At 42.4% G+C, this 121,896-nt stretch overlaps 1 protein-coding gene across 3 annotated transcripts; it reads left to right on the top strand.

Moving 5' to 3' along the window:
• The first annotated feature begins 282 nt into the window (after positions 1–282).
• LOC141069466 (uncharacterized) lies at positions 283–116,948 on the top strand. Of its 3 annotated transcripts, XM_073559026.1 has the most exons (8): positions 283–577; positions 43,224–44,152; positions 84,077–84,131; positions 87,937–88,042; positions 88,821–88,883; positions 108,731–108,873; positions 111,187–111,417; positions 113,592–116,948. In XM_073559026.1, exons 1-8 carry the CDS (start codon positions 500–502, stop codon positions 114,267–114,269), a joined length of 2,283 nt encoding a protein of 760 aa, XP_073415127.1. In that variant the 5' UTR covers positions 283–499; the 3' UTR covers positions 114,270–116,948. The 3 variants fall into 3 exon arrangements, with proteins under 3 accessions (XP_073415127.1, XP_073415130.1, XP_073415129.1); XM_073559029.1 differs by lacking the exon at positions 84,077–84,131 and having other exon boundaries at positions 285–577; positions 43,224–43,766; XM_073559028.1 differs by lacking the exon at positions 88,821–88,883 and having other exon boundaries at positions 285–577.
• The last annotated feature ends 4,948 nt before the right edge of the window (positions 116,949–121,896 follow it).

Here is a 121,896-nt window from a genome sequence, read left to right as displayed (position 1 = left end):
CCTTATATGCCTATATTGACAGAAAAATAGAAAAGTTATGATTGTTGGAAGAAGAGGAGGAAAAACACAAAAGAACAAAAACAGAAACACCCAGGGTCATGAAGGGGTTTTAAGACTTGAAAAATATTGCAAATGACACTATTTTTTCCCTTTTTACTGACTTTTTTCAGGTCCTATTGACAAGCCTATAGAGAATTATGCTGTGCTTTGCTTTTGATTTAATGCATTTAGTGCAGGGATAAGAACCTGGTGAGTTAGGAAAGTTCTCAACACCAATAAGTCCCAAAGGATTAGTAGTTTGTAGTAATTCTGTATGAGGCCAGCAGAGGGCGCAGTAGTTGTTATCCCAATACAGCAGGTAATTGACCCATGTGGGGAGGGAGTGAAAACCAGAAAGGAAGGTTGAGTCAGAGAGAGGGGTCCACTGTGGGGAAGCCAAGATCTAAGAGCCTCACATCAGTTACTGCTGTGCTGTCTTGGATCAGCTGCAGCTCCAGATATGGGGAGCCCTCCTGCAGCATGGATCTTCCTGACAAGCTTATTGCTGAGGACGAGCACAGAGCCAGGGGAATGCAAGGTAAAATTTGATCCTTCACCGCTATAACATTGAGATAGAGTTTGGATGGAATTATTTAAAATCCATTGTTTCTGAAATAAAAAGCTTTGATTTAATTTTCTAATACCCCGTGCAGTAAAACAAAATATAAGTAAATCTATTTATTACATGACGCGTGTGGAGCTGAATGTTATTTCCCAGCTGATGAAATAGTTGCTTAGTTGACAGTTCACACTTCAATGTTAGCAAATGCCTAAATAACTGAGCCTGGAGTGTTAAATTGCCCATACACACTACATGAGGAGCAGATTTGGCCCAGTCTTCCAGATATTAGAAATGGTCCTGTCGGTCAGAAATTTCTGTATGTAACCCTAAGGGTGCAGATGTAGCGACCGTATCGTTGGTACGTGTGTTATATGGAGGCATGTGAGTACAACGCTTCCTTATTATACAAATACTATAGCGTTATATCGTATACAGATCCCACACAACGTCTCCATGTGTTACAGTAAAAGCGCCACGGAAACTTTTCGTAGCGCTCTTGATTTATCTTTTTTAACTATGGAGTGACAGCTGCAGTGCACAACATTGCATACAGCTCGGTATATTCATTTAGACTGCAGTAATGGCTAAGCAGGGATATAAAAAGTGTTGGCGGATGGTGCGACTGCGCAATGCCAAACCACGCCGCATGGCCTTGGCCAATGGCCATTCGGTTGTGTCGGTAAATCCTGTACCCATTCGCCACAAATGGTCATGTCATCTGATCTCTCACCCTTATGTGACAAGAATATTTATTTTTGTATTTTTATAGAGTCAATATATTCCTAACACTTAGGGATTGGAGTATATACGTATAAACAATATCAGATATTGGCAGACCTAGTGAAAATGTTTACAGTAGGACCAAATATCTTCTAGCCTCTGATCTGTAGTAATTTGTTCTTATAATAAAAACAAAAACAAATGGCAAATTGTGTGATCGTAGCCCTATTTTATCAGAATACTATGTTGATCATAGATCAGTGAATTTTTCCCGCATTCAGAGGTAATTGCCGTATTTTGCCCTATTGTTTGTCCATTCCCCTCCCGTGTATTGTGCATCTATAGAGGACTGACCCCTTGGAGCTGAAGCCTATGTTGTATAGATGGAACCTGACACTGTTCTTCCTCCTGCTCGCCTATAACCGCTGCTCTTAATCAATTTCACGCCTACCTTAGCCAGAGAAGTGCACCCCCCCTGTGGAATGCAGTCCAGTTATTTGAGGACACAGGGCTGCATTGATTCTGAGCTCAATCTAATTAAAAGTGCATTGCTTGGTTAGAAGACTGGAAGTGGCAACATTAAATATACACATTTTACTAAGTGAAAATAACCTTTCTGAGTCAGGTTATATTTGAGCCTCTTTTTTGATTGGTACCCATTTTAAGGCTGTATAGATACATTATATTCTCCATCATTCTGGGCTCAGTATTAGATGATGATCACTTTGATCAAAGTTCTCATGTAGTATTGCAAATCCCAGAATCGTTATAGTGACAGTAATAATGTCTGGAAAGCGCTGTGGAATGTGATAACCCTATATAAGTAAGAGCAGCCCATGCTCCTAGAGCTGATCCCGTGTTCAAAGTCTTACACCATGTGCCGACAATTTAATAATAAATTTTATTTTTATAGCGCCGACATATTCCGCAGCACTTTACATTTCAGAGGGGACTTGTACAGACAATAGACATTACAGCATAACAATAATCACATAGATCATAACAGATACCAAGAGGAATGAGGGCCCTGCTCGCAAGGTTACAATCTATGAGGGAATAAGGTAGACACGAAAGGTGGGTGGTAACAGTTGCCCTGATTGTATGGACCAGCCATAATGTTAAGTGTGTAACAGTACAGATGTAGAGGGCTAATGGATGCATAAAGCATGTGGGAACATGATGCAGGGAACCTGGTTATGGTAAAACTTTTGGCTGTGCCACACGGATAGATTAGGTTAATGTGTTGAGGCAATAGGCCAGTCTGAATAAATGCGTTTTCAGGGCACGCTTAAAATTGTGGGGATTGGGGACTAATCGTATTGACCTGGGATGTGCATTCCAAAGAATTGGCGCAGCACGTGTAAAGTCTTGGAGACGGGAGTGGGAGGTTCTGACTATTGAGGATGCTAACCTGAGGTCATCAGCAGAATGGAGGGCGCGGGTAGGGTGGTATACTGAAACAAGGGAGGAGATGTAGGGTGGTGCTGAGCCATGGAGGGCTTTGTGGGTGAGGGTAATAAGTTTATACTGAATTCTGGAGTGGATGGGTAGCCAGTGTAATGACTGGCACGATGTAGAGGCATCGGTGTAACGATTGGTGAGGAATATGATCCTGGCTGCTGCATTCAAGACAGACTGGAGGGGGGAGAGTTTGGTAAGAGGGAGACCGATTAGAAGAGAGTTACAATAGTCGAGACGAGTATGAATAAGAGAAACAGAGTTTTTGCAGAGTCAAAAGTAAGAAAAGGTCAAATTCTAGAAATGTTTTTGAGGTGCAGATGACAAGAGCGAGCCAGTGATCGAATGTGGGTGGCGAAGGAAAGTTCGGAGTCAAGTATGACAATTTATTATTTTTTACTTGTACATATATTTTACCTAGTCTTATAGAGCGTTTTATGGGAAAAATGGCAGCAAAAATGCTGTTCCCAGAGCATAGAGGGTTTTTTTTTTTTTAATCATTTTTAAGATAACAGCACTAACTTAAAAAAATAAATACTACAAAACCACCACTAAACAGATCAACGTGTTAAGCAGTGCTTATTGTATTTCTAAGCTCTTTAATGTAACATCTGAACTCACTGTTTAAAGCTGGAAAAAAAAACACTACAGCCACAAAAAAGTGACATTTTTCTATAAAATGCTGTGTGTAAAACCAGCCTTAAACCAACAATCAAGGCTGATTGAAAGATGGGCCAGAGAGTAAATGTCTGATCTAAGACAAATATAGACAGATATATGGAGTGTTAAAGGGGTATTGCCATCTCCAAGATTCTATCCAAATACGTAGTAGGTGTAGTAATAAAATAATATAATATTAGGAAATACCTCCAATTAGAAATGTAGTATAGTTTTTTCTGATTCACTGTCTCTTTCATCATGTGCAGGCAATGTCGGACTGGGGTGGCAAGGGACAACCAGTAGCATTGACTTTGGGGGTCCATTTTTCACCTGCATACAAATATTACACAACCCTGGTTCACAAATTTACTTCTATCTCTATATAATAATAAATTGGGTAGTTTTCTTAATGAATAATGAGATGCTGCTTTTTTTCTGTACAGAGTGAATCAGGTGAATTATAACAAGTACTACCCATACAGTGGGGTTGGGGGCCCAGATCTCCACAGGGGCCCACCGGGGGAGATTCCCCTTTTACTCTATGGCCCAGTCTGAGCCTGTAGTGCAGGCATTGCAAGAACTTTGGAGTCAATGGGAGTAGAAATGAATGAATATGTTTGGAGCCAATCATCTAAATATAAATTCGGCAATAGGTTACCAATATGGCACGAATATGGCAAATTCAGATTCGGTGACCGATTCTGAACATATTTGTTCAACTCTAGTCGTAACCATTGATAACTAGGGTCCTGCAATGCCTGCACATGATGAGTCATAGTGAATTAGAAAAACTATACTACATTTCTAATTGGACGTTCTTGGTAATATTATTATTACTACATATTCGGATAGGATCTTGGAGATGGGAATACCCCTTTAAGCTTTACTATACTATAATCTTGCGTACAGAATAGTGTATATTCTTCCAACACAAAGGCTATTTGCCATGATCCTACATCAATGGCTAGTATGAATATCTGTACATCGGAGATAGTGGCATAAGGCTGGAGTTACAGCCATTTCTCATTTATAGGGAAACTTATCGTCAGAAAATGCCCTATTGTTTACATCTCCTTTTTTTTTTTTTTTTTTTTTTTAAAATCACAATCTATATTAAGAATAAGGAAAAAAAAATAGAAATCTTTCAGTTTTCAGACTGGCCACTGGGGCATTTATAGACACATTTCCTGTTTCAGGAAACTCATGTGCAAATTGTCTCTTCAGAGAAGAAGAGGACTAGATCACTAGCGCCACCTATTGGAAGTAGCAATCCTAAAAGTCAATATCGACCCTTTAAGGAGCCTTGCCATATGATTTAGGCTATGTGCACACGTAGTTTTAGGTGCTGCGGATTTGGAAAAATCTGCAGGTAAATTCTCAGGTCAAAAGACCTGCGGTTTAGCCCTGCATTTTCACCCCTCTACAATGGAGAAGGTGTGAAACCGCTACGGATTCCGCACAAAGAATTGACATGCTGAGGATTTGAACCCGCAGAAAATCCGCAGCATGTGCACAGCGTTTTTCAGTTTACCATTGAAAACAATGGTGCTGTACAACGCACCTAAATCTGCTGTGGACCCGCAGAGCTTGAAACACTGCGGATCCACAGCAGAATCTGCGACATGTGCACATGGCCTTAGGAAACACATACACAGCAATAATGATGGTGTGATGGGTCATTGTAATGGGAGGGGAGCAGAGTCAGGTGGGACATTGGCTATTCTGAGTGGTGGATCCTGTGTGATCAGCTGTGTGTAGAGGTGTTACCTGTCACAGTAAATCCCCCGTCACATACAGCGATCTCGCTAGCGAGATTGCTGCTGTGTCACAAGTTTTGTGACACAACAGCGATCTCACCAGCGAGATCGCAGTGTGTGACAGCTATCAGCGACCACCCCCCTGACGGTATCGCTGATCGTTGTTGAAACGTCTGGACATTTTTGGGGTCGCTGGTCTCCCGCTGGCCAGCATGCATCGCTGCGTGTGACTGGTGGGAGACAAGCGAGCAGGAGCTGGTAACCAAGGTACACATCGGGTTTCTAAGTGCCACGCACCCCTTAGAAACCCGATGTGTACCTTGGTTACAAGCTCCCTGCATCAGCGCGCTGGTAACTAAGATACACTGCGGTTAACTAAGCGACGTGCGTCGCTTGTTACCCGCAGTGTCGCTGGTGAAGGTGATATGAAATAAAGTATTGTTAAAAAATATTTTTTAAAATGCATGCAGCACTATTCCATCTGGCTGAGAAAGTTGGCTTCTAGTATCGTACAGTTAGGGTATGTGCACACGTTACGGATTGCTGTGCAGGATTTTTCGTGTGGAATCTGCTTTTTTTGGCAGAATACGCAGGTCAAAATCCGCGTTTTTTATGCTGATTTCCTGCAGATTTTGTGTGGATTTGGCATGCGTTTTCACACCTGCGGACTTCTATAATGGAATGGGTGTGAAAACGCTGCGGAATCTGCACAAAGAATTGATGTGCTGCGGAAAATAAACCGCTGCATTTCTGCTCTGATTTTCCACAGCTAGCATTCACTAGCGAATCTGCAGCGGATCCACAGCAAATCCGCAACGTGTACACATACCCTTAAAAAGCCAAACGCCTTTTGTAGGTTGTTTATCTGATGTTTTACTTTTTTTCTTTAATTGTTATAATTATATTAGAATGAAAACTTAAAAGGAATACATATTAAATACTGGATTTAAAACATAGATCATTTTCTGATAAATTTCCTTAAACACACACACACTTAGGGCTCGCTTAAATGAGCATTTAACGTATTTTATCAGATAATACTCTGCCCACGTTACACGTTATACTATAGAGTAGTGCAGATCTTCAAAATTTTTTTTTATTTTTTGGGAAAATACGGTAATCGCGGCATGCTGCAGGTGCATCGGCTCATGTACATCCATACAAGTCTATGGGTGCGTGTGAAAGATCAGACTGCACTCGGATATCATCCGAGTGCAGTCTGACATCCGCGGACTCAGAGACAATGGACAAGATGGAGAAATAATCAGTCTTCTCCACAATTGTGATGCGATTCTCTCGTGTGAGAGAATCACAGTACAGTAAGATGACACTCAGATCAAATGCTGACAGAGTTTGAGTCGAGTGTCATTAGCATAATTGTCCCGGTTTTATCAAATGAGATAATCGACAGCCATGTGACCTGGATTTTAAAGTGAGTCTGTCTTGGTACTAACCAAGTACTGGTTCTCGATGCACCCGTAGTGTGGACAAGCATTTAAATTGCTTTAATTAGACTGCATGAAAATAAGCAAGTTTGCAATTTACTTGCTTTTTTGATCTGCTGTCATTCACAGATTTTATACTTTATAGCAGGTTTGGAGAGTTTCTGCTGCAAAAAAAAATCAATGTCTCTAACTTAGGCCAAGTTCACATGCTCAGTATTTGGTCAGTATTTTCCATCAGTATTTATAAAGCAAAACCAGGAGTGAAACAATCAGAGGAAAAGTATAATAGAAACACGTCACCACTTCTGTATTTATCACCCTCTCCTGGTTTTGATTTACAAATACTGAACGTGTGAACGTGGCCTTACATTGAGTTTTCGGAGCAGAAACTCTCCAAATTCTCATAATCTCAAACTCCAAGTTTTGAAGATATTTGGGTTTTATCATGGCCATGTATCACGTTATCTAACCAGTTATAGATTGCTACATGCGTAGAAGATTAGAAACACCATCAGTATATGAGTGCAGCACCAAAACCACTGTCAGTACATGAATGCAGCACCGCCTTAGCACAGTGATCAACTGCAATGTCAGGTCAGCCACATTTACATTTGTATTACTTGAACCTACAACTCTCAGTATGCCTTTGACTCCCAGTATCTCCTTACATGTGTTAATATTGCAGACCATACAGGAATCACAGAACGGATGGGATTTGGTCAGTATAACAAATATTTACACAAAACTCAAGATAAAAAGCGGACGGCACCGCTGTTACCGTGTATCTTCAAATGATGTGCGGCATGCAGAAGCCCAACAGCTGGGAGTCTCGGGTGCCAGACCTGGAAACAGTCAATCCTGGGAATCCATGCAAAGAGAAAAGGTCGCACTCATCGAGACGAAAGTTTCACTGGTTTATTGACATATCATGAACATGTCAAGTCGGGGGGAGTGACATAAGGAGTGCAAGGAAGGCTGACAACGGCCGTTTCGCGCTGCTCGAGCGCTTCAACAGGACCCGTTGAAGCGTTCGAGCAGCGCGAAACGGCCGTTGTCAGCCTTCCTTGCACTCCTTATGTCACTCCCCCCGACTTGACATGTTCATGATATGTCAATAAACCAGTGAAACTTTCGTCTCGATGAGTGCGACCTTTTCTCTTTGCATGGATAACAAATATTTACATCCAGCTACCTTATAGATGATTGAAGTTGTTCTCATCTTTTTTTTTCTCCGTGTAGTAGAGACACCATAATGAGATTTCACACCCACAGCTCATTTCTGCATCTTCTCTGAGTTATGTAGCATTTCCTGACACAGCACCTTTAAAAAATGTTTATTTATAACCCCCATAAATAAAAAATATTTCCCATATTGTTCCCCTTTAATAACAGTCCACCCATGAACTTTGTGTTGGGCTTAGTTCTACTAATACTACAGTTCTTTTCACCAAAGCTGTCACTCGCAGAGGAGAGTGCGTCGCAAAGTTCCATCATGAGTTTTTCAGCACCGCTAAATAGTGTCTTACAGTTCCAGCAAACCGGAAAGGATTAATAGAAATCTCATGTTTTTGGTAACCTGAGATGAAAACCCCAATTTCTCTTGCGGTTTCCCTGTGATTTATGTTTGGATTTTCCCCCCCGAGAATTGGACTAGATGCAGAAAATCAACAGGTAAAAATCGTACATGCTTTTTTTGTGCATCTCCGCTGTGTAAACCACACATGAGTGTATCGATACATTTTTGTCGATGCCAAATACAAGAAAGCAGAAAAAAACAAATCCGCTTCATATAAACATGACATGCCAAAAAGGGAGCAAAACTTCTGCTTCAAAAACATAACAAAACCGCATGCTGTGCTTTGCAGTGCTTGAGATTATTAGAAACGTGCACACGCTGCGGTTGTGAGAGCTGTATGGCGATTTACGCTTCACGCCGATGTGAATTTAACCCTTCACTGTCTGCAGTTATCAGGAACTAAATTCACACAACTCAACTTTTTTCCATTGTTGTGCTGGATCTGGTTTTCTTCCATTTTTGTCCATGTATCTGTTTTACTATCAGTGGTTTCATTATCTTTTTAAGGATGCAAAAAAACCATGATGGAGGTGTTTCCAGCTTCTCCGAGCAGCAACCAGTTAGTACCAGACAGCACACAGAAACCTTGATAGCATCTGTGTGGTGTCCATGTTGTGTGTTGTTGTTGTTGTTGTTTTCTAACCCCTTAGTGACGGAGCAAAATTTTTGAATTCTGACCAGTGTCAATTTATCTGGTAATAACTCTGGAACGCTTTAACAAATCCCAGTGATTTTGAGATTTTTTTCGTGACACATTATACTCTGATAATGGTAAATTTAGGTTGATATGTTTTGTTTTTATTTATAAAAAATATCAGAAATTTGAGAAAAATGTTAAAAAATTAGCAATTTTCAAACTTTGATTATCCCTTTAATCCAGATAGTCATACCCAGGGCTTTTGTTGTAAAAAAAAATTTGCCGGTACGCATTTCTGATTAATTTAAGAATGAATGCTTTATTATATTAAGGTGTGCGGCAGCACCTTCAGATTTTCCGGTACGCCCTTCAGATGCACCTTCAGATGCACCGGCACAAAAAAAAGCACTGGTCATACCACAGCAAAACATTATTAAATAACATTCCCCACATGTCTGCTTTACATCAGCACCATTTCTAAAATGTTATTTCATTTTATTAGCCTTTTAGGAGGTTTAAAAATGTAGCAGTCATTTTTCATTTTTTCAAGGAAACCTACAAAATATATTTTTGTGACATGTCAGGAATGAAAATGTGTATTTTTACCACCTAAATGGCGCTAACTTCTGAACAGGCTACAACAGCCGTCAGACTCTAAGGCCCCTATTTGGTCATGAATTGCCATGCCAAACATCAGGACCACACAATTATCATCTCAGGGTGCCGATGGGGATGAGGAGGAAGCCCCCACACTCTGTTAACCATTTACATGATGTAGTCCCTATTGACAGCAGCATCTAAGGGGTTAAACAGATTTGGACAGTGCAAACACTGATCGTGGCTGATGCAGAAAGTTGTCAGCTATAGTGTACAGCTGACAGCTGCTGGATTGTCACCTGTATGGGGATGCTATTCTCTTAGATCTCAGGTCAGTTAAAGGGAATCTGTTACCCATATTTAGTGATATCATGTAACATATCACTAAATTGTGCGTCCCATAAGGATTCTAGTAGGGCTTTTGACTCCCCCCGACCCCGCACCTTTGAGGCATAAATACCTTTTTAGCTTGTTGGGGATGCATGCAAATCGGTCTATGCCCCGGAAGTGTGTCCTGCATGTGAAGACTTCCGGGGCATAGACCGAGCTGGAAAATGCTTGCGCAGTAGCGATTTTTATGCTTCGCCCACAGTTGGGCAAAGCATACTGCGCAGGCGCAGGGGGGCCTTTACATTGCGCAAGCGCGGAAACCAACGGCATCTGTGGTATTCACAGATGAAGATTACATGAAGCAAGCCGAGAAGGTGGGGGGGGGGAAGACCACTAAGCCACGCCCATCGGACCGGACCGCGACGATTTGCATGCATCCCCAACAAGCTAAAAAGGTATTTATGCCTCAAAGGTGCGGGGTCGGGGGGGAGTCAAAAGCCTGAATAGAATCCTTATGGGACGCACAATTTAGTGATATCTTTACATGATATCACTAAATATGGGTGACAGATTCCCTTTAAAAGACGTATTGGCGGTCATTAAGGGGTTAATGCAGAGCCATTGTCTTAAATTAGTGAGTTTGCTATGCAAATCAGAGCAAAGAACCATCGGACAGCAAAAAAAAAAAGAAAAAACAGACGTGAATAGTTTTAAATACCATAATGTGTCTGAAACGATGCCTAGGGTGGTAACATGGGCGAGTATCATGAGTCGGACACCACACTTTTTTTTTTTTTTTTTTTTGTGTGTGTATACTGGCAATGTTGCCATTTGTACCTTCACCTTCAGGCCAGTCCCATTCCACGCCTCACCAGGTTAGACGACAAGAGGAGGACATCAAGCACATTCTTAAAAGCAAGGCACTCTTTACTTGGCAACACACTTTTTGCACACAAAGCAGCATACAGAACACGTGACAACTTACAGAGGTAAGTTCTTATCGGTTTCGGGTGACAGCAATTTACATGATGGTAAAACCAGCAAAGCAAATGAGATAAATCTCCATTTTCCTGGTGCAGGGACACCCAGGTCTATATGTTACTCTGAACCCTTCACTGAAACAGCAGTCTGTGATCCTTACAAGGGCCGCTCCTAGAGCCATTTCTTCTGTCCTCAGCTAGGTAACACCCTTCCTTCACAGGGTCCCCCATGTCTGGCCAACACTGGACTCACGAATTCCTTTTAATTCTCCCACTAATGGCTTTCACCCACTTGCCTGCTGAACTGGATCTCAGTCACCTCTAAAGTTCCTTCACGAGTCATGTTGCCTAGTGCCTCTCAGCTCCACACTGGTTCTGCTCTCTCCATACTCAAACTAACTCCAACTAACTGTCTGAAATTCCTACAAAATCTTTAACTACCCAGAGCCCACAATGGGCTGTCCATACACTTACAGTTGACTCTCACATAACTGTCCCTGTTCTCTTGTCGCTGGGCAGGCTTCACCTTTCATCCATTTCTGCACAAAAGCAAAGAAGGAGACCAAAACATCTCGTGGCCGTTGGTTAGTACTGCAAAACACGAGGAAATTACCACTTATTACCACAAGAAAACATATTTCACACAACAATAATCATTAGCATCTTGCCTTGACGTCTTCAGGGGGGAACACGACTCATTATCCACTCTATTACATGTCAGTGTGCTATTAATTGAAAACTGAGGTGTGAATGAGAAATTTTCAGAGAAGCCATATATCCAAAAAGTCCTTTTTGATGTTCTCACATCGGCTGTGTACTGAACCTCGAAGCATGTTGACACTATATAAGTAACAGGAAATAATCTCATACAAAAAAAGCTTTGCATGTGAATGCAGAAAATGGCATGAAGTACTTTACTTTTCATTACATAACAATGAAATCGGAGGATATGTATTTGTTGCTGCTCATGAGTCCCCACTTCTGCTGTAGTCAGCAGAGTTTATATGGGTTGTCCAGATTTTGGACTGCAGACGGCCAAATTGTGACGGTATGCAGTGTGCACACTGTCTCGAGTCCCTGGTATTTCCTCATGTTCACTTCTATTGATAGATGCTGAATGCATTTAGACAACTGATGATTACATGTATGCAGATCGCAAACGTGGTCATGTGACCGCCAACTAGACTGACAATACTGCTAAATACCGTGTGCACTATTTGGCAGTCCCCAGTCACCAAGCGTGATTGTAGACTTAACTCCCAGGCCTGGACAACACCTTTAAATAAAATTGTCTTCATGACTGATATATAATTTTACTCATAACAGCCCTTTTTATAAGGAAATAGTTATCTTATTTCCCAATATAAAGAGCTGTTATGAGTGCCATCTGAACTGCATCCATGTGTTGTCCGATTTTCTGAATGATTTCTTGAAAAATCTTGATCAAACCACATCTTTTTTTTTTTTTCCCTATAGGAAACATATGGTTGGTAAAAACTGTCACTGTATTCAAAAGCAGATGAAAACTGCATTCAGGACACTGATGAAAAGTCATTTTTTTTGTGTGCAATAAAAAAAAAAGTGTGAATGTGGCCATAGTTTTTTCTGCATCTTTGAATAATTGTGAAAACTGCAACATGTCAGCAAACCTTCGGTCTGTTTGACACTTCCAACATTCACAGTTTGAACACTGACCATGATGTTTGGACTGATCGTAGATCGCCTGACTCGAACTCATGGGATTTATGCCTACTCTGATATTCATGGTCACGAGTCAAGACTGCTGTCTCTGGACTGGCCACCAGCCTCATTGCCTTAAGTGAACAGCCTCATATCTATATGTGGGGCTGTTGCATTCGGGTTAGGAGTCCCGCATTGTTGGACATTGTAGTCTGTCAAATTAGCTTGGCTTGGATCACAAATAATATGAAATTTTATTTGACCAGATATTGGACTGAATTTCCAAGCTGACCATCTACCTTTTAATTATTTGCACTGATGCCCTCATAGATCTAAATTGTGACTTCCCTAGTTGCTGGCCATGACTAAATATTTGTTCTCCATTGTGCATAGACATCTAATTGTTAGGCAAATAGCAATTTAGGCATTGATAGAGTGGCAGCACTCCACAAATAAATGAGTACTTCTTTATTCACTCATCATAACAAAAGTAACATAGCAAAACACTGGAAAATGCTGCACCCGCTACACACGGTACAACTCTGTATAAAACAGCCCTGGCACATGCTGCAAACGCATTTTCTCCAGCAGTGCTCCAGGTGTGCTGAATGTCTGTGGAGAAAATCCCATTCATGCATTATAATTTTCTGCTTAAAACATATCTGCCATTTTATTTATTATGCATTACTTAAATAGCTATATCATATTTCACAGCGCTTTACAGACATTATCATGGCTTCATATTATATGGATTAATCTGCAGGTTAATAACGTTCTGAACCTGCCTGGTGCCAGCACTTAAACCCTCACTGCCAGAAGAAAATTAACTTAATTCCTCCTGGTAGCGTTTCAGTCATGGGGGCAGAATATTTCTTTAAGGTTGGGTGAGTGTGGAGACCAATTGTATTCCAAGTTTCAGAAAATTATCCGCCGTCCAAAAATTTGTTTTACACGCATTTTGTGCCCCTTCCTCAAAGAAATAAGAACCAATAACTATGTCTCTACTTGCTATCCATCAAAGTAACCGTTTGATACTCATTCTGATGGAGTATTCTTGGGTTTTTTTTTCTCCCCCAAAATTGCATATTTTGTTTATTAACAAACCCGTTTACATGAAGTTGATATTGTCACCCATAATGAGATTGTAAATAAAATTACAGTGGCTTACAAAAGTATTCACCCCCCCACCCCTTGGCATTTTTCTTAGTTTGCTACCTCACAACCTTGAATTTCACTCTTTTTCTTTTATTTTCTTTTGAGGGTTTGCATCAGTTAATGTAATGAACATGCTTACAAATGTGAACATTTGGTTTTCTTTTTACAGTAAGCAAACAACAAATAGCATAAAATAACTGAAAACTTCAGTGTGCATAACTGTTCACTCGTGTGCACACCACGCGGTGACGTCTGCAGGTGCACCTGATGACGTAATTGGGAGGCGCTGTGACCCGACTCAGAGTCGCTTCATAAGAACAATGGAAGTGCGGGGAGGTGGGCCCCGCTGGGATGGGGGGGTGTATTGGAGAAAAAAATTCGGGTCCTGGAAGCTGCACAGGTCCTGGATGTGATCAGAAGCCAGTATATAGTGGGCTGGCATCACTGCTCAGAGCTTCCCAGCACAACTGTCCCTTGTTAATATACAAGTGCTTCTTACAAAATTAGGATATCATCAAAAAGTTTATTTCAATTCTTCAATACAAAACTGAGATAATGACACTTGGGTTTTCATTGGCTATAAGCCATAATCATCAACATTAACAGTAATAAACACTTGAAATAGATCACTCTGTTGGTAATGACTCTCTGAGTTTCACTTTTTGTATTGAACAACTGAAATTAACTTTTTGATAATATTCTAATTTTGTGATAAGCACCTGTATGTAGTTGGAGCATGAGCAAAAGCCGCAGCAGCTGCATGGGAAGCCCCAGGAGCATCATTGCCTTCGAGTCAGCGGAGGTGGCCCAAACATAGAAATGAGTGGATCTGCAAGCAGGTTCAATCAATGAAGTTTGAGCAAGATGGATGACTCTGCAGCCTTCAGAGATGATCTCCCGGTTGAGAAGGGTCCTTCCTCCAAACCAGTACCATTTGATTGAGTCGACATAGTAAGTGATCTTTGTGAAAGTTCACTTTGTAAAAGGTTGTCCTCTTCTCTCTTATTTATTTTTGATAGGGAAAGAGGTGTGTTACTAAGACCAAGCACAAGGAGTACGCTCTGTGTAGGGCCCTATTAGCAGACTCGTATCAGAAAAGGCTTTGTCAGGCATGCAGACAGTGGCGGAGGAGACCCCTAGCTTTACTACAGTTTGAAAACCATCATTAAAGCAGAAATCGGCAAGGCAAGAGGGAAATGTTTATGGATATCTCCCTGGTGTCAGACTACGAGGATAGCGCTGAGAGTTCCTCATCGTCTGTCTTGACCTCGTATGGTGGCTCAGGGTGCCATTGTTTCCCGCTAAATGAGGTTGATGGACTGATTTAAAGTGGTCCGATCACCCATAAGCATTGTGGATGCTAGGCCTGAAAGGTCAGTGCAGGATTTGATGTTCCATGGCCTCAATCAAAGGAAGAAGTGTTTCCCTTTAAATGAGAAAATTCAGTTGCTGGTCCATAAAAAATGAAATAGGCCTGAAAGAAAGGGTTCCCTTCTCCCTTCGTTCAAAAAGAAATACCCCTTTGAGGAAACCTCTTTGTCCTGTTGGGACAAAGCCCCAAGGCTGGATGGGGCAATTACTAAAGCATCCAGGAGAGCCTCTCTCCCCTTTGACGATATGGGGGCTTTAAAGGCCCCACTGGGCAAAAGCAGACACCTTTTCTCAAAGGCACATGGGAGACATCGGCGGGTGCCTTAAAGCTGGCTGTAGCAGCAACGTGCATGGCCAGATCATTAAGGATCAGGCTGGAGCAGCTAGAATCAATGCCGAAAGATAGGGTGGCAAGAAAAGATATCTTGTCCACCAATTCACTGATGCAAGGAGCAGAAGCCTTTTTGGCAGATGCCTCATAGACTGTGAGATTGGTGGCAAGATCGGCAGCCCTGTCCAATGCTGCCAGTAGCGTGGCTGAAGTGTTGGCCAGGAGATACAGGATAGAACAAGACTATGTTCCATCCCTTGAGGGAGAAGTTCTCTGCAGCCCGGCTCTGGACGAGATCCTTGAAAAAGCCAGAGATGTGAAGAAAGGTTTTTCTAATTTATCAATGCCTACCTAGATTTTTCTGGAGAAAGAGGCTTGTCCGAAGGAAGTCTTCTAAGGATCATGACAAATGGGAAGATCGCAGAGGTAGAGGACTCTTATTCGGATCCTCCTCTCAGGGCCCCAAAAATTGAGTCAGTGACTCCCCAGCCCAGGTAGGGGGGAGGTTTTCCTACTTCTTCCCTGCCTGGGAAAGCATTATAACCAGTCACTGGATCATCAGCCTGATTAGATCAGGTCTGCGGTTACAGTTCCATTTGATTCCTCAAGAAAGGTTTATTCTGACCCCTTCTCCTTCCTCCCTGAGAGAGCAGTCAGCCCTACAAAAAGAAGTCCTGGATTTAGTCTAGAAGGCCGTCCTTGTAGTAGTCCCTGAGCCCAAAAGAAGGAAAGGTTTTTACTCCCCAACTTTTCTGATATCCAAACCAGATGGCTCCTTCAGAACTATTGGTAATTTAAAAGCCCTGAATAAGTTCTTGATAGTACAAACATTTAAAATAGAGCTTATCAAGTCAACAATATATCTACTTTTTTTCTGGTTGTTACATGGCAGTACTGGATTTAGAAGACATGTAGTATCATATGCCCATACATTTAGAACTTCACAAATGCTTTTGGGTGGCAGTGGTCATGGATGGGGTGGTTGGGCACTTCCAATTCAGGTCCCTCCCGTTCGGTTTAGCAGTAGCCTCTAGGGTATTTACAAAGGTAGTGGAAGAAGTCATGGTTCATGTCAGAGAACAAGATATCATAATCATTCCTTATCTGGACGATTTCTTGATGGTAGGAAATTCAGCCCACCAACATAATAAACACCTACAGGTAGAAATGATCACCCTAAGAAGTCTGGGCTGGTTGTTGAATATAGAAAAATCCTGGTTAGTGCCCTTAAAAACGCAGCAGTTTCTTGGGATTGTTAGATGCGGAGATTCAGGATTGTGACCTTCCAGTATCTAAAATAGAGAAAATCCAGTCCTTGGTGGAAAATGCTTTGAGTCCCCTCCATCTCTTGGGGATTCAATTTCCCTGCTGGATACTTTGACATCATGCTTCTCAACAGTTTTATGGGCAAAATTCCATTTCAGGGTGCCGCATTGGTATGTGTTCCATAACAAGGTTTTCCTTTAAAATTACATTGTCTTCTCGATCAGTACAGTCCCTTTGGTGGTTAGATGAATCAAACATGTCCAGGCGGTTCTCTGGGTGGATAATATAACTCAAATAGTAAGCACGGATGCGAGTCCCTGCAGGATGGGGAGCCCATCTGGGTAGGGAGGTGGTCCAGGGAATCTAGACTGAGCAAAGCTTCTCTTCCAATGTTAGTTACTAGCTATAGAACTGGCAGTAAGCAGATTCCTTTTATCCCTGCATTACCAGAGTATCAAGATGATCTTGGACAATTGAGTATCTGTGGCTTATGTAAACCGCCAGTGGGGAATTTTTTAAAAAACATTGAGAGCGACAGATTGTCTTTCAGATAGAGGAGAAGCATCTCCTTTCCATGACAGCCTTCATATGAAAGGAAGGAAAGTACCAAGGTGGAGTTTCTAAGCCACTATCTTCTGAAACAAGAGGATTGGGTGCTGGATCAAATCAAGATGTTTTCACAAATATAGTATGAATGTGGGGCCTCCTGGTGGTAGATCTGTTTGCCACAAAACTAAACAGGAAGGTGTTGGAGTTCTGTTTCCTGAACTCCAGGGAAGATCCCATAGCCATAGAAACTCTCCTGATTCTCTGGAATTTCAGCCTGACATATGCCTTCCCTTCAATTTCACTGATTCCCCTGGTCGCAAGAAAAATAAGGGAAGGCAACGCAAGGATCATCTTGATTGCTCCCTTCTGGCCCAAGAGACCTTGGTTCTCATGCCTGAGAAGGGTGTCACTATCAGATCCATGGGTTTTACTGAAAATCCCGAACCTTCTTGTCCAAGGGTTGATAATCCATCCACAAGTAACTGGCCTCCACTTTACGGCGTGGATCTTGAAAGGACGCTAATAGAAAAGAGGTTTTTCTGCCAATGTCATATCCACCCTATGTCATAGTAGGAAACCAGTCGCGACTCTGAAATATGCTAGAACTTGGAAAAAGTTTTTATCCTTCTCAGGTTCTAGAGTGGAGGAGGGGGCACCAATAGGAAAGATTTTGGAGTTTCTGCAGAGGGACCTTGAATTAGGGTTATCCACCAGCACCCTAAAGGTACAGGTCTCAGCTTTCTGAGCCCTGTATAGTTGTGACTTAGCAGGTAACTGTTTGGTATCAAGATTCATTAAAAGCATCCTTAAAAATCTAGACCCATTTCAAAAGTAAATTTGGTACCATGGGATTTAAATTTGGTCCTGACAGCCTTAACTGATGCACTGTTTGAACCCATAGTCAGCAACCTTCAAGATTCTTTCCTTCAAAACAGCCCTGTTAGTAGCATTAGCTTCAGCCAGGAGAGTTAGTGATATTCAGGCCCTTTCCATAACCCCATACAGTTGTGCTCAAAAGTTTACATACCCCAGCAAAATTTTTGCTTTCTTGTCCTTTTTTCTGAGAATATCAATTATAACACCAAAACTTCTTCTCCACTCTTGGTTAGTTGTTGGGTGAAGCCATTTATTGTCAAACTACTGTGTTTTCTCTTTTTAAATCATAATGACAACCCAAAACATCCAAATGACCTTGATCAAAAGTTTACCATTTTTATTTGCATTTGTATTTTGATCGCAATTTATTCCATTTTTTGTTCGGTGGTATGATAAAAAAGCATCATTTTTGCCATTTTTTACGGTGCTCACGGAAGGAGTTAACTTCTGTGACAGTTTTATTGGGCAGGTCATTCAGTATGCAGCGATACCAGACGTGTAGTTTTGTTTATTTTTAATTTCTTTACGATATATATATAAAATACATTTTGTATATTTGTATAATTTTTTTTTGTCCCACTATGCGACTCACTTTTACAGCTCTGATCGCAGTTATTAAGCATTGCAATGATTTATAAAAATCTAGTGATGAGCGAGTGTTCGGATAAGGTGTTATCCGAGCACATTCGAGTGCTAATAGAGCATCTTCGGCGTATGGTAAATGGTATCGCTTAAAATGTAATCTCATCTTGCAAAAAAAAAAAAAAAAGGTAAGCCACCATACATCTCCAGCAGCAAAACAGCCTTGATCATTCTGCCTCCTAAAAATCGGAGCATAGGAAAATCAGCGCTCCGTCCCTCCCGAGTCTCGCGGTGTGGCTAACTACAGTACAGACACATATGAGGCATTGTCACATTCAGCAGATTGTGGGACAAATTTTATTGTCAGTTTTACCCATTTCCCCTTTGAAAATGCCCGCAGAGGACATAAGCATTTCAAGACTAATGTATAAAACAACAATTTTAGTAGCCATTACCTCCGACAAATGAGCGGGGGAGATGCAGGCGCTGTCAATAAACATTCTGTATCTTCTGTTCCTGGATGATCGAATAATCTTTAGATTCGATCCAGCTTTTTTGCCCAAAGTCATCTCTACCCAGAACATAAATCAGGAAATAGTCTTACCCTCCTTTTGTCAACATTCTAGGAACCAAAAAGAGAAGCTGACGCTCACTCCCCCATCATTCCCTTCTGCCTCTGACGCAGCAAGTGCTTGATTGTCATGTCCGCATTATACTTGATGGGGCGACTGTATTATACTCGATGGGGTGGCTGCATTATACTTTATGTACCATATGGGACCCCCACATTATACTATATGGAGGACTATGGGGAGTGTATTGTATTATTTGTAGGACTGTGTGGCACATTATACTAAATGGAGGACTATGGGGTGTGCATTATACAATATGGAAGACTATGGGGTGTAGTATACTAAACAAGCAAAATGCTGCTGATTCATCAAGTTATTTGGATTGCCGGAACAAAAAAACTGTTACTAGCACATCGCCTGGTGAAAACTGATAATCTGCTACTGTATGCGAACAGATTGAGCTACTAGTGATTGTTCTGTCCCCATCATTGCTCCTCAGACGGTGTAAAGAGGCCTGGGAATAACCATTGAACGACTTCAATATTGTCGGTCACAGTAGCCTTGCAGTGCTGGGGTCAAATCACACCAAGGACAACAACTGTGATAAGTTTGAATGTTGTCCACCTGTTTGTGGGTTTCCTCCCCACCAAAGACCTACTGATGGGGAATTCCTTTGGAGATAGCGATGGTGTCTGTAAAGCGTTATGGAATCCACATTGCTTTAGAAGTATGAATAGTAAACAATTTCCCTATGAATTGTCAAGTCCTGAGGAATATGGTGTTGCTATAGAGATAAAAAAAGTGTTTGGTTTAAAAAAAAAAAAAAAAAATAGTAGTTTTCAATTGCTGCCAGATGATTGGACGGAATGTGTGTTCAAGATCCTTGTAGTGACTATACCGCATCTTGATTTTTTTTCTTACTGCATATTGCTGTTTTTTGGGGGCTAGCTTTAGGCATAATTGTATGAAATGTAATTCTGTGCATGATGTATTAACTTTCATACATATCAATAAAGTGCATTTATGCCACAGATAATGCCGTAAATGAGAAACTGGTCCAGTATACCTGCTAAAATGCACAGCTACTGAAAAACAGTAAGTCCTAATTTACTGTTCCGATTACCTCTGAGGAATTGGGACAGGGAATTCCATAAACCCTTTTTAAAAAAACAAACTATTTTTCGCCTAAAAAATTGCTTACATTTGGTATGCAATTAGTAAAGAATGTTGTCTAATTACTAAACAAATGCAACTTGCAAGTAATTAGTGAAATATGCAATACAGACCGGTTCCAATAAATTGTGCTACTGGGAATCCTACACATTAGGGTTAGCGGGGCACATTCAAGAAAATGCTAGTGGAGAAAGAAAAAGCTTGATGACACTTCCAGAGCTAAGCATAAGAACTATAATAACTATTGCAGAACTTTTCTCTAGAGACAAACGGCGGCTTTTTGACAAAACCCTTCAGAGGAGGCAACATAGAGACATTGTGAAATAAGACCTCTGTAGGAGTAAACCGGGAGACGTGCTCTTGATTTCCCTCTCATTGCACCCTCCCCAAGTTGAATATCTTTTGATGTAATAGAATACAAGAGCGCTCTGGTTTACAAATGGCAGCACAAATTGGCATGCACAGTCCATACTTTGTCCAGACTGGGACATCTGTGTTGAATTTAGGTTATTTCACTATGTAAATATGTTGTGCTGAGATAAACAATATCACCAGTAGTTATATATTTCAGTATATTATATAATGCAGTGCATGAGGTTTGCGCACACGAATTAATGTCTTTGTTATATTGCTGTCATGATTTCCGTGTTGTGTTTTGTACTAAACATCATGAATAAACACATTTCCACATAATAATAATTAGCACTTTATATAATATTGTTTATTATGTAATTTTTATTGATTTTTCATGTGCTTACAAATTATGAAAGGTCTCCACTCCACAGTGACTCTATTGATTTTTTTGGGAGTTGAGTTCCAATGTTGCATCTGTGATTGGACCCTTTTAATTGGGGGGCTACTATCAGTCACTTATTTCTTTTATTATTTTGCTTTGCTTATTTAGCACCATCATATTCTGCAGCACTTTACATACATTATCTTCACTATTCCTACTGGGGCTCACAATCTAAATTCCCTGTTTCTCGATTGTGCGAGGAAACCGGAGAATCCAGAGGAAACCCACGGCCAACATGTGTTGAACATACAAATTCACTTGCAGATATCCTTGGTGGTATATGAACTCAAGACCCAAGCGCTGCAAAAAACATTGCTAACCACTGAGCCAACTTATCAACCTATAATTATATGGTAATATAGAGAGCTATTACAAATGCACCATTTATATAAAACAATAATTTTTGCTATCATGCACAATTAAAGTGTATTAATAAATGGGAGTCTGATCACTTGGGGCCTCCAACAATTGATAGGGGTTATGTCACACTCTAATATACAAGAGATCACTCCTTAATTGCAGTGAAGAAAATATTTATTGATCTGTCAGCACTTCATATTTAGGGGTATCGCACCTTACAAGATGGCCAACAGTTTGGTCCTCCTGGACCTAGTGTGTTGAATGCTCAGTGGAGAGGCTGATGGCATACTAGACCAGTAATGTCTTAAATTCTATTAAGGTGGGATCTCATGAGACATAACCACTTTTAGACTGAAACCATAAGTTCTAATCCCAGCATCTTCCATCTCGCCAGTTGAAGCTGCCACCCACCAGACTGCATGGAAACTATAGTACTATAACATGGCAGCCATTAACATCAATGGTCCTGATGAGGTACGTGGACGGCAGCCCTCCTTGGGATCAGTTTTTCTGTTTAGGTTTCTAAAGTTGGGTCACAAGCATAACTCAAACTCTTTAGATAGATCTGTTGTTTTGTTCTCAGTTCTCTACCTTGTTCTGTTATGTGCTCCTCCGTGTTCCCTGCTGCTGCTCCTCAGGGGTTTTCTTTCTGTAACTAATGAGTAGAGATGCAATATCCAAGCTTTAGGTACTTTACCTTTTAATACACCATTCCCATTTAATGGAAAGAAAATGTGCTGGTGCCTTCCGACAGCAATAACAGATGACTGTGGTAGTGTTCATTAGCTGCACAGAAGAGATCAGGTTGGTAAACCTCATATGAACGTGTGATAGTCCTCTTTGACAATGCCTTTAGATAAAGAGTAAAAATAAATAATTTTTTAGATTACTTTACACTGCAGAAAGGAATGTGCCTCCTTGTTCCTTAAAGGGAACCTGTCATGTAAATAAGAAAAACGCTGTTAGCCAGAAAGCCCCACTGCTGGGAGGAAATTAACTTTACTGCTCCCGGCAGCCTTCAGCTTTCAATTGCCACTTATTCAGGGGTGTATCTACAGAGGTCGCAGGGGTCACAGCTGCGACAGAGACCAGAGAGCTCATGTCCTCTCTCGCTCCAATTCCAAGCGCACTCCCGGCGTTTGAAATCTGTGTGCTGTTTTTTCTGGTATGATGCGCAACCGTGTCATTTCCAGTCCTGTGCATTGTGGGGGAGTATTGGGTGTACTCTCCGGCTTCAGAATGTGAAATGCACATGCTCTGCAGCCGACCAGTACACCTAATACACCCCCACACTGCACAGGACCGGAAATTATGCGCTGCAGCGTCATACCAGGAAGAAACAGCACACAGATTTCAAACACCGGGAGTGCGCTTGGAATTGGAGCCAGGGAGGTCATGAACGCCCAGAGTGTCTGCCCTTCCGAAGACGACATCCTTATTAGCATAGAGACATGTAGGTTTTATAAAATCATTTTTCTACGATTACAAGGCAGTATTAGGTCAGATTATACAACATTGCAACAAAGCTATAGTGTGTGACATGAATAGGGAAAATGTGAATTTGGGTGGGAAATATTTTGACATAGGGGGGCCGGGCCCCATTTGAAAGTTTGCACCGGGGCCCATAACTTTGTAGTTATGCCACTGCATTCAGTGCATAGTGAGCGGCATCTGCAACCGCGCATCTGGCATTGTCTTGACAGCTGGCTCAGCATTAGAGCAGTCAGTCCGGTTATTGCCGGCTCTCACTATGCACTGAGCTGCGAGTGAAACTGCATCAGCTGACCAATATGATTGAAAGTCTGAGGCTGTCAGAAGGAATAAAGGTAATTTCTTTTCGGCAGCAGGGCTCTCCGTTTTGGTGCCAGGAAGCATCAGAACGCTATTAACCTACAGATTGACCCCATACCTGCATGTTAATAGCGGTTTTTTTTTTTTTTTTTACATAACTGGTTTCCTTTAATAATCTATTCTAAAGAGCACCATTCAAGATGACCCTATTTATTTACAGTGACATGTAAAAGTTTGGACACCGCTGGTCAAAATTAGTGTTATTCTGACTAGTTAAGCAAGTTGAAAACGAAGTGATCTCTAAAAAGCCTGAAGTTGGCACATTTCCTTTGTATTTTAGTTAAACAAACATATATATTTTCATCTTTTACCTTTTAAAAACCACAAAAAAGAAAATGGGGCCCATGCAAAAGTTTGGGCACCCTGCATGGATAGTACCTAGTTGCACCCTCTTTTAAAAGTATCACCTCTTGTAAACTTTTTGTAGTCAGCCAAGAGCCTTTCAATTCTTTGTGGGATTTTCATCAATTCTTCCTTGGGAAATTCTTCCAGCTCTGTGAAATTCTTGGTCGTCTTGCATGCACTACTATTTTGAGGTCTAGCCACAGATTTTCATTTTCAGATGTTCAAATCAGGGCACTGTGAGGGTCATTGTCATGCCTGTATGTCTAATATCTGATGCTTTGTTGTTGAGAAATCAGCTTTTATCACTTTATATAAATTACCTCTTCCAGGCTCTGGGGAAGGACGCTGCCTGGAAGATAACTCTGCCTCCAGCGATTATTTTACATGATGGGTAATTGCCAGTGTGATGTATAATGGCCACTCTCTGCTCTTTTGATCTCGCTGCAGAGCTGTGTGTGATTATACCTGACACATCTGCAGGTTCCTCCCAGCTTCAACTTCCAGCTCACAGGTAGACAGGGCTGTAATATTGTTGCAATACAGCAGAGCTAAGAGAGAAGCAAAAAATGTTTGCAAGAAGACAAAGTTAAGTTATCCTGTTCTGTGTTGGTTACTTGTCTCATACTTGTAACTTCTCCTTCATGTAAAATAAGCTGTGGAGACAGAGTTAACTCCAGGCAACTTCCTCCTCAGAGCCTGGAAGAGGTCATTTATATAAAGTGATAAAAGATGATTTCTCAACAATAAGGCATCTGATATGAGGCATACAGGTATCGCTCTCCTCAGCAGTCTATAACCTGTATGCCATATTAATAGTTTAGTTAGGACATATGAATGACACATTCCCTTTAAGGTCTGAAACCTTGGTTAAAGTTATCTGAGAACCCAAACTTTTGCATTGTCCCATTTTCCTTTTTTGTAACCTTTTAAAATGAAAAAAAACAGTGTCCTCTTTAACTTAATTAATAACTAGCTGAAGAGCCCGGTGCTGCCCGGGCATAGTGACTAACTACGGTTAGTTATAATAAATTATAATGAGGGAGAGTGATGGAGTGCTACGCCAGATGACCTGGCCTCCAGTCACCAGACCTGAACCCAATCGAGATGGTTTGGGGTGAGCTGGACCGCAGAGTGAAGGCAAAAGGGCCAACAAGTGCTAAGCATCTCTGGGAACTCCTTCAAGACTGTTGGAAGACCATATCCGGTGACTACCTCTTGAAGCTCATCAAGACAATGTCAAGAGTGTGCAAAGCAGTAATCAAAGCAAAAGGTGGCTACTTTGAAGAACCTAGAATATAAGACATATTTTCAGTTGTTTCACACTTTTTTGTTAATTATATAATTCCACATGTGTTAATTCATAGTTTTGATGCCTTCAGAGTGAATCTACAATTTTCATAGTCCATGAAAATTAAGAAAACTCTTTGAATGAGGTGTGTCCAAACTTTTGGTCTGTACTGTGTGCGCATGCGTGTGTGTATGTATGTATGTGTGTATATATAGCTGAGTGTATAGCCCTGCCCACTTCGCATAGCCACATTCACTATAATATCCCACATCGTCCCATCAGCCAGAACCACCAAACTACTAATATCCCACATCATCACGTTAAAGCCACTGGACAACTACCCATAATATTTCACATCATCCTGTCAGCCAGAGCCACGGGACTACTACCCCTAATATCCCACATCATCCCGTCAGCCAGAGCCACCGGACTACTTCCACTAATATCCCACATCATCCCGTCACAGCCGCCGGACTACTACCCCTAATATCCCACATCATACCGTCAGAGCGACCGGCCTACTGCCCCTAATATCGCACATCATCCCATCAGCCAGAGCCACCAGACTACAACCCCTAATATCGCACATCAGCCAGAGCCACCGGACTACTACCCCTAATATCCCGCATCATCCTGTCAGCCAGAGCCACCGGACTACTACTCCTAATATCCCGCATCATCCCTTCAGCCTGGAGTCAGAACCAGAGCGCTGAGTGGAACGGTCCTAACTTCCACATCGGGGATCCCTTTAAGAGAGGTCTGGTGTCAGAACCAGAGTGCTGAGTGGATTTGCCCTGACTTCCATACCAATGATCCCTTTAATAGAACCCTGGGGTGAGAATCAGAGCGCTGAGGGATTTACTCTAACTTCCATACCAGAGATCCCTTTAAGAAAGCCTGGGATCAGAACCAGAGCGCTGAGGGATTTGCCCTAACTTCTGTACAGGAGATCCCTTTAAGAGAGTCTGGGGTCAGTACCAAAGTGCAGACTGGATTTGCCCTCACTTCCATACCGGGGATCCCTTTAAGAGGGGCCTTGGGTCAGAACCAGAGCGCTGAGTGGATCTGCCCTGACTTGCATACCGATGATCCCTTTAAAAGAACCCTGGGGTCAGAATCAGAGCGCTGAGGGATTTGACGTAACTTCCATACAGGAGATCCCTTTAAGAGATCCTGGGGTCAGTACCAGAGCATTTGAAGGCAATTGCCCTGACTTCCATACCGAGGATCCCTTTTAAGAGAGGCATGGGGTCAGAACCAAAGCACTGGATGGATTTCCCCTGCCTTCCATACCGGAGATCCCTTTAAGAAAGGCCTGGGGTCAGTACCAAAATGCTGAGTGTATTTGCCCTGACTTGCATACCATTGATCCACGGGAGGGGGGATTTCTTTATGTCAAGTGCTCTGTGCTCCTTTCTGGGGGGCAGACAATGGCTGGGAGCTTATGTTCCTGGGGATGTTAGATTTCTCCCACCATGTCAGTGTCTGCTGAGGTGTTGTCAAGTGGGAAAACTTGCTCCTAGCAACCATCACAGCTCAGCTACTTTTAACCAGCTCTGGTGAAATGAGATGCTTAGTGATTGGTTGCAAGGAAAACTGTTGATCATAGCAACCAATCACAGCTGAGCTTCTTTTGAACGGCTCTGGTGAAATGAAAGATGCTTCGTGATTGGCTGGTGATACACACATACATTCATTCATTCATTCATTCATTTTTATATATAGAGACAATAATAATTTCTATAGCGCCGACATATTCCACAGCACTTTACATTTTAGAGAGAACTTGTACAGACAATAGACATTACAGCAAAACAATAGACACACAGATCAAAACAGATACCAAGAGAAATGAGGGCCCTGTTCACAAGGTTACAATCTGAGGAAAAAGGGGAGACACGAAAGGTAGATGGTAGCAATTGCTTTAATTGTTTGGACCAGCCAAAGTGTAAGAATTGGGTGTTAATGGAATGCTGCATGAACCGGCTATCAGCCTAAGTATGTAACAGCACAGACGGCTATTAAATGCATAAAGCATGTGAGAACATGATACGAGGAGCCAGGTTATGGTAAAAATTTTGAATGGGCAACACAGGGATAGTTAGGTTAATGCGTTTAGGCGGTAGGCCGGTCTGAACAAATGCATTTTTAAGGAACTCTTAAAACTGTGGGGATTAATCGTAATAACCTGGATAATGCATTCCAAAGAATTGGCGCAGCACGTGAAAAGTCTTTCTAGACGGGAGTGGGAGTTTCTGATTATTGAGGATACTAACCTCAGGTCATCAGCAGAACAGAGGGCACGGGTAGGATGGTAGACTGAGACGAGGAAGGAGATGTAGAGTGATGCTGAGCCATGGAGTACTCTGTGGGTGAGGGTAACAAGTTTGTACTGGATTCTGGAGTGGATGGATAACCAGTGTAATGACTGGCACAAGGTAGAGGTATCGGTGTAATGATCAGAGGTATATCTAGGCTTTCTGGCACCCGAGGCGAGTATTCGGTTCTGCACCCCCCCGAGCACACATGCGATTTGCACCCTTAGTCATGTACCGACGGTCTGCTCTTCCTAATGCTCTCAATGTTCAGTGAAAAACTGAAAGAAGCCGGATAAGAACCTCGTTGTCACAGGATCATAAGTATGAAAATCGCATATGAGTGAAGTCTCCATGTGATGACTGCTGGAACCTGCAGAGCTGAATCCTGACATTGCAGGCTTCTGAATTCTCACAACGAATGCACTGCACACATTTAGGATTCTCCCGTACCTGTGGCAAGAGTGGATGGTCATGTCAGCACAAGCATGTGATTTATATACTTCTGGCCACATTCTGACTAGAAGTGCACTGCCTCGCTCTATTCTTTTTCATTGAGTGAGGCCACACATGTCTAGTCAGCGTGTGACTGCATGTATTTAACTTAACGGCACAAGAGAATCCTAACAGCGTTCAGTGAGCACTGAGAGATTTCAGAAGTCTGCAGTCACATAGAATGACTGCAGACTCGGCACAAACCTGGAAAAGCCCCTTACTGCTCCTAACATAAATAAAAACATGAGAATTAGTATCACAAATAACATTTACATCCAGGTACCTTATAGATGTCGTCGTCTCTGGAGTCGTTCTCCTTTTCTTCATCTTGTCCAGACCCCATGATGATTTTTCTCCTCCACAGCCGTCTCTGCAGACTTCCATCTAATCCACTCTTCTGCAGCAAATCTCCACACGATGCCCTTAAAGATAGAAGTGTCATTATAATGCTCCTGAATAAAAATTTCTGGAGTATGCTGAGCCCCTGAATAAATAATTGCCCCTCACTATATTGTCTGCACAAAATATTACCTCACACTGTCCCTCTTTTGGTACATGCTCTTCACACTGAACTCTCCTTTCCAGACTGGGACCCCTCTTCATATTGTCCTCTCACACTATGTCCTCCCTATAGGGCCCAGTCTCTATACTGTACCTTTTCATCACACTCCCCCCTCCTTGGTATACTTTCTCCTCCTGGCTGTACCCTTTCACTGTCTCCCTATGCTACGCCCCCACAACGCAGTCTCAATTCTGTGCCCATTCACTTTTCTCCCCCTATACTGTCACCTCACAATATTCCCCTCCCTCCTCATACTGTCTCTTCTCACATCCACCCTGTTTATCATATTGTCTCCTCCTATATTTACCCCCTCATTTTCTATACTGTCTGCTCACACATACCCCTGACTCCCCATACTGTGTCCACATACATTTTCCCATCACTACTCATACTGTGTCCACATACATTCACTCGTTTGCTCCCCATACTGTCTTCACCCATCCCCCCACTCACCATAGTGTCTGACCTCATCCCCCATACTGTTTCCTCATACATGCAGTCATACATACATGCTCCTCATTTTGTGTCCTCAAATCTCTCCACACATCTTAAATCCCCCCCATCCCCAATACAAATCTCCCCACACACACATTAAATCTCCTCACACATTAAGTACCCCTCATCCCCACTCCAGATCTCCTTATCCCTACTCCAAATCCACCACACACATTAAATAACCGCCCATTTCCCACTCCAAATCTCCCCACACATTAAATAACCCCTCCCCCCATCGCTGCTGGCGTCGCTCTGACCCGGCGGTCAGAACTTCGATTGTACAATTGATTCCTGGGAGCTGGCGCACGGCAGCTTCTCTGCCCCGGCTGTCAGCTTGACAGCCGACACAGAGAACAGCCAACTCCCAGTCCAGGGGGCGGCAGAATGTAGTCGCCGGGGGAGACACTGCAGAACACCGCATTAGGCAACTTGACTGCACTACCCCTGCCAGCAGGGAACATGCACCGGCTGCCCCACCTAGATACGCCTCTGGTAATGATTGGTGAGGAATATAATTCTGGCTACAGCATTCAAGACTAGAGTTGAGCGAAACGGGTAGGTCAAATTAAAAAAACGCCGACTTTAGCTAGTCGGGATTCGCCGATCGAAACCCGACCATAGCGTGAAGTCGGCCATGAGGTCGCCGATCAGAGCGCCAAAGTCGCGTTTCAAATAATGCTTCCAGCGCCTTTTCTCAGCCAATGAAGGTGGATGCACACTCTGGGCAACGCGATGACATGGGCAGCGGCCACCACCATCTTAGAGAAGGGCATTGAAGTGATTGGCTGGTTTTGTGTGGCGTCACAGTGGGTATAAAAGGCTGTGACCGCCAACCGCCATCTTACTTCTGCCGATCTTAGAATAGGGAGAGGTGCTGCTGATGCTGATTCTGAATAGGGAGAGCGTTAGGCAGGGAAGAAGAAAAAAAAATTGCTTCTGCTGATAGCGCAGTTAGTGTGCAGTGAAAGGGGAGGATTTTTGCTTTTGTGCCGCAGCGCTGGTGGTGATTAGGCTGCCTTTTAAGGCTACCTGATAGCTGCATTGCTGTGTGCACACTGCTGTTCAAACTACTTTTTTCAAAGCACTCCAACTTTTATTATTTTGTTCTGGTGAGTTACCGAGCGTTCATTTTTTCACACATCGTATAGCGGTGTACGCTCCTCACACACTACTCTGTACCGTCTGGTAGCACGGCCAAATAGAAGCTATCTGGGTGTGACTCTGGAAAAACAAGCCGAGGAGATTATGCATTTTTCCAGACCTACACCTTAGAGAGCTGTCCGCTTTTCAAACAGTTTAGTATATCTGCTGTTTGATGACGGTCAAAACTAGACAGAGACAGCGTGTGTCAGTCCGTATAAAAATAGACGGAGATTGACAATTCTCCATACAGACACCGTATAGAGCTGTCCGATTCTCAAACAGTATTGTATATCTGCCGTTCGCATTGTAGTCATATCTATACAGAGTCAGCGTGTGTGTCACACTCCGTAAATACATATACGGAGATTGTTAGTTACACAAAAAACGCATACAGCTGTACACTTCTGATACAGTTCCGTATATCTGCTTGTTGGATTACGGTCAAATACATACTGTGAGAGCGTCTGTGGCTAACAAAATATATACGTAGCTTTAATTTTTTTTAATACACCTTACACAGCTGGACGCTCCTCATACAGTACCATCTCTCTGCTGGTATTTTTGGTACATTTTCCCAAACGTGAGGAAGTATGGTGGAAGAGTCCGCGGACGTGGGCAGGGGGCCGCAGCTGGTACTGATGGTGGTGGTGCATCGGCTGGTTCTGGCAAAAGCACAATAGCATCTAAAGCAGGAGGTGATGAGCCTGCGTCATCGTCTGGCCCAAGAAGGCCTGTAAGGTTCCCTTTTCTTGGAGTAGGAAAACCGCTTTTAAAGCCGGAGCATCAGGAACAGGTTTTGGCGTACATTGCCGAAACAGCCACCAGCTCTATTGCCTCCTCTTCTGAACGTTCGAAACCTGCAAGCATGGAGTCGTCAGTGCAGGGTTCTGGTCAGGAAAAACGCCTTTCCTTTTGTCCTTCACCCCCACCAAAAGTTAAGGATGCTTTTCACATACCATGCCTGGGTTATCCAGTCAAATCCTGAATTCCCCAGTCCAAGATGAATCTGACATGGAGTGCACTGATGCACAGCCACTGCTAGATGATTCTACTGCTCCATTGACCCAGAGCACTACATTGCCCTGGCGGTCTATTGAGCCAGAATCTGACTCTGATGAAATTCAGGTGCCCCTTCCCGTATACTATACCACCTTACACGGTGACACAGAGGAAGGTAAAGAGGAAGGTGCAGATGACTTTGAAGAGGAGGTGATGGATGACCCAGTTCTTGACCCAGATTGGCATCCATTGGGGGAGGAGGGTGGCGCTGACAATATTTCAGATGAGAAGGATCCTCAACAGCCAGTGACATCGCAGCAGCGGTTATCTGGCGGAGGCCCGTAGCTGCCCAAAAATGAGGACCATAAACTAAGAGTTGCAGGACAGCTTGGCCAGACGGTCAACTTAGCACAGCGTGCAAGGCCAGAAAATGTATACCATAGTAGGAAGAGTGCAGTGTGGCACTTCTTTGTCCAAAATCCTACTGATGAGGCAAAGGTTACCTGTAAGAAGTGCGGAAGGACCTTTAGCCGAGGTAAACCACTCAGAAATTTGAATACCAGTTGCATGCTTAGATATTTAATCAACCTGCACTTGCAAGCGTGGACGGACTACAAAACCTCAGGTACCACATGTGCACCTGCTCCGACTGAAGGTAGCCAGCAACGCTCCATCGCTTCCCCTACTGTAAGACCACCGCCACCGTTAAGCACACCACCAGCACTAAATGTGGAGGTGTCGTTGCAAGGCCAAAGCACTCAGGGAATCAATGGTTTTGCAACACAACACTGAATCTAGGCCATCACCACCAATACCATCACCAACCCCCTCTCTGTACGGTCCACCGCTACTTCCCCCATATGCAGCTCTCCAGTCCAGCTCACCCTACCAGACACTCTGAGTAGGACAAAGCACTCATCCGTGTACACTGTGTTTGAATGCCTACATTGCCAAACTAATCTCATTAGAGATGATGCCCTACCGAGCTGTACCACGCTATGACCTACCCAGTTGGCACTTCTTTTCTCGAAAAGCCATCCCTGCCCTCCACCGGCATGTGAAAGACCGCATTGTCCATGCTCTAAAACAGTCAGTAAGTGGAAAGGTGCATCTCACAACAGATGCAAGGCCAGGGCCATTACGTGTCCATCACTGCGCACTGGGTTAATGTGGTGGATGCAGGCTCCACAGGGGACAGCGGCGGTGGATCAGTGCTGCCTAGCCCACGGTATAGGAAACAGTTGGCTGTAGGCTTTCGACCCTCCTCCTCCATAAACGAAAGCTCGTCCACAGAGCGCAGTTGCACGAGCACTCCATCCACAGCTGGCAGTGTTGCACACGAGGTGTCCCACTATCGAAGAGCTTGTGGTAAGCGTCAGCAGGCTGTGTTAAAGATGATGTCTTTGGGTGACAACAGACACCGCGGAGGTACTGGCCGACTACTTGCAGCGACAAACTGAGTCATGGCTGTGCACTCTACATCTTGAGCCAAGCAAGGTAGTCAGTGATAACGGCCGTAATTTTGTGGCAGCCATAGCCCATGCAAAACTCACACACACAAATTTCCTGGCTCACACTTTGAACCTGGTGGTGCAGTGCTTCCTTAATAATTATCCGGAGTTAACATCACTGCTCCATAAGGTGCAAAGACTGCTCGCACATCCGTCGCTCAGCCGTACACTCCAGTCGTATGCAGAAGCTGCAGCGATTGCTCCACCTCCCCAAGCACCGCCTAATCACAGACGTTGCAACAAGGTGGAACTCCACCCTGCACTTGGTTGAGAGGCTGTTCGAAAAGAGGCAGGCTGTAATGCATTTGTGGGAGGATACACGGGCAGGCAGTTTGAGGGAAGACATGGAATTGTCGGGTGTGCAGTGGTCAAAGCTGAAAGACCTCTGTAAAGTCCTTCAGTATTTTGAGGAATGCACACGTCTGGTAAGCGCAGACGACGCCATCATAAACATGAGCATCCCACTTATGCATCTGCTCATGCAAAGTTTGACGCACATTAAGGATCTGGCGTCTTCAGCAGAGGAGGAATAACAGGAGGAGGGAAGCTGTTATGAATGAGTCACCGGAGGAGGAAAAAAAAAATGCAAGCTAAGTCCAGAAAACCGGAGAGGTTGGTAGCTAGCGGATTGCAGACCCCTGATCCTATTCACAACTAACAGTAGCCGTGGAGCGTTCCTACGGTGGTCCTAGATGCCTCTTCACAGCCGGAGAACTAAATAAGCCTAAAGAAAGAAAGGGGAAATCTGAACTGCCCCAGAGCAGACCCCAAAGCAATAGACAGCCCCCAACATGTATTGTCGGTGAAAACAGATGAAAACACAAACACAGACAGAAAGACAGGCAGAGCAAACGATGGGGCCCAACTAACTAAATAGGAAAGGACAGAAAAGATGCTGGCTGCAATCCGCAAAAACCCTACCAAAAATGTCCCAACACGTCTGATAGGAAAAACGGCCCTGAAGTCACTAGACTTCAAAATCCCTATATCAGCACTCTAGGGAGATTCTGGATGTCCAATCGCAATCCACCTGTTAAAGTGACAGGTTTCTCCCATCCAAATCAGTTTCACCACCTCCTTTCACCAGCAGAGGGAGTTCATCGGACATCAAAGGTGAACGAGAAAATGAGCTCACAACAGGAAGCCTTGCTGACAGTCAGCCATTGTCTAGTCAGGGAACTGTCCTGGAGGAGGAGGATGAGGGGGATGATTATTTTGGGCAGGAGGATGCTTCTCAGGGGGCAAGAGAAAATGTTGGCGTTCGAAGGTCAGGTACAGTGTTTGTGCGTGACTGTAGGGATGTGGATTTGCCAGAAAGTGCTCCTCCATCCAGCAGTGGCAGTGCATTATTGACACCTGGAACTTTGGCCCACATGTGCGATTATGCCTTGCAGATCCTACAAAGGGACCCCCGCATTGCCAAAATGATGAGGGATGACGACTACTGGCTGGCCAGCATCCTCGATCCACGCTACAAAGGCAAATTACACAACATCATGCCACAGGAGAACCTAGAGATAATATTGGCTAACAAACAAGCAACTCTGGTAAACCGTGTGTTTGAGGCTTTCTCAGCACACAGCAGCAGTGCTGGTTCTCCCACGAGCCATAGTGGGCACAATGGAAGAGGTGTTCGTGGTGCACACAGCCGAAGTGGCGTTGGAGACAGGGGTTTAATGACCATGTTGTGGAATGACTTCTCAAGTACCACTCGCACGACTGCTAATACTGCATTGATTAAAAGTCACAGGAGACAGCAGTTGTCAACTATGGTTACAAACTACTTCTCCCATATCGATGTTCTCCCTCACAGGTCATTCCCCTTTGACTATTGGGCCTCTAAACTGGACACCTGGCCTGAATTGGCACACTATGCCTTACAGGAGCTCGCTTGCCCTGCTGTTAGTGTGTTATCTGAAAGAGTCTTCAGTGCTGCTGGATCAATCCTGACAGAAAAAAGGACCCGTCTGTCAACCCAAAATGTTGATGATCTAACCTTCATTAAAGTGAACCATGCATGGGTTTCAAAGGATTTTGTCCCACCTTCCCCTGATGACACATAGGTTGCCAGAAAACTGCCTCGCTTTTGTCCTCCTCTTCCTCGGACTTGCCCAATTCCGCCATTTGCAGCAGCTGAATGTCCAGCCTACACATCAACATATGCCATTTGGGCTGCACCCGGGCAAGTGCCGTTGCTCCGAACAGGTGGATGGGCCCGCTGATGGCCGACGGCACTGGCACAGGGCCCCTCATAGTACAATACAGTGTCTGACGGTGGGGGGCCCACTCACCGTCACACACCAGCGTACTATGAGGGGCCCTGTGCCAGTACCTTCGACCACGAGTGTGCCCCCCGTTTGGTCCTGGCCACAGTACTTGCAAGTTGCAATACTTACCTCTCCCTGCTCCACCGCTGTGTAGTCTGGGCAGTTAAATCCTTCACAGGGACGGCTATTAGAAATTTAGTGCATTGATCGATGATGGTTAAGATGTAGCTATGGCCTGCCCTGCTGGCCTCTACCATCAGATCAATGGCTACCATTTGTAATGGACGTCAACTTACAAGCGGATGCAGTGGTGTTTTATGATCACGTTTCACAGTTGTGATAGTCACAGACGTGTGACATTCCTGCCAGCATTTTTCAATGTCTCCTCTCATGCCAATCCAATAGAATCGCCTACGGCCTGTGGCTTCTGTCTTTTGCACTTCAAAATGACCAGACACATCATGATAGGCAGTGAGGACCATGTCTACATCTCTCCCTGTGATCACAATTTGATGGAGATGAGTAACGGTGATGTGATCCACGCTACTGCGATAAAGCAATCCTTTCTTCACAAAGAACCGTTTTCGCTGTCTCCACAGACACAGTAATTGAGGGTCTGCATCGCCTCTGCAATATCTACCGGGAGGTTTTCCCACGATGAGTAATTCCCAAATTTCTGCAAACACTCAACTTTCCGTCTGTACTTGTATCCATGTAGTTTCCAGTAGTGGAAAGTCTGGACTGGCTTACTGAGATTGAAATATAAACAAAGATTTAAAAGTACCACAACACTGTATACTGTTCTACGCTTCAAATTCCTTTCCCTTTTTCTACTTATTAAATTCTGGTGTAGTACATAGTGAGCCTGTGAGTGTCTGTGTCTGACTCTGGAAGTATAGACAGAAATTTACAATTACAACTAGACTGGATACACCTGGAATGTGCTGATACAGTACCTTTGTTAAAAAATTTTTATTATGGTGTCATCCATTGGGAGTGAGCGTGTGTGGTTTACGCCTTCTATATATACAGTGAATCGGAGATACCAATTTTTACCCTATACTCGATACAGCTTGTATCTTGCTATACAGTACCTTTTGTTCGACATTTAGTATTACGGTCAAATCCATACTGTGTAAGCGTCTGAGAGTGACTACGGGACTATGTATACAGAGATTTCAATTGTACCCTATAATATATACTTTCTATCTTGTTATACAGTACCTTTTTACAGCATTTTTTATGGTCAAACCCAGACTGATTGAGCGTCTGAGGGTGACTCCGGAAATATATACCGAGATTTCAGATTTGTCCAACACTGTATACAGCTGTACGCTTCTTATACAGTAACCTTTTATGCTTTTTAGATTCTGGTGTAATCCATAATGAGCCTGTGAACGTCTGTCTGTTACTCCGTAAATATATTTGGAGATTTAAGATTACCCCAACACTGTATACAGCTGTACACTTGTGTTACATTACCCATTTACAGCTTTTCATATTCTTGTGTAATCTATACTGGGCCTGAGAGCGTGTGTGTCTGCCTCCTGAAATATACAGTGGGGAAAAAAAGTATTTAGTCAGTCAGCAATAGTGCAAGTTCCACCACTTAAAAAGATGAGAGGCGTCTGTAATTAACATCATAGGTAGACCTCAACTATGGGAGACAAACTGAGAAAAGAAAATCCAGAAAATCACATTGTCTGTTTTTTTTCATTTTATTTGCATATTATGGTGGAAAATAAGTATTTGGTCAGAAACAAAATTTCATCTCAATACTTTGTGATATATCCTTTGTTGGCAATGACAGAGGTCAAACGTTTTCTGTAACTCTTCACAAGGTTGCCACACACTGTTGTTGGTATGTTGGCCCATTCCTCCATGCAGATCTCCTCTAGAGTAGTGATGTTTTTGGCTTTTCGCTTGGCAACACGGACTTTCAACTCCCTCCAAAGGTTTTCTATAGGGTTGAGATCTGGAGACTGGCTAGGCCACTCCAGGACCTTGAAATGCTTCTTACGAAGCCACTCCTTCGTTGCCCTGGCGGTGTGCTTTGGATCATTGTCATGTTGAAAGACCCAGCTACGTTTCATCTTCAATGCCCTTGCTGATGGAAGGAGGTTTGCACTCAAAATCTCACGATACATGGCCCCATTCATTCTTTCATGTACCCGGATCAGTCGTCCTGGCCCCTTTGCAGAGAAACAGCCCCAAAGCATGATGTTTCCACCACCATGCTTTACAGTAGGTGTGGTGTTTGATGGATGCAACTCAGTATTCTTTTTCCTCCAAACACGACAAGTTGTGTTTCTACCAAACAGTTCCAGTTTGGTTTCATCAGACCATAGGACATTCTCCCAAAACTCCTCTGGATCATCCAAATGCTCTCTAGCAAACTTCAGACGGGCCCGGACATGTACAGGCTTAAGCAGTGGGACACGTCTGGCACTGCAGGATCTGAGTCCATGGTGGCGTAGTGTGTTACTTATGGTAGGCCTTGTTACATTGGTCCCAGCTCTCTGCAGTTCATTCACTAGGTCCCCCCGCGTGGTTCTGGGATTTTTGCTCACCGTTCTTGTGATCATTCTGACCCCACGGGGTGGGATTTCGCGTGGAGCACCAGATCGAGGGAGATTATCAGTGGTCTTGTATGTCTTCCATTTTTCTAATTATTGCTCCCACAGTTGATTTCTTCACTCCAAGCTGGTTGGCTATTGCAGATTCAGTCTTCCCAGCCTGGTGCAGGGCTACAATTTTGTTTCTGGTGTCCTTTGACAGCTCTTTGGTCTTCACCATAGTGGAGTTTGGAGTCAGACTGTTTGAGGGTGTGCACAGGTGTCTTTTTATACTGATAACAAGTTTAAACAGGTGCCATTACTACAGGTAATGAGTGGAGGAAAGAGGAGACTCTTAAAGAAGAAGTTACAGGTCTGTGAGAGCCAGAAATCTTGATTGCTTGTTTCTGACCAAATACTTATTTTCCACCATAATATGCAAATAAAATGAAAAAAAAAAACAGACAATGTGATTTTCTGGATTTTTTTTTCTCAGTTTGTCTCCCATAGTTGAGGTCTACCTATGATGTAAATTACAGACGCCTCTCATCTTTTTAAGTGGTGGAACTTGCACTATTGCTGACTGACTAAATACTTTTTTTCCCCACTGTATACAGAGATTCATAATGTTTACACTATACTATATATACCTTGTATCTGGTGATACTGTACCCTTTTTCAACTTTTTATTTTATTGGGTAATCCATACTGAGCCTGTGAGCATCTGTGTATGACTCATGAAATATATACAGAGATTTACTATTATCCCTAGACTGTATAGAGCTGTACACTTCTGATACAGTACCATATATCTGCTGGTATTTTGGGTCCATTTTCCAAAACATGAAGTATGGTGGAAGAGGACGTGGGCGTGGGGGGCCACCTGGTACTGATGATGGTGGTGCATCTTCTGGTAGTGCCAAAAAAACACAATAGCTGCTAAGGCAGGAGGTCTTGAGCCTGCATCATGGTGTAGCTCTGGAAGGCCTGTAAGGCTCCCTTTTCTGGGAGTAGGTAGACTGCTTTTAAAGCCAGAGCATCAGGAACTGTTTTTGGCTTACATTGCTGAAACAGCCTCCAGCTCTATCGCCTCCTCTTCTGAAGTTTAAAAAAATGCAAGCACTGAGTCGTCAGTGCAGGCTTCTGGTCAGGAGCAACCCCTTTCCTTGTGTCCTTCACCCACACCAAAAGTGAAGAATGCAGCAGCACACACTTCAGATTACTCCATGGAGCTATTTTCACATACCATGCCTGGGTTAATTAAAAATGGGGCCCATCATATACTGGAGCATTCCAGATGGGGGACTTCCGACACTGGAGCAGCATTTACAGGGCTCATTATACACTGGAGCATTAGAAATGGAGCCCATTATATATGGAGCATTATTTGGGCCCATAAGACAATGGAGCATCATCCATGGGGACCATCATATACTGTAGCATTATGTGAAGCTCATCATATACTGTATGGAACATTATATGTGACCAATTATTCTGTATGGAGAAATATATGGGGCTCATTTTTCTGTATGGCACACAATGTGGTGGCCATTATACTGTTTGGAGTAATATACTGTCCTTTTTTTGAGCTATTGTACAATTTAAAATAGATCAGTCATGTCATGTAAGCAGTGAAGTATTTGTCATTGTACTATACCTATATTTCTGTGCCGTATCGGAGCATCATGAGTTGTGGTATGTGTTAAAGGGGCGCACTGACACTCTTTGGCCCATGGCACACGAAAACCTGGAGCCAGCCCTACCCCCCCCCACAACTTTAGCCAAATAACCACCAGTTTTCAATGCGTAACTATTATTATGAAGTAAATAAAGGTTGACAAGCTTCAGTAGTAAGAATTGATGTTTTTGGCATTGAAATGGGCACTGTAGGTGTGTTTACTGTCCTCCACTCCCTGCCGACTTTGCTTCCCCATTGACTTGCATTGGGTTTCGTGTTTCAGTCGGCCTCCGACTTTTCCCTATAGTTGGCCGATTTCGTTCGACCGGACTTTTGCAAAAGTCGGGTTTCATGAAACCCGACTCGACCCTAAAAAAGGCAAAGTCGCTCATCTCTATTCAAGACAGATTGAAGAGGGGAGAGTTTGGTAAGATGGAGGCCAATTAGTAGAGAGTTACAATAGTACAACTTTAGTCCTTTTAGAGATCATTTCATCTTCAACTTGCTTAGCTGTTCACAATAATAGTAATTTTGACCAGGAATGCCCAAACTTTTACATGCCATGGTAGTAGGTAGATGCTCACATTGGCTTGTGTTTTGCACATTGCATGCTTAGGTACGTTACAACTCAGTAGGAACAGAATTCTCTGGTAACTTGTTGGTATCTTTCAGAATTTCTTTGTACTAGAGCCAATTTTTCACTTGCAGTTACTAGTATATCTTTTTAAAGACATTCTTCATATTGTACATATTAACCAGATGCCTTTTTCTACGTTTTTGCCAACTAAAGTTTTATTATTACATAAAAGAAGAATGTTCTTAAAATAAATGGCCACAACTTCACCTCAACATGAATGCTCTGATGTTGATGATTGTTCATATACGGCATGTGCAAGAAAACTTTTTTTTTTCATTGTATTAGACGATCGCATGTTTTCAGAACCTTTGTCAGGCCTGTGCTTGACTATTCTGATATGTATGAAGACAAGTAGCACAATGTGCAGTGTATTAATGGCTGTGGGGTTCGTAAGGTGAACATCATCAAATCTGAATAAAACGGCAAGGGGTCATGGGATTTTAACTCTGCTACTCTCCTTTGATCGGATCTCTTACCTAATAGTGTTTGTGTCCAGAACACAAGACCTCCATGTGCCTAGAAAGTTATGGCTACTGCTGCCTCCTGTGACGTTTAACTATGAAATATAAAATATAAAGTCGGAAAAATACAGAAATACACATGCCTAAAAAACACGGGCATAGTCAGCAATGCAATATCAGAGCCAAACAGTAATTTAAATATTCGAATGCAGAAATGTTTTCTACAATAGAAATATATTGTCTAATATGATGCAAACAATTATATATAAAAAGTAGTTCTCTCTCTGTTCATACTGCTACCTTAGATAGACATTGCTGTGAATCTACAGGAGAAGCTCCTACTTGATAAGACCCTGCAGAAGGAGTGGGACATTTGCACACCTATGCAATGTTTCGGGAGTGAACTTCTGTTTTAAGAAAGGGGAGTTTACCTCCGAAACGTTGCATAGCTGTGCAGGTGTCTTGTTCCTCCTTGCAGTGTCTCAGCAAGTAAACTCCTGTGGATTCACAACAATGTCTATCTTATGTAGCAGTAGGTGCCAAAAGTGAACTACTTTTTGTGTGTATTTTTGCTAGATGCAAATTATATTTTTTAAATCCACATAATATGGGAAATATCTGGACAAAAATTTAAAATTAACCTATAGCCCCTAATAAAGCGCGATACAATAGTGAAGTAATTCCACGTCAAGTTAAATCCATGAATTTCCCTCCTTCCAATCAACTTGTTCAATAGAATGTAATACATCCTTAGTCTCCTTCTATATGATCGGGCCTGGGGGGTGTCAAGGGCCCGGCAGGTCAGACCATGATATCTCCCCACCGTCCCGATTCTCGCGGGACAGTCCCGTTTTTGGACCCCCCCCCCACGTCCCATCCAGGAGTCTATTCTTCTCGCACTGCACTGAGCATCCTTGCCCTCCCAGATAGACCCCCGCAGCCTGCAATGACATCCTAAGCTGTTCTGTGGCTGTGTGCACAGGACCTGTGATGATGTCACAGGAGCGGAGGAGTCAGGGGTCACATGATCAGGGGCCTCCATGTCTGCACTCTGCAGGACTCTGCTGTGCTGGTTGTCATGGTGCTGGATGAGGTAAAGTTTGTGTGGGGTCAGGAGGGGTTTACAGTGCGGAGTCGAGCCGTGTGCGCGCGCGCGAGGTGTGCGGAGCGGAGTCGAGCCGTGTGCGCGCGCGCGGTGTGCGGAGCGGAGTCGAGCCGTGTGCGCGCGCGCGGTGTGCGGAGCGGAGTCGAGCCGTGTGCGCGCGCGCGGTGTGCGGAGCGGAGTCGAGCCGTGTGCGCGCGCGCGGTGTGCGGAGCGGAGTCGAGCCGTGTGCGCGCGCGCGGTGTGCGGAGCGGAGTCGAGCCGTGTGCGCGCGCGCGGTGTGCGGAGCGGAGTCGAGCCGTGTGCGCGCGCGCGGTGTGCGGAGCGGAGTCGAGCCGTGTGCGCGCGCGCGGTGTGCGGAGCGGAGTCGAGCCGTGTGCGCGCGGTGTGCGGAGCGGAGTCGAGCCGTGTGCGCGCGCGCGGTGTGCGGAGCGGAGTCGAGCCGTGTGCGCGCGCGCGGTGTGCGGAGCGGAGTCGAGCCGTGTGCGCGCGCGCGGTGTGCGGAGCGGAGTCGAGCCGTGTGCGCGCGCGCGGTGTGCGGAGCGGAGTCGAGCCGTGTGCGCGCGCGCGGTGTGCGGAGCGGAGTCGAGCCGTGTGCGTGCGCGCGCGCCGTGTGCGGAGCGGAGTCGAGCCGTGTGCGTGCGCGCGCGCCGTGTGCGGAGCGGAGTCGAGCCGTGTGCGCGCGCGCCGTGTGCGGAGCGGAGTCGAGCCGTGTGCGCGCGCGGTGTGCGCAGCGGAGTCGAGCCGTGTGCGCGCGGAGCGGAGTCGAGCCGTGTGCGCGCGGAGCGGAGTCGAGCCGTGTGCGCGCGGAGCGGAGTCGAGCCGTGTGCGCGCGGAGCGGAGTCGAGCCGTGTGCGCGCGGAGCGGAGTCGAGCCGTGTGCGCGCGAGGTGAGCGGAGCCGAGCCGTGTGCGCGCGAGGTGAGCGGAGCCGTGTAAAAAGAAATCTAACTATTCACACAGATTCTCATTTAAAGAACCAAATCCCATCACGATTAGGTGGTGGGAATAGTTTTTTATGAAGTTAGGAAGGAAATGAAAAATGGGCATTGTAAGATGCTCAATGTATAAATAATAATCCTTTTGATAACGACGGGCCATCATTCAGCAATTTTTTTACAGTAGGTCACATTGAAAAGATTTTGTAAGATCATTCATTCATCTTGTCAGTGTTACATTAAATTGATGCAGCTTATAATAAAACATAAGGAAGCAATGCTGTCAGAAATCAAAATAGACCTAAATACCCCCCCCTCAGGATCCTTTACAAGGTTCATGTCTGTAAGGCTACGTACACACGTGCGGACTTTACGCGGATTTTCCCAGGCAATTCTGTAACTTCCTGGTGCGGGAAATCCGCATGCGTAGTTCCCATGAAAAACTAGCGTTTTACAAGCGTAATTAGCTTGCAGAATACTAGCGTTTTACAAGCGATCTGTAGCATCGCTGGGAAAACTGATTGACAGGTTGGTCACACTCGTCAAATATAGTGATTGACAAGTGTGACCAACTTTTTACTATTGTGGCTGCCTATGCAGCATCAGTAGTAAAAAAGATATCATGTTTAAAAATAAAAAAAAATAATAAAAAATCATGATATTCTCACCTTCCGGCGTCGCACGCAGCGTCCACAAGCCTCAGCGATGCTCCCGGCAAGTCCCATTCCCATTGATGCCTTGCGAGACCGCTACGTCATCACAGGTCATTGTCGCAAGGCATCACTGGAAATGGGACTTGTCGGGAGCATCGCTGAGGCCTGGGAAGGCTGCGGGGGCTGCCGAAAGGTGAGAATAACACGATTTTTTATTTTAATTCTTTTTTTAAAAGAGATATGGTACCCAGGGCCTGGAGAACACTCTCTTCCAGACCTAATGCGAGTTGGGAATGAGCCTTCCTAGAAACGTGACAAGGTGAAATAGGGCTTGTGTACTTCACAGTCCATCTTTGATTATTTGACTGGTTTAAAGACTCTGTCTATTGTATAAAGCATATTATGTGACTTCTCAAGATTTTTTACTTGTGGTTTTTAGATTATTATTTTTCTTATAGGTGTATTTTGATTGTGGAGCTGTACTAAACCCAGAAGACAGAGATCTTATTTTATCGCCAGGATTTCCCAACAACTACCTCCCTAGCTCTCACTGTCTGTGGCAGATCTTTGTTCCTGCAGGTTCTGCTGTTGGGCTGGAAATTTTGGATTTTGATGTATTTGATAGCTCTGTGAATGAGGAATCTGCAGCTAGCTATTCCATTCCTGAATTTCCCAAATTCATCTCTAGCGCTGAGTACGAGAGAGAGCGAAAAAACCCTTCTACAGAAAATGATTTATCAAATGACTTGGAAATAGGGCTAACTGAAGAAAAGGTTGTTTCTAAAAGTCAGTCCAGCAACCAGGTGTCCACAGAAACCTGGTCCAAAAGTGATGGAGGCTATAAACCGTTGACAGACTTACAAAATCCAAACCTTTTCAGTAAAATGTCGAGCACAGTTTCTGCAGACACGACAAATGAAAGCCGGACTGAAGAAATCAACAAATCTATGCATCTTCTAGAAGCAGTCACTAATGGAATGGAAACAGTTCCCTTTGAACAGGTGAGTGAAGGTGCACCATCATTAAGAATTGGAACGGACCCCTTCACTACACCACCTCCAGTACCGGAAATGTGTCCTCTTGATGTCCTCTATATCACTGACCTGGTCACTTACTCTTCTCGGTTTTGTGGATCCATTTCTCCCATAAATAAAAGTCTTGCCTTTGGGTCTCCTGATGAAATGATCGAGGTGATTTTGGAGCTTATTACAACCACTAACCGTGGCCGTGGCTTTGCAATCCTCTTATCTTACCATAACCAGTCTTTGATGACCACTATGGGTGCTCAGGAAAGACGGGGCAGGGAAGGTGTAGTGCTGTTTGCTGTGATTGCTGTTTCCATCACATTTGCTTTGAGCCTTCTGCTGGTACTTTGCTTGACATATAGGTAAGAGTCTTTCTATACTGTTTTTACAACTTAAAATTGTTTATACCGTATATATTTTTGATATGAAATCCCATGAGTAGATATTAATACTAGTAAGTCATGTATTGCCTTGGCACTAACGAATTCACTGACTACCATGTAACAACTAATATTTATGATTTAACAATGTACAAAAGCATAAATGTTAGTCTGTTTTAATGAAGGATTCATTCTTTTAGGATTTGTCTCTTGATAAGCGCTTAATAATGGGCCCCAAAGATCTGCATAAAGTAATAAAATCTATACTCTGTTCCCAGACTGGGTCCCTTCCAGTCTATGGACATAAACAATATCACATGACTGCTGCAGCCAATCAGCAGCTGCCTTCACATGTTTCAGGGGACGAACAGTGTTTTTTTTCTGCTCAGACACTGGGCTGAAAGTGGTGGAGCTGCTCTATTCAGGAATTAAGGATGCTTTTTTTTTTTAAATATACCAACTCTTGTGACAGACATCTGACTGGGATGATTTAGCGAATCCTGCTTTGAGCAGGGGGTTGGACCAGATGGCCCAGGAGGTCCCTTCCAACTCTACGATTCTATGATTCTAAGAGTTTGTCCAGTAGTGGAAACCCCCTTTAATTATATTACAGCCCTCTACAAGTTTAATTTGCGCAGAACCATAACGTCACTCATACACGTGTAGGGGTCTTTACTGTACACCTCAGACTTAACATTATTTGTTTTACTCCGATACTGTGCAAAAAAAAAAAATGGTGCTCCAATAGATGCCACATGTACACAGGTAATCTCCCCTCAAGACGCAGATGATGTACATGCAGCACTCGAAAAAGTATTGTACGCTGGCACAAGGCGCTCAAGTTGGCACATTGATGCTCTGTTTTTTTAGATTGGCCCACGCAACAGTGTCCGTTTACAAATTGGCCATTCGTGTAATTGGGTAATTGAAGGAATTGAGCAGCTGCCTGTCTGTTAAATCAGAAAGCTGGATGAAATTATACCCTTTTGTGTGTCAATAGTCAGTCCTATTATCATGCCCCCGTTTATTCCAAATACGTGACCCAATCACTGGACAATGAACCTTGTCCAAGTTGGCTACACGTTATAGGCCAAGAGTAAGCACTCCATGACGGTGGAAAATGATGAGATTTAATGTCATACTCCAGAACATTTGTAGAATAGATGATGAGCTCACTAAAATGCATTTTAAAAATCTAGACATTTGTTACCAATAATAGACTATTTTGTTAAGTGTGTTAGGCCTCTTCACACGTCCGTATAAAACATGTACCAGTGTCATCCGTCATCGGTGTGTCTTTTTTTTTTTTTGTGTCATCAGTGTTTTATTCTGTATGTACAATGGATTCGGAAAGTATTCAGAACATTAAGTTTTTCACTCTGTTTCATTGCAGCCATTTGGTAAATGCAAAAAAGTTCATTTTTTTTTCTCATTAATGTACACTCCACACCCCATCTTAAGTGAAAAAAAAAACCTCAGAAATGTAGAAATTTTTGCAAATTTATTAAAAAAGAACTGAAATATCCCATGGTCATAAGTATTCAGACCCTTTGCTCAGTATTGAGTAGAAGCTCCCTTTTTGAGCTAGTACAGCCATGAGTCGTCTTGGGAATGATGCAACAAGTTTTTCACACCTGGATTTGGGGATCCTCTGCCATTCTTCCTTGCAGATCCTCTCCAGTTCCGTCAAGTTGGATGGTGAATGTTGGTGAACAGCCATTTTCAGGTCTCTCCAGAGATGTTCACTTGGGTTTAGGCCAGGGCTTTTGCTGAGCCAGTTTAGAATGGTCAGAGTTGTTCTGAAGCCACTCCTTTGTTATTTCAGCTGTGTGCTTAAGGTCATTGTCTTGTTGGAAGGTGAACCATTGGCCAAGTCTGAGGTCCAGAGCACTCTGGAAGAGGTTTTCATCCAAGATATCTCTGTACTTGGCCACATTCGTGTTCAATTGCAACCAGTCCTCCTGTCCCTGCAGCTGAAAAACACCCCCATAGCATGATGCTGCCACCACCATGTTACACTGTTAGGAATGTATTGGGCAGGTGATGAGCAATGCCTGGTTTTCTCCACACATACCGCTTAAAATTATCACCAAAAATGTTCTATCTTTGTCTCATCAAACCAAAGAATCTTATTTCTCATAGTCTGGGAGTCCTTCATGTGTTTATTTTTTAGCAAACTCTATGCGGGCTTTCATATTTCTGGCACTGAGGAGAGGCTTCCGTTGGGCCATTCTGCCATAAAGGCCCGACTGGTGGAGGGCTGCAATGATGGTTGACTTTGTGGAACTTTCTCCCATCTCCCTACTGCATATGTGGAGCTCAGTCACAGTGATCTTGGGGTTCTTCTTTACCTCTCTCACCAAGGCTCTGCTCCCTAGATTGCTCAGTTTGGCTGGACGGCCAGGTCTAGGAAGACTTCTGGGGGTCCCAAACTTCATCCATTTAAAGATTATGGAGGCCACTGTGCTCTTAAGAACCTTGAGTACTGCAGAAATTTTTTTGCAACCTTGGCCAGATGTGTGCCTTGCCACAATTCTGTCTGAGTTCCTTGGCCAGTTCCTTTTGACCTCATTATTCTCATTTGGTCTGACATGCACTGTGAGCTGTGAGGTCTTATATAAACAGGATTTGATTTGTAAAGGCACACACCTATCAGTTTAATTAAATACAGCTGGACTCCAATGAAGGAGTAGAACCATCTCAAGGAGGATCACAAGGAAATGGACAGCATGTGACTTAAATATAAATGTCTGAGCAAAGGGTCTGAATACTTATGACCATGTGATATTTCAGTTTTTCTTTTTTAATAATTTTTCAAAAAATTTTATATTTCTTGTTTTTATCAGTCAAGATGGGGTGCTGTTGTGAGTTCATTTTCCCCTTCACCGTCGATGTCTGATGAACTCCCTCTTCTGATGAAGGAAGGTAGTGAGGCTGATTACCAAACACCTGATCTGGTAGATGATGACTGGGTAACAGGAAATTCTGACTGGATATAAGGCAGCCGGCGCCCTTCTGAGTCGCTGGTGATTTCTCTGCTGGATTCTTGGAGACCAGTCTGATTCCTGCTTCCCAAAGATAAGTTTTTGCTCTGCTATTGAACTTATTAGTTTTGCTTTGTTTACCTTGTTTTCTGGAGTTCAGCCATCCCCGGTCGGGGGTGTGCTGAGTTCCATTTTTGTCTCTGATCAGTTTGTATTTTTGCTCTGTCTTCAGAATTTACCTGAGTGCTGATATAGTGTTTTTGAAGTCCTAGTGACTTCAGGGCCTGTTTTTCCTATCAGACGGTTGGGACATTTTTTGGTAGGGTTTTTTACGGATTTCAGACAGCAGCTTTTCTATCCTGTCCTTTTTAGTTAGCTTGGGCCCCATCGTTTGCTCAACCTATCTTTCTATCTGTGTTAGTGTTTTCATCTTGCTTCACCGTCATTATATGTTGGGGGCTGCCTATTGCTTTGGGGTCTGCTCTGGGGCAGTTTAGATTTCCCCTTTCTTTCTTTAGGCCTATTTAGTTCTCCGGCTGTGTTTGAGGGGTCTAGGGCATCGTAGGAACCCCCCACGGCTACTGTTAGTTGTTGTGGATAGGATCAGGGGTCTGCAATCCGATAGCTACCAACCGCTCCGGTTTTCTGGACTTAGCTTGTATTTTTGTTTTTTCCTCCTTCGGTGACTCATTCATAACAGAATCACCAGCCATACCGCAGAACCTAGGGTACTCAATAGCAGGAAAGAATTGTAAAAAAAAAAAAAGTTTGTCAGAATTTTTTTTTTTTTGTGTATATTTTTTCCTCTGTCTCAGGCCGTAGGGGGAATTTTTTTTTTCTTTCTCAATGGAGATGAAGCAATTGTCTGATCGTGTGGAGCAGCTCACTGCTGAAGTGTGGGGAATTTGCGCCTATCTTGCTCATTCACATGTTGCTGAACCAAAGATCCCTACTCCTAATGTGTTTTTTGGGGATCGGTCTAAATTTTTGAATTTTAAGAATAATTGTAAATTATTTTTTGCCTTGAAGCCTAACTCGTCGGGGAGCTCCGCACAGCAGGTTAAAATTGTCATCTCTTTGCTGCGCGGCGATCCCCAGGATTGGGCGTTTTCTTTGAAACCTGATGATCCTATTCTTACTAATGTGAATGCATTTTTTAAAGCCTTGGGGGTGTTGTATGATGAACCTAATGCTATTGATCAGGCTGAAAAGGCCCTGTTGGCATTGAGTCAGGGTCGGGATTCTGCAGAGTTGTACTGTCAAAAATTCCAAAAGTGGGCGGTCCTTACTTCCTGGAATGATGGTTCCTTGGCAGCTCTCTTTCGGAAGGGTTTGTCAGAAACCGTAAAAGATACTATGGTGAGATTTCCTGTTCCCTCTGGTCTTGACAATTCTATGTCATTAGCCATTCAGGTTGATCGGCGTTTGCGTGAACCAAAACCACACGAGAGGAATTGCCACCTGTTGAACAAATGTCTGAACCTATGCAATGTGATAGAGTTTTGTCTGGGGCGCAACGTCAGGAGTTCAGAAGGCGTAATAAGCTGTGTTTCTTCTGTGGTGATGCCTCGCATATTATTTCTGTCTGCCCTAAACAAGAGAAACGTTTTGCACACACATTTGCTGTGGGTGGTGATCAACCTAAGTTTCTTCTGGCAATTACTCTGATCTGCTCCCTGTCCACATTTTCCGCTAAGGCTTTTGTGGATTCGGGAGCAGCTCTGAACCTGATGGACTTGAATTTTGCTAAACGTTGTGGATTTCCTATGACACCTCTGCGGACGCCTATCCCTTTGAGGGGTATTGATGCTACTCCTTTGGCGAAGAATAAACCTCAGTTTTGGACCCAGGTGGTAATGCGGGTCGCCCCAGACCATCAAGAGAATTGCATATTTTTGGTGTTGCATGATACCATTGTTCTGGGGTTTCCCTGGTTGCAAATCCATAATCCAGTTTTGGATTGGAAATCTGTGTCTGTGGTGAGTTGGGGTTGTCGTTGTGCCCTTAGTGATGTTCCTGTTTTCTCCACCTCTCCCCAGTCGCATGATGTTCCTGACTATTTGCCTGATTATTATGATGTATTTAGTGAGAATGAGTCTGCGTCTTTGCCTCCTCATAGGAGTTATGACTGTGCAATTGAGCTGAGCCCTGGGTGTAAATTTCCCAAGGGTCGACTTTTCAATTTATCTGTACCCGAGCACGAGGCTATGCGATCCTATATTAAGGAGTCGTTGGAGAAGGGTCATATTAGACCATCCTCTTCACCCTTAGGTGCTGGGTTTTTTTTCGTGGCTAAGAAAGATGGGTCATTAAGGCCTTGTATTGACTATCGTTCCCTCAACAAAATTACTGTTAAATATCAGTATCCGTTACCCCTGATTTTCCCTTCACCCATGACAGCAACACATGAGAGAGGGATCCGCCCCGCCAGGACAGGAACCTACTGAAATATAAGGGGCGGCACCTCTCCCCCGCTTCAGTTGGGTTCCTGTCCTGGAGCGGGATCCCAGGCTGACAGCGGCGGTGCCTGCCATGGATGAAGACATGGACCCAGGGCCGTCCCGGCGCGGGAAGAGCAGGTCAGCTTACCTGCAGCGCTGGCCGTCGGCGCCTGGAAGCGCAGTCCCCGGGGTTCCTCCAGCAGGCCCCGGGTTCGTGCGGGTGCGGTAAGGCGGCCTCCATTCGGGGCGCTCCTCCGTGCCTCCCTCCCCCTGCGCGCGCGCCCGCTCGCTCCTTCTCCCTGGGACAGGGGAAGCTGGGCGCGACTTCCGGCGCCTGATGTCAGCGGCGCGGTGCAGCTTGGGTATGCGCCGGCTGACGTCACGGACGCGACGGACATGGCGCCTAGTGCGGCGCCGGCCACAAAAGAAGGAAAAAAATGAGAAGAATGGCCGGCGGTCGCAGGGGGGAGGGTCAAAAGGATCGCTCACCGGGGCCTATTTAATGGAGGCAAGGAGCAGAACGGCCGGGCTGTTACAATGTGGTCACAGCAGGAACGCTCACCGTCCCCACTGTCTCTACCCCCGTCGCAGACCTCGGCACGGAAGCACGGTAGCCGTTCGAGCGGTAAGAGCAGCAGCCGTCCGAGCCACAGATCAAATGATTCCTCGAGATCGAGAGAACACAGACCACATGCTCCAGCGCAGCCTTCCAGCCCGGTACCCGATTTTGTGGGTGGTGAGTGGATCTTCGTGAATGTTAGACCATTATTAATAGGGTCCTTTTTGTGGGTTATTTGCTTCCTTAGGTGAAAGGCAAAAAAGCAGGGAGCAAAAGAAATAATAGGGAGTGTGCGATATGCCAGAACCCCCTAGCGAAAGATTGGCAAAAAAACCTTTGCGCTAGCTGTATACAGCAAACAGTGGCGGAGGAAGTGCCGAGCCTAGCAACTCACCTCAGATCTGTCATAAAATCAGAGGTGGAAGGTTCACTTAAATTATTATTAAAGAAAAAGAAAAAAGTAGAAGAATCTCCCCAAGTTCTTCATCAGACTCCTCTTCGTCCGAATATCAGGCTGAGCGCATGTCCTCTTCCTCCTCGGATAGTGACACAGGGGGTAGACCGTGTTTTCCGGTTGAGGATACTGATAGTCTCCTTAAAGCCATTAGGTCAACTATGGGCCTTCAGGAGGAAAAAGCGACCAAATCCCTAGAAGAGGTAATGTTTGGTGGGTTACAGGAAAGGAAGAAACGCACCTTTCCAGTTAATGAAAAAGTCCAGGCGCTCATCGAAAGGGAGTGGAAGAAGCCTGAAAAATCAGGTAGCCTTCCTTCCTCCTCAAAAAGGAGATATCCCTTTGACCCTAAGGATACGGAAATATGGGACAAGGTCCCAAAAATCGATGCGGCGGTATCCAGGTCATCCAAAAGGTCGGCCCTGCCCCTAGAAGACTCAGGAGTACTAAGAGATCCACTAGATAAGAAAGCAGACTCCTACCTAAGGCATGCTTGGGAAGCAACAGCGGGGGGACTAAAACCTGCGATAGCTGGTACCTGTACAGCCCGGTCTTTAATGATCTGGCTACAGCAGCTAGAAGAAAAAATTGCTTCCAAGATGTCTAGGGAGAAAATTTTAGGAGACATGTATCTGCTACACAGAGCAGCCGCCTTTTTAGCCGACACCTCGGCCGATTCCATGAGGTTGACGGCGAGAGCAGCGGGACTATCAAATGCTGCAAGGCGTGCATTATGGCTTAAAGGGTGTCCGGGAGATCTACAATCAAAAGCCAAATTATGCTCCCTTCCATGTGATGGACAATTTCTCTTTGGAAAAAATCTGGACGAAATCCTAGAAAAAGCGGGTGATAAGAAGAAGGGCTTCCCCAGGTTTCAGGGAGATCAAAGAAGACCGCCCTTTTGGAGGGGGAAATTCAATAGAGGCCGGCCTCCGGGAGATCGGAAAAGACGGGAAGACAAGAGGAAGAAAGAGTCTGGATTCATGTTCGGGGAAGCCGCTTCATCCGCAAAAAAGTCCCCTCAATGACGCCGGCATCCCCGTAGGGGGGAGACTGATGCTGTTTGGTCAGGCCTGGGAAAATATATCTTCCAATACTTGGATTTTAAACATCATAAAGGAAGGTTTAAAATTCCCCTTTTTTCAACAGCCAAGAGCATCGTTTGTGGTGACCCCCGTCAGGAAAGGGGTAGAAGAACAGTTGGCCTTAGAGGCAGAGATCCTAAGCCTGCTGGACAAACATGTCCTGATCGAGGTCCCAAGAGGACAGGAAAGAAGGGGTTTCTACTCGCTCCTCTTTCTAATAAAAAAACCGGATCATTCGTTCAGGACGATTATAAACCTGAGAGGCCTCAACCGTTGGATACAGAACCAAACCTTCAAAATGGAGTCAGTGACTTCAGCTATGAGGCTGTTACACCACAACAGTTTCATGGCGGTAGTCGATCTAAAGGATGCTTACTACCACATCCCGATCCATTCAGAATACCAAAAATACTTAAGGGTAGCGCTCTACATTCGGGGCAACCTCAAACATTTTCAGTTCAGAGCCCTTCCATTCGGCATATCCATAGCACCGAGGGTGTTTACAAAAGTAGTTGCAGAGATGACAGCATTCCTCCGCATCCACAACACAATTATAATACCCTACCTAGACGATTTTCTAATTGTGGGCAACTCAGAACGTCACTGCACAGAGCAAGTAGAAAGGGTGATAGAAACCCTACGGAATCTCGGCTGGATGGTGAATGTCAAGAAGTCAAGGCTACAACCCTTACAAAGGCAAATGTTCTTAGGTTTCATCTTGGACTCAAATCAACAAATTTGTCTCTTACCAGATGCCAAGGTGGAAAAGGTAAGGGATATGATCTTGGCAACAATAGATCAACCTCACACGACCCTGAGAGGGGCAATGTCCTTGTTAGGCACTCTGACAGCCTGTATCCCAGCGGTCAGATGGGCACAATTTCATACCCGTCAACTACAAGCAGAGGTCCTATCAGCACAGAAGTCGCTAAAAGGCTGTTTAGAAGGAAGGCTGGAACTTTCCGTAAAAACCAAAGGCTCTCTCAGATGGTGGCTAGACAGAGCAAACCTACTAACAGGGACATCGTGGCAGAAGCCAGTGTCCGACGTGATAATGACAGACGCAAGCTCCTCGGGGTGGGGAGCGCACCTAAGGGGACAGGTAGCCCAGGGACCCTGGGGACACCTAGAGCAAAACGCATCCTCCAACCTAAGAGAGCTACGGGCAGTAAACAGAGCCCTAAGGATATTCATGCCCACTCTAGAAGGCCGCAATGTCCGGATTATGTCGGACAACAGCACAACAGTAGCCTACATCAACCACCAGGGAGGGACAAGGTCACGCTCCCTAATGCTCGAAACCAACGAGATCTTTCACAGGGCAGAGAGACACCTACACTCCCTATCAGCCCTACACATCAGAGGGGTAGAAAACACACAAGCCGATTTCCTAAGCCGCAACAAACTAAAACAGGGGGAATGGACCCTGAATCGGGTAGTGTTCCAAAAGATAGTACATCTTTGGGGAGAGCCAATAATAGACCTCTTTGCTAACAGAAGCAACAGGCAGGTAAAAAGATTCTGTTCACTGAACCCAAAGGAAGAGCCATGGGCAGTGGACGCTTTGCAAATTCCGTGGGATTTCAAGCTAAGTTATGCCTTTCCTCCAGTAGCTCTAATCCCAGTAGTAGTGAAAAAGATAAGGGAAGATCAGGCCAGAGTGATCTTAATAGCCCCGTTCTGGCCAAAAAGGCCATGGTTCTCACTACTACAGATAATGTCCCTCTCAGATCCGTGGGTACTGCCAGAGATTCCAGACCTGCTAGCTCAGGGTCCGGTATTCCACACGCAAGTCAAGGGGTTCCATCTGACGGCGTGGAATTTGAAAGGTCACTTTTAAGTAATAGAGGATTCTCCCCTGGGTTGGTGGCTACACTGATGAAAAGTAGGAAGCCAGTAACAACTAATATATACGGTAGAATATGGAATAAGTTTCTGCAGTTTCTGGGGAAACCATTAGACCAAGAACCCCCGATCAAGACTATCTTAGAGTTCTTACAGGCAGGTCTACAGCTAGGCCTAGCGGTAAATACACTCAAAGTACAAGTTTCAGCGCTAGGCGCTCTATATAATTGTAACATAGTGGCAAACAGATGGATAGCTAGGTTTATTAAATCCTGCCACAGGTCTAGACCAGTCCCATCGCAAAAAATGGCTCCCTGGGATTTAAACCTTGTGTTAGAAGCTCTCACAAAGGAACCATTTGAACCAGTACAACAACTATCAGTGAAATATCTTACCCTAAAAAACATTATTCTAGTGGCCCTTACATCGGCACGTAGGGTAAGTGACCTGCAGGCCCTATCAGTTAGTCCACCGTATACCCAGGTATACCAGGACAGAATTGTCCTAAAAACAGACCCTGCTTATTTACTGAAAGTGGTGTCGGATTTTCACCGTAGCCAGGAAATCGTCCTCCCCTCCTTCTGTGAAAATCCGAAAAACCCAGGAGAGGAGAAATTCCATAATCTAGATGTGAAAAGAGCCCTCTTAGAGTATATATCAGTAACCAGCCAGTGGAGGAGGTCCCAGTCCCTATTTGTAGCCTTCCAGGGTGCCAGGAAGGGTTATGGAGTATCGAAAGGGACTATTGCCAGATGGATTAGGGAGGCCATTAGTGTAGCCTACTCAGCTAGTGGTGTTCCGATTCCTGATGGCATCAAGGCTCATTCCACCAGAGCCGTGGCGACCTCCTGGGCTGAAAAGGCAGAGGTATCAATTGAGCAAATTTGTAAGGCCGCTACCTGGGCCTCACCCTCAACCTTTTTTAAGCACTATAGATTAAATCTATCCTCCTCGGCTGACTTGACCTTTGGTAGAAGGGTGCTGCAAGCGGTGGTCCCTCCCTAAGGTGTTTCGAAGTCTCCAAAAATCTCTCATGTGGTGCTGTCATGGGTGAAGGGAAAACCACCATGGTTACTTACCGGTAGCCGGTTTTTCCGGAACCCATGACAGCACCCGTATATTCCCCCCCCCTTTTTTCACCGTATGGGTGTGCACAATAGTCGGGTGTATTTGTGTGATGTGGTGTTGGATAAACATGTAACTAACCGGGAAGTCCTCTCAATGCTCTGTAATCCAACTGAAGCGGGGGAGAGGTGCCGCCCCTTATATTTCAGTAGGTTCCTGTCCTGGCGGGGCGGATCCCTCTCTCATGTGGTGCTGTCATGGGTTCTGGAAAAACCGGCTACCGGTAAGTAACCATGGTGGTTTCTGATCTATTCTCCAGAGTTAAAGGTGCTTGCTGGTTTACAAAGCTTGACCTCAGGAGGGGCGTATAATCTTATTTGCATTAAGCATGGGGATGAATGGAAGACGGCATTTAATACTCTGGAGGGACATTTTGAGTACCTGCTGATGCCTTTTGGGCTCACTAATGCCCCTTTTGTCTTCCAGTGCTTCATGAATGATATTTTCCGAGACTTGGTGGATACATTTTTGATCATCTATCTAGATGATATTTTGATCTTTTTCAAGGATTGGGACTCTCATGTGCAACATGTTCGGACTGTGTTCCGGATTTTGAGGGAGAATTCCCTGTATGTCAAGGGATCGAAATGCCTTTTTGGTGTACAGAGTATTTCATTTTTGGGATTTATTTTGTCTCCAACTATTGAAATGGACCCGGCCAAGGTACAGGCCATTTATGATTGAGTTCAGCCCACTTCTTTGAAGGCCCTCCAGAAGTTTTTGGGTTTTGCTAATTTTTATCGTAACTTTATAGCTAATTTTTCTGGTATTGCCAAACCATTGACTGATTTGACTAAGAAGGGTGCTGATGTGCTGAATTGGTCTCCGGAGGCTGTTTCTTCCTTTCAGGAGCTGAAGCGAAGGTTCACTTATGCTCCGGATTTGCGGCAACCTGATGTCTCACTCCCGTTTCAGGTAGGGGTGGACGGTTCTGAGATTGGTGCAGGAGCTGTTTTGTCCCAAAAAGATCCTGTAACATCTAAAATGAATCCCTGTGCTTTCTTTTCCTGAAAGTTCTCCCCATCCGAACGTAACTATGATGTGAGGAATCGGGAACTGTTAGCCATGAAATCGGCATTTGAGGAGTGGAGACATTGGTTGGAGGGAGCTAAACATCAAATCGTGGTCCTTACTGACCACAAGAATTTGATTTACCTGGAGTCGGCCAAACGCTTGAATCCTAGACAGGCTAGGTGGGCCTTGTTTTTCACACGTTTTGATTTTGTGGTCTCTTTTCTAACGGGCACTAAGAATGTCAAGGCAGACGCCCTCTCTAGGAGTTTCTTTGCTGATTCTCCTGTTGTGACCAAGCCTGCTACCATCTTAGGTGAGGGGGTAGTTCTTTCTGCCATCTCGCCCGATTTGAGACTTGCTCTGGAAGAGTTTCAGGTGGACAAACCTGAGCGTTGTCCCAGTGGAAAGTTGTATGTTCCTGACCAGTGGAGGAAGAGAGTGATGTCTGAAGTTCATTGCTCTGCATTGGCTGGTCATCCAGGTATTTTTGGTACTAGAGAGCTGGTGAGTCGGTCTTTTTGGTGGCCCGCCTTGTCTCGTGATGTCAGGAATTTTGTGCAGTCCTGTGGGACTTGCTCTCCGTCTAAACCTTGTTCTCGCTCTAGTGGGTTGTTGATGCCGGTGCCCAGGAGGCCATGGACCCATATTTCAATGGATTTTATCTCTGATATGCCTGTCTCTCAGAGAGTGACTGTTATTTGGGTGATTTGTGATAGATTCTCTAAGATGGTCCATCTTGTACCACTCCCTAAGTTGCCATCTTCCTCAGAGTTGGTGCCCTTGTTTTTGCAACAGGTGGTTTGCTTGCACGGGATTCCTGAGAACATTGTATCTGACAGAGGAGTTCAGTTTGTCTAGATATTGGAGGACTTTCTGTTCCAAGCTGGGAATTCAGTTGTCCTTCTCCTCTGCGTTTCACCCTCAGACCAATGGACAGATGGAGAGAACAAACCAGACTTTGGAGTCGTATTTGAGATGTTTTATTTCTGCTGATCAGGATGATTGGGTTTCATTTTTGCCCTTGGTCGAATTTGCTTTAAATAATAGAGCTAATTCTGCCACTTTGATGTCACCTTTTTTTGTAACTTTGGGTTTCATCCTCGATTCTCTTCAGGGCAGGTGGAGCCTTCTGCCTGCCCAGGTGTTGACACTGTGGTGGAGAGAATGCACCAGATCTGGGACCAAGTGGTGGATAAGTTGTCTCTCTCCCATGAAAAGGCCCAGCAGTTTTCCAACCGGCATAGGACCATTGGTCCCCAGTTTAAGGTGGGTGATATGGTTTGGTTGTCATCAAAGAATATCGCTATGAAGGTGGCTTCTCCAAAGTTTAAACCTAGATTTATTGGACCTTACAAGGTTTTGGAGATTCTTAATCCAGTCTCTTTTCGATTGGCTCTTCCTGTTACATTTAAGATCCATAACGTGTTTCATAAGTCTCTGTTAAAGAGGTTTCTTGAGCCAGTAGTTCCTGTGGTGGCACCTCCTGAAGGTAATGTGGAATATGAGGTTGAGAAGATACTGGATTCTCGCCTGGCTAGACGGAGACTCCAGTATTTGGTTAAATGGAAGGGTTATGGCCAGGAGGATAATTTTTGGGTCCCTGCATCCGATATTCATGCCGAAAGATTGGTTCGTGCCTTTCATCGGGCCCATCCTGATCGCCCTGGTGGCGTGGATGAGGATTCGGTGACCCCTCCTCGAGGGGGAGGTACTGTTGTGAGTTCATTTTCCCCTTCACCGTTGATGTCTGATGAACTCCCTCTACTGGTGAAGGAAGGTAGTGAGGCTGATTACCAAACACCTGATCTGGTAGATGATGACTGTGTAACAGGAAATTCTGACTGGATATAAGGCAGCCAACGCCCTTCTGAGTCGCTGGTGATTTCTCTGCTGGATTCTTGGAGACCAGTCTGATTCCTGCTTCCCAAAGATAAGTTTTTGCTCTGCTATTGAACTTATTAGTTTTGCTTTGTTTACCTTGTTTTTTGGAGTTCAGCCATCCCCAGTCGGGGGTGTGCTGAGTTCTATTTTTGTCTCTGATCAGTTTGTCTCTTTGCTCTGTCTTCAGAATTTACCTGAGTGCTGATATAGTCTTTTTGAAGTCCTAGCGACTTCAGGGCCTGTTTTTCCTATCAGACGGTTGGGACATTTTTTGATAGGGTTTTTTACGGATTGCAGACAGCAGCTTTTCTATCCTGTCCTTTTTAGTTAGCTTGGGCCCCATCGTTTGCTCAACCTATCTTTCTATTTGTGTTAGTGTTTTCATCTTGCTTCACCGCCATTATATGTTGGGGGCTGCCTATTGCTTTGGGGTCTCCTCTGGGGCAGTTTAGATTTCCCCTTTCTTTCTTTAGGCCTATTTAGTTCTCCGGCTGTGTTTGAGGGGTCTAGGGCATCGTAGGAACCCCCCACGGCTACTGTTAGTTGTTGTGGATAGGATCAGGGGTCTGCAATCCGATAGCTACCAACCTCTCCGGTTTTCTGGACTTAGCTTGTATTTTTGTTTTTTCCTCCTTCGGTGACTCCTTCATAACAGGGTGCAGAGTGTAAATTGAGAAAAAAATGAACTTTTTTGCATTTACCAAATGGCTGCAATGAAACAAGGAGTGAAAAAATTAGAGGTCTGAATACTTTCCGAACCCAATGTATAAAGAAAGAAATTTCAAAGTTTCTCCTATATGTTGCAATGTTAAATACAGACCACACACGGACAGCACGCTGATTACATCCTTGTGTTCTACTTGTTTTTCATAGACCCATAGTCTTGTATTGGCCCTTCTCATCCATGCTGTTGGTAAAAAAAAAAAAAAAAAAAGGACATGTGAGCAGCCCCATAGGTTATAATGTGTACTTGTGGGATCCTTTTTGGGGAAAAAAAAACAACAAACGGATGACCCATCTACTGGACATATAGACGTGTGAAGGAGGCCTTATAGTACTCCTGAACTAGATGGTGTGTATCTATGACCCTTTTCACTCATGTATTTTTTTTCTTATTTGTAAGGTTTGCCTTATTGCAATTTTAATAATTAGCCAAATTAAAAGACCAAGATTGTGTAGCACCTAATGGTTTTATACATTGATAAAAGAATTTCCATTAGTCTATCCCTTTAATCTAGAGTGTGTGTTGCACTTGGCAGTCGTCTTTTCATCACAGACCACATGGTGTATGTGGGCCATGAAATGGCCACAGGGAGGGCACAGAGCATGTTGCTTGCTCATCTGCCACTAGAATGTCCTGGAATGTATGTTTATCGTGTGCTAGGTTTGAAAGGGTCATTTGTTTGTTAGCAAGGAATTCTCTCCCTATTTGGTCAGTGTGAAATAATGCCGCCTTTATTCTTTCCAGGCAGTAGCCTGCCAGTAGCAAGCGGGACCAACACTATTCCACACATGAATTTCTATTCTTACATAATAGAATGTGTTTTATCCATTAGTTTGTATTGCTTCTTGTATCAAAATGACCATTCGGAAAATCACTTGGTTAAAGCTATGTGAAGTGAAATATACAGCACAAAGTCTAAACCTGCTAGAAACTTATTAATTGAAGGAATGTATGAGCTCAGACTTTGCTGACCCCCGGTCCCAGCCCATAATGTGAACATCTTCATATGTCGCTCTATGTGCAACGTCATTGTTCTCCGCAGCACATGCCCTGTTTACACAGGACGAGATGCCGCCGAGAGCAATGCCTTTTAATTAAGTGTTTTGATCATTCATCAGTTGATCAGCAGCCTGTTAACAGTGGACGATTATCAGAAAACTTGTGTGATTTTTGATTTCAACAAGTGGTTAATAAAGGAAGAACTTGAAATATTGAATAGTTTGTTTTTAATTCACCTCATTTTAAGGAATGGGGAATATGGTTAGTCTCGTTAAACAGATGTGCAGCAGCTTGCCTTTTGAAGCTTGTTTCAAGGAAACATTAGTGTAAAAGATAACTCGCTCCTCTCTTAAAAGAGATAAATTCCCAAATACCCAGCTACTCTGGGGCCACTTACACTTGGCTCAACCTGTAGTAAAGGTTCTTAGTAATTTCAAAGAGTTATAACAAATCATGTATGTATCATGTGCCCACAGTATGCGCTTCATGTGATGCTTTGTACTGATGTTTTATGTAATATCCAGACACCCATGTCCAGGGCTATATTTAGTGTTCATGCTGCCCTAGTTGCTTTCAGTTTTCACATCCACTACTGAGAAGTCATACAAAGGGTATATGAACACAACATGTTTTTCAAGCGGATCCATTACCCACTTGAAAAAGCACTAAATAAACTTTAAAAGACTGAATTTATGTCATGCAATGTAAAAATTACTCGATTATATGTTCAGTCTTTTGAGCTTCTTTTAAACACTTCAGGTTTCCAAAGATGTGAAGTGGTTAACCCCTTAAGCAACAAGGGTGGTTTGCACGTTAATGACCAGGCCAATTTTTACAATTCTGACCACTGTCCCTTTATGAGGTAATAACTCTGAAACGCTTCCATGGATCCCGGTGATTCTGACACTGTTTTCTCGTGACATATTGTACTTCATGTTGGTGGCAAAATTTCATTCAAATAACTTGCGTTTATTTGTGAAAAAAACGGAAATTTGGCGAAAATTTTGAAAATTTCGCAATTTTCCAACTTTGAATTTTTATGCCCTTAAATCACAGAGATATAGCACACAAAAAACTGAAGTAACATTTCCCACATGTTTACTTTACATCAGCACAATTTTGAAACCAAAATTTTTTTTTGTTAGGAAGTTATAAGGGTTAAAAGTTGACCAGCGATTTCTCATTTTTGCAACACCATTTTATTTTTACGGACCACATCACATTTGAAGCCACTTTGAGGGGTCTATATGATAGAAAATACCCAAAAGTTACACCATTCTAAAAACTGCACCCCTTAAGGTGCTCAAAACCACGTTCAAGAAGTTTATTAACCCTTTAGGTGCGTCACAGGAATTTTTTTAATATTTAAAAAAAAAAAAATGAACATTTAACTTTTTTTCACTAAAAAAATACTTCAGGTTCAATTTTTTTTTAATTTACCAAGGGTAACAGGAGAAATTAGACTGCAAAAATTATTGTGCAATTTGTCCTGAGTACGCCGATACCTGATATGTGGGGGAACCACTGTTTCGGCGCATGGCAGACCTCAGCAGGGAAAGAGCGCCATTTGACTTTTTCAATGCAAAATTGGCTGGAATTCAGATCGGACGCCATGTCGTGTTTGGAGAGCCCCTGATGTACCTAAACAGTGGAAACCCCCCCCCAAGTGACCCCATTTTGGAAACTAGACCCCCACAAGGAACTTATCTAGATATGTGGTGAGAACTTTGAACCCACAAGGGCTTCACAGAAGTTTATAACATACAGCCATACAATTAAAAAATCATATTTTTTCCACAAAAATGATCTTTTCACCCTCAATTCTTATTTTTCCAAGGGTAACAGGACCCTAAAAGATATTGTGCAATTTGTCCTGAGTGCGCTGATACCCCACATGTGGGGGTAAATCACTATTTGGGCGCATGGCAGAGCTCGGAAGGGAAGCAGCGCCATTTGACGTTCTTGGCTGGAATTGAGATCGGACACCATGTCGCGTTTGGAAAGCCCCTGATGTAGCAAAACAGTAGAAACCCCCCATAAATGACACCATTTTGGAAACTAGACCCCCCAAAGAACTTATCTAGATGTGTGGTGAGCACTTTGAACCCCCCATTGCTTCACAGAAGTTTATAACGCCCGTGCGTGAATATACAAAAATCGTATTTTTTCCACAAACTTGATCTTTTAGTCACCAATTTTTTTCATTTTCCCAAGGGTACAAGGAGAAATTGGACCCCAAAAAGTTGTTGTCCAATTTGTCCTGAGTACGCTGATACCTCATATGTGGGAGAAAACTACTGTATGGACACACGTCGGGGCTCGGAAGGGAAGTAGTGACGTTTTGGAATGCAGACTTTGATGGAATGGTCTGCGGGTGTCATGTTGCTTTTGGAGAGCCCCTGATGTACCTAAACAGTGGAAATCCCCCACAAGTGACCCCATTTTGGAAACTAGACCCCCTAAGGAACTTATCTAGATGTGTGGTGAGCACTTTGAATCCCCCAGTGCTTCACAGAAGTTTATAACGACCGGGCGTGAAAATAAAAATATCGTATTTTTTCAACAAACATCATCTTTTAGTACCCATTTTTTTTATTTTCCCAAGGGTAACAGGATAAATTGGACCCCAAAAGTTGTTGTCCAATTTGTCCTGAGTACGCTGATACCTCATATGTGGGAGAAAACTACTGTATGGGCACACGTCGGGGCTCGGAAGGGAAGTAGTGACGTTTTGGAATGCAGACTTTGATGGATTGGTCTGCGGGTGTCATGTGCGTTTGGAGAACCCCTGATGTACCTAAACTATTGAAACTCCACACAAGTGACCCCATTTTGGAAACTAGACCCCCCACGGAACTTATCTAGATGTGTGGTGAGCACTTTGAACCCCCAAGTGCTTCACAGAAGTTTATAACGCCTGGGCGTGAAAATAAAAAAATCATTTTTTTCCACAAAAATGATATTTTTGCCCCCAATTTTTTATTTTCCTAAGGGTAACAGGAGAAATTGGACCCCAAAAGTTGTTTTGCAATTTGTCCTGAGTGTGCTGATACCCTATATGTGGGGGTAAAACACTGTTTGGGCGCATGGCAGAGCTTGGAAGGGAAGGAGCACCATTTGACTTTTTCAACGCAGAATTGTCTGGAATTGAGATCAGACACCATGTTGCATTTGGAGAGCACCTGATGTGCCCAAACAGTGGAAACCCCCCAATTATAACTCCAACCCTAACCCCAACACACCCCTAACCCTAGCCCTAATGGGAAAATGGAAATAAATACTTTTTTTAATTTTATTATTTTTCCCTAACTAAGGGGGTGATAACAGGGGGGTTTGATTTACTATTTATGGCGGTTTTTATGGTTGGCGGCTGTCGCACGCTAAAAGACGCTTTTTATTGTAAAAATAGTTTTTGCATCACCACATATTGAGAGCTATAATTTTTCCGTATTTTGACCCACCGAGTCATGTGAGGTCTTATTCTTTGCGGGACGAGTTGACGTTTTTATCGGTACCATTTTTGGGCACGTGACATTTTTTGATCGCTTTTTATTCCGATTTTTGGGACGCAGAATGAACAAAAACCAGCGTTTCATGACTTTCTTTTGGGGGGGTGCGTTTACACCGTTGCGCGTGCGGTAAAATTGATAAAGCGCTTTTATTCTTTGCGTTGGTACGGTTACAGCGATACCTCATTTAGTTCTTTTTTTATGTTTTGTCGTTTTTTTGCAATGAAAACAATTTTATATAAAAAATTATTTTTGCATCGCTTTATTCTGCGAGCTATAACTTTTTTATTTTTTTGCGGATGATTCTGTATGGTGGCTCGTTTTTTGCGGGACAAGATGACGTTTTCAGCGGTACCATGGATATTTATATGCGTCTTTTTGATCGCGCTTTATTGCACTTTTTGTTCGGTGGTATGATAATAAATCATTATTTTTTGCTTCGTTTTTTATTTTTATTTTTAAGGGGTTCGCTAAAGGGGTTAACTAATGGGACAGTTTTATAGGGCGGGTCGCTACGGACGCGGCGATACCAAATATGTGTACTTTTTTTGTTTTTTTTTTTATTTTCAAAAAATGAATTTATTGGGGAATATTTTTTTTTTTTTTTTAACTAATTTATTTAGCGATTTTTTTAAAAAAATTATTTTTACACTTTTTTTTATTTTTTATTTTTTTTTATCTACTTTATTACATAATCCCAGGTGGGACATCACTGTCCTGTGACAGATCGCTGATCTGTCACATCACAGATCACTGTGACAGATCAGCAATCTGTCACAGGCAGTTCTGCAGACTTCCTCATGCCTGCGCTTTGCAGGCAGTGAGGAAGTCAGCTCCCTACAGGCCCCCGAAGGCCCCCGTCGCCATCTTGGATCCGGGGGCCTGTAGGGAAAGAGCCCCCCGCAGCAGCGCTGCACATTGCGCTGCCGTGGGGGGCTCAGGGAAGCACGGAGGGAGCCCCCTCCCTGCCGAAGCTTCCCTTTAACTCCCGGTACACCGCGATCGTGTTTGATCGCGGTGTACAAGGGGTTAACGTGTCGGGGGCGGTCCGTGACCGCCCCTGACACATTGTGCCGGGTGTCAGCTGTGATAATCAGCTGACACCCGGCCGCGATCAGCGGCGCTCACCACGTGGGCGCCGCTGATCGCATTAGACATACTATCCCGTCCTTGGGAATTAAGTCCCAGGGCACATGGACGGGATAGTACGTCTAATGGCAGAAAGGGGTTAAACAAAGTGACCCAACTATTCCTCAGGCGGCTTAGACTTGGAAACTGCTCAATAGTTTGTTTAATACAATTAAATTAAATAACGGTCCACAAAAGATGTCAGAAAAGATGACTGAAAAGAAGCAAAAAAAAAAAGGCAGCTTAAAATGGAAACCTCGGAGTAAGTGCTCAGCATAGAGCGCAGGATAAATGTGAGCCTAGCCTTACGGCGATCTTTGGTTTTATTTATTTTATGACAATTGACAAAGGCTCTGGATGAGCTGAAACCTTTTGCTGTGATGTGGAATAAAGCAAATTAAATCAACACATGTGAGTGCCGGGATTTCCTCTTTTCTTGGATGAATCATTCCCTCCACGTGCACCACGATATCGACTGGAGTGTCGACTATATTTTTCCGTATCATAATATTTATTTTATGTGACTTTAGTCTTCGCATTGGTGTGATTAAGGCGATACCAGATGTATATAGGGGTGAGCTGGGCAGGTTTGGACTGACTGTTGGCGTGTCCCCTGATGTCCCTGTCTTGTTGCACCCATGCCCTCCCCCCCAGCAGTGCTGGGAGCACCCTTTATGGAAATTTGTACATTTAACTCTGCTAAGCTGTGACTGTTCAGTCTTTATAGCTACAAGCTGAGTGTAATCATGGCCACTGCACTCTGTAAACCTACTCTTATGATTTCAAGGGACGATTTATTATTCTGGAATCATCCTCAATTTCTCATGGACTCCCCTTCTTGGAGCATGATTGCTAATTCAACAATTGAGTACATAAAATCCATTACTTCTGTGAAACCTGTGGAGGTGTACTGCAAGAGAGGCAGGAGAGGAGGCGTCCTGGCACGCCTTCGGAGGAGAGGGTTCAGAACAGCTCTTCCTTCACTCCACTTGGCTAATGTCCGTTCCTTATCTAACAAAATGGATGATCTGAGCTTACTTTGTAACATGAGATCTGATATGGCCAATTCAGCTGCTCTTTGTTTTACTGAGACCTGGTTGAATGAGACCATCCCTGATTGCAGTCTGGATCTACCTGGTTTTGTTATCTACAGAGCTGACCGTGATTGTGTAGCTTCAGGTAAACAAAGGGGGGAGGGGTATGTCTCTACATCAACACTAGTTGGTGCTGTGATGTTAACATACTGGGAAAAGGTTGCTCTCAAGATCTAGAGTACCTTGCACTCAATTGTAGACCATTTTACTCTCCAAGAGAGTTTTCATCTATGGTTCTGGTTGCAGTATATATTCCCCCTCAAGCATCTGTTAAAGCTGCTATTGGTGAATTAGCTTGCAAAATATCAGAATGGGAGAAAGGATCTCCAGAAGCATTTGTGATCGTAATGGGGGACTTTAACAAAGGAAAACTCAACCTGGATCTCCCCAAATTTACTCAACATATAAACTGCTTCACGAGAGAGAACAATACGCTTGATCACTGCTATACAGTCATAAAAGGGGCCTACAGGGCAGTGAGGAGATGCAGCAGTTGGCTTTTCAGATCATTGTCTAATTCATTTAATTCCAGCCTACAGGCAAAGGTTGAAAACATCCAAACCTACAGTTTATACAAAGAAGACATGGTCTGAGGAGGCAAAATTGCAACTACAAGCATGCTTTGAATGCACGGACTGGGAGGTATTCCAGGAAACATGCTCGGGTCTGGATGAATGGGTTGATGCAGTGTCCTCATATATCCGTTTTTGTGAAGACACGTTTATTCCATCCAAATCTGTCCACTTTCGGGGAAACAACAAGCCGTGGTTTACAAATAAAGTCAGGTTGATCCGTAAGAGAAAAGAGGAGGCTTATAAAGCAGGCGATATTACTGAATTCAAGAAACTTAGGAACTCGCTATCTAAAGAGACCAAGTTAGCCAAACACTAGTATGCAAAGATTCTGGAGGAAAGGTTCTCATCAAAAGATACTAGATCTGCATGGAGAGGATTAAGAGAGGTCACCTTTTATAAAAGCCACCCCACTATAATGAACCCCAGCAGAAGTCTGGCAGCAGAGTTAAATGAATTCTACTGCAGATTTGAGGCAAGCTCTACACACAGTGGCTATTCATCTCTAAGCTCCTCAGTCTGTTCATATAAAGATCATTCATTGTGCAACACACAAGTAGTGATCTCCGAGGCAGAGGTGATACGCATCCTGAAGGGACTTAAGGTCAAAAAGGCACCTGGCCCTGATGGTGTATCTCCAATGTGTCTGAAAGTATGTGCTACCCAGCTTGCCCCTATACTGACAAATATATACAATGTGTCACTGAAAGAGTGCGTTGTACCTCAGTGTTGGAAAAGTTCCACAATTATCCCTGTCCCCAAGAAAGTGGGATCCTCTGAGTTGAACGACTATAGACCAGTAGCACTCACATCTGTAGCTATGAAAGTCTTCGAAAGAATTATGATGTCCCACCTGATAAAATTCACGCAGAAGCTATGGGACCCGCTTCAGTTTGCCTATAAGGAGAATTGTTCGGCAAACGACACTGTCAATCTGGCACTGAAGTACATTTTGGATCATACAGATGAACTGCACTCATATGTCGTGATTCTTTTCATGGACTTTAGCTCAGCGTTCAATACCATTGATCCGAATTTACTTCATAAGAAAATGGTAGCTCTTGGAGTCCCTCTCAACTTATGCTTGTGGATTTATAACTTCCTGACAGCCAGGATACAGAGTGTAAAAGTTGGACCATTCACTTCGGACACCTTGGTCAAAAACATCGGGGCACCTCAGGGGTGTGTTTTGTCCCCGTTACTGTTTTCTCTTTATACGAATGATTGCATCTCTTCAGCAGACTCAGTAAAAATCTTGAAATTTGCCGATGATATGACACTGATTGGTCTCATCGGGGGAAATGCTGAAGACTTGTATCGGAGTGAGGTGAAAAGAATATGTGACTGGTGTAAAGCCAATAATCTTGTACTCAACACTAAAAAAACTGCTGAGATGGTTGTGGATTTTAGGAAAGATCAACATGAGATACTTCCAATCTACATCCATGACGAAGTGGTTCTTAGGGTCACAGAGACCAAATTCCTTGGTGTTATCATCTCTCATGATCTTAAATGGGGGAAAAATGTGGATGCTGTTATAAGAAAAGCACAACAGAGGATGTTCTTCCTGCATCAGCTGATAAGATATGGTTTGTCTAAGAATCTGCTGATCTTATTCTTTAATGCTGTCATCAGATCTGTGATTTGTTCCTCTCTGATAGTCTGGTATGGGGGAGCCACTGCGCATGACAAACTCCGCTTACAAAGGACTTTCAGAATGGCAGAGAGAATTATAGGTTCCCCCCTGCCTAAAATCCAGGATCTTTATGATAAGAGTATTCGATCCCACGCATTGAAAATTTCATCCGATCCCTCTCACCCGGGACACTCCTCATTCCAACTACTCCCTTCAGGACGTCGCTTCAGAGTCCCCAAATGCAGCACCAACTGCCATATGAACAGCTTCTATCCACTCTCTGTTTAACAATTAAATCGTCATGTGTAGACTATATACTGTATCTGTCTTGTTAGATGTTACTTGTTGTATCTGTTATATATTATGTTGCCTCTTTGCCACAAAGAATTCCTTGTATATATGTAATATGTACTTGGCGATAATAAATTTGATTTTGATTGATATATATATATTTTTAATGTTTGGCTACTGTCACGTAGTAAAAAAAAAGTTTCTAGAAAAAAATATATAAAGTGCTCTCAGTGAGAGAAACAAAATGGGAATCTTGTGGGTATGATACCTTTTAATGGCTAACAAATAATAGTAAATGATGTTACAAAGCAAGCTTTCGGGACTGCTTGCGTCCCTTCATCAGGCTGATATAACAAAATATTTGAAGAAACCTTATTTATATACAGAATTCAAAAACATTTTTGGGCCTAGATAAGTGGCTCTTCTAACATAATTACCATCAAAAAAGGATTAAGGAAGCATGTAGCCATAAAATACTACCATTTTTGTTAAAGTCGATACAAAAGACACAAAAACACAGACAAATGTGAGATAAAAGGAGATGAGTATCCAATAAAACACCACAAAGTCCATATGCACTATGAAGGTAATATACTCAATGTTAACACCATGCACATCATCTTTAAGGCATTATAATCAAGATGAAATACAGCCAAGTCATGCACATTATCTGTAAGGCATTATAATCAAGATGAAGTACAGCTAAATCACCTATAAGGCATTATAATCAAGATGGAATACAGCTGGATCACACCGGATCACACCGGTATACTGCCCATATAGTATATTATAGAGTACTCCCACCACATAAGTGGGTGGGCAGGGCTAACATAATTCACACAGAAACCCAAGCAATGATGAGATACTGCTGATTACTGCCATATATTAATACTTAAGTGGTAGTATATCCTCGAGAAAGTCTAGTATCCGGCAATAAAGCAGGACATGTCCCTATATAGTACTACGGCAGCTCCATAGTGGGGCAGAAATTGCTCATATAACAAATTGACAAGTAGCAACTAAGTACAGAATTGGTTATACTGTGGGGAAAAAAATAGCTGTATGCATATGTCATACTGGGATATGCACGGTATACTGCATGCTAGCATAAGAGTTGACAGTCCAAAAAGGGTTAAATGCAGATAGAGCATACGACCTGTGGGTATTGAAGTCCCCGACGCGCGTTTCGCGTAAGCTTTGTCCAAGGGGGTAAGTGTTTTTGTGTGTCTTATTTATATACAGTTTAAAGCACATGCTGGTGTGATACATGGACATTTCAATAAACAAATACTTAGCTTGAAGAGAGAATCCTTAATTAGGTAAGTGTTATGAATGGGTAACTGAGGAGGGAAAAAAAGACAACAAGCTAAGTCTCAGAAAACCAGAGAAGTTGGTAACATTGCAGATCCCTGATCTTAACCGCACAACTAGCAGCAGTTGTGGAGCGTTCCTACGATGGTCCTAGATGCCTCGTCACAACCGGAGAGCTACATAAGCCTAAAGCAGGAAAAGAGGAAAACTAACTGCCCCAGAGCAGACCCCAAAGGAAAGACAGCCCCCCACATGTATTGACGGTGAAACAAGATGAAAATACAAACAAAAGCAGGAAAATAGGCTGAGCAAACGATGGGGCCCAGCTAACTAACAAGGACAGGAAAGGAAAGACACTGTCTGCAATCTGCCAAAAAAAACCTACAAAAATATTGTCCAACACTTGTGATAGCAAAATTAACCCTGAAGTCACTAGACTTCAAAACCTATATCAGCACTCTGAAATATTCTGAGACAGAGCAAAAAGAGGCCAATCTAATAAGGGACAAAAAGCAGATTGGCAAATACTGATAAATAGGAGTGAAAATTCAGCATAGCCCCAGCAGGGGCAGGCTGATTACAAGAAACTGAATTGACCAACAAGCGTAAGTGTGAAAATAAGCAAAAAACAAACGTAACATGAGAAGACTGGAAGAGAGCTCAAGTCCAGGACCTGAGAAGCAGACTGAATCACCAGCACTAGGATAGGGCATCGGCTGTCTTATATCCAGTCTGATACTTCAGAGATCCAATCGTTATCTTCCTCATCAGGTGGCAGATCACTACCACTTAAACCAACCTCACTACCTCCTGTCACCACCAGAGGGAGAACGGAAGGGGAACTCTCAACTGGTGGAGCAGAAAATGAGTTCATAAGAGGTAAGATTATATCAGTGGTGTGAAAGTTCTGTGAGATCGAAGGGCTGTTTGGAGGAAATAGTTCAGATATGGTAATGGGCCATAAAACCATAAATAAAAGGACTCAATTTGTCAGAAGGTTTTATGGCCCATTACCATATCTGAGCTATTTCCTCCAAACAGCCCTTTGATCTCGCAGAACTTTCACACCACTGATGTAATCTTACCTAATTATGGATTCCCTCTTCAAGCTCAGTATTTGTTTATTGAAATGTCCATGTATCACACCAGCATGTGCTTTAAACTGTATATAAATAAGGTTTCTTCAAATGTTTTGTTATATAAGCCAGATGAAGGGATGTAAGCAGTCCCTATAGCTTGCTTTGTAACATCATTTACTATTATTTGTTAGCCATTAAAAGGTATCATACCCACAAGATTCCTATTTTGTTTCTCACTGAGAGCACGTTATATATTTTTTCTACTGGCTAACACGGTACCATACCTTTTTTCGTTTTTATAAAAAAAAATAAAGGTGTTTTCCTCCTCGTATTTTGAGAGCTATAATTTTTCCATATTTCTGCACACAGTCATGTGAGGGCTTGTTTCTTTTATGGGAGGAGTTGGTCTGTATTGGTACCATTTTTGGGCACATAGCATTTTTTATCACTTTCCATTCTGTTATTTAGGAGGCAGATTGAACAAAAACCAACAATTCGGGGCGTGGCCTGAGCTCTGCTGGTGTAGGATGCAGGGGCTCTGAGCTCCCACTCTGGTACCTCTTTGAAGCGACCTACAAAGCACACAAGAGGCTCTTTTATCAAGAATTTTACCTGGCTTTATTCCCTAATCTGGACTGAACATTCTGACACCTGGATGGTTGAACTGGGATAAAGACATCAGAAGTTACAGCCTCTCAGAAGCTGAAGCTGTGAGGTTAAAGGCGGAAGGATACACTGCCACACAGCTTCTCAAAAGAACCCGCCTCAGCCCTAATCCACTGGCTCACTCTGAAAGGTATTTCAATAGAGACTCTCGGGGTGGAATAACTCATAAGGGGCATATTACTACAACAACCTGTATCAGCCCAAGAAACCTATGCAAGGCTAAGAAATTTAGATTGGTGTACAGCAAAGACACAGCAGCATAGCAGAGCCGAACCTGTAAGGCCAGATACTGTAGGCCTATTAACACTACTGTTAAGCAGCAGACTGTACCTCTGTATGCACCTGAATTCTGCATGGTGGTAGGATATATAGATGATAGTCTTTAACCAGATATAAATGCCCTTTGCCAATTAAATTCCCACTCCGCACAAGAGACCAATACAAATCAGCATACTAAAACAGAAGAGCACCTGTATTATCTGTGTTTGAGTTTCTATATTTTCTTGCTGAACGCTGTGTTAGAAACCTAAAGAGACACGCATAGCATAAGGTTATCCACCTCCATCACTGCACCCAATGTGTCTGCAGAGGGGCACAGATCATCTAAATAAACTTTTGCTGCGATTTGCATAAATATGTAAACACAGAAGACATACTCATAACGTCTAGTGTGTGCGCAACACCTCATATTGCACTCCAAGGATAACATTAAACCTATTGGTACTTATGACTAATTTTCTCAGCAAATTTATTGTCCAAAGCCAATCTGAAAAGCTTCACCTGCAGTTAATGGTTGTACACCAAGAGGTGGAAAAATCCAATTGTGAGAGAGACAAAAGACAATATTTGAGCCACATCTTGCCTGCCTACATAAACCTCTTCTGCCAAATACCCACAATAATAGGACACCACAGGCATCTGGAAACAAGGAGAAACTGCCGGATATATATACCAAAACCATTTTCTCCCACCTACAGTTTCTTATAAAAACAGAGGTTTTGCATCCTCTTTTTCTCTTATCTTACAACAAACAATTCCAGACTAAATACCTACCCATATGCATGACCTGAACATCCATAAACCTTTGCTCCCGGTGTTGTGATATTAAACCAGCCCACAAAATGGGAAAAACTACCAAAATTCAACCTGATGAGTTGAACAAAACTCAAAAAACTCCCAAAACGAAACCAAAAACTAAAAAAGCCCCTCCGCAGAATCTTCTCAGGATTGCAGACCCCTCTGCTCTACGCACAAACTGAAGTTTGATACAGCCTTACCTAGCCAATGGTCAGATAGTGAAGAAGACACTGACTTAATACAAAACGACCTAGATATAAAAGATTACATCAAGGCTCTACCCACAACTGAATGTATAAAAAACTTATTCAAAGACTTCACGCAAACAAATAAAGAAGAGATCGCCGATATTAGAAATGTCAAAACTGACCACGACGGAGCGCAGAAACTGGAGACCAACACTGAACAGATCGTGGCACATGCCAAAAAAGTCACAGAAATTTTGGTAGAAAATCCAAAAACAAATGTTCCTGCAGAGAACACATATAGACGACCTAGAAAATAGATTGCAACGGAACAACTTAAGAATTAGAGGCCTGCCAGAATCTATTCCAGATGAAGACATCTTCAATACTCTGTCTGTAATATTCAACAAAATCATTGACAAAGATAGCAACAATGATCTTGGTATAGAAAGAGCTCATAGGGTCTACAGACCAAAGCCAGTAGGTCCAGAAAGGCCAAGAGATATTCTGTGTTGTTTTCAAAGCCTCAAAATAAAGGCTGAAATTTATCAAAAAGCGAGAGACAAGTAAAAAATTGAATTCGACGAAAAATGAGATTCAAATATTCCAAGATCTTACAAAACTGACTCTGGATTTAAGAAGACAACTTCAACAGTTATCACGAGCGATAAGAAGCAAAAGCATTGTCTACAGATGGCTCTTTCCATTCGGCCTGGCAAAACCCTTAAACAATAAGACTTTGATAGTCAGAACCCCTGATGATCTGCCGTTCGTACTCAAGAAGCTGGATCTCAGAGACCTCCACATTCCAGATTGGACAACAGCGGAAGAATTCCTTAATCTGCCACCTCTCCCAAACCTGGAAAAATGGTCCACAGTAACCCCTTCTAAGCCGAAAAAGAAAAGACTAAACGGAAATCCTAAAGAAACACCCAACAGAGATGGGAGAGAGGAAGATGAAATGGGCTGACGTGTCGAATCCATACGGACACATTGACTTATACAATAGTTAGAGACCCCTACTGGGGATTTGACTTTGGTCTTCTTTCTCCTCGCTCCTTAGTTCAAATGTTATATAGTATGTTTTAAAAATGTTTCTTTGGTTAGTTCTCCTTCCTTAGAATACCTGAGTAGTCGTGCCTCTCCTCTTCTCTTGCTTCCTCCTCTTCTTCCGATGGGGTGGGGAGTAGAGGGATAGTGGGGTATATCGTTAGCTATCTATATTATAATACTTTCACAGGTATATTTTAGTTCATGTTTCTAGACTTCAAGAGATCATATTACATCTATGATTATACCCGCTTAAATAAGACTCTTCGGGAGTCTACTGTCCTCAACTACAAATGGTCACTCATACCCTTATTTCAATCTAAGCTACATAATTTCCTAGGTCCATGCCCCCACGGGTGTAGGTACTAATTCTTTGCAATCATACCTGGCTGAGTTAGCAATTGCTATCCATACCTTAGCCAGTTGCAAAAATTCTTTTAGTTACAATTTTTTGATCCATGAGCTGGTTGCTCAGGATCTGTAACAAACCCCCATTGTTTGTTTTTTCCCTACATAATCCCACCCTACTCTCAAGTCCTGCTAAAAAATGTAAACCACATTACATAGTGCCTTTCTTAAAATTTAAATGACCAATTTAAATTTTGCTACTTTTAACGTAAAGGGAATCAACATCCCACAAAAAAGGTCGCAAATTCTAAACTACCTGGGGAAAAATAAAATAGATATTGCATTTCTCCAAGAAACACTCTTTAAGCATACATATACACCTGTCACCAAGAATAAAACTTTCACCAGACGGTTTAACGCCAACTCTCAGATAAAAACAATAAAGGTGTATCCATAATTATAAACAAGAGAGTCCCCTTTGTACTTCAAACCGCCATATATGATACAGAGGGGAGATATATATTTTTAAAGTGTATGATTTATAATGAAACATTTTCTTTAGTCAACATATATGCTCCCAACAGCAACCACCGCCCCTTCTTCAAGAAGATATTCGACACTAGATAACGTCGTTGAAGGACAAATAATATTAGGAGGCGACTTCAATGTGCCGTTACATCCCCCTTTAGACACCTCAGATAATCACTCCACAGTCCCAATTAAAACAATTAAATACATCAAACAATCATTGTCATCCAGGCTACTGATAGATGCATGGAGAACCATACATCCTTCCACCAGATATTATTCCTTTTTCTCCCCAGTTGATACAAAATATTCAAGAATTGACTACTTATTCCTCCCTCACCACCTGTTAAATACCATCAGCAAAACTTCCTAGGACATAATCCTCTTTTCTGACCACGCCCCTCTATTCCTTGAAACAAGTATTGAACCACGTAAAAAAGGACCCCTAAATTGGAAACTTAACAATAACCTAATTAAGAACAGCATCTCGCATGAATATATAGCCACAGGCATTAAAAACTTCTTCACGGAAAATTGCCCACACGACAAGTGTAATTCAAATATCTGGGAGGCTCACAAGGCAGTAATTAGGGGACTCCTTATTGAATTAGGCTCCAGATCAAAGAAAAAGAAAAGGAGATACTTCTAAAACTATCCCAAATAAAAAAAAAAAAACTAGAAGAAACACACAAATTAACACAGCTATCTTCGTTAGAGAAAGATCTCTACAACCTAAGAATTGAACTAAAAGCCCTGATTAAACCAGAAATATGAGAAATTTCTCACAGATTCTCATTTCAGAAACTATTTATCAGCAAATAAATGTGGTAAAAACCCTAGCAAATTCTATTAAAAAGCAAATTAATTCTACACACATACTTAAAATTAAAAACAAGAAAGATTAGATGCTTTATAAAACGGAAGATATTGGTAAAACTTTTTCGGACTTTTATTCAAACCTATATAATTTGAACACTAAACATATATCCTCCGAAGATAAGACCACCAAAATCCAGACCTATTTAAAAGACTTAGCCCTTCCCCAAGTTATAGAACCCCAAATCCATTTCCTAAACAGCCCCATAACTAAGGAGGAAGTAGAGGAGGCGGTGCCCTGGGGGGAAAAGCCCAGGCCCGGACGGTTTTTCAATCGAATATTATAAAGGTTTTGAAACTGATCTAATCAATTATCTGATAGATTATTTTAACCAAATTAACAAACTTAACAAGTTCAAGAAAGAATCCCTACAAGCCCATGTTGGCCTCATACCAAAAGAAGGGAAAGACCCCACTTCATGCAACAGTTACAGACCTATATCCCTTATAAATAACGATTTAAAACTATGCGCAAAAATATTAGCCTATCAGATGCAAAAAATACTCCCAGAACTGATAAACCCGGAACAAGTTGGTTTTATCAAAGGAAGAGAAGCCAAAGATAACGTTATGAGAGCAATTAATGTGATCCATTTCGCAAAACAAAACAATATCCAAATGTCGATACTCTCCGCAGATGCGGAGAAAGCATTCAACCACGTTGATTGGCATTTTGTGGCACACACACTTATAAAATTTGGCTTCCCACCATGCTTTATAGATAAAGTTTTATCCTTATACACAGCTCCCTCAGCAAAAATTAAAATAAACAATACGTTATCCACTAGCTTTGATATAAAAACCGGCACAAGACAAGGTTGCCCCCTATCGCCCCTTCTGTTCATCCTTTCAATTGAGACATTTCTACAAAACAATTAGACAGTCTCCTTTGATTACAGGATTGAAAATCGGCCCAATGGAACATAAGTGTGCAGCCTATGCAGACGATATACTTTTCTTTTTGGTAAATCCAAATAATTCCATTCAAACTCTGCTCACAGAGCTGCAACACTTTAACTCCATTTCTAACTTTAAAATAAATTTCTCTAAATCGAATCTGTTACATATCTCTGTCACCTGAAAACAGGAAGATACTCTCAACACTTTCCCCATTTAAAGATTGCTCATTCATCACCTATTTGGGAGCTAAAATCAGCAATTCGTCCTCTCACCTTTACGATCTAAACTTCAAACCACTACTACAAACAGTCAAAACCTCAATCTCCCGCTGGAAAGACATTTCGGTCTCATGGTTTGGTAGTCAACTTAATAAAAATGATTATTCTTCCTAAAATTCTATACCTTCTTGAAACACTGCCGATAGACATCCCCCAACAATTTTTCCAAAAACTAAAACATCTGATCTCAAAATTTATCAGGGCAGACAAAAGTCATAGTCAGCCATCAAATGCTAATAAAACCTAGAAACCGAGGGGGGTTGGGATAACCCGATTTTGAAAATACAGATTAGCGAGTCATATAGCCAGAGTAATTGACTTACGCTCTCCCTCTTCCACAAAACTTTGGGCTCTACTGGAATTAAATAACCTTAATGGAGGTTTCTCACACTATTTATGGCCTACCTCATTTAATAGATTAAAATATAACAATCAAAAACCCTTATAGCAACATAACCCTCAGATTATGGCACAAAGCCAATAAAAACAAAAATTTTATTCCAAACATATGCCAAATCACGCCTATTTTGCATCTGATCCCCAACAGATACAGGACTCTTAAAAAAAAAAAAAAAAAAAAAAAAAAATTCTTGTCCTTAATCTCCCACATAGACATGCCAATAGATTCCTTTGTCCATAAGAACAAGTGTAAAGGTACTGTCACACTTAGCGATGTACCAGCGATCGAGACCAGCGATATGATGCGGTCAGGATCGCTGGTACATCGCTAAGTGGTCGCTAGTGAGCTGCCACACAGGCAGATCTCACTAGCAACATCGCTGGGGATGGGGGTCGTTACTTACCTGTCACACCAGGCGATCCTGCGTCCTCCCGCCCGGCTCCACGCGTCGCTCGTCGTCACAGCAGGAAGCGCCGCAGGAAGCTGATGACGAGAAACAGTCCTGGACGTTCTCGCGCAATCAGCAATAAGCAGCGGGGGAGCGAGTTGTAGGTAAGTATCACACACAGCGATATCGCTATAACGTCACAAGTTATAGCGATATTGCTAGCGATATCTCTTAGTTTGACATGCCCTTAAGAACAAAGGAAAAAAATTGCTCTCTTACGAAAAACCTGCATTTGAACGACGTTGAAATAGAGTTACTGCAAGAGGTAATCAACGTTAATCTCCCTAATATCTCTGCTCCACAACCAATCCTGCCATTCCTTAAACTGTTTATAAACACAAAAGGTAACAGGAAAATAATAGCTACAATCAATAGAAGTTTAGCCAAAACAGATGATATTCCAGATTTTATTAAACGATGGGAATTAGAGCTAAAAAAAAATTCCACAGAGGAAATACTCACAAAATTTAAAATTACTCATTGGCTAGCTTCTTCCTTGAAATTTCAAGAACTCAATTATAAAATTATCTCAAGATGGTATAGAACTCCGGATATACTAAGTAAAATGAACAGCTCTATCTCTCCTCTATGCTGGAGATGCAACGGAGAAAGAGGTACCCCAACATACATTTGGCTAGAGTGCTCAAAATCAAACAATTTTGGGTAAATATTAAAGCATTTATTAAAAGGGTCCTTAATGTAGACATACCAATAACACCTGTCTTTATTCTTCTCAACTTGGACCCCTCCAATATATTGCTAAGCAGGAAATCACTAATTCCTCACTTGATCAATGCCGCTAAAATAACTATTGCACGACAGTGGAAAGAAGTTGAAACCCCTTCATGTAAAGAATGGTTAAAAGAAGCGAATCAAATGGGCATATATGAAAAACTTAGACTATCTAATTAACCCCTTCATGACCAAGCCTATTTTGACCTTAATGACCAGGCCATTTTTTGCAATTCTGACCAGTGTCCCTTTATGAGGTAATAACTCTGGAACGCTTCAACGGATCCTAGCGATTCTGACATATTGGGCTTCATGTTAGTGGTAAATTTAGGTTGATAATTTTTGCGTTTATTTGTCAAAAAATCAGAAATTTGGAGAAAATTTAGAAAATTTTGCAATTTTCAAATTTTGAATTTTTATTCTGTTAAACCAGAGAGTTATGTGACACAAAATAGTTACTAAATAACATTTCCCACATGTCTACTTTACATCAGCACAATTTTGGAAACAAAATATTTTTTGTTAGGAAGTTATAAGGGTTAAAAGTTGACCAGCGATTTCTCATTTTTACAATAAAATTTACAAAACCATTTTTTTAGGGACCACCTCACATTTGAAGTCACTTTGAGGGGTCTATATGGCAGAAAATACCCAAAAGTTACACCATTCTAAAAACTGCACCCCTCAAGCTACTCAAAACTACATTCAAGAAGATTATTAACCCTTCAGGTGTTTCACAGGAACTAAAGCAATGTGGAAAGAAAAAATGGACATTTTAATTTTTCGAACAAAAATTTTCTTTTAGCATCAATTTTTTCATTTTCACATGGGAAACAGGATAAAATGGATCCTAAAATTTGTTGGGAAATTTCTCCTGAGTACAACGATACCTCATATGTGGTCATAAACCACTGTTTGGGCGCACGGCACGGCTCAGAAGGGAAGGAGCGCCATTTGACTTTTTGAATGGAAAATATGCTGGAATATTTAGCGCTTGCCATGTCGCGTTTGGAGAGCCCCTGTGTGCATAAACATTGGAGCTCCTCCACAAGTGACCCCATTTTGGAAACTAGACCCCCCAAGGAACTTATCTAGATGCATAGTGATCACTTTGAACCCCCAGGTACTTCACAAATTGATCTGTAAAAAATAAAAAATACTTTTTTTTCACAAAAATTTTCTTTTAGCCTCAGTTTTTTTCATTTTCACATGGGCAACAGGATAAAATCGATCCTAAAATTTGTTGAGCAATTTCTCCTGAGTGCACAGATACCTCATATGTGGTCATAAACCACTGTTTGGGTGCACGGAGGGCCCGGAAGGCAAGGAGCACCATTTGACTTTTTGAATGGAAAATTAGCTCCAATCGTTATCGGACACCATGTCGCATTTGGAGAGCCCCTGTGCACCTAAACATTGGAGCTCCCCCACAAGTGACCCCATTTTGGAAACTAGACCCCCTAAGGAACTTATCTAGATGTGTAGGGAGCACTTTGAACCCCCAAGTGCTTCACAAAGGTTTATAACACAGAGCAGTGAAAATAAAAAATAATTTTTTTTTCCTCAAAAATGATTTTTAGCACACTATTTTTAATTTTCACAAGGCTAACAGGAGAAATTGGATGACAAATCTTGTTGTCCAGTTTGTCCTGAGTACGCTGGTACCACATATGTGGGGGGAACCACTGTTTGGGCACACGGCAGGGCTCAGAAGGGAAGGAGCGCCATTTGACTTTTTGAAATGCAAATTACTTCCAATCGTTAGCGGACACCATGTCGTGTTTGGAGAGCCCCTGTGTGCCTAAACATTGGAGCTCCCCACAAATGACCCCATTTTGGAAACTAGACCCCCTAAGGAACTTATCTAGATGTGTGGTGAGCACCTTGAACCCTCAAGTGCTTCACAAAAGTTTATGACGCAGAGCCGTGAAAATAAAAATAAATTTTTTCCCTCAAAAAATTATTTTTTAGTGCGCAATTTTTTATTTTCACAAGGGTACCAGGATAAATTAGACCCCAAAATTTGTTGTCCAGTTTGTCCTGAGTACGCTGGCACCCCACATGTGGGTGGGGACCACTGTTTGGGTACACGTCGGGGCTCGGAAGGGAAGTAGTGACATTATGAAATGCTGACTTTGATGGAATGGTCTGCGGGCATCATGTTACATTTGCAGAACCCCTGATGTACCTAAGCTGTGGAACCCCCCCCACAAGTGACCCCATTTTGGAAACTAGACCCCCGAAGGAACTTATCTAGATGTGTGGTGAGCACCTTGAACTCCCAAGTGCTTCACAGAAGTTTATAACGCAGAGACGTGAAAATAAAAAATATTTTTTTTTCCTCAAAAAAAATGATTTTTAGCCAGCAAATTTTTTTTTCACAAGGGTAGCAGGATAAATTGGACCCCAAAAGTTGTTGTACAGTTTGTCCTGAGTACGCTGATACCCCATATATGGGGGGGAACTATTGATTGGGCACACGTAAGTGCTCGGAATGGAAGTAGTGGCGTTTTGAAATGCAGACTTTGATGGAATGGTCTGCGGTCGTCATTACGTTTGCAGAGCCCCTGATGTGCCTAAACAGTAGAAACCCCCCACAAGTGACCCCATTTTGGAAACTAGACCTCCCAAGTAACTTATCTAGATGCCTGGTGAGCACTTTGGACCCCCAAGTGCTTCACAGAAGTTTATAACGCAGAGACGTGAAAATAAAAAAAAAAATTTTTCCACAAAAATATTTTTTTAGCCCCCAATTTTTTATTTTCCCAAGGGTACCAGGAGAAATTAGACCCCCAAAGTAGTTGTGCAATTTTTCCTGAGTACGCTGATACCCCATATGTTGGAGTAAACCACTGTTTGGGCACACGTCTGGGCTTGGAAGGGAGGAAGCACCGTTTAACTTTATGAACGCAAAATTGGCTGGAATCAATGGTTGCACCATGTCGCGTTTGGAGACCCCCTGATGTGCCTAAACAGTGGAAACCCCTCAATTCTAACTCCAGCCCTAACCCCAACACATCCCTAACCCTAATTCCAACCCTAACCATAACCCTAACCCCAACGTACCCCTAACCCTAATCCCAACCCTAACCATAACCCTAACCACAAGCCTAACCCTAATTCCAACCCTAACCCTCTTTCCAACCCTAACCCTAACCCTCTTTCCAACCCTAACCCTAACCCTCTTTCCAACCCTAACCCTAACACTCTTTTCAACCCTAACCCAAACCCTCTTTTCAACCCAAACCCTCTTTTCAACCCTAACCCTCTTTTCAACCCTAACCCTCTTTTCAACCCTAACCCTAACCCTCTTTCCAACCCTAACCCTCTTTTCAACCCTAACCCTCTTTTCAACCCTAACCCTAACTCTCTTTTCAACCCTAACCCTAATGGAAAAATAAAAATATTTTCTTTATTTTATTAGTTCTGCCTACCTATGGGGGTGATAATCAGGGGGTTTATTTACTTTTTCTTTCATTTTGATCACTGTGAGAGTGATCAAAATGAAAGAATGGAATCTGCAGCCGGCAGATTCGGGCGGGCGCACTGCATTTTCCAAGATGGCGGCGCCCATCATCCGGACCTGAGGGACACCGGGAGGGACGGGGGGACTCAGGAGGTACCGGGGGGGTGAGGGGGCAGATCGCCGCTGTCATTCAGATGCGGGGGGGCGATCGCCGGTGGGGGGGTGGAATCGGTGTCTCTAGCCATGTCCGGTGCTACAGCAGCGTCGGACATGGCTGGATTGTAATATTTCATCAATTTTCATTGATGAAATATTACTATCGCTCTGATTGGCTGTTTCACTTTTAACAGCCAATCAGAGCGATCGTAGCCACGTGGGGGCAAAGCCACGCCCCCTGTGGTGAATTACAAAGCCCCCTGTATCTGCAGGTCGGGTGACCTTTCAGTGACCTAGGTCACCCGACCCGCAGGGGGGCTTTAAAGTCATGACGCCACATAGGCGTCACTGGTCAGATTTGAACCAGGTTTCATGACGCCTATGTGGCGTCATTGGTCGTGAAGGGGTTAAAAAAACTCAAAAATTATTGACTCCTGGACTCGGTAGCTAATTACTTCAGAAAAGACACCAGAAGAAAATTCATAACCCTTTACAATCCTATTATTTCCTCATGTCTATACCTTCACTGGAAAGACTGCACTCTCAAACCTCTTATTCAGCATTATCATTTTAAGCAGGACACTCTGAAACCCTTAACCCCACCTTCCAACTTTTCCCCAAGTGTCAACTTCCACCCCCCTACCTCTATACTCTTAGTTAGTGAACTTTGTTTTCTGAATACATTTGGCCATGCAAATAGTACCTTGTTCTACATGACATGGAAAAGATGCTATGTATTCTTTCTGTTATCTTTTTTGCAGTTTGTTAAAAATTTCTTAAATAAAGAATTTAATAAAAAAAATAAAAATATATCATTCACTTTGTGGTAAAATTTATAAGGCAGCTTTATTCTTCTGGTCAGTATGATTACATCGATACCACATTTATATAATTTGTTTTATGTTTTTGTCGCTTCTACACAATAAAAACCATTTAATAGAAAAAATATTGTTTTTGCATTGCTATATTCTGAGAGCTACATTTGTACACGCAAGGGAGAGATCTGTCAATCTCATGCAATTACTCTGGGAATAGCCAGCCACGGGTTGAGCCTGGCCATTTTAATCTCCCGCTATGCATATTTAAAGAGTAATATCAATGGCGTAGCCATGCTGTGATTCATGCGGTCTGTGATTTGCCTGACATGTTCCCTTTAAGTATTTACTGAAACAAATAGGTTAAGGATAATGATTGGTTTTCTTTTAAAGGAAAGTGTCAGATGCCCAAGCCACGTGTATACTGAGAGACACATCAGTCTAGCTGAGCTAGTTGAGAGAATCTGGGAGGGACCTGACAATTGTGACTATTCCCCACCCCCTGTGAGGCACCTGCCTCCATCACTAGTCCTGCACTCCCTGTGACTATCCCTCTTCATCATCTCATTCTTTGCTACTCACTTAAAGTATGTTGTATCTGAACTGCCACACTGTGTGAAGCATACATATTTATAGTAATCAAGCCTATCACTAATTCATGATGCCTGGGATTCGGCAGCATTAATCGCGTGACATGTTCAGTTGCAGGATAGGATTGGTCCTGTTATGCTGTTGTGCGGAGTTAGAACCATAGTCACTGAAAATAATTAGGCAGGTTTATGTTTGTTGCCTTAGCAACTTTAATTGAAGAGCTTTTATTTTTAGTTTAAAAAATGCTCTGGTTGGTTGGTACTATTTCTGCACCAGCATAGAAGAGGGTTCTTCACGGTAAGAGCAGTGAGGCTCTGGAATTCTCTTCCTGAGGAAGTGGTGATGGCCAACTCACTGAATGAATTTAAGAAAGGAATCGGTGCTTTTCTTGTGAGTAACAGTATAGAAGGTTACGAATAACATAATATTATAGGTAGATGGTTGACCCAGCTTAGGGGAAGGAATTTTTTTGCCTATGGAGAAAATTGGCTTCTAATCTGTGGGGTTTTTGCCTTCCCCAGGATCAACAATGCAGAACAGCTGCACTAAAAATAGGCTGAACTAGATGGACATAAGGTCTTCCTTCAGCCTTCAAAACTATGTTACTATGTTTGGGCAACAAAGACAACTTTTCTTTTAAACACTTTTGATAAAAAAAAGACCCAATATACAGCAATGAGGTCTACAAATTACTAACAAATACTGAAAAAAAAAAATCCCAGTTTGCCTGTGTCTGTTAAGAAACTGAAGCTTTAAAGAGGTTGCATGTTCCAAGTCAATGATCCAAAAAAGTATTCTAAAACGCAGCTTAATTATGGCAAGCCACAAATGAGGAGCATCAGAGGGACAGAGCTAACGCCAACAAGGGATAAGTTGTTTCAAAGTATTATTTGCCTACATCCATTCAATAGTGGAAAATCCTTTAAATAGGTTGCCTCAAGTTTGGAAGTAATAGTAATCACTATCAATGGGAATAGCTTCCAGATTGCTGAAGGTCCGACCACTGGGCCCACCACCCATACTGAGAACTAAAGATCCGAGTGTGAATGGAATGGAGATCGATCATGCACACATCTGTTCGTTCTTAATGAGATTGCCAGAGAGAGCGGAGCGTCGCACTGGTCTGGTATAACATAAAAATGAATTGGAGCAGCAGTGTTCATGATTGACCACCATCCCATTTACATGAGGCTCTTTAGAACCCCGATTTTCAGGATCGGTGGGGGTCCTAGTGGCTGGACCCCTACAATCGTTAAGTTAGTCCCTATCCAAGGGGATAGGTGACAAGTTCCAAACTTTAGATTACTCCTTTAAGGACTGACCTACAAGATAACTAAACTTTCGTTTGTGCCAAATCATTTTTTTAATTAATCATGGAAAAAAAAAAGCTATACAGTAATAATGCACTGAAACTTGCAGAAATGTCATTTCACTTTACCCTCTGAGGTTGTATTAAATTATGTTTATTTTTATTTCTTAAAAAAAATCTTCTTGGACAAGGGGTGTCCAAATTTTTCTATACATTATGCTATAGAATTTTCAACTGTCAATTTAACAGATACCTATTTTGCATAGTGGAAAAAAATTAGATTAAAGTAATAAAATAAACTCTTTACATATGACAAACTAATTTCACTTATTATATGTTGGGCCATTCAGGCAGAAGATATGTCACAAAAGAGAGCAAAGTGACAACCAGATAACCACACATGTGGTAAGTATGATCTTGAAACATGCATGTATTCCGATATTCCAGTATATTTACAGATGAAGAATTAGTGTTAAGGCCCAGTCACACACAGCGATCTCGCCAGCGAGATCGCTGTGTGTGACGGGGATCAGCGACCGGCCCCCCCTGCCGGGTATCGCTGATCGTGCTTGATCGGCCTGGGCCATTTTTCGATCGCTGGACTCCCGCTGGCCATCATGCATCGCTGTGTGTGGCAGTGAGAGATCAGCGACGCTGGACGCTGGTTTCTAATGTAAACCCGCTGTTTACCTTGGAAACTGGTGTACATGCTGGTTTCCAAGGTAAACATCGGGTATCCAGGAGTCGCGCGGCTCTTAGATACCTGATGTTTACATTAGAAACCAACTTGCTCGCTGGTCCTGGTCGCTGGAGGGGCTGTCTATGTGACAGCTCACCTACGATCAGCCTAACGATGTCCCAGCGATCCCATCATGTCGGATCATTGGTGGGATCGCTGGGACATTATGTGTAACGGGGCCTTTACTTCATATATCTTAAAATGAATCTGTCAGTAGATCAACCCTCCTAAGTGGTCATGAGAAGCTGAATAAACTTACGGTATACCTTAATATCTGCGATCAGATGTCTAATTCCACAGAAATCCACATTTTTCTTATATGGAAGTGAGCTATGAGTCTAGACCTTCCTGACAATCTGCCTCCAGTGCAGGGCTTTCGTCATTCTCCCCTGCTCATGCGGTGATCAGCGCTAGCAGGGGAAAATGTTCAGCTTTGTATTCAACTGATAAGTGAGAGCAAGCGGCGGCTGATGAGAGTTCATCAGCTGCTGTGTAATAAATAAATTATTGTAAATTGTATTTTTGATAATCAGCCAGGCAAAACTGACAGCTGTGGGCTGCAACCCTCAGCTGTCAGCTTTAGCAACATTAGTTATCAAGAATAGAGGGGTCACCATGCTGTATTTTTTAATTATTTAGATAAATAACTTAAAAATCAAAAAAACGGCATAGGTTCCCCCCATTTTTGACAACCAGCCAAGCTAAAGCAGACAGCTGGGTGAGATGGTATTCTCAGGCTGGTAAGGGGCCATTGATATTGCCCCCCAGCCTTAAAAATAGCAGCCTGCAGCTCCCCAGAAAAGGCACATTTATGAGAGATGCCAATTCTCGTGTTTTGTCCTGCTCTTCTCACATTCTCAGTGGTGTTGGCAAATGGGGTTCATATCTGGGGGATTGATGTCACCTTTATATTGTGACATCAAGCCCATGGCTTAGTAATAGAGAGGCGTCTATAAGACACTTCTCCATTACTAAGGCTAGGGTCACATTAGCATTTGGGTCCGCAGCGTATCATCTGCATCCGCAAACGCATGAAAAACGTATGTTTACACAGCGTTTTTAAGCGCATCATCTTGCGCATGACAGAAAAAACGCTGTGTGCATGCGTTTTTGCATGCGTTTGCGTTTATGCGCATGCATTTGATATGACATCAGACTAAAATGGGCGTGTCTCATGGGATTTCTAGATGTATTTTGCATAACACATGCGTATCGAACGCATGCGTACACATGCGTTCCCATAGACAGTAATGCTTTTTTGACGCACTCATGCCTGCACATATTTGACGGATTTTGGCGCCTCCTAAAATGCAACATGTTGCGTTTGCCGGACACCGCCGCAGACTGAGAAACGACGCATGCATCCGCATCTGCAAGCGAATGCATGCAAACCTGCGTACACCATGTTAAATATATGTACACAAGATGCATGCGGATCTATGCAGAACAAATGCTGTGCGCACAGACGCAAATGTAAAACCAGCCTTATTCTATAGTTGTATTGTAAATAAACACCCAGCAAATATAAAGTCCTTTTATTATCCTTTTTGTTTAAAAATAACAAACAGTTATACTCTCCTAACGCCCATTCCATTAAAGCCCTCGTCTCCTGTAATAAAACAAAAAAAAATTAAAAGCAACCATATCCCTCACCACTCCATTGTTCTGTCCCACGCCATAATCCATGTTCGGGGATAAATCTAATTCAACCTGGACGTTGCCATGATGAGACCATCCAGGCTCAGAACCACTGATGTATGAGCAGCTGCGAGTGCAGCATCTGTGAGCAGCAGTGTTTTTTTTTTGTTTCAAATAAAGTATTTTATTCTGAATGTGTCTATATTTACAATACAACTATAGGATTAGTAATGGATAGGTGTCTTATAGACGCCTCTCCATTACTAAGCCGTGGCTTGCTGTCACCAGACAATACAAAGGTGACATTAGCCCCACAGATTTGAACCCCACAGGTTTGAACCCCACTTGCCAACACCACACTGCAAGTGGGAAGAGCAGGGCAAAGCACCAGAATTGGTGCACCTAATAGAAGTGCTATTTTTAGATGGCTGCGGGCTGCTATTTTTAGGCTGGGGGGCCAATATCAATGGCCCATTACCAGCCTGAGAATACCAGACTCCAGTTGTTTGCTTTAGCTTGGCAGGTTGTCAAAAATGGGGAGGACCCCACGCCTTTTTTATATTATTTAAATTTTAAAAAATGCGGTGTGGGATCACCTGTATTCTTGATAACCATCCTTGCAGACTGCAGCAGTCAGTTTTGCCTGGTACAGGGGAACCCCATGTAATTTATTTATTTACGATTATTTATAGCGCAGGCGGTCGCTGATGAATACTCTCATTAGCAGCCACCTGCTCTCTCTATTATCAACTGAATACAATTCTCATCATTGTCTACCATGCAGCAAGAGCACGGGAGAATGATGAGCGACGTCTTCAGCACCCAGCGCCAGGAAAGAGCGCAAACATTATCGCTGATTCCCAGGTGCCGATACATGTCACAATGATGACACACGGATATCATCCGTGTGCCATCAGTGTGCATGTGTGCAGGACATTTTGGTGCTGTTAAAAAAACGAACATGTCAGTGTGTTTTGCCCATGGACACGCGGTCTGTGGAAACGCACTGACATGTGCACAGACACCCATTCACTCGAATGGATCTACATGTGTAAATGTCTCCAGTACGTGTGAAAACTGTCACCACACATACTGGACACACTGACATGTGAAAGAGCCCTTACTGTGTTTGTTATAATTAGGCACAGCAGAAGAGCTGCCAGCACTAACCGAGGACAAGTGTTGTCGCAAATGTTTGTGTTGAGACAAAGTTCACTTCTGTTATGCTGTTAACTTTGCTGTATTGTATTAGTTCTGATCTCTCTGCATAGATGTGTGTGATTATGAGAGCAAAGTGTCAGTCGTTACATGTCTCACACTGGTAACCCCCCCTTTTATTTAAAACAATTTCTGGAGGCAGATTCTCATGCATATCAGTGTCCAGCCCTTAGTCTTGAACAGCTCATTTACAAAGGCTTTTTCTGGAATAAGACATCAGATTGAAGGTATTATTATGTAGACTGCTTTGGAGGGATGATTATACTGGCAGATTCCCTTTAAAGTATTTGTGATTATAAATGTAGGATATTTCACCATATGTAATTACACCATGCTGTATATATGCTACATAGAACATGTCAATAGTATTACGTTTGCTGCTAAGAGAATCTTGCATAGCCTGGTTACGTAGCTGTGAAAATATCAAGATATATAATTATGAAACTTCATTGTCCACATACCATATTTTGTCACTTTGGGCCCCTGAGGACCGATGGTGACTGTCGCCTCTTTAGACTTTACAATAACAGTATCTATACTACTTAAAATTCGTTTGTACCTTCATGTTGCTCAAACTCTGCTGCCGTACCTACTGTGATATTCTGCTTTAATCAGAATGGAATACAGAATACAGCCCTGGAAGTCAATGAGCTTCAGTTGGTGGTATCAGATGAAGATTTACCAACCAGGGAGTTGGAAAATGGCAGTCAGATTGATAAAGGTAAGAGATTATCTTATTTAGGAAGAGAAAAAAAATCTCTTCCACTACTAGGACAACCCCTTCTCATTCCCTACTCTTGGTCCAGATTAAAATAAAAATAATCTATACTCCCCTCCCGGTCCCGGGGCTCTTGTGCGTTTGTATGATGCGTGACCCCGGCACCCAGTCAGCGCTGGCGTTGCTGTCTCTGCTTTTGGACAAATTGAACATGAAGAAGAAGTCAGGGCTGCAGGTGATCTGACTTCATCGTGGTCAATTCATCTGAACGCGGGGACAGTGACTGCAGCGCTGATTGGCACCACGTGTCATACAGCTGCAGGAGATCCCCGGGCCTGCGAGTGACAACACCGCAGGAACGGCACCAGCACAGGACACGACTGTGAGTTGTTTTTTTAATCGGAGCCACGCGTGGGAAATGTGACGGGGTTGCCCTAGTAGTGGACGCCCCTTTAAATGTTAGATTATATATTTTGTATGTGAACATTTCTATGCACTTAGTATTCAGTGTTTATATGAAAAATCAAATAATGCTATATATTCTAAAGCCATCATGCATTGCCAAAATAATTCCCCCTTACAACATTCAAATAATACTGTCATATAGTTACCACACAATACTGTCATTGAATTCCAAATACAGTTATTTAGTGTCCAAATAATATTGCCATATAATCTGCAGACGATACGCTCAAATGGTACACACACAATATTGCCAATAACTAAAATTGTAATGTCTTGGATGATAATGAGGTTAATTGAAATTGCCCTGTTTTTTTAGGGCAGCCAAGGGGTCACTTCCTACACTCTGAGGATGTCCTGCTGCTTCAGGAATCTGATCCAGGTCAAATTGTCTCAGGCTGATTACATTCAGCTTCCTTTTCCTGCACTGATCACAGAAATAGTAGAGATGAGTACAGTTTAAAGGAGACTGGAGATTGTCGGCTTTAATTTAGCTGTCAGAGTTCTCTCTTTAGTTGGGATACATCATTAATTTGCTTTACAAATGTTTTTTTTTTTTTTTTTTTGCTTCAGTGTCATGTTGCTTCTGATACAGGAAAGATATACCGTATATCTAAGCCAGTAGATAGAAAAATATTTAGAATTGGGTCTTCAGTGGTTGATACCTTTTTAATGGCTAACTGAAAAGATGGTGGTAAACTGCAAGCTTTCGAGACTACTCAGGTCTCTTCATCAGGCTAGACTAATACAACATCTGAAGAATCACAAATTTGATATTTGCTCTTCAGACCTTCTGGGGGCATCACACAACACAGAACCAGACCCCAGTCAGAGGACAATAAAACATTCACACTCCTTATCTATGAACTGTTCCAATATTTATGTTTCTCCCTCTCCCATAATCATAATTCTGCTTCACGTCACTTGTCTCATCTATTGCATTTTTTCTGTGCTGTATTGTGCATAAATGTGACTCTTCAGATTTTGTATTAGTCAATGCCTGTTGAAGAGACCTGAGTAGTCTCGAAAGCTTGCAATGTGTTACCATCTTTTCAGTTAGCCATTAAAAGGTATCAACCACTGAGGACTCTCAATTCTAAATATGTTGATTCTGGGCAGTGGTGTAACTTGAAACTCAAGGGTCCCAAAGCAAAATCTCCATCTGGGCCACCCATTATTGCAGGCCTTTAGTAGCAATAGTCTTCATATGGGGCAAAGGTACCTTCTAGGCCCCGTCACACTAAGCGATCGCACCAGCGATCACGACAATGACACGACCTGGCAGAGATCATTTGTAACATCGCTACATGGTTGCTAGTTAGCTGTCAAACAGGCAGATCTCTTAAACGACACAGCAGCGATCTGTATAACGACATCGGCGGTCGTTGGGACGTGTCACACAGCATGTATTGTAAAAGACCGAGACCTCGATATGTGTGATTGAGTGTTACCTTTTCCACGCCCCTCTGCACAGATTGGTGGTCACTGGTAAGCTCTCGCTTTGTGATTGGGCGACCGCGTCATGAAAGATGACGTATTAGTGCTCCCTTCCATTGTCCTCGAGGATCATACGATATTACAACAGCGTACCATATTGCGTCCTGCGAGCCACAGCGAGCCTTCTGCTTTCCTGCTCCTGCGATCCAGTCTCAGCCGCTATTGCGTTTGCCTTGGATTTATTCCTTCAGGATTTTTAAACTCTGTCTTGTAAGGTAGGCACTTTTTTTTTTTTTTTTGATGTTTGTGGCATTGAACTTTTTAGAGCTTATTTTTCAACATTTAGATATGTTTTTATATACAGCAGCCATTTTACTTTTCCAGCCTCGCCCGCCGCCATCACATGCTCTGTATTTCATTTCCATTTATCGGACAGTTTTCATTTATATGTAATTTTAGCTATGTTGTACAATTATTTTATGTTTTCCATAGGCATTGTATGCTTTTCTAAGGTCATGTTTAGCCATTTCATTTTTCCAGCCACGCCCACCCCTGCCATTACTGTATGGTCCATTTTTATTTTATGCTACCACAAACGGAGTGCCGCTTTGGCATGAGTAGCCATTTTATTGTTTCAACCGCGCCCACCACCGCCATTTTGGGATCATAGCGGCGTTAAGATTTGTAGGTCATCAATGTGTTGTATGTTATCGTAGTTCGATTACACATTTTTGTAATGCTGTTAAATTGCCACGTTTGTTTTTTTCAATCTTCCTGATGCGCCCACCCCCGCCATTACTCTTCTCCATTGAGGTTATGCTAAAACAACAAGCTATTGTAGTGGCCGCTTTGGGATGGGCAGCCATTTTTTTTTCCTGCCACGCCCACCACCGCCATTTTATGATCCTAGCTGTGTTAACATTTGTAGGCCATCTATGTATTTTATTTAATCGTATATTACAATAAAACAAATGTGACATGTATTGGGCCGTTCTCACTGATTCCTTTTTTTTAATTTTTTTCAGATGGCCGATAAGCAAGATTTTATGCGTAACTTCATTGAGATGTACCGCTCGATGCCTTGCTTGTGGAAAATAAAGTCGGCGGATTACAGCAACAGGATGAAAAAGGAGGCGTACCAAAAACTGGTTGAGCTTTCAAAAAAACATCCCAATGAGGCAGTGGATGAGGCAGTGGTCAAAAAAAGGATTCAGGGCCTCCGCACTGTATACAGGAAAGAACTGAATAAAGTGGAGAATTCAAGCAAGTCAGGAGCCGGGTCTGAAGACGTATATGTCCCCAAATTGTGGTACTTTGATCTTCTTGCTTTCACAAGGGACCAAGAAGTACCAAGAAAAATGGCTTCTATGTTGGCACCAGACCCTGTGATCCAGCAGGACTCCCCTGTCGGAGATGTAAGTACCTTGTTTTCTTCTAATAAACATTGCAATGTACCTGCCCTAGTGGATTAGAACATTTAAATAAAAAAGGATTAATCTACCACATAGCAAAACTTATCCCTTCATGTACTGCTAAGTAACCAACTTTACCGTTTTAGGACTATCCATTTCACATACCATGGAAGGACAGTTAATAACCATTGATACTAGTCCCGTCCTCACATTATTTTGCAGTTAACATGAACGCTTGTGACTGATGATCGTGATATTCTATGCAAACTTTAGCTGTATTTGGGTGTTATAATTTGATGATAAATTTCTTTTGTTTTGTGATGTAACATGCATTTTCTGTTCACGCAGGACACAGAAGAAGCTGTCTTCCCCACCACCGTCAATCACGCCTGAAGAAGACAGCATGTCAATGGTACAAGAGGAGGAAACTGTAGAGCCACCATCCTCATCTGTGCCGAGGCGACTTACATTTTCTGGTAGAAAAAGGAAGGCCCCACCTCGACTACTCCAGAATTTTTACAACTTGCCACAAAAGTCCCAACGACACCACAGAACCAACCACAGATTACCGGATTTGCTTACTATGCGAATGAAAAGCTACCAACATTAGATCCGATACAGCGTGTTCATGCTGAAAGGGTAATGCTAGAGGTGTTGAGTCAAGCGGCAACAGGAAAACTTACTGACACGTCTGGTGTCATGGACAGACGTCATAATCCGCAGTACTCTTGGCCGCACAATCCAGAGCCTCTTGAAACAACTATGAGGAGGGGGATAGACCCTCAGCATAACCCAAGCCATGTTCCACCACCCTTTTTTTATACACCGCCAAGGCAACGTGGTAATGACAACGAAACATATTACCAACAGTTGTAGTAGGGGGAATATTTTGTAAAGTTTTCTGTTGTGTATATATTTTGTAAATTGTTTTTGTTATTTTAATAAAAATGTGCTTTATCTACTTAATAGTGGTCTGCTTTTCTTGTGTTTGTTATTTCAACAATATTTTTTACAAATATAAAAATGTGATATTTATCTTTCATCTACTTTTATCTACTCAGCACACAAGGGGTTATGGGTAGGGTTAAGGGATGGTCATGGCAGCCATGTTGGCAGTACAGCAGTTCAAGATGTCAAGATATAATGGGAGTCATGGGAGTACTAGCAATCATGGGAGTACCAGCAGTGGTAAAAAAAAAATTTAAAAAATGGACATCATTTCTTTTATAGGTCGCGGTCACACTAGCGCTAAAATCTGAAAGACGACTGTAAAACGCCAATGCAAGTTTGTGTACGCTAATAAAACATTACACACGCACCCGGACGTGTGCCCAACTAACCCATCATTTTGAAATAATGCGACACAGCTGCGTATATAAACTTAAAATATATTTTTTTTATATAAATATATATATTTTTTTTTTGTAAACATTTTTCACATTTTTTTAACCCCTTCACCCCCAAGGGTGGTTTGCACGTTCATGACCGGGCCAATTTTTACAATTCTGACCACTGTACCTTTATGAGGTCATAACTCTGGAACGCTTCCATGGATCCCGGTGATTCTGACATTGTTTTCTCGTGACATATTGTACTTCATGTTAGTGGTAAAATTTCATTCAAAAATTTCATTCAAATAACTTGCGTTTATTTGTGAGAAAAACGGAAATTTGGCAGTTTTCCAACTTTGAATTTTTATGTCCTTAAATCACAGAGATACAGCACACAAACTTGATAACTAACATTTCCCACATGTTTACTTTATATCAGCACAATTTTGGAACCAAAATTTTTTTTTGTTAGGAAGTTATAAGGGTTAAAAGTTGACCAGCGATTTCTCATTTTTACAACACCATTTTATTTTTAGGACCACATCACATTTGAGGTCACTTTGAGGGGTCTATATGATAGAAAATACCCAAAAGTGACACCATTCTAAAAACTGCACCCCTTAAGGTGCTCAAAACCACATTCAAGAAGTTTATTAACCCTTTAGGTGCGTCACAGGAATTTTTTTTAATATTTAAAAAAAAATGAACATCTAACTTTTTTTCACAAAAAAAATACTTCAGGTTCAATTTTTTTTATTTTACCAAGGGTAACAGGAGAAATTGGACTGCAAAAGTTATTGTGCAATTTGTCCTGAGTACGCTGATACCTGATATGTGGGGGGGAACGACTGTTTCGGCGCATGGCAGAGCTCAGAATGGAAGGAGCGCCGTTTGACTTTTTCAATGCAAAATTGGCTGGAACTCAGATCGGACGCCAAGTCACGTTTGGAGAGTCCCTGATGTACCTAAACAGTGGAAACCCCCTACAAGTGACCCCATTTTGGAAACTAGACCCCCCCCAAGGAACTTATCTAGATATGTGGTGAGAACTTTGAACCCACAAGGGCTTTACAGAAGTTTATAACGTACAGCCGTACAATTAAAAAATCATATTTTTTTCCACAAAAATGATCTTTTCACCCTCAATTCTTATATTTCCAAGGGTAACAGGACCCTAAAAGTTATTGTGCAATTTGTCCTGAGTACGCTGATACCCCACATGTGGGGGTAAACCACTATTTGGGCGCATGGCAGAGCTCGGAAGGGAAGCAGCGACATTTGACGTTTTTGGCTGGAATTGAGATCGGACACCATGTCGCGATTGGAAAACCCCTGATGTACCTAAACAGTGGAAACCCCCCACAAATGACACCATTTTGTAAACTAGACCTCCCCAAGGAACTTATCTAGATGTGTGGTGAGCACTTTGAACCCCCCAGTGCTTCACAGAAGTTTATAACGCCCGGGCATGAAAATAAAAAATTCGTATTTTTTCCACAAACATGATCTTTTAGTCACCATTTTTTTTTCATTTTCGCAAGGGTAACAGGAGAAATTGGACCCCAAAAGTTGTTGTCCAATTTGTCATGAGTACACTGACACCCCATATGTGGGAGAAAACTACTGTATGGACACACGTCAGGGCTCGGAAGGGAAGTAGTGACGTTTTGGAATGCAGACTTTGATGGAATGGTCTGCGGGTGTCATGTTGCCTTTGGAGAGCCCCTAATGTACCTAAACAGTGGAAACCCCCACAAATGACCCCATTTTGGAAACGAGACCCCTAAGGAACTTATCTAGATGTGTGGTGAGCACTTTGAACCCCCAAGGGCTTCACAGAAGTTTATAATGCCCGGGCATGAAAATAAAAAAATCGTATTTTTTCCACAAACATGATCAATTAGTCCCCAATTTTTTTATTTTCCCAAGGGTATCAGGAGAAAATGGACCCCAAAAGTTGTTGTCCAATTTGTCATGAGTACGCTGACACCCCATATGTGGGAGAAAACTACTGTATGGACACACGTTGGGGCTTGGAAGGGAAGCAGTGACATTTTGGAATGCAGACTTTGATGGAATGGTCTGCCGGTGTCATGTGCGTTTGGAGAGCCCCTGATGTACCTAAACTATTGAAACTCCCCACAAGTGACCCCGTTTTTGACACTAGGCCCCCCACGGAACGCTCAGGAGTGAAAATAAAAAAATCATTTTTTTCCACAAAAATATTTTTGCCCCCAATTTTTTATTTTCCTAAGGGTAACAGGAGAAATTGAACCCCAAAAATTGCTTTGCAATTTGACCTGAGTAGGCTGATACCCTACATGTGGGGGTAAAACACTGTTTGGGCGCATGGCAGAGCTAGGAATGGAAGGAGCACCATTTGACTTTTTCAACTCAGAATTGGCTGGAATTGAGATCAGACTCCATGTTGCATTTGGAGAGCCCCTGATGTGCCCAAACAGTGGAAACCCCCAATTCTAACTCCAACCCGAACCCCAACACACCCCTAACCCTAACCCTAGCCCTAACCCTAGCCCTAACCCTAATGGAAAAATGGAAATAAATACTTTTTTTTATCTTATTAGTTTTCCTATCACTAAGGGGGTGATAACGGGGGGTTTGATTTACTATTTATGGCGGCTTTTATGTTTGGCGGCTGTCACACGCTAAAAGACGCTTTTTATTGTAAAAATAGTTTTTGCATCACCACATATTGAGAGCTCTAATTTTTCCGTATTTTGACCCACCGAGTCATGTGAGGTCTTATTTTTTGCGGGACGAGTTGACGCTTTTATTGGTACCATTTTCGGGCACATGACATTTTTTGATCACTTTTTATTCCGATTTTTGGGACGCAGAATGAACAAAAACCAGCGTTTCATGAATTTCTTTTGGGGGGGTGCGTTTACACCGTTCCGCGTGCGATCAAATTGATAAAGCGGTTTTATTCTTCGGGTCAGTACGGTTACAGCGATACCTCATTTAGGTCGTTTTTTTATGTTTTGGCGCTTTTATGCAATGAAAACTATTTTATATAAAAAATAATTATTTTTGCATCGCTTTATTCTGCGAGCTATAACTTTTTTATTTTTTTGGGGATGATGCTGTGTGGCAGCTTGTTTTTTGCGGGACAAGATGATGTTTTCAGCGGTACCATGGATATTTCTATGCGTCTTTTTGATCGCGCGTTATTACACTTTTTGTTTGGCGGTATGATAATAAATCATTATTTTTTGCTTCGTTTTTTAATTTTATTTTTTAAGGAGTTCGCTAAAGGGGTTAACTAATGGGACAGTTTTATAGGGCAGGTCGTTACGGACGCGGCAATACCTAATATGTTTACTTTTATTGTTTTTGTTTTTTTTTATTTCTTAAAAATGGATTTATTTGGGGGAATTTTTTTTTTTTTTTTTTCTAATTTATTTGGCGATTTTTTTTTTTTTAAATTTATTTTAACACTTTTTTTTATTTTTTTTACTTTATTAAATAGTCCCAGGTGGGACATCACTGTCCTGTGACAGATCGCTGATCTGTCACATCACAGATCACTGTGACAGATCAGCAATCTGTCACAGGCACTGCAGAAGGCTTCCTCATGCCTGCACTTTGCAGGCACTGAGGAAGCCAGCTTCCTGCAGGCCCCCGTTGCCATCTTGGATTCGGGGGCCTGCAGGAAAGGAGCCCCTGGCAGCAGCGCTGCACATTGCGCTGCCGTGGGGGGCTCAGGGAAGCACGGAGGGAGCCCCCTCCCTGCTGATGCTTCCCTATAACCCCCGGTACACTGCGATCATGTTTGATCACGGTGTGCAAGGGGATAACGTGTCGGGGGCGGTCCCTGACCGCCCCTGACACATTGTGCCGGGTGTCAGCTGTGATAATCAGCTGACACCCGGCCGCGATCAGCGGCGCTCAACACGTGGGCGCCGCTGATCGCGGTAGACGTACTATCCCGTCCATGGGCATAGGGGCCCGGGTCCCATGGACGGGATAGTACGTCTCATGTCAGGAAGGGGTTAACCTAAATAAAAGATGACTGTCAACAGAAGAAAAAAAACTAATTGGGACTGCCACCCTGTTGTAGGCCCGCCAAGAACCTCTCCAGCATCACTCCGTGCACATCCATTGCCGCTGAGATGTCAGCAGGGCCTGTGCAGTGGGGATTTCTGTTGAAATGGTAAAAGTAAACCAGTCAGTTATTTAGAAACTACAAAATAAAGGTACATGGTTGTTGTTTTAATACTTACGGTATTGTGGCGGCTCAGTTCCCTCTGGAGAGGGGCTAATAGCCCACCCGGATCCAGTGGCATCCCCGGCTAGGGGACAAAAAAGAAAATATTACACGTCAGCCCTCCATCCTTTCCAAACCCAAAGGTTCCAGTCCCCCTTTTTTCATCTTATAATACGTGCTTTAAATACCGGATGGAGAGCCTGCACCCATATTACGGAGTGATGCAGGTGAGAATATCGCCTGTGGGGGTGGGCTGGCAGCAGGCGAAGAAGTTGCTGGTGGAGGCGAGTAGTTAAATCCTCACCAGTATTCTAATACCACATAACTCGGCTACTATTATACAATCCTAACGAGTATACTTGCTCTTCCCAATTAATAATTTTATGGGGTACTCTTTTGCAGGTGTGCTTTTAACGACTGGAATATTTTATTTTTTCTTTATTTTTCTTTTACTACTTGCCTAACATTTAAATTTAAATTTTAGTTTAAATGTAAAAAAGGTTTTTAGTAATTAATTAAAAACTTTTTAAAACTCATTAGGAGTGCATGTTTTTTACAACCAAAAAAAACAAAAAAAAAGGCCTTGACACTTTATTAAAGTTTCACTTTCGGTATAATACATTAAAATGCCCCAGCATTTTTATGTTTTATACCAATGCTGAAAACAAATGCCATCATGCTGCGTGTTTACATGCTCACACTGTTCAAAGGCACAACATGCTCCGTCTGTTATGGTGCGGTAAAGTACATGTCCATAGACATCATACAATACAAAACAAAAAAAAACATCGTCAGATCCGGTCAAAAGCACTCACCCTGTCCTGTTTGGTTTTCTGTGCGGATGCTGGCGATGCGGTGACTCGAGCGGTATCGCAGATCGGCCAGCTTTTTGTGGATCTGCGTGGTGGTCCGCTCGATGCCAAAGTTCCGTATTAGGCCTCTCCTGATTTTTTTTTTTTTTTTTAATACCCGCTTCCCGTGGAGCATGGGACGGGTGTGTCTTGTGCACTCGTAGTCCTGTGCATCTAATTGCTGTACTAAGAATCGCACCTCTGGCTCCCCCTATGGTACTGAATGCCTGGACGCCATCTTTGTCACTCATGTCTCCTCCAGGCTGCATTAATGCCGCCCACCTGAGCGTCATGACGTCACGGCGCACGTGCTACTTTGGGAACGCTGATGCGTAATATTTATACCGCGGCTTCTATGGGAACGCAACAGAGTTTGCTAATATGTCTAGGCATTACAAGTTTTCTATTGCTTCAGATTCTGTCTGCAAATTTGTTTATATACTCTGTCCATCATACGTATTAATCCTCTCTCCCAATCACACCAATCATTATCACTCTCCCCATTACTCCCCTCTCCCCATCACACCCATCATTGGCCTTCTCCCCATTATTACCCTCTCCCCATCACACCCATCATTGGCCTTCTCCCCATTGCTCCCCTCTCCCCATCACACCCATCATTTTGCCTTCTCCCCATTACTCCCCTATCCCCATCACACCCATCATTTTGCCTTCTCCCCATTACTGCCCTCTCCCCATCACACCCATCATTAGCCTTCTCCCCATTACTCTCCTTCCCATTACTCTCCTTCCCCATCACACCCATCATTTTGCCTTCTCCCCATTACTCCCCTCTACCCATCACACCCATCATTAGCCCTCTCCCCATTACTTCTCCTTCCCCCCATCACTCCCTTATTGTCCTTCTCCCTTATTGCACATATTAGTGAAATAACAAGAAAGCATTTGTAAATTTAAAATATTTTTATTAGCAGAAAGTATAATAAATAAACAAAAAAAAAAAAAAAGTTTAAATGCCGACTATATCTGATGTTGCCAAGTCACTGCACCAGGCCCGTTAAAGTATTGGCAGTACTTTTCTCGGCAGACCTTCGCATAGTCTTTGCTCCTGCCTTGATTGACTGGTTGAAGTCCTGCAATAGCGGGATCATTTTCATGTCCTCCTTCGAGCACCACGTCACCATTGCTGTCCGAGTCCACAAAGCCAGGGGGGACAGTAAGCTACAGCATCGCGCTGCTGAAGAAAATTGTGAAGCACGCAACACCACAGAGTCTATAGATTCCAGCTTCATGTTGATTGGTGTGTGGAAAACCCTGACGCGGTTAGCCATGATGCCGAAGGCATTCTCAACAACACGTCGTGCTCTTGACAGTCTGTAATTAAAAATGCGCCTTTCCTCTGTCAAAATTTTTTGTGGGTACAGTTTCAAAAGATTCGTATGAAGGGGGAAGGCTTCATCGCCCACAAAAACAAAGTTAAGGTTGGCAGTTGTGTCCATGTTGGTTGGCAAGTGCAGTTCACAGTTATTCAAGCGTTCCCCAAAAATAGTGTGCTCCAAAACGCCTCCGTCCGAAACCCTTCCGTTCATGCCAACATCGACGTTTATAAACTCATAATTGGCATTAACAAGGGCCATGAGGATCACGCTGAAGTAGCCCTTGTAGTTATAGTAATAGAATCCGCTGTTAGGTGGTTGCGTGATCCGCACATTGTTTGCCATCCAAAGCCCCACCACAGTTTGGGAACTGCCAAATACGTTGCCATTCCGCCTCCGATTTTGGAAAAGGCATGTAGACTGCGGACAATGGCGTTGCATGTCTGTGGAATTAATACGCTGAGGAGTGATTGAGAAACAGCAGCAGAAAATTGCAAGTCTTGCATTGAATGTCCGGTTGCCAGGAATCGCAGCGTGACTGCCAAACGTTCGTCTGCCGAAACCGCTGCACGCATCTTTGTATCCTGCCGCTCAATGAGTGGCCTCACACATTCCAGTAACAACTTGAATGATTCCTCCGATATCCGTAGATAATTACGGAAATCCTGAGGACTCTTCTCCTGCAATTCTCTCACTAGATGCATGTGGGTGAATTTGGACCTCTGCTCCAGCCATTCTCTGGTCCACATGCGACGCTTTCGTTTGGAATGCCTCTCTTCCATCCGTGCCTCTTCTTGTCGATCTCCCTCCATCAGTAATGCAGCTGCCACAACCACACGCTCCGCGGTGTTCATGTTCATTATGTGCAACCTGGCCGGTAAAGAAGAGAGAAGTTAATAAATAAAGTTAATAAAAAAAAGTTAAAGAAATTATTATAAGAGTACTTGTTTTTTGTTAACATTGAAATAACAGCGAGCTTACAAAAGGTAACGCAGCAAAGAGCCTAAAATGGAGGGGTTGGGCGCGGCTGTCAAAAGATTGCTGGGTAATCCGATGTTAATGGAGGATCAAATATAACAAATAGATTACCTCTAAACGTCAACACAACAAAGATCTAAAAATTGCAGGGGTGGGCGTGGCAAAAAAAAAAAATTCTTGGCAACATGCCTGTGTATATATATTGAAGGCAAGCAGCCAAAAAAAAAAAAGTGTTAAGATACAGAAAAAAAATAATAAAAATTAGGTCATAACAAAACATCACAAACAATATGTAATTGCAAGGGAAATCCAAAAATCCAACAGGCTTAAATTCCAAGAAGCAAAGTAGCAACTCTGACAGGATCGCAGAAAACCCACACAAGATATAGTATACTCGTACAATGCACAAAGGACTAGCACTAGAACATTGCAGTAATCCACAAAGCGCTCAGGAACAATGGATGGGAGCGCAGTTTTACGTTTTCTTTTATGCTGAGGTGTTGTAGAGGCCACCAATCGGAGTTGAGGGGCGTTACAAAAGAAAACCTAGTCCCGCCTGCGCCGCTGAGATATGAGTCGCCAACGAGGTCGCTCGTCGTTCATGAAGGGTGTCAAACTCAGCGATTCAGGCTCACCAGCGGGACGCCAACGATCAAAAAACAGCCAAGGACGTTCAAGCACGATCAGCGATGTCGCAGCGGGGGCCACATCGCCGCTACATGTCACACACAGCGACAACGCTGACGATGTCGCTGTTGCGTCATCAAATCGGTGTCGCTTAAGCGAGATCGCTAGCGATCTCGCTTAGTGTGACAGGAACATTAGGCAGCAGGGCCTGGGTGCGATTGCAACCCCTGCACCTATGAGGCCGGGGTCACACTAACCGACGCAAAATACGGTCCGTAGTTTACAGGGGTAATACGGATGAATGACCCCTAAATAGTGATCCGTATGTCATCCGTAAGCAAGGTGTGGTCGCGTATTTTGCGCATGTAAGCATCCGTATGTAATCCGTATGCTGATATTTTCTCGCTGGCTTGCAAAATGGACATATAATGGAGCCCAATGACAGGTTTTATAGCACAAACGAAAGAATAGATATAGACACATAGAATACATATATATATATATATATATACACACATATATACATGTCATTGAGACACACACATATATATTTATATTTCACAGAGTTCTTCATAGCAGAATAGCCGCTAATTCAATTGCCGGCTTTTGTCAAATCATTCCCCAACCAGACATGAAGTGACACATGGTTTACATACAGTAAACCATTTCATTTCATGTTGTTTTTTTTTTTTGTATGTCTTTCATTAGTAATTAGATGAGGGTTGATGTGTAAAATTTGGGAGGTGTAGGTGTTAATTGACGGTGTTAATTCGTTGTTAAAAATGTGTGGGCTCCCGCGGTAATTTGTCAATGCGGGAGCCCACACACTTTTTTACAACGAATTAACCCCTTAAATTAAAACCTACACTTCCCTAATTTTAAACCTCAACCCTCATCTAATTACTAATGAAAGACATACAAAAACAACATGAAATGGTTTACTGTATGTAAACCATGTGTCATTTCATGTCGGGTTGGGGAATGATTTGACAAAATATAAATATATATGTGTCTCAATGACACATATATATGTGTGTGTGTGTGTGTGTGTATATATATATATATATATATATATATATATATATATTATGTATTCTATGTGTCTATCTATTCTTTCATTTGTGTTATAAAACCTGTCAGTGTGATTTTACTGTATCGCGCACTGAATTGCCGGCTTTTCTAAAGGACACCGGGTGCGTATTTCTCGCAAGTCACACATCTGGTCCATGTGTAATGCGTATTTTTAGCGCACCCATAGACTTGCATTGGCGTACTACGGGCGTAGTACGCTGACAATCGCGGCATGCGATTGGCACGGACCGTAGAATACAGACGAGAAATATACGGCTGATGGGAGCTGCCCCATAGAGAATCATTTGTCCGTGTGTAATGCGTGTTTTAACGCCTCTCACTCATCCGTATTCCTCTCTATTGTGACCCCGGCCTTATAGTTACCCCCCTCCTGCTCCTGGAGGTTATTTCTATGGAGACCCCATCTGACAAACAGTAAAATTAGTTCACAACTCTGTCAGCTTAAATTCTAACATACCAAAAAAATTTTTTGCAACTACATTGTTTGACTAATCTTGGATTATAAGTATGTATTACAGTCCAGAAAACATTTCAGAATTCTGCTGGTTGATTTTGGAACCTTTCAACTCCTAGATGATAGACCTCTCTGTTTTGCTTAAAGCTCTCATAATACCTGTATTTTAACAATTTTCTTGCATCAGATTAGTGTCTAGATACATTACATATTTCAGAAAACCTGAGCAAGGAAATCTTAGATGTGCAGAATTGTGAATAAAGTTAAAATTAGAATGGAGAATGAATTGTATTTTAGAATCGGTAATAAGGTAAGAAAAAATAGTACTTGCAAAGTTACTCAACTTTTTAGAACAGTAGATTATAACTATATTCATTTGGTGAAATGATGCAAAGGCATAATTAAGGCCTGATTCATCAAAGCTTTTACACCCTTATTTTGGTGAAAACACTGAAAAGTCGCTAAATTTTGGCACAACTTGAGACCGCTCTAAAATTGTGCAATTTTTTTGCATTTTTTGCCCAACTCTAAGGGTATGTGCACACTTTGCGAATTTGGCAGCGGATTTTTTCACACGGATTTTGCTGAATCCGCAGGTAACATTACCTGCGATTTACCTGCAGATTTCCTTCCGATTTTCTGCAGACTTTGTGCGGATTTCGCCTGCGTTTTTACACCTGCGGATTCCTATAATGGAAGAGGTGTAAAAACGCTGCGGATTCTGCACAAAGAATTGACATGCTGCGGAAATGAACCGGAGCAAATCTGCGTGGAATTTTCTGCCGCATGTGCACAGCGGATTTAGTTTTCCATAGGTTTACATGGTACTGTACACCGCATGGAAACCTGCTGCTGATCTGCAGGGCCAAATCCGCAACGTGTGCACATAGCCTAACAAAGTGAGCGGAATGGGAGCTCCGCAACTGCCACTCATCAAATTTATGATTGGAATGAGGATTGTGGTGAGGCACACGCAGAAGTGAACACCATTCTTCCGACACTCCTGATTCATTAAAAGGTGTAATGATTATTTTTATAGCGCCGACATATTCCACAGCACTTTACATTTTAGAGGGAATTCTACAGACAATAAAAGACATTATAGAATAGCAATAATCACAAAGCAACAGATACCAGAGGAATGAGGGTCCTGCACACAAGTTTACAATCTGAGATGTGCACCTCTTCATGAATCAGGAGTGTCTGACTCCAGAACGCCCCTTCATCAAGACTGGCCTGAACAACACTGATTTTTTATGTATTAGGCCCTTGGCGCATAAGATGGCCTACTTTTTTTTTTTTTTTTTCCTATATTAGACTTCTAATAACAAGAAACCATACTAGCATCTAAAACAAAATGTGTAAAATTCAATAACTGTGACATTTCTGTAGTTCTGCCTATACAGAAGTTCAACTAGTGCCAATAACGGATAGTTGTGGGTATAACCGTGATCACAATTTTTAACAGGTTCCTGGGTTGACAACCATCCATAAATTCCTGGATAGTCTTTAACAATAAGGTACTTTTTTCTCTGGCCATAAAAAGTATTTTGGGGGTCCATGATTATTTTGGAAGCTGAAGAAACTTGAATACAGATTATTTTGAATGTAATTATCATTATTTTACAGTTTACAGTGAATGCAGCTGATGTCTTCGTGTCAGATTTGTGGGCTGTAGCCATGGGTCATTTATAATCATTCATAATGATTTATTATGGTTTTACAATGTGTCCATAAAAAATATTGTCTGTCCATAATTTTTTTTATAACCTGTCCAGAAAAAAAATCAAGTTTGCAAACTTGACAGGCTCCCAGTTTGTGAAGGAAACCATTCCCATTTTTACATACCATTTTTTTCCAGATCTATTTCTGCAGCCCTAGTTCAGGTTAGGTAGATCCAGCAATGTGGTGCAGGCGGCCACAACTGTTTCTTTAGACATCACCCATTTACATCCCCCTTCCTCACTCTTTAAAATAAAATTAAAGGCACAATACCATGTCATGTGCAATTCTATGTAAAACTACAGATACAGTAAGTAATACCCCTTTGAGTAAAGATGAATGTACTATGTATTATTTATGGTGTTACATGGGATTGCAAGTAACAGCTACTACATTTTTTTGTATTCAATAGAATTATCACTGTTACCTGCACTCCTATGTAACATTACTGATAGCCTAGCAGATGTCACCTGCATTCCTGTTATCTGTACTAAAAGAATTACCACTGTTATCTGTACTGTTTCTTAGGACTGCAGGTAGCACAGTAATAACTTTCTTGAATACAGAAGATGTTGTGGATGTTACCTGCAGTCCTATGTAACACTAATATGACCACCATACAGTGACCATATAGATGTAGATAGCGGTTATACATAGGCGTTCTATAGACCTTATATGTATCAAACAACGAAAGAAACCGAAGATATGTCCAATAATTAAAGTTTATTAAATTAATATCAAATATAATATAAAGAATGAGGGGAGGCCAATGCCATGGATAAGGCACAAACGGGGACAGGAATAAGCACTTATGCTATATATTAAAATAATATCGCACAATACAAGGTAAAACACAATAAATAAGGTGCTAGTGCCAGTATAACATTAATGTGCAAACAGCAAGATAAAAATAATTCATGATGTTATATAAAGTGCAGACATATATAAATCAGTACAGCAAAAAAATAAACATATGACTATAAATAAAGTGCAGTGCTATAAAATAGTGAAGTGAATCTAATCCAACAAGGTAAATGTACAAAAAGAACTCAAGAGGCAAAACAAGTGTTTAAATGTGCAGGCACCTCTTATGCTGCTGTAGTCCCCGGGATGTGCCAGCCCCGACGCACATTTCGGCGCACCTTCGTCAGTACATATAAGGTCAGTGAGAAACTGGGTCTGAGCAGAAAAAGTAAATTAATGTGCATACAAAATGTAATTGCATATGAACACATGACCTTTACACAGAGAAAACCAAAAACAAAACAAATATCCTGAAATAAAAAAGTAAAAAAAAAAAAATGTTACCAAAATACCCTTATTACTATTATTACTACCTTCATGCAATTTTTGCTATATATATATAATATTTATTTATTTATTTTTTACTTTTTTATTCCAGGATATTTGTTTTGTGTTTTGTTTTTTTGTTTTCTACATATAAGGTCAGTGACTCACTGATGATGTCCTCTGATTGTTGTCATTGACTTTCCCTTTTTTTTTATTCCTCCGACACAGATAACTATGATCTCATATTTCATTCACGACTGTTCTCTGCAAAATGTGATCTTTGGCTCACTGCTTTTCGAGGCGCTCTTCTTACTTTCCCCACCTCTGCACAAAAATGATAGTGCTATGCTATACCCATCCACAGTGCCCCAGACAGTAATAATGGCTCAGTTCCTGGTAAGGGCCCCAGGAAGTGATTATGCTGCAGGGTCGGGAGCCAAGTGGCGCTCTACTACACATGGTAGCTTTGGGAATATGTTCCATATTTGTGTCTCAAACATATAAATTTAACTGAATCCAGCAAAGAAACCGCTAAGAACCAGCCTAATCCCATCCCTGCCCTCCAAACTTTCTCCTATCCTCACTTTTTCCGGAGTCTATGAATGAATGGCACACTTAACCTGCTCATCACACTGTAGCCCACCCTTCCCACATATGCAATAAAAATTAAATTTTAATCTTCACTTCCAATAAGAAGCGCTCACTTTCCTTGCCGTCTTCGCCACAGGAACAGGCGGAATTCCATTCCTAGCTGTGGGCGTAGATAAATTATAGGATACGTTCACATTTTGTTTGTTGACATAGGTTTTAAAGTGGATCTGCTTCAGAATAAATGCCAAAGTATTTCTTTAATTTGGATTTTGATATTGCTCCACTTCAAAATCCACATAAAAACCATCATGTGAATATACCCCAGTGTAAAGCTGTTCAAGAACTGGTGTACAGCCAAGAAATCCTGCTCATGACAAGGACACAGTATGAGCATCACTTCCCCAGATAGCCTATTCTTTTCCATATTCCTATATACAGCTTCTATCTGTATATGGCCCAAAGTGTGCAAACGAATAAATGTGTGATTTGATAATCCTGTTCCCAAACCATGTGGTTGTTGATATGAAGTTCTGCACCATTATGTGGCTGTAACTGCCTCCATTATTTGAAGGTTTTCCTTCAAGAATGTCTTTTGGAATTTGTGACCTTTTCAGCCAAAAGATCATTTCTGAGGTCAGGCACTGACGTTAGATGAGAAGGTCTGGCTCACATTCTTCATTTGGGGTTTAGGTTAGGGCTTTTTTTTTTTAGGACACGACACCAAACGCATTTCCTCCACTATGTGGAGAAGTAGAAAAAATGTTAATCGGCTCACCTTCCAGCGAGGACAATTTAGTGTGAAAATAATCAGAATTCACATAGGAACGCTGGTAGACCTTGTTTGGTCAGGATGTGGTGGAGAGAGTGTAGAAATGGGAGAGAAGGTCCATGAGTACTGGGCTTCAGCACCAATGGAAAAAAATGTTAAAACATAAGTTTGAATAAGAGTTGCTAACACGAAACACATAAGCTTATGGTCCTTAACCAGCATCTTTTTTTTTTTTTCCTGAAGTCTCTACTCTAGCGCCTTTTCAACATTTTTGTTCGCTGCCGGTTTGAGCTTTTTCCGGTGGGGTTTTTTTTTTTTTTTTAATGCTCTAGATAGATGACAGCAAAGCATTTTCTGGATGCTTTTCGAGCTTTCCCTTTGCGTTCCTTTATAAAAAGTATAGAGTGTCTTCTAAGCAGAAAATGTCCAGAGAATGGTCTGCTTGCTTATTTTAACCTCTTGGTGTCTTAGAAATCTGAAGAGATTAATGGACGCTAGTGAACATATGAATAGCAAGTTGATTTTAGTTGTTTTTACATTAGAAATGCAGATGTTAATTCTTCTGAATGTTTTTGAGAACCTTTTCTGGCGTTTCTTGGAGTGGAATCCAGCTAAAAAAGATGTCGTATGCACATACCCATGGATCTGATTAATCAAAATGTTTGTCAGAAAATTGGCATAAAACTTTGAAATGTCACAAAATTATTGTGCAGCAATTTTGTGACTTTTGGCGCTTTCATGTCAGTTTTGGACAGCTCTGGTGATGGTGTGAGTGCAAGGTGTGGCTATACGTGCTCATCAAATTCATCAATTTTCTACACCAGAAATGTTATTCCAGTCAATGACTGGTGTAACACTTATGACAAAGCCGTAAGTATATGCACCTCAATTAATTTAGCTGCACGCCCCTCATTAAATTTGGCACCTTAATGGATTGGAGCCTTAAGGGACATTTACACTGCAAGCCAGTTGTGCTGTGTAAATAGGCTGCGAATGACCAGATGAAAGAGCAAATCGTTTCATTGGCTGAGTTCTTTTGTGCAGTTTAAATGATCATCGTTCTTGGCAGTGCATCGTTGTGTGTAAATAAGACTTGTGCTGCCGAGAACTATGGCAGCCTATGTGCGCTGAGCGGTCTAGTATAGCATTGTTTACTTTCGTCTGTCTGTGTAAACTGGCAAACAACCGTTGATGGGTAAAAGTTTACCAATCTGCTGTCGTATCATACTGTAGGTAGGTCTGTGTAAATGGACCCTAAGGGTCCCATTACACATAGCGACGGTCCAGCAATCCCGACAAGGATACGACCTGGTAAGGATCACTGGTACGTCGCTAGCAAGCTGTCAAACAGGCGGATCTACTCAGCAACGCAGCAACGATATGGCGATCTATATAACGACCTCGGCGGCCGTTGGTACCTTGTCATACAGCAGCTATTCTGACGACTCAGACCTCGATAGGCGTGCTTCAACGAGGTCGCTCGTCGTTGCTATGGCGTCAGACACAGCGATGCATGCTGGCTAGCGGGACACCAACGATCAAAAAATGGCCCAGGACATTCGAGCACGATCAGCGATATCGCAGCGGGGGGCCGGTCGCCGCTATGTGTCACATGTAGCGAGATCGCTGGCGAGGTCACTGTCGCGTCACACAACCTGTGACGTTTCAGCGAACTCGCTAACGATCTTCTCGCTATGTGTGAAGTACCCCTTAGTATTAAACAATCAAGGCTTTACAATGTTTTTAGCTGGGAGACGACTGCATGAGCAACTTTTGCTAAATGCTCAGACAAGGTATGATCACATTTCCTCTTTAATGGCAGTACAAAATAGAGGACATTAAAAAGAATAGCCCACTGTTTTCTTTGACTTGATTCTGCAAGTTCCTAATTCAGAGCAACACCAGAAAGTGTTTCTCTTGCTCATCTGTTGTATTTCTATAGTATGGTTGCCCAAGCAAATCAGAATTCAAGAATGACCTTTTTGTGGAGTGTGTTGGTTATTTATTTGCTTGTATCATTTAATGTCCCATGTGCAGGACCCTAAGACTCCTGAGGTATATGATCCTCCTGTTTTTTTTTTGTTTTTTTTTGTCCTGTTCTCTGATACAGTTGCAGATGTTTCTCAGCAGTCACAACAGGATGATCCTTCCTTATGTACGATCACAGCGACCGACACAAACAGTGATGAGGTTTTCATTATCTCACCAGGAAATCACACAAACGGTCTTGCCTTAACCTCTTCACATTTACAGGTCAGTATATACTTTTCTAGATAGATGATATAGAAATAAAGTCTCCATAAAGCTTGGAAAATGAGAGAAAGCACGTTAAAGTATATCTTATGTTTTGAATGGGTTCACTGAATTATCTCCTGGTATGTGGCCACAACCCTAATTACAAAAAAAAAAACAAAAAAAAAAACACTGCTATATTTAAACTGATAAGATGCTTTCACTGAAATCCAGGAAAAGCACAATTGCTCCCACGCTACTTAGCAGTATTCAGAATAAGCTGCTTGTGAGTAGGTCCCATGTACCATTCTTCTTGTAGAAGTTCATACTTTTTGCACTCTTCTGAATGGACAGTCCTTCAGTTTTTTGCTCTGAATACCTTTACTGTCTGTGAATGTTTCCACAATTAGGGTACCGTTACACTTAGCGATGCACCAGCGATCCCGACAACGATATGGATTGCTGGTGCATCGCTAAGTGGTCGCTAGTGAGCTGCCACACAGGCAGATCTCACCAGCGACATCGCAGGGGTCAGGGGTCGCTACTTACCTGTCAGACGCGGCGATCCTGACGTCCTCCCGCCCGCGTCCACGCGTCGCTCGTCGGCGCCACAGGAAACCCAGCAGGAAGCAGATGACGAGAAATGGCCCAGGACGTTCTCGCGCGACCAGCGATGAGCAGCGGGGGAGCCGGTCGGAGGTAAGTATCAGGCATAGCGATATCGCTAGCAATATCGCTGTTACGTCACAAAATCGGTGACTTTACAGAAATATTGCTAGCGATATCGCTATGTGTAACGGGGGCTTTATCCAGACTTTAAAGAAAACCTGCCATGGCACTAAATGCTATTCACCTGCTGATACAGATTAATAGCTGTCTGACTGATAACACAGCTACTAGGAGAAAATAAACCTTGTTCCTCCTGGGAGCCACCAGCTTTCAGTCATGAAGGCAAGTACGGAGTGACTGCAATCACTGCTAAGTACAGTCCTGCTCATCGTTCTTGCCACCCATGAAGTTTAATTACATAATGTGGAATTTCCCCTGAAAAAAATTAATCAAGTGTAACAGTTTTTTTGTATATAGCAAACAGATTAAATACATAAGAACAAATGATAAAGAATAATTTAAAAAAACAATGGGAGGGAAATATAGAAAAACCTAAAGCTTGCTGTGACTCTGGTATTGGCACCCTTTACATTAAATTAGTATGGAAAGACATTTTGACTCGCCTGTGGTAAATCACAAATGGGAATCACCTGTGATTTTCGGTGCCCATGTGACATGAATTAGCCAATGAATTATATCAGTGTTTTAAAAAGCCACATGGTAGGCCCTGTTCCTTTGTCACCACCTTGCTATCCCAGTTTCAACAGTGCGCAATGTTAAGACATTTGCCAAGCATGGAACCATCAAGAATCTCCCTGGACATGGGGGAAAGAAGAAAATTGACAAGACGCCTTTGAAAGTTTTTGGCCTGCCCTTAACTTAAAGAGGACTTGTCATCAGGTCAAAAGTGGCAAAGTTTTGCTCTTATTTTACTTCCACAGCCCCCTAGGTATTCTGTTTTTTTTTTTTTTTTTCTTTTAAATTTGACATGCAGTTTAAGATATGGGCCTTTTCATTTAATACTAATTTTTATAGTCTTTACTAAGGGGGCATTGCCTACAGGGTAACTATGCAGAGCAGCCTAAACATACACCCCAAAGAATCCTTTGAGCCAGGCCCTTTAGACCATTAAATATTTGCACTAAAGAAAAAGGCAAGGCCCATATGGAACTGTATGGTGGAATTTACAAAAAAAAGATTAATGTAATAGTCTGAGCATCGAGAAGAACATAATAATGAAGCTGGCCACTTTTGACCTGATAAGTCCTCTAAGGAAGCATTAACTGACCTGAAAAATTGAATGAGATTTCAGATTCACTGCTGGTTCTCTGTAGCTAACAGTAGATTGCCAATTAATGTTTATGGAAGCCTGTAATTAGTCAGTGGCTAATGGAAATGGTCTCAATAATATCTATTAAAAATGTTATTTATGCAGTGTATTAGGGAATTGCCATTTTATGCAGAAATATACCTTCTAGAAGGTTCACAAATGTGCTTTCTGTCTTTCAAGCAGAATTACTGTAGGCGTAATCAAGCCATGTTTCATGTGCGCTGCTTGTTGCTTTTTTTTTTTTTTTCTTTTCTTCCAAAGTGCAAAGAGCTGCTGTACTTTTCCTGCAGCCTATGACGAGCAGCGACAGCACATGGTGGTTTTGGCTGAGCAGGGAACCACATCACTGGTACATTAATGTTTTGATTTTTTTTTATTATGGCATCTCATTCTAGGTAGGAAACCTAAAGAGAAGTGTAACCAGCCCTGCCTCCGTATCCGACTGGCTCACATCGGATTACACAAATGTGGATCTAACTGTCGAGGACAAAGGAAATGAAGGTGAAGAAGTAGCAGCCAGGCAAAGAGCATGGAGTGTTCGCACTTTTAACAGTCTACTGCCTCAACTACAGATGAAATGGCGCAGTCGTACCTCTAGTGGTTCCTTTACAAAATTGCTAGACCGCGTGAGTAATTTTTTTTCTCTTACAGGAGTTGTGAAATCTAGAAAATCTTTTGCTATATAGTTGATTTTTACATAAATGAGGGGTTATGACTTCATTAGATGCAGGTGGAAAAAATCCATAGAGAGCCTTTTTTTGCTTTGAAAAACATCTCCTGTCCATTTCTACAGCTTGCCAAAGACTTGAGTCTAATAATTTTCAGATCATTTACAGATGCTACTGAAATCAGCTGTAATCTTATGTATGACCTCCACAGACATCAGATAATTTAACTCGACCTGCAAATGGTTTGCAGATATCTCATGTCTATAGCATACTTTACTTTTAATTGGTACCTTGTAATGCTTCCTTCTTTTCTCCAGTGGGGGTAATGCAGTGGAATTGAACACTTGCTTCCAGGTTTTACTGTGATTTGGTTCATCAATGAAGGCCAGGGTCAAAACCAGTAGGACTGAACCAGAATCAAAATTGGTAAACAGGAGTAGGATTAAATGAGGTAATGTTCAGGTTCAACGAACAGTCTGAGGGTCAGACAAGAGAGTAGTAATTAACAATCCATGCCTAAACCGGAAAAATCCTCATATATAAAACTGTTGAGTTTGGGTGAGGAGACCTGTTGCTGTTCATCCTCAAGCTGGTTTCACACATCAATGTTTCCCAGTCCAAGTCAGAATATTGCAACAGAAGTTGGCCACATAAAACTGCGCAGTTATTGGTCTCCTGGCTGGTCAGCAAGACCTTATTTTTACAGATCTTTAAACTTACAACTGAAAGGTGGACAGAGTCATCAAAGGACCCAAAGAGGTTAATGAGTTGAGCAGTGAGCAGGTCAATGGGGTTGACTGACAGCAGAGGTAGGCAGCACAGGAATGGGGTTGGGGGAGTATGTTTTCATCTATTTTATTGTGTCAGTCCACTTATTGTGTAGCTATAAAAAGCTCTTTCAATAATAGAAACTCTTCAAGCAGAATAATTATGTAACCAGTTTAGAACTGACAGTGTTACTAGTAGTTAATTATGGCACTATGTTATAATGAAAAGTGTGTGTGGCCTTATATTACCTAGTTAAGGGGTATTCTCAAGTTTGAATGTTATCCCTTAAGGGCCCGTTACACATAGCGATATCGCTAGCAATATCGCTATAACGTCACTGGTTTTGTGAGGCAGCAGCGATATTGTTAGTGATATCGCCACATGTGATACTTACCTCCGACCGGCTCCCCCGCTGGTTATCGCTGATCGCGCGAGAACGTCATAGGCCGTTTCTCGTCGTCAGCATCCTGCTGTGGCGACGAGCGACGCGTGTGGGAGGACGTCAGGATCGCCTCGTCTGACAGGTAAGTAGCGACCACCGACCCCTGCGATGTCGCCGGTGAGATCTGCCTGTTTGGCAGCTCACTAGCAACCACTTAGCAACGCACCAGCGATCCTGACCGCGTCATATCGCTGGTCGGGATCGCTGGTGCATCGCTAAGTGTAACGGTACCCTAATTCATAGGATAAGGGATAACTTCTCAATCATGGGGGATTTAACTGCTGTGGCTCTATTAATCCCAAGTACCGGGGCTCTGAAGAGCCCATGTAAATGGAGCAAAAGTCGAGCATGTGCACTGCTGCTCCATTCACTCCTGTAGTAGTGCTGAAGACCAGCTGAGCGCAGTGCACTTATTGGAAACCAGAAGAGCGGCAATGCGCATAATCGACCACTATTCCATTCATACAGAGCGCTTCAGTTCTGTGGGTATCAGGATAGCTGGAAGCCTCAGCTCTCGGAATTTCAAGCGGACCCCGTGGTCAGACTCCCAGTGATCAGGAAGTTATTCTGTACCGCATCGATGGGTAATAACTTTCAAACTTGAAAATACCCCATTAAATATAAAGAATAAAAACTTGACATCTTTCAAGCTCCACAAAATATGTACCTGGAATGTAATTGCCCCCTGCACACCATGTTCTGAAGATTACTGTGAAATGTGCTGCACGCTTGGTCTGCCTGGCAGAAGTACATTTGTAGCTTTCCTCTTTGGCATGCCACCTGTATCTAGCATAACTGAGCTACGATGTAAAGCAGCTTTGAAACTGTAGTGAAGATGATGGGGATTATGTATGTGTATTGGTTACCATTTTTAATTTTCCCATATATAATGCTAATAACAGACACCGTTTTGCCTTTCTAGGGTTGCCCTGCACCTGTGAAGACACTATGCCCCAAGATTCCCAGGAGAGTGGGGTCTGCAGCACAGATTGGGGAAAATTGTATTCGCTTGTATTCAGAATCCTCAGACAGCAATGCATCTTATCCCCTTACACACTCTGCACACCTCCACAGGCACCTCCCATCAGGAAACCTCAAGAGGGCACGTCCGTGTTTTGGATTGCTAAATGATTCCTCTGACTCTGTCTGTTCTGACCAAACATCTACTTTTGCAAAAGAGAACCACAATCTGTGCCAAAAGCCTGGCACAGAGTATCCAAACTCACTCAAAATACCATCAACCAATGGAGTGCGAGCCAAAGAGCTCTCAATGGACTTTGAAAAGCCAAATGCTGTTTTTGTGATCTGTGAAGAAGCGGATGATCAACAGCCCTTGGTATTTGATGACCAGCTGAGCTCGCCCACAGAGTGCGAATTACACAGTTCTTATATAAGTTGTAAAGCCAATAACTGCTCCCTTTCATCCAAAAGGTCTTGCAATCATTTAAGTCCTTGGATGAAGTCTTCAGATGTTTCCATTTATCAATGCATACAAAAGAACGCAAGTATCAAGCCTCACTGTACTACCACTGTGGGTAGGCCTGATTATGCAGGAAGCACAGATTTCCAGTCCCCACCAATAGCATTGGTCACAGAATGACTGCACTTGGTGACATTATACTTGTAATAGACTGGTGGCCTTTATACATTTCCATCTGATACGGTATCATGGTGATCCGGCTACCAATTGTTTTTTTGTAAACTGGCCAAGAAAGTTGTCACCTGTTTTAATGCAAGACTATTGAAATCATCATTACTGCAGTTACCATTTTCTGTAATGACTGCCACACATCATTCGTATAGTAATTCCGGTGTGTATGTCACAATCTTAGGATCCTGGTATTACTTTACACAATTTTGTATTCTTTAAGTGTGACACAGATCAGTCACTGGACAGAAACAAATCCGCAAGAATTAGAGATTGTACCTGGTTCTCTCCTCCCTAAGGCCGCTTTCACACCTTGTGGACTGACTGCAGAGTCTTCTGACTTGACCTAGCTGCCTCATAGGCGTATCTAGGGCAATGAATTCAGGTGACAAGTCGCAGGGGTCAAGTTGAGCCTCTTCTGATCCAAGCACGGTCCTTAAACATTACCACAAACACGAAGAGTGTGAAACTGGCCGAATCTTTGCATAAGGTCAGACTTTGGGATCTACTTTAATGGCTTTACGTTTATTTGTTCCAGGGGATGTGAGTGACCAACTTGTACCCATCTAAGCATAGGGTGGACACTACGCACAATTTTATATGGTTTTCTTTCCGCACGAGTCGTAACGCACAAAGAAACGATTTTTTACATACTACAGAGGCCATAAGACCTTCATTTTTCAATACACATTCCCTAGAGGACTAGTCACTTCCTTTCCCCAGTTCACTTGCATATTATCATCTTTAATGTATAATCACAATCTTAGGGGCAGGCTCTGGAGGCTCTGAAATATTTACATGTCCAGGCCTAACTTTTACGCATTTAATCACATTCATTTGCTGTAATGATGTACACATGAGGACTTTCAGGAGAAAAGTAATGGGACCATTCATTTGTCTAAGTTCACCCCCTTCAAATGATAAAGAAACAGTTATTGAGGTATAAAATAACCTATTCACTGGCATTCTCTGATAAATTATGACAGTTGGTTAAGAGACAGACACAGCATCCACACAGATCTCTACACAGGCTGAATGTGTGAACATGGCCTTACTGGCAGATGCATTGACTGGTGACCTTCGTAGAATATTTGCTTTGTTTTGTAATCTTGCAGTACAGCTACATTGGATTATATGTAAACACACAGGATATTGTTGGTGTAAGAAATTGTTGCAGTTTTACGGAAATTGGCAACCATGTGTTCTTTAAGATAGCATCACTGTTTCAAAGGAATCTCGCATTGCAGTACCTCTGCTGCGGTAGCTATACCTATATAGTTAAACAATTATATTCCATTTACTAGTTTGCCATCTGCTTTCAGACACGCAACTAGGATAATTTTAACCTAGTTGAACAGGTCCACTGTTTGGGTACTTATCTGTCAGGTGCAGTGCAGAGTTGCCAGGAAAGGTTTATGGACAAACCAGCAAATCTATTTATTATATGGACAACCCTCTGATTGAAATGAAAACTGTGTAATTCATCAATTTTCACTGTGGTGGCACTGCAGGGAAATTTAATGATTGCCGTTAGGCTCCGACAAGGATTACATTATGGTGGTCCTCACAATGAAACACATGATAGTCTACTAACCCTGAAAGGACCCTTGAAACAAAAGGGAATCTGTCACCTATGTTTTCGTATATAAGATGCAGCCACCGCCATCAGGGGATTATCTACAGCATTCTGTAATGTAATGATGGCGGTGGCCACATCTTATATATGAAAAAATAGGTGACAGATTCCCTTTAACTTTCTGACCACTTAACAGTGAATTATTGATTTATCGAGTTTCAATTTCTTTAAATGTCCATAGATTATAGAAGTACATATTAAGATGATTGAAAATTTGTTTTAAGGGGTTATCATAAAATTTTAAAATTGATGTTCTCTCCTCCGGATAGGCGATCAGTATTAAAACCATATGCAGGTAATGCTGAAAGGCCCCTCCACATCCCTCAATCAGCTGTTTTAATAGGGGCTGCCAAAAACCCTTCCATACTTAGTAGTGGTATGCTTGATATTACACTTCACTCTTCTTGACTTGAAGAAGTTGAATCTGTAGTGAATTGTAATACCAGGAATATTTGCAACGAAGAGTCCCGAGCTGTATCTGGTGAACAATTAAGAGCGCTGATTGACTGTGAGTCGTACACCAATCAATGTAATAAGAATAGTCGATCAATGTTAAAGTCTCAGATTACTTATTTACACTCATTCAATCACATCAGATATTTTATTTATGGTGAAAAAAAACACAACTAATCTACGGTAATGAGTTCTGATTAGAAATAAACTAAAAAGGATTAAAGAAATCAATCCTTGTTCTGTCTGCAACTCCCTAACTAGGTTTTCAGAGGAGAAATGTTACTCCAGAAGATAGTATTGTGAGGTATGTTAGGGGGGCAATCATAGTTTGTGCACGAATGATCATCTCTTCAGGATTGTGAACAGCTCTTGACCAGATGGTAGTAGCCATGTTATGTAAATCTATTTACTATGTTGATTTTCCAAGCTATTGGTATGTGTAGATATTTTGTATGTTATGATTTTAATTTCAATGTAGCCAGAGAATGATTTGCAATATAAGCAAACACATTTAATGAATAAAGGAATTGTATGGTTACGTACCCATGAAGCTTTAAGCAAATATTATTTTACTATTCAGCTTTTAAAACAATAGTAAAAAAAAAAAAGAAAAGCAAACGCTGCAACCTAGATAAACTTTTATTCTAGATTATTTTTATATATATATATATATATATAATTTATATATATATTTATATTTGGTTCAAGGGTCCAAGACAGGGTCGGCAGCACCACCACTATATGGGGCCCATAATACTGTATGGAGCACTATGTGGTGGCCATTATACTGTATGGAGCACTATGTGGTGGCCATTATACTGTATGGAGCACTATGTGGTGGCCATTATACTGTATGGAGCACTATGTGGTGGCCATAATACTGCATGGAGCACTATATGGTGCCCATCTAAAATGAAGTCTGCAGTCACTCTATGTATGTAATGTAAGTGAAATCTTTGGCACTGTACTATACCTATATTTCTCTGCCATATCTGTGTAAAAATTAATCGTGGTATGTGTTAAAGTGGCCCACTGAGACTCTTTTGCCCAGGGCCCACAAGATCCCGCAGCCGGCCTTGGTCCAAGGTGACTGACTACCTGAGATTATCATACTAATTTGATAGTGTTAGATCATAACATGTTACCACAAATAGTCATGTAAAAATGAAGTGTTCTTGTGTTTAGTACCACAAAAATAGTAACGTACTAATACTAAATGGTTTCCAAATTGTACTTCAAGAATCACATTTTATGAGGCTGCAGTCCTATGTAGCAGATGTATTGAAGAAAAGAAAAATTATTGCAGTAAATTCACACAAAACCACTGTCTAGCCTGGCCTCCAGCAATGATGTCACATTGAAATTGCCAAGGAAACCAACAAAATGCTAGAAGAAGTGAGAATGGTGTTTTCCTTGTGAATTTACAGGACTTGGTGCTGGTCTATAGATTAAGCCACAATAATTGTTGTTGTTCATGATTCGTGCATTGAACGAAGTGGAGAAAATCCTGTGCTTTGTCAACATCAGAAATTGACATACGGATTTAACAATCTGAATAGCAGGCCAATTTGCTGTGGTACTATCAGCATGTGGATGTGGTTTGTTCAAATCTTATCCATTTTGCTGTTTCTTTATTTCTACCCAAAAATCCAGATGGAAAATTTTCAGCTAATTGTGGAGTGGTTTACACTGCAAGAATTGTCTAAAAAAATTTTTAGTGCAGTGTTTCTGTAAGTTAGGTATTTGTGGAATAGCAAGGATTAGCCACAGTAGCGTCCCTGTGGTCTGATATTTTTACTAAAAGTCTCGTACACATTGATGGGGTGTATTATGGTTCTGTACAACCCACAGGTGTTGTAGTTCAGTTCTCTACAACTCAAGATTCCCTTTTATAGAATTTGATGGGGAAGTATTTTACATATCTATGAAATCAGAGGCATTTTAAAGTGAGCAGACTTTTTTCTGTTTCATTGCTAGGAGTGATTAGATAATATATTATGTAATGTAAATATATATATATATAAAAAAATTCAGTAGCAGACATGGACAGAGACAGTCCAATATTCCAGCTGCTTTGGAGGATAAAATGGGCCCCTTCACCTCTGGGGTCTGTGTGCACAGGTTACACCATAGTATGTCTGCCCCTGGATAAATTACAGTAGATCAGAGCTGTGGACTCAACCTCCCTAGTACAGGGACCCTGAGTGCAGGAGGACAAATGGGGAGGGAATGGTCTACAGTTTGTGTAATGACGCCGCCCACTCACTGTTCTGCATGCCTGGCTGCATATACTGTATGTCTATAGCTACAGGGCTCAGTATTCCATTTTCAATCTAATAAGCTTTCCCAAGTTATGTTTTGGAAAATACTGTATACAGTAACTTCTGAAGTATTTCAAAATCTCTGCCTACTATGATTAAATACATTTTTTTTCCTTTTTCAATCTACGGTGGATTAAAAATATAAAATGTGACCTGGACAGACACAAACTTATCAGAGCTGTTTTATGAAACCTTTATTGGTGTCTAGGCTCTTCTTTTTTTTTTTTTTTTTTCTTCATCTGTTGTTAGTAAACATTTAGGATTTCTGTTTAATGACTGCAATTACAAATTTATGAAAACCATGAGGATTCCAAACTATAAGGTCTCGTACCCTTTACAGTCATCTGCCATATATATGTCACTGATGCTAGTTAATGTTCTTATGCATTTAGACTGATTAAAAAAAAAAAAAAAGGATTGCTCTCAGAATGCAATTTACAATACAAAATAAAATTGTGGTACTGTGTTAGCCAGAAAAATAGATGTAAATACTTATGTCCCCCCCAAAAAAATTGAGAAAAGTATTCAAGGTGTGATACCTTTATTGGCTAACCAGAGAAATTATATTTGCAAGCTTTCAGGGCTCAAAAGGCCCCTTCATCAGGCTGGATTACAAGTGAATTACTGAGAAAAGATGGCAACATTTAAATAGGAATTACAACAGGACATGAGATGATGCTAGCTATAGCCAGGCCAAGGAAATCAAATTAAGGTTTTTGTTACACATGCAGATGAGGACATAATGTTCTATTAGAGATCTGAAGACCTTCTTGTGGAGGTGTGAACTGTGTTCATGTAATGAGTCATGAACCCAGGTGTCAAATTCAGTCCTATTGTTAGCGATTGGAACATATTTATAAATTTATACTCCCAAATCTTCCTTTCTCTGTCATTATTAAAATGACCTTTCAATATTAGGACTTTTAGATCTGCCAAGCTGTGTCCAGGTCTAGAGAAGTGTATCCCTACAGGTGTGTCCAGCTCATTTTTTATCGTATATCTATGCAGATTCATCCTTGTTTGTAGTTTTTGCTTAGTTTCCCCGATGTATGTCCCTGCATTGCACCTTGTACACTATCATGTACATGACATTGGAGGATGTACATGAAAAAGAGTCCATGATCTTATAGTCCTGATTTGTGTTTGGTATGGGGACTTTATCTGTTGGTGATATGTGGGTGCAGGTCTTGCATTTCTTGCTGTTACAGGGAACTGTGCCTGTCTCTGAAGGTGATGCGAGGGTATTTCTGACAAGGATATTCCTTAGGTTGGGAGGCTGTTTGTAGGAGAGCAGTGGCAGTTCTGGGAATATTGCTTTCAGTCTGTGGTCTCTGTGGAATATGGGTTGGAGGTCAGCGCTTCTGGTGGCAACGGGCGGTCACCGGTTCTGCCCGTTGAGCCCCTAGTCCACTAATCTGCACAGCCAAAGTGTGGAGCTCTGCACAAGTCTCTACTTGGCGAGTGCTCTGCTGTGCACCCGCCAATAGCTGGATACACACCCCACAATGCTGCTCCTGTTGTCCGTTCCTCTGTGCACCCGCCAATACTTGGGAGCCCTCACTGAACACCTCTGGAGTCACTGCTCCATGCTTCACCTTACTTTGTAGAGTGCAGTTGGCCCCCTGCCTTCTCCTTCCTCTGGCGGGAAATCTCTGGCTTTTCCTGCACTACACTCTCTCTCATCCCCCTGCTTACCATGCCCCTTCTCCCCAGGTCATGGGTCCTGTCAGGCTCCCATTTCCTTACCCCCTGCAACATTAGGGGCAAAATAAGGCTCCACATGTAAACAGTCTACTTGAGCATGGTAGAGAGCAGGTTTCACCCGGAAGCATACATTGCAAACTATTTGCATCTTATATTTGAGTAACTGTAAGCAAGCATTGAGGGTGCTTATCACCTGGCAGATGGTGATCACAGTGAAGCCTAAAAAATCCCATTCACATACTCCAGAAAATGCTGAAAATGTCAGACTTGTGGTATGCTCTATCCATCAAGAGAAATGTTGGCAGAAGCTGAAACTGTTGTCCATGGGACAGATGTGAAGACACACCTAGTTACATGTCTGCATTATGGCCATAAAAAGGTGAGGCTTACAACATTTGTCATGGTCATACATAATCAACATGGGCATCCTATGATGCAGTTTGGGTGATCATCTAGTATCAAAGCTACAAACCTCAGCCTAACTGTGGATTGGCAGTAGTGTAACGTAGCACTTGGCTAAAATTAGCCTAAATATTTTATTTCATTTATCTTCCAGGCATTGCGGTGTTATGAATTTTGTAATATACCGTACTCATTATCTTGCTCTGCCTCCTCCTCTCTCAAACATTATACTGCAATTCTTAAGAAGCACTCTAACATTTTTATTTAAATGTTTGTGCATGTAATGTAGTGCGAGTATTAATATACTCACCTACTGCTGCTCTCTCCAGTGTCCAGCTCAGTAGTTCTGCTCTTCTCAGTGATTTCACCACAAATGAGACTAGTCGGTTCACGCTATACTCTATGCATGAGTCGTAAGTCGCTGTTACAATTAATTCCTATGGTGCTTTGTTCTGATGCTCTATACAGGCTTACCATGAAGTCACTTCTGGGTCACACAGAGCGCAGCGTGACCCAGAGAGTCTGCCGACTGGTGACATCATTGGGAAGAACGACGCTGGACATCGGAGAGAGCAGCGGTAGGCGAGTACATAATACACTCACACTGCATTACATGTGCATCCACTAACTTTTTTTTTTTGTTTAAGTGCTTTTACAATCAGTACCCAGTTTATGCTCTTAGAAGCTTCTACAGACTGTGTACCAATCTTTACCAGTGAGCAATACATGAATATAATGTATCAGCCATGGCCAAAAGATTTGGTTTTCACAGTTTGTTGCAAAACATCTGACTTAAAGATCAAAAATGCTGAAGTACAATTAAAGCATTTCATGTTTAACTATGTATTTTTCAATAACCTTTTTAAGTCAAAGACCTAATATTTACAGTATTGACCCTTATTTTCAAAAATTCTGCCATTCACCTTTTTTGGCAAATCCTGAATGCCATTCTTGCTTAATCAGTGCTTGACGGTTCTCACAATTTCTATTTTTTTTGTCCACATGTTCTCAATGGGATTACGATCTGGGGAGTTTCTTGGACATGGAACCAAATTGAAATTTT

The sequence above is a fragment of the Dendrobates tinctorius genome, unplaced genomic scaffold (assembly GCF_039654945.1).
Source record: "Dendrobates tinctorius isolate UK_male_01 unplaced genomic scaffold, ASM3965494v1 ptg000265l, whole genome shotgun sequence".
In the NCBI taxonomy this organism is placed as follows: domain Eukaryota; kingdom Metazoa; phylum Chordata; class Amphibia; order Anura; family Dendrobatidae; genus Dendrobates; species Dendrobates tinctorius.
Note: the sequence above shows the minus strand (reverse complement) of the source record. Positions and strands in the feature narration are given on the sequence as shown.

What these genes read in the sequence shown, in the direction of transcription:
- LOC141069466 (XM_073559026.1), top strand. Translation starts at nt 500, where the DNA reads ATGGGGAGCCCTCCTGCAGCATGGATCTTCCTGACAAGCTTATTGCTG. An exon ending in GTACTTTGCTTGACATATAG is followed by an intron (nt 44,153 to 84,076) that starts GTAAGAGTCTTT and finishes TGGGCCATTCAG; the next exon opens with GCAGAAGATATGTCACAAAA. An exon ending in GCTTCAGGAATCTGATCCAG is followed by an intron (nt 88,884 to 108,730) that starts GTCAAATTGTCT and finishes TCTCTGATACAG; the next exon opens with TTGCAGATGTTTCTCAGCAG.